This window comes from Lampetra fluviatilis, chromosome 38 (genome assembly GCF_964198595.1).
Source record: "Lampetra fluviatilis chromosome 38, kcLamFluv1.1, whole genome shotgun sequence".
NCBI classification, from domain to species: Eukaryota; Metazoa; Chordata; class Hyperoartia; order Petromyzontiformes; family Petromyzontidae; genus Lampetra; species Lampetra fluviatilis.
Window position 1 is genome coordinate 3,357,255 of NC_136312.1, and position 123,023 is coordinate 3,480,277.

The following is a 123,023-nucleotide window of genomic DNA, read 5'->3' on the forward strand; positions in this document are numbered from 1 at the left end:
CATGCTAATCTCTCACATTAACATTGCCACTTCCGTGCCCAGTTACATGCTAATCTCTCACATTAACATCACTAGCCCCGGCCACTTCTTTATGACCCTTGGGCTACACCCATTTCAAACCTTTTTAAAACAGTCTGCCTCAGCAGCAGACCACGCTTTCCCACCTGATGACGGACGCTTGCGTTGCGCCCGAAACGTCGAGATTTATTTTATACCTACGTGAAAGAACCAAAGATTTATAACACTTCTTCAAGCAAGGTGAGTTGGATGTATTGACATCACGTGTGCGTGTTGTGTGTCTCTCTCTTTCGCTGTTCTAAGAACAGGCACGATGCAGCCGAGCAGGGAGATGTCCTGGAGCCACGGAAGGGAGGGCCTCAAGCCGGAGACGAGGGGACACTTAGAGAAGAAGAGAGCTTGCAAAATAAAAAAATATAAATCATCTTTTAAGTTGTTGACCACGAGCGGGCGCTGTTACATTACGTTTTGCCTTGAGAACGTTCACTTTGAAGCAATGTACGCAATTCCAGGCCGCTAGCCAAGGTTTTACGCAATAATTACCGTGAAACTGAGACTCCAGACACAACAAGTGTTTTGAAAACGCTAAAGTGGTCACATCCCGCATTTAAAAGGCTACTTAGCAGTGACAACTCTCTTCAGAGCCATTGCAAACATTGAAACCGTGACTTGCATTTAAATATTAGGGGCCGTCCATAAATGACGTCACGCGATTTTGGACGATTTTTGACCCCCCCCCCACCCTCGTCACACGGCGTTACAAAAAGTCAGACCCCCCCCCTCAAACATGACGTCACAAATCTCTGCCCCCCCCCCCCAAAAAAAAGTAAAACATGCTTCAAATCGCTTTAAACTATTGTCATTGTAGTGCGTATTTAATGTGGCGCTACACTCTGATGTTGTAGGAGAAAACATTTATTTAAAAAGTCTATTTATTTAAGTAGAACGTGTTGTCTATATTTATTTAAAGTTGCGCATTTTGATGTGACGTCACATTTCTCAAACCCCCCCCCCCTTGTCACACATCGTCACAAATGTCTGACCCCCCCCCCCCAGGTGCGTGACGTCATTTATGGGCGGCCCCTGAGGTCGCAGTGCTCAGTCTGACAGAGATCTTGCATAAACGTGGCAATCCAGCAGGCATATGTTGGTAAATTGAATATAGTTGATTCAAAATGTGCATTTTAAAGGCAAAATGTTATAAACCAGACGTCCAGACCTTCATGGTAAAACAGCGCTCATCACGAGACGAAGTTTTTTATTGCAAAAATAAGCGATAACAAATTTACTTTGAAGCGTTAACTTGAAACCTAAAAATAAAAATTGTATTTGAAAGCTACCGATCGTGGCTTTAAACACGTTCTACAAATGTAAAACACCTTCATAAAAAATCACTGCAAATGAAGAACGACCCTCCCAGTAACCGCACTGCGGGAGTCTGCGCTCCATCAACGCAGGAGGAGGAGGAACGGCGACACGACACGAACTCTCTCGTGGCCACCAGCAGCAGCAGCAGACCTCCACTTTGCCATCCAGCTCACCAACACGCTGCGCTGCCACGCACTATAACAGACTGGACCGCGAAATCCACGACTTCTTGAACACGAACTTTATGGGCCATGAGCTTCGGCTCACACGGCCCAGGCCACGCGAGCGATGACCTCTGACCCAGCGAATTGTAAGTGAATCGCTCGCCCTGTCCGCCCCCCCCAACCCTCACCCGTCTTGAAGACCCACACAGTGCCTCGGCCAAATCTCTCGGTCAAACTGCGCGCTCGGTGGGGAGGTCGTCGCCTCCTTGACGCTCTATCGCCCTCTAGCGGCGCACGGGACGGCACGGGGCCTTCGAGCTCGGACTTTAAGAGTTCAATCCCAGACTGTGGTGTCGTTAAATTTCGATTTAAAGCTTTCGTGACTGCAGGGATTCATCTTCTTGGTTATTTCGGTAAAGTCACGTAGAAGGGAAATAATGAAATAATAAAAATAAAACATAATAAAACCCAGTTTAAATATACGCTGCCAACTTGGTGGTGTTCATTCACACGCTGTCTTTCCGACAGCCCTTTTCTTCACCTGAGGACGGCTGCTTGCGTTGTGGCCGAAACGTCGTGAGAATTGTATTTTATAATGTTTTATTTTTATTATTTTATTATTTCCCTTCTACGTGACTTTACCGAAAGAACCAAGAAGATGTGGTGTCATTGTCCCTCTCGCGCCGGACCCTAAAAAGGGGCGTCCATAAATGACGTCACGCGATTTTGGACGATTTTTGGCCCCCTCCCCACGTCACACGGCGTCACAAATGTTTGGCCCCCCCTAGGTGCGTGACGTCATTTATGGACGGCCCCAAAGCTTTGCGCGACAACTTAAAACATTGGCCTGGCATTCACAGATGGACATTTAAGTAGTCTCACGAAATGTACGGTTTTGTATCAACATAACCTCTGTACACACCAACTTTGTATACAAATATATATACGCCCTCTACACGATGTACACACCTACACTATGTACATTCACATATACTATACATAGACCGACACTATATACATACACATATACTATACATACACTCTACACACCTACACTATGTACACACCGACACTATATACATACACTATATACATACACATGTTCTATACATACACATATACTATACATACCTACACTATGTACACACCTACACTATGTACACACCTACACTACAGACACCTAGACGAAATACACACATACACTATACATCAATACCAGCCACTCGCCACTAAGTGACGGTGACGTCACCACGGCGCCTGTGCCAGGCTAGGTGCACTGAGGCCACGTGAAGTGTCCAAGGCTCGCTGACAGGAGGCCTCGGGATAGACCCAGCAGGTGTCATGGGTTGGCTGACTGAGATGACTGGTAGAAGCACCAGCTGTGCCCCCTACTGTGCCAACTTGCTGTATTTTATCCGCCCGGCGCTCCGCTCGTTGTTGTGAGCGTCGCTCCTCCGCCCTCCGTTGTTGCTGCAGGACGACTGCCTCCAACTGCCCAGTAAAAGCAGCCGATTTGTGGCACCGTTGGTACCAATCATCGGCAAGTCCACTCAGCTCCACATCCTCCTGTACCACATCACTCCATCTCTTTTCCAGCCCATGTCGTGCCCGTATGGCCCACTCTATATGGCCAAACAGTAGTTGCTTAGGCATGCGGTGGCTGGGCATGCGGGCTACATGACCCAGCCAACGCAGCCTTGCCTGCCAGAGGAGCTCACTGATGGGAATGTGTCCAGATCTTTGAAGGATTTGTGAGCTCCTCACACAATCCAAGCTGGTTAAGCCCAGGATGGATCGTAAGTATGCCAGCCTGAATGTTTCTAACCGGCGCAGATGTTCTAGAATACCCAAAGCTTCATGAGGAGCGACAGACCAGGTAGCTTCCACACAGAATTGCGCAGCCGATGAAAAGATATTGCCACTCGACTGATTCGGAGTGAGACCTCTGCTGTCAAACCGCAGTTGGTCATAAGCACACTGCCCAGGTATGAGAAACTTTCCACTCTCTCCACAACTGCTCCATCACCAATGAGGAGCTGAGGGGGGTGGAGTGTTTGGTGGCAAAACATACCCAGGAAGGTGCTTAGTTTCGGTTGGGCTTATGGGAAGACCCCACCTCTTAGTGGCATACTCCAGGTTCAGAAGCAGCGCCTCCAACTCCACCTCTGAGTGAGCAGCAATTACCAGATCATCGGCATACATAACATTGTTGAGCAATAGGGAGCCTTCCCTTGACCGCACCCGGGCATCGATCAGCCTCCCATTGTATCTGTACCAGATGTAAATTCAGCCGGTGTAGCCATCGAAGGCTTCACGAACTACGTGGTCGAAATAGATGTTAAATAATGTGGGAGCCAGATAACATCCCTGTCGCACCCCAAGGTGAACAGGGAATGGCTCCAACTCCTGGCCACGTAGCTTTAGTTTTTTTTTCGGTGTGCGTATAGTGGGGAGTGGTAGTGTAGTGGTTAGCGCTACGCTGCGCTATGAACCAGGCGTCCCGAGTTCGATTCCCGCTCACGGCCAACACCAGTGACGATTATCTGAACCGGTCCTGAGCCTCCCCTAGGTCGACTCAGCCTGAAATGAGTACCTGCTGCAGTGTGTAAACATCGCCACTGGGGAGACAAAGGCGGTCGGGCGTGGTGCTGGCCACCCACCCCCTCGTGTACCGTTCCGGCCTTCATAGGTGCTCGCTAACAGCACTTGCCCCTACAGTCTGTAAAGGCTATACGGGGGATCTTTGTCTTTGTGTCTGTGTGTAGTAGGTGTGTCTGTGTGTAGTAGGTGTGTGTGTAGTGTATAGTAGGTGTGTGTAGTAGTATGTGTGTCTGTGTGGGGGGAGTAGGGATGTGTGTGTGTGTCTAGTAGGTGTGTGTGGGAGTAGCAGGTGTGCGTGTGTGTGTGCGTGGTCTAGTGATGTTGTACTTTTCATGCTAACAAATACCGAAATATCCCAAACACCCCGGCGGCCCACTTTCAATGTTAATCTCTCTGCTGGAGAATGAAGCCGCTCTCTCAACGCCGCTGCTCGGGGCGGAGATGTCTGCGCTGTCGGTCGGTGTCGGGTGAACCTCGTGGGACGCAGACCGCAAGCTCCCTGTGTGTTGGCTGTCCACGCTGCAAGCAGCTGAGCCCCCCCGTGCCTCTGTTGTTGTTCGTGAATGTTAAACGGCGTGGACATCTGTGGGCATTTTTGGAACGTCCGCTTGAGACAACAGCCGTTAGCCTATTATTAGACAGGTTTTTTTGCATTTATGTTCACGATGTATTATTTCCTTCCGGAATAAACAACGCATTAGAATGCTGACATCGCTGTTTTCCTGTAAATTGTGATGATTTTTTAAACATCGAAGTTGTTTTGGTTCGACGTCGTCGTGAGCGTTCCACACGTCGACTACCCCCCACCCACCAACCCCCCCCACCAAACCCCCCCCACCAAACTCCCCCCCACCAACCCCCCCACCAACCCTCCCCCCACCAAACCCCCCCCCACCACAAACCTCCCCCACCAACCCCCCACCAACCCCCCCGACCAACCCCCTCGCCACTCTCCCCACCAACCCCCCCACCAACCCTCCCCCACCAACCCACCAACCCTCCCCATCACCAATTCCCCCCCCCCACCAACCCCCCCACCAATCCCCCAGCCCCCCCCCCACCAACCTCCCCCCACCAACCCCCCCCCACCAACCCCCCCCACCAACTCCCCCCAACCAACCCCCCCCCCCACCAAACCCCCCACCAACCCTCCGCCCACCAACCCTCCCCCACCAACCCCCCCATCAACCCCCCCCCCACTAACCCCCACACCAACCCCCCCCCCACCAAACCCCCCACCAACCCTCCGCCCACCAACCCTCCCCCACCAACGCCCCCATCAACCCACCAACCCTCACCATCACCAATTCCCCCCCCACCAACCCCCCTCCCCCACCAACCTCCCAACACTCCCCCACCAACCTCCCCCCACCAACCTCCCCCCACCAACCTCCCCCCACCAACCCCCCCCCCCCCCACCAACCCCCCCCCACCAACTCCTCCTGGCAACGTCCCCAGGCGCGCCACGGCGTCTCAAGTTCACGCTCTCCAAGGTCGACCAAAGTCTCTGCCCTGAAAAAGGGTCGTTGCCTGAAACGTCGTGCACGCTGTATATTCCCCCTCCCCGCCCCATGGTATAAAGAGTGCTCGTCCTGCCCGGTGAGACTGAGAGGCTATCCACGGACACGGGAGGTTTGTGCTGACTTTGTATTTTATTTTTTATAAATAATAATCAGCCGACGGCATCCATCCTTGACAGATAAATAAGGCCCAAGCCTTCGCGTGTATTTACATTCACGTGTTACACGTTACACACCCCCCCCCCTACAGACACACTGCTGCCGTTTCTGAACTGAACAGAGCTGAACAACATGAATATACAAAATAATTATTAAATAACATTGAGCATTATCGCGCGTGTGTGTACTTGACTTTACTCCACACGCGCGTGTAGGTGTGGACCGGCGGTGCAGTGTCCGTGGCATTGCGCTCCAGTCTCGACCACCTGAGTTCGATTCCCATCAGGGCCGGTCACGCGGGCCACAAGACCCACGGCTGGAGCCTCTCTGCTGCTTGGGTCAGGGCTAGGGTCAGGGCTAGGGTCAGGGCTAGGGTCAGGGCTAGGGTCAGGGCTAGGGTCAGGTATAGGGTCAGGGCTAGGGTCAGGGTTAGGGTCCGGTATAGGGTCAGGGCTATAGGTCAGGGCTAGGGTCAGGTATAGGGTCAGGGCTAGGGTCAGGTATAGGGTCAGGGCTAGGGTCAGGTATAGGGTCAGGGCTAGGATCAGGGCTAGGGTCAGGTATAGGGTCAGGGCTAGGGTCAGGGCTAGGGTCACGGCTATATACAAAATAAATTAGTATTTTAACAACGGCGACGACGACAATGTTGATCATGTGAGTGAGTCCAGAGAAGTAACCTGCTGAGTTGCCTCGCAACCAACAAAGCGACGACCTCGCGACCTCTCAGCGGTGAGCGGAAAGTTCTCGCGTCGCAAGCGGCGACCCAGCCAGCCGGCCAGCTCGCTCGCTGATGGCGGCTGCTGGCTTCTTCTTCCATCGCTTCTCCACGCGTCCTCCGTGAGCTCTCTCAAGAGTCTCTAGACCCCCAGCGGAGACCCCCCACTGCCCGCCCCCCCCCCGGCTCAGCACACGCGGCCCACGGCGCCCTCCCGGTACAGCTCCTCCATGGCGCTCGCGAACTCCGAGCTGCACGGCGGAGGCGGCGGTGCGGAGCCTCCAGCCCCGCGCGGGGCCCACGGCCCCCGCCAGCCGCTCGCGTCTCCCCCCTCGCCCCAGCCGGCGTCGTCCCGGTCGGGGGGGCTCAGCTTGAGGATGGACCTGGGGGGGCTGCGAGCGAAGCCGCCGCCGCTGCCGCCGCTGCCACCGCCGTGGTCCAGGTTGAAGGTGACGCGGCGCTTCTGGGAGGCGCCGCTGCCGCTGCTGCTGCTGCGCACCGCGGCGGCCGCTGCGCATGCCCAGCAGGCGCCGCGGGGCCCCGGGATGTCGACGGGGTCGCTCCTCCGGGCGCCGCTCGGGCCACGAGTCGCGGCCCCCGCGTCGGGCGGCGGCGGCGTCTCAGCCGCGTGGGCCGGCGGCTTCGTGGCGGTGGCGTGCGGAGCTGCGGAGTCCTTCTTCATGGCGCGTGGTGGAGCGTGGTGGAGTGTGGTGGAGCGTGGTGGAGCGTGGTGGAGCGTGGTGGAGTGTGGAGGAGCTCCGTGCACCTGCGGGGAGAGCGGCAGAAACAGCGGCGCGTTCGTGAGCGTCGGCGTCAGTGACGATTGTCGGAACCGAGTCCTGATCATCCCCTAGGTAGACTCAGCCTCAAACGAGTACCTGGCGCGGTGGGTAAACGCCACCACTGGGGAGACAAGGGCGGCCGCGCGTGGTGCCGGCCGCCTAACCCCTCGTGTGCCGTGTCGGCCTTCATAGGCGCTACTCGCTGACAGCACTTGTCCCGGCACGCTGCGAAGGCTACACGGGGGAGCTTTGTCTCGCGGCGTGCGCGGCGCGTGCGGGTTACCGTTGCGAGCAGCAGGCGAGGTCGCTGTCCGGCTGCGGCCACCGCGATCACGGCACGCGACCCGGAGGGTGAGTTCGGGTCTCGGCTCTCCGGTGATGGAGCGGAGTTTGCTGGCGGACGTGGAGGAGGACGAGGAGGTTCGTGTGGCCCGAACACCGCAACACGGCGCCTATTTAAGGGCGGCCGCTGTTGACAGACCTCAGCGCTCGCGGAGGGTGGGGGGGGCGTGCTGAGCGCGTCCGAGCGAGGCGACGGGACGTGTTGGACAAACAGACGGGGCCCAGAATCACGCGACCCCTCTCAGCACAGCGCTCGAGAGGAGCGCGTCAAGGTGGCGGAGCTGGGGGGTGCTGGGCTCACTGCCCCCCCCGCCCTCCCCTCGTCTCGACTTTCTTTTCAGAGGCAAATTACGGCGCTTCCTGCTCCAGCGAACAGCGGGCGGGGCGACGCTCTTCAAGCCCGGTCGGCGTTGGAAATTCCACGTTCCCACGACGGGGCCTCGGTTTACGCGCGGAGCAAATCCGCGCGACGCGACTGCGAGGTGTTAGCGATTTGTCGTATTATCTGGCTGTATAGCAAATGAAAAAATACAATTACTTTACTATGCAAGTTAAAAACGTGTGTTTTAATGTGTATGTGTTTTTTTTTATTTAAGGCCCCTTTAGAACAGATGCTACAGGGCCCGCACCAGCTGAATCCGGCACTGGGCGGGTCCCCTGTCTGGGCAGTTCGCCTGGCTCCCTTGCACGTGAGGAGAGAGACAAGCGAAGCCACACTCGTCCAATTGAACACATTTCACTGGCCTACAGTTTTCTTAGACGTCGTCTGCTTCAGAGACGGAACGTGCTGTTTATTATGGATTTTAATGCGCAATTATAAAACAACTGATTGGCTACTGTTCCCAAGACATTTCAGTTTTTACTTTTTTACGTCTACGTATATTGTGTAGATAGAGTTTTACTCTGTAAGCCGAGGTCTTTTCGCGTGTTTATGGTTGCTTTACATGATAACATGTCCTGTTCCTGTCCTGTTCATGTAACACTTTAAAAATCAGTGCACAAATCACGCGCCATCGCCTTCGCCCATGGCGACACGGGGTGCGCGTGTGTGGCCTCGCGTTGGGAAAACAATATTGAACGGGCGACGTTTTGGGCAACGGGCCTTCTTCAGAGCACGTCGATCAAATCGGCCAACTAATTTCAATGCGGGCCCATCTTAGAACAGGAGTCGTGAAACTCAGTGGGCCTCATCGATTCTGTTACCTCCAACGTGGTATCTATTTTATCGACCGAGCGGCATCATGAGCCGAGTCAACCCCTGACCAGGATATGAGCTCGGAAACGTCCGATCGTTGAGCGATTTGTGCCCCGGTGTAGTGCTCGCAGTGCACGCGAATCGCGAACTCTCCCCTCTCGGCACCGAGGCTCCCGCTCTCTGCTGGGCCGCTGCCATCAACTCTCACAGATTGGACCCCGCCAGATGAAACGTGGAATTCCCACCGCCAGTGTCTGAGCACCACCCTCCTTGGTGGTGAGCGTTGCCGCTGGATGCCGTGGTGAGCGTTGGGAAGACTCTGGGCGCGACGACTCCCGCTGCCCTTGCCGCTCTGGTGCACGGGCGTCATTGTTGTTGTTGCTGCTGCTGCTGCTGCTGCCCGTTCGCGTGAATGCTTTTGTTTGGCTTACAACCTCAAGGGTTCTGATCGTGCAACTCGAAACCGAACGTTGCTATTGTGCAATTTCCTCTTACTCTCGTATTGCCCTGTAATCCCCCGCAGGTCCCGCTCGTAAAGCCACACTCGTGGTCTCTCTCAATGGGCTCTCGTTACCTGCTTGAAATCAAGGGAATGATGATGATGACGATAATCATGACGGTGATGCCGGTGATTCATAGTTGCCTGTGGGAGAACCCTTCCAACTGCATGGCAGGATGGGATATATCACTTGGAGGTTCTGAATAAAATGTGAAAAGAAAGCACTGCTGATGTAGTGAGAAAGAGGGCTGTGATGAGTGGGACACGCGCAGGGTGGAGGAGGGCAGGTTACCCTGACAACACACGGCAAGAGTGGCACTCAGAGGTTGGCGACCTCGGGGAAGACCTCAAGCCAGATGACGATGGTGGTGATGATGGTGGCGGTGGTGGTGATGATGGTGGTGATCTCCGTTAGTCGACCCGTGGCACCTGCTGGGTCTGCCCCGTGACCTCCTGCCAGCGGGCTGTTCGACACTTCACGTGGCTTCAAGGTGCACATAGCCTGGCACAAGCGTCGTGGTGACGTCACCGCCACTTAGTGGCGAATGGCGGTTGTTGTTGGTGGTGGTGATGATGGTGGCGGTTATGGTGGTGGTGAGACTGTGAAAACAGTCTTTGGTGGCCTGTTGTGGACTTCGCAAAAACTGCTGTGGGATGTGGCAGCAGGGAGGAAGCGATGCCAAAGTGCGGTGGCTTCAACGAAATTGTCCATGGTGACCTCCTGACCTTGACGTCACCCTATTGACACCCCCCCCCCCTCCACCGCTCCGCTCAAGTGTACGCGGCGTGGATGTACTCGCGCGCCGTGTCGTTCGGACGCAATGGAACGTGTCGCGGTGGATGAGGACCCTTCGCCGGCGCGCGCGTCACGCCGTGAAGTGTCCGTGCGCACTCTGAAGAGGTCGCGTTCGGGCGCACGAGGGCAGCCCGCTGAATCGCCGCTCATTTCTTGGCCCGGCCAACACCGCCAGCTCAACAGCGCCAGGCTTGTGCCGGGACCAGAGGTCGCAAACGGGTTTTGATTCCTTACCTGTACCCGTACCCGGCCGCACCAGGGTCGCAAATGGGTACCCGTACCCTACCCGTACCCGTTCCCTACCCGTACCCTACCCGAAATGAGTGACAAACGGCTACTCACCAGTGACTCACGGCCTACCCGTACCCGTACCCGGCTGCACCAGGGTCGCAAACGGGTATCCGTACCCGGCTGGGTACGGGTAGCCGGGTATCGGGTAGGGTACGGGTATCGGGTACCCGGTTGCAACCTCTGGCCGGGACTTGAGGGGTGGCCACTTGCCTGAGTTTCACCCGAATCGTCCGGGACTTGGCATTTCTGTCCGGGTGGCAGCATTAACCACGGTGGCTGGGAGATGTTAACTACCTCACCTGACATACAGGAGGTCGTGGCTTCGATCCCGACCTTGGCGCCTGTAAATTTGGAGTTTGCGTGTCTCTCTCCCCGCGGTCGCGTGGATTTTTCTCCTGGACCTCCTGTGTTTCCCTCCACATTTAGAAACATGCTTTTAGAGTATTTGGCTGCTATACATTTCCACACGATAAGCCACTTTGTTGAGCTATCACTTGTGGCCAGGTCGCTTCTGATAAAAAAAAAATAGCTACATAGCTCAGCAGGCCTTACCTGGTAAAACAATAATAGTTTAGGAATACATCTTCTTGGTTCTTTCGGTAAAGTCACGTAGAAGGAAAATAATAAAATAATAAAAATAAAACATAATAGAATAATTGTCACGACGTTTCGGCCACAACGCAAGCAGCCGTCTTCAGGTGAAGACCAGGTCTGTCGAGAAGGCAGTCTCCACCTGAAGACGGCTGCTTGCGTTGTGGCCGAAACGTCGTGAGAATTATTTTATTATGTTTATTTTATTTTATTTTATTATTTTCCTTCTACGTGACTTTATCGAAAGAACCAAGAAGATGAATCCCTGCAGTCACGAAAGCTTTAAATCGAAGTTTAGGAATAGTTTTAGTTTCAATGATTTGTGTGTGGATCCGATAGCGCCGTTGTTGCGTTGAGCTTTATTGCCAGATCTGGGCTGACTGAGACGAACGTCAGGGCTTGGTGGTCTACAGTGGAAGGGGGGACCGGGCCTGTCCCGGTTTCACCCACAGCCTTGGCTCAGGCGAGCGTCGTTCTGCTGATGAGCCACATGAATGTCGAAACCGGCCCGCGCAGCGTTTTGCCTTGCGTTCAATCGAGTCGGCCCGAAACAATGCGCTCCCAGGAGGCCGTGTGGCTGATGCTGACGGGATGTGTGAAAGTCACCCACCTCGACATTCCTCGTGCTCCTCGTGCGTCCCCCACTGTGTTGGTTCAGTGGCCGCTGACGACGTCGTGACGACAAACCGCCACTTGTGCTGCCGCACGCTCCCGTGCGCCCGGGGCTCGGCAAGCGGTGGGAGTCGCGGCTGGGGTCGCGGGGGGAGCACCTGGAGTTTAAGTTTCGTTTATTTGGTGTAGCCTTGTGAGCCATTCGAGCTCTTGAATCGGGTGCAACCGCAACAAACTAAAAACTAAAACATGAACAAGAAAACATCTTAAAGTGACTATGCGCAAACAGAAAAATCCAGGAAAAAACAGCAAAAATCTTCCAGAAAAAAATCACCGTACACCAACGTTGTGTGCAAAAATCCGAGTGGGATGCAAGTCAAACAACAACAACAAGACAACTTAGATTACAGCCATCAATCTAACTCCGTACTACAACAAACAAACATGGCCAAACCAAAAAACTTTTCGAAATCACCAAAATAAAGCCATTAAAGCGACGTAGCAGGAGATGTCACCACGAGCGAACGAGCAGCGATAAACCTCCCCAGGGGCCGTCGTTGCTGCCCGACCGGGCATCTGCGCAAAAAGAGCTTCATAGCTCATCGGATTCCTCAAGTCGCGATCGTGATTGTGTGTGAACGTGGCACTGCCTAACGGAGGCTTCCCGGCTCGTGCAGGAGGAAGCTGTGTGCCCGCCTTCTGGAGCGCCGTGCCGCTGCAGGCCAAGGGGGTCGCACTGCGCGTGGCTTTTCCTTGGGCAGCATCGGTCCGCCACTTTTGCGCAATTATCGCAAACGTTGCGATTCGTAATCGATTGTTGGATCGGGTCAACTGCGCAAGTATATAATGTGTTGTGTTGTTAATTGGTTTTTTACCCTTCTATCTGGCAACAAAACTGACACTTTTTTTTACAAGGAGTCATGTTTACATAGACCACAATACCTGCAGTCATTATGCAAACAAAAAATATAACTCTGATAATGTGCACTGTCCTTGAAGCCTAGTCTCACATGGGTTGGACCAGATGACGCCTTTTGGCGTCCAACCCATGTGAGACTAGGCTCTAAGGAAAGCTCCTCCACCCGACACAGCCGATGAATATATTTGTCACGTGATGGACACACGCGCCATAAAGAATACTGCATCAGCACGACCGGTGTGTTGTGGGAGAGCGACCCAGTGCCTGATGGTGCTCGCCGTAGCTACCAGCGAAACGTCGGACTACAGAATCGGTAAGTGCGCGTGGTGGCTCTCAGGCACGACCGCTGCTGCTTCTGCAGCAGTCACAAATTGGCCGCGTTTGTTCATCACGTGACAACTTGTCCTAAATTTATGTGTCGGGTGGAGGAGGGTGTACGAAACGCATGTTTCGAAACGCGGGCTTATTCGTATTGTTATGATTGTTTGTTCGCCCAGTAAGGGCCTCACTGCGTCTCAAGCCTCTTTTCCAAGAGGATCCTGCCAAGTTTTCGCAGTCCGGGACGATGTTTCTGCTGCTGCTGCTGCTGTGTAATCCACATCGAGTAATTTGAAGGTAATTTCTCAGCATTGGGATGTTTAGCCAATAGCGCTTACATTGCAGATTTATGTTTAGCTGTGGGGGGAAAATCGGGGAGAGCCCGGAGGAGACCCACGCAGAGCCGGGGGAGAGACATCGCAAACTCCACTGCATCAAAACCATCCCCATTCTGCAGTGACTGCCCCCAACCCAAGCCCGGATCAATATCAAGGTCCATCACATAATCTCACCGTCTTCAAGATCCCCTATGGACGCTCCTCTGCCGGCCTCTCCCCTCTCTCGATCTCCCCCCTCCCCCCACATCCCCTACGTGCACTCTCCAATCCAGCGGAGAAGCCTCCCAGTCGAAGCCTCCCAGTCAATGTTGTGCTCAGTGGGAAGTCGCCGATTCTCCTCGGCTGCCCACACAGCCCTGAACTCCCTTCCCCCAGCCCTCCATGTTGTCAACTCCCAGTGCTGTCAACGCCCAGTCTCTCCGCCCCCTCTCTATATTTAAGGCCCCGTCACAGAGACGACCTCTCTCTTTGTGCCGATACGTTTTCTCTCTCTGTGTATCTTTATGATGTCTGTCTGCTTATATGTCTGTCTATAGTTTTCTGGTTAGATTTTTGTTGCTATTTCTTTTATACCTGATGATGATTGCTTGTGTTGCAATCGAAACGTCGTAGTATGCTATTATTTAATTTTTTATTTTATCTTTATACGTGACTTTACCGAAAGAACCAAAGAATAACTCCCAGTCCCTTTTCAAGTCCACGACTCGAGACTTTCCCCTCTCCTGCTCGGTCGATCACTGGCTGCCTCTCTCTCTCTATGTCACAAATACGCCCACGTGTTTATTCGCAGCAGCACCTTGGGAGGTGCTGTTGCGAATCCACGGAGCTGTAACATTGTACCCGATGAGCGAACGCCCCAAGCTGACGAGCCTCAGCAACGAACGCTGCTGAAGGACGTTGAGCAGAAGCCTTGCGATGCTCTTTAATGGCGCAGTCCGTCGCACCCAGTAGCCAGGAGGAAGAGGACACGGGGAATTCGCGTCTCTCACGAGCCGTGACCCCCCCCCCCCCGTGACCCCCCCCCCCTCCGTGACCCCCCCGTGACCCCCTCCCCGTGACCCCCTCTCCTCTACCGGGGGGGTTAATGGCTCCCCTGGAGGGGATTTATTGACCCAAGACTCCCGTCGTAACCCCTTGTGCACTAACCCTGCCGCAAGCCACGATCGTAAACCTCTGCGGCGTCTAAACTCATCCAACCTCGTGGGGTCTCGTTGTGACGCAAATGCTGAACAACTCGTTATTGGCTCTTGCTGAACATCGTGGGTAATAAATATATGTATAAAAACAACTCAAATATATTATTTTCTAAGTTAATCGTCATCATGTGGCATTTCCAGGCCACGCAACGCTGTTATGTGGCCTGCAAGTAGCGTCTTCGACGGTCTTCTCCCAATTTGGGACTCAACATCATCAGCAGCAGTAGCATAATTCTAGATTTGAAGCTTTCGTGACTGCAAGGATGCATACTCTTAGTTCTTTCGGTAAAGTCATGTAGGTAAAAAATGAAATGTGCTGCACTAACCCTGCCGCAAGCCACGATGCAGCAAATCTGGCTGTGACGGTCCCACCTGATGACGGAGACTTGTGTTGCCTCCGAAACGTCGTGATTTTTATTTTATTTTTATTAATTTTAATTTTATTTTTTACTTACGTGACTTTTCCGAAAGAACTAAGAGTATATAGCAGTAGCACAGACACCGACTCTCGACTCCATTCAGCATGGCGAACGATCACGGGACAAACCCCGCGAGCCGCGGCAGCAGGAGCAGCAACTTGTGTGTTTGGCACGAGGAGGAAGGTGACCCGGCCTCCCCACGCAGGACCACCTGCTCCTGCCGCCACCACAATGGGGCCCAGTGTTGACAGCCGCGCGCTCGGCGCAGTGTCCGCCGCTTGATGAATGGAAGTTTATTTTAGCGCCGCTCTGTGTTTGGTGTCGATGGTAAAAAAGAAAAGAAAATCACTCCCGCGATCCGCGGCTGTCAGCGTCCTTTTGAAAACCGGCGTCGAGGCCGCGTGTCAACAGCCCCCCGCCACCACCACCCCCAGAGCAGGCGGCTTGTTTTTCTTTGGTGCCACCAAGCGCCAAAGATAACCCAAACGCCTCGGATCTCCTGGCTCCATCCAGGCCGTGCCGGGCAAGCCACCAAACTTGATACAGCTATCGTGCTGTGACGGTTCCACCTGAACACGGAAGCTTGTGTTGCCTCCGAAACGTCGTGATTTTATTTTTATTCTACTTTTATTAATTTTAAATTTTTACCTACGTGACTTTACCGAAAAAACCTAAGAATATAAAGCCACCAAACCCCCGGGACGTGGTTCTCGGTCAGCCCAGGTGTGTTGCCAGAGCCGTGCGGTTATACTGCGAGAACGTTCACCGCGCACAATCTATTCCTAATTGTGTACGTAAGATTGGAAATAATAAAATAATAAAAACAAAATAATTCACGACGTTTCAGTCACAACGCAAGCAGCCGTCCTCAGGTGAAGAACAGGTCTGTCGAGAAGACAGAGTCTGTGGTCTCGACAGACCTGTTCTTCACCTGAGGACGGCTGCTTGCGTTGTGGCCGAAACGTCGTGAATTATTATATTATGTTTTATTTTTATTATTTTATTTTTTTCCATTCTACGTGACTTTACCGAAAGAACCAATAAGATGAATCCCTGCAGTCACGAAAGCTTTAAATAGAAATGTGTACGTAAGCTTTCGCGACCAGCTGTCAACGCCTGGTGATGATACCGGGTGTAACGTCGTACGTAATTGTCAAAATTGTCAACGTTCCTCCGCCCACCCCCCCCCCTCTGGTTTTGCTGATAAACCGAACCAATTGGCGCATGTGGGAATGAAGTGACAACTTGATTAGTTTGGCTCTGTCGGGTGGAGGAGGGTTAAAAATAATCAACGTTTTTGGGTTTAGATCGCGTTAATTTATAAATGTGTCGTAACCCTCCACCACCCGACACGGCCAATCAGAAGCGTGAAACCACAACATATACAATTTTTTGTAAATGTTGTGGTTTCAAATGTTGTGGTTTCACGCTTCAACACACCAGTGGGCTAAAGCAGTGAACTATTTGTCTTTTGTCAACGTGACACTTTTTTACTGATTGGCCGTGTCGGGTGTTGGAGGGTTACGACACATTTATAAATAACGCGATCTAAACCCAATAACGTTGATTATGAATAATATTGGTCGCGAAAGCCTACGTGTTAAACAGGGCTAAAAAGGTAACAGCTAACATTATACACTACGCCATCTAACCCAAAATTAACGAATTACGACTCAATTCGTGCCACACGAACAAAGATGCCGACTCACACACAGAAGGCGTGCGTGTGATTTCGATCCGCTTCATTGCTGTGACTTTCTTCTTGCATCTTCTTGGTTCTTTCGGTAAAGTCACGTAGAATGGAAATAATAAAATAATAAAACTAAAACAGAAAAAAATAATTCTCACGGCGTTTCGGCCACAACGCAAGCAGCCGTCCTCAGGTGGAGAACAGTCTGTCGAGTAGACCTGAGGACGGCTGCTTGCTTTGTGGCCGAAACGTCGTGAGAATTATTTTATAATGTTTTATTTTTTTTATTTTATTATTTCCATTCTACGTGACTTTACCGAAAGAACCAAGAAGATGAATCCCTGCAGTCACGAAAGCTTTAAATGGAAATTTCTTCTTGCTTGTCTGTCACTGTGCCGACTGCGGGTCACTCTCGCGAAACGGGACCCGTTCCCGGTCTCCAGAGTTCTCGCCTGGGCTTCACGAAACCAACTTGACACTTGAACGCGACTCGGCCGAAGAAGGTCGACACCGAAAGCAGTGCCGTAGCTAGGATATTTTGCGCCCGGGGACGAACTATAAATTGGGCCCCCCCCCCCCGTTTAATCACATACCAAAATGTAATTACATGACATGTAGGCTGTGTGTGGCGGGATATATAAACTTTTAGGTTGAGGTGTAGATGTGTGCAGTAGTTTCAGGCTGCCGCGCCCGCCACAATAAGTTATAATGTAACGTTGTAAGCCTCATTTTGGCGCCCCTTTACCTTGGCGCCCGGGGACACATGTACCCCCCTGCCCCCCCCTAGCTACGCCTCTGACCGAAAGGTGACGACGTTTTGACTGGGTGCAGTCTCTGCTGGCCTGACTGACACCTGACGACCCTGGCAACCCTCGAGTTACCGGGTTTATTGAATGACGGGGGGCTGTTACCTGGACTCGAACCCACGTTCAGGGTGTCGCTGGCTGCTTACAATCGGTTCGCTGAACTCCCCCCCCCCGACCCCGTCGTGAGAGACACCCAGGCAGCACTCGGCTAAAATCAGCACAACGCCGCGTCAACAATGGCTTGTGCACACACTTTGTCCAAAAACATGTTGCCATTTGGGGGGTCTGTAAAGGGGTCCGAGGTTGCCCAGACGACGGTGAGTCCGGACAGGTGACACCTACATCTCACTCGGGTATGTCCGCGTGTGAACAACACGAGATGCGGGAGTCTGTGAGAGAGGAGGCTCGTGAAGGACGCTGCTGCTGCTGCTGGGCAGTTGGAGGCAGTCGACCTCCAGCAACAACGGAGGGCAGAGGAGCGACGCTCACAAGAACGAGCGAAGCGCCTGGGTGGATAAAACGCATAAGGTTGACACAGTAGGGGGTACAGGCGGTGCATCTGCCGGTCATCTCAGTCATGGCATCACCTGGGTCTGTACCGTGACCTCCTGAACCTAGCCTGGCACAGCGGAGAGCACAGGTAGTGTATCTGCCAGTCATCTTAGTCAGTCAACTCACGGCACCACCTGGGTCTGCACCGTGACCTCCTGCACCTAGCCTGGCACGGTGGAGAGCACATGTGGTGCATCTGCCAGTCATCTCAGTCAGTTAACCCATGGCACCTGCTGGGTGTGTCCTGCGAAAATCCTGCCAGCGGGCCTTCGACGCTTCACGTGGCCTCAAAGTGCACCTGGCCTGGCACAGACGCCGTGGGGACGTCACCGTCACTTAGTGGCGAGCGGCAGGGGACTGTTACTGGTGCTTGTTTGTGTGCCATCTGGACAAAGGAAAAGAGCGGTAGTGTAGCGGTTAGCGCGCTGGGCTACGAACCCGGCGACCCGACATCGATTCCACGCTCACGGCCACCACCGTAGGCGCTCGCCAGCAGCACTTGGCCCAAGGGTCTGTTGAGGGCTATCGTGGGGACCTTTGTCTTTGTGTGGCAGGAGACTCTTTGCACGAGTTGCGCAATCGCGGGGTAGCGGGGGCAGTTGGCTTAGCGCGCCGCTCTCTCTCCCCGCACACGGAGTCCTCGCTTTGAAAATATTTACACAGCGGCCGGTGTCGTCAGTGCACAATGCAGACGCACGCTCAGGTGCGCGTGTTGTTATTTATCTGTAAAATCTGTAAACATGCCCACATGCTCACCTACTCACCTGCCCACCTACTCACCTGCTCACCTGCCCACCTGCCGACCTGCCCACCTACTCACCTGCCCACCTACTCACCTGCTCACCTGCCCACCTACTCACCTACTCACCTGCTCACCTACTCACCTACTCACCTGCCCACCTACTCACCTACTCACCTGCTCACCTACTCACCTGCTCACCTGCTCACCTACTCACCTGCCCACCTACTCACCTGCTCACCTGCCCACCTACTCACCTGCCCACCTGCTCACCTACTCACCTGCCCACCTGCCCACCTACTCACCTGTCCACCTGCTCACCTACTCACCTGCTCACCTACTCACCTGCCCACCTACTCACCTGCCCACCTACTCACCTGCCCACCTACTCACCTCCCCACCTACTCACCTCCCCACCTGCCCACATACTCACCTGCCCACCTACTCACCTCCCCACCTGCCCACCTACTCACCTGCTCACCTGCCCACCTGCTCACCTGCCCACCTACTCACCTGCCCACCTACTCACCTACTCACCTCCCAACCTGCTCACCTGCCCACCTGCTCACCTACTCACCTGCCCACCTGCCCACCTACTCACCTGCTCACCTGCCCACCTACTCACCTGCCCACATGCTCACCTACTCACCTACTCACCTCCCCACCTGCTCACCTGCTCACCTGCCCACCTGCTCACCTGCCCACCTGCTCACCTCCCCACCTGCCCACCTACTCACCTGCCCACCTACTCACCTGCCCACCTACTCACCTACTCACCTGCTCACCTACTCACCTACTCACCTCCCCACCTGCTCACCTGCTCACCTGCCCACCTGCTCACCTGCCCACCTGCTCACCTCCCCACCTGCCCACCTACTCACCTGCCCACCTACTCACCTGCCCACCTACTCACCTGCCCACCTGCCCACCTACTCACCTGCCCACCTGCTCACCTGCCCACCTGCTCACCTACTCACCTGCCCACCAGCCCACCTGCTCACCTGCCCACCTGCTCACCTGCTCACCTACTCACCTGCCCACCAGCCCACCTGCTCACCTGCCCACCTGCTCACCTACTCACCTGCTCACCTACTCACCTGCCCACCAGCCCACCTGCTCACCTGCCCACCTACTCACCTGCCCACCAGCCCACCTGCTCACCTGCGCACCTGCTCACCTACTCACCTGCCCACCAGCCCACCTGCTCACCTGCCCACCTGCTCACCTGCTCACCTGCTCACCTACTCACCTGCCCACCAGCCCACCTGCTCACCTGCCCACCTACTCACCTGCCCACCAGCCCACCTGCTCACCTCCCCACCTGTTCACCTGCCCACCTGCTCACCTGCTCACCTACTCACCTGCTCACCTACTCACCTGCCCACCAGCCCACCTGCTCACCTGCCCACCTACTCACCTGCCCACCAGCCCACCTGCTCACCTCCCCACCTGCCCACCTGCTCACCTGCTCACCTGCTCACCAGCCCACGTTATCCGGACCACCAGCTCAATAGAACAGAGTGCGTGGCCAGACGGAGCCACGGACCTAGGGAATACATCGAGAAATAGCGGCCACCGCCTTCACTTTTCACATTCTGACTCAACATGCAACATTACGCTTGCAGGATCCTCACACAATTAACGTGCGCACAGCGGTGTATCTAACAACATCGATTAATCGATTAATATCGATTGAGAATTGCTATTAATTGATTAATCGATGCTTCGTTATCATTATCGTCTCACCCCTACACAGCTCTGTCCAACTGCTGATGTGCATGTGGTTGGGCATACTGTGCAGTGGGGAGCGGTGGTGCAGCGGTTAGCGCCTTGCGCACTGAACCCGGCGACCCGAGTTCGATTCCCGCTCACGGCCAACACCGGTCCTGGGCTTCCCTCAGGTCGACTCAGCCTCAACCGAGTACCTGGTGCAGTGTGTAAACATCGCCACTTGGGAGACAAAGGCGGCCGGGCGTGGTGCTGGCCAGCCACCACGTGTAGGTCTTCATCGGTGCTCGCTAACTGCACTTGCCCCAACAGTCTGTTACGAGGCTATACGGGGGTGGGGGGGGGGGGGCTTTGTCTTTGTATTTGCCGTGTGTGTGTACGACGCGCAGCGCAAGTTGCTCGCCGTTTGTCGACGCGCGGCCCTCCCAGTGGCCGTGGCCGCGTGACCCCGCGTGTGACCCCACGTGGCCCCACGTGGCCCTGCCACAAGACAACGGGGCAGCAACAGCGTCCAACATCGGCGGCTGCTTCTGCTGCTGTGGCTACCGCTGTGAATGGCTCCGCGTCGAACGATTGTTCGTCGGCGCGCGTGTTCATGAACGTCGCCCGGCTACGCGATTTATACACACGCAGAGGCGTCGCGTTTGACAACTGGGAGCGATTTGTGGAGAGGTGAGGGGGGGGCATTGTCATCGTTAGCATCAGACGTGGTTCAATCCACTGCTGGATGAAGGCCAACAAACCCTTTTGTGATGTAACAGCCCACACAATAGTTCCCAATTTAACACGTAGGCTTTCGCGACCAATATTATTCATGATGTAGGTTTTTGGGTCAGATCGCGTTATTTACGCTTGACGTTACCCTGATGCTGTTCTATTTAAGACCGGAAGCAACAGGAGAGCTTCACCATTCTTGCCCGATGAAGCTGATTGTAATTATCAGCGAAACGTCGTACTACTCAAAATGTTAAATGCTGTTGATTCTCTCTACAGCACACCGGTGGGCTAAAGAAGTAAATTATTTTGTCCTTTGAAAAAGTGACACATTTTTTACTGTATGGCCGTGTCGGGTGGTGGAGGGTTACGACACATTTATAAATAACGCGATCTGACCCAAACACCTATATTATGAATAGTTCCCAAGTTGGGAGCCACCGGTCTAGACTGAAGACGTGCCTTGACAAACCACGTGTGCCTAGTCGGTGACAGGGTTCTATCTCGCGAATGCCAATGTGTCCGGGAGCGAGAGGGTTCAAGAGTTGGTGTCGTTTTGTTGTCCCTCCTCCTCCTCCACTGAAGGAGCGCAAACTAGAGTGGTTCACTCCGCGTTCCATAGTTGGGGTTACACGCCCAGTCGCATTGCTGTGGCTTGTTTTGAATGTAGCTCTACGTGTCTCTATGGATCTCCACTAGTCTATATGTACCTCTGAGTCTCTACGCATCTCTGTGTATCTCTGTGGGTTTACTATGCGGTACATATAATAATAGGGGTTTTCCCCTTTTTTCTGGCAACAAAACTGAAACCTTTTTACAAGGAATCATGTGTGCATTAACCACAATACTTGTGGTCAAAATGCAAACAAAAAACACTGATAATTATAGCACCAATTGAGACGAGGCTCAAAAGAAAGCCGTCTCTGGTGTGGACCAATCAGTTTCAAGGACAATGCATATACTATCAGAGTGTGTGTTTTTCTTTGCATTTTGACCACAAGTATTGTGGTTAATGCACACATGATTCCTTGTAAAAAGGGGAAAGCCCTATTATGATATTTTGGTACTTGCAAAGGAGGTCTAATGCTATGCGGTACATAGTTTGGGTTGCATTGGTAGGAAGGTGGCACGGGATGCGAGCCCCACCTCAATGCCCCATTGGGCAGGGGCTCACCGAGGATATGACTCGGGCTGACCAGGATCCTAAGGATGACATCGAGAGGTGAATGACAGCTGCTTACATTGCTTTTGCAAAATTGAAATTAACAATGAAACGGGGGAAAAAAATACCCGCCGCGCCTACACAATCGCGTGTTTGATCTGTGCATGGCTGCCTTGTTGTGCGATGTAGAAATGTACGCTGAACTTCTTTCGCGCCGTACGTAGCCAACCGTGCTAATAGGAGGTGCGGATAGATGGGAAACGCGGGCATCGGCAGACTCCACAAATCTCCTGCTCACGCCGCGTGACTCCCAGCAGGCGTGAGTCAGAGGTGAGTGGTACACGAACAAAAAAACAGACCTCTGTTTGTTTTAAATTGGCTGGGCTCCTGGAGTTGAGAGCTTGTTATATTGTTTTTTTTTAAAGAGGGAGCCCTTCTATCTTATTTCTTTATTTTTATGAGCAAAAAAAAGGAGACATGTTTGGGCTCGCTGGCTGAAACAGCAAAAGTTCATTGTTTGGGTGTTGAGCTCTTAGGGGAGGGAAGCCCTCTTCCCGACTGGGAAGGCCGCGCAGTGCACGGTGTGGGCAGAGCAATACACTAACAATCCTCTGTTCAACCGCATAATTAAAATAATTCATTTAGTTTGACCAAAATTATTTCATAAATACACATCGTTTCCCAGAGAAGTCTCAACGAGTCTTAATCAGATTTTTTTCAGGAGGCTCCTGCATTGGGATGCTTGTCCAATTCCTCTTGTTTTAGTGCGAGTTTGCATGATGGTGAACAAATAGAGTACCCAGAGAAAGTCCACACACGAGAGGACAACATCCACCAGATCGGCACAGATGGGTTCATGAATCCACTTTCTGTACTGCCAGCGAGTGAGTTTAGGAGTTTGACAACTCTGTGTGATTCATACCAATGTTTGCCTGCAAAGTGTTGGATCACAAACCTGGGTCACCACGCCTGGGCCACCACGCCTCGGCCACCACGCCTGGCACATTGAGGAGTGTAAAAATAAGTATTATTCAGTTGACAAGTTGATAGTGCTCATCTTCAACGTGGTCTGGGTCGATGGTATAAATTCCACATTCCTATTATGGGCACGAGTTGTTATTTTTTTTACACTGTGGTACTTATTTTACGCACCGTGAAATAATTATCATGGAAGCATTTTTAAAAACAGTGTCAATTCCGACCCGTGCTTGTCAAATATAAGAGAAATTAGTTAATTTTTCGATTTAAAGCTTTCGTGACTGCAGGGATTCATCTTCTTGGTTCTTTCGGTAAAGTCACGTAGAATGGAAATGGAAAAATAATAATGTTTAATGTTTTATTTTGTATTATTTTATTATTTCCATTCTACGTGACTTTACCGAAAGAACCAAGAATAAATTAGTTTATCTTCATCGAGAAGGGGGGGGGGGTCAGACATTTGTGACGATGTGTGACGAGGGGGCGGGGGGTTTGAGAAGTGTGACGTCACATAAAAATACGCAACTTTAAATAAATATAGACAACACGTTCTACTTAATTAAATAGACTTTTTAATAAATGTTTTCTCCTACAACATCAGAGTGCAGCGCCACATTAAATACGCACTACAATGACAATAGTTTAAAGCGATTTGAAGCATGTTTAACTTTTTATTGGGGGGGGGGGGGGGTGCAGAGCTTTGTGACGTCATATTTGAGGGGGAGGGGGTCTGACTTTTTGTGACGCCGTGTGACGACGGGGGGTGGGGGGGGGTAAAAAATCGTCTAAAATCGCGTGACGTCATTTATGGACGGCCCCATACCTCCGTGTGCCCAACGACGGGGGTATATCGTTGCCCCCCCGCCCCCCCCCCCCAGGCTGCCACTCTGTGAGCCCCCCCCCCCCATTCCCACACCACGTGCTCCCCTTGCCCCCCGTGGCGTCTGCCCCTCCGCGGAGTGAAGCGAGTGGAGGTCGCCCCGTTCACAGTGGACGGGGTCCCTGCAGCGTGGAATGGCAATCCATAATACAGATGTGTGTTTGGGTTATATCGCGTAAATGTGTGTCGTTAAACCCGCCACCACCGACTCTCAACCAATTGGTAAGGATTGTCACGTACACTAGTACAGCACTCACCGGTGTGCTGGAGAGCCAAGCCACAACATTTACAATCCGAATACGACATTTTATTATTACATGCTTTTATTTAACTCTGTTGTTGTCGTTGTGGTCGTTGTTGTATCCTCAAATCTTGTAACTCAATTTTAGCTCGCTTCCCAATGTGGTATCGACTGCAAACTTGGTATACTTATGTCATACTGACGACAATACTATATTCTATCATAAAAAAATATATATATTTTAAAGCATTATTTTTTTATGTTATGTTTCGCCTTGGGTCTAATTGTCCACGCTCAACTGACGTTGGCTGTAGTTGACCACGGCACCTTACGTTGTGGCAAGCCTCGGGGCCACTTCCTGGAGTCGTGGAGTTCTTCCATTACTAGTAGGGTACATTTCATTAAAGCGTGTTTAAAAAAAAAGTTGTTTTAAATATTACTTAAGGGCCGTCCATAAATGACGTCACGCACCTGGGGGTGGGGGGGGGGGTCAGACATTTGTGACGATGTGTAACGAGAGGGGAGGGGTTTGAGAAACGTGACGTCACATCAAAATGCGCAACTTTAAATAAATATAGACAACGCGTTCTACTTAATTAAATAGGCTTTTTGTATACATCTTTTCTCCTACAACATCAGAGTGCAGCGCCACTTTAAATACGCACTACAATGACAATAGTTTAAAGCGATTTGAAGCATGTTTATATTTTTATGGTTGACATTGGTCGCGAAAGCCCACGTGCTCAACTGGAATGGCAATGATACTTGTTTTTTTTACCCTTTTATCTGGCAACAAAACTGACACCTTTTTTTTAGGTGTCAGTTTTGTTGCCAGATAAAAGGGTAAAAAAACAATTATCATATTTTTTTACTGGCAAATGAGGTTCCAATGGTGGAATGGCAACATTACGAACGGCGATGCGTGGGTGCCACCTAGCGATGATTGCGGCTTGCCGAGGTGCAGTTGTTTTTGTTGTGAGAAGAAATCAGGCGACGAACGACTCAGGAATGAGTCTCATTTCCTCGAGTGACAATGGCGCACGAGGCAGCTAACACGGTGGACAAATCTGGCTGCCGCCTGATGATGCCGGTTGTAATTACTGGCGAAACGTCGAACTCAGATTGTAAATGTCGTGGATTTGCTCTCCAACACACCGGTTAGTGCTGTACTAGTGACGAATTGGCACGTTCTGTTTGCGTGACAGGCCTTACTGATTGGCTGTGTAGGGTGGTGGCAGGTTTAACGACATATTTATATATTTACACAATATAACTCAAAAAACCTGTATTAAGGGGGACGATGTTTAATCCGAATTGCGTAATTTGCGGTGCATTATATTTGTCCATAATATGTGTGGGTTACATCGCGTAAATACAAAATGTGTCGTTAAACCGGCCACCACCTGACACAGCCAATTAGTATGGGCTTGGTCGCGTAAACAAAACGTGCCAGTTAGTCACTAGCTCAGCACGTGATCGAACCCGAACGAACACCTTTAATGTGTAAAACATCGGTCGCGAAAGCCTACGCGTTAAAACTGGTTTTCATTTTCTTTGGTGCTTTCGGTAAAGTCACGTAGATAGGTAAAAATAATAATAAAATAAACTACGACGTTTCGATCGCAACACAAGCGATGGAAACGTCGTAGTTTTTATTTTATTAAATCCTTTATATTAAGTGCACTTGCTTGCTTGCTTGCGCGCTTACGACCGGGCAAATCTTTCGGTCGTTTTTTAACCCACTTCCCGTGATCCAATCGAGCTGACATTTTCCACACAGACTCGTTGTGCGTGACAATTAATTTTCGTGAAAATTTTTTTCCAAAATTTTACACTTTTTAGGGAAATTTTTTTTATATTTAATTACCAATTGCTTAATGGTGGCAGGCAATCATCTGACCCATAGGTAGCAGCCATCTCAAGCCAGAGGACGAGAGGACTCTAGCAGCCACGCATATAAAGGATTTATAGTGAAAAACTTTGTTTTTACGGGCTAATTTTTTTTTAAACCTATCTACGTGACTTTACTCAAAGACCCAAAAAATATTAATTCCTGCAGTCACGAAAGCTTTAAGTCAGTGCTGTTCATTTCTTTAGACGCTTGCCTGCTCTCACGAACGACGTCAGGGGGACCTACATCCGTGAAGCTCACGGCGCGGAGTATTGCTACGATGCAATCAATGCGCCCGCAGTGATAACCAGGGCCGGCTGACGAGTTCGTACCGCGGACCTCTGCTCCAAGCGGGGAGCCCTTCACCCGCTATCGGCCTGACTGGCACGGCGGCTATCCCGGAGCGTTACTTTGAACCGTAACCGTTTCAATCGGTTTCTAGTTGAACCAAAAACTAAACCCCCCCCCCAAAAAAAATCTAACAATCGTTTCACCAACACTCGATGTTTAAAGGATTGATGGGGAACAGAGGCAGTCTTCATCACAACAGAGATTAAATCTCGCTGTATCAAGTGTGACTTACAAATTCTACACATCGCCTGCGACCATTAGTACTGGCCATCTGTAGAAATTAAAGCGCTTTTTAGCTCATCGGATTCCTCCTGCAGTCGCAATACAGATTCTGATTGAGATTCTGATTCTGGTCCTTGGGTCTGTCGGTAAAGTCACGTAGATAGGTTCAAAGAAAATCACAAAAAATACAAAAACTACGACGTTTCGATCACAACACAAGCGATCGTCATGTTATTTTTTCCTTCTGATGACGATCGCTTGTGTTGTGATCGAAACATCGTAGCTTCTTTACATTTTCTTTGAACCTATCTACGCGACTTTACCGAAAGACCCAAAGAATATTAATTCCTTTTTGATTTGAAGCTTTTGTGACTGCAGGAATCCATACTCTTTGGTTCTTTCGGTAAAGTCACGTGGGTATAAAATAAATCACGACGTTTCGATCCCAACACAAGCGGTCGTCCTCAGGTGGAAAAAATATAACCCAGCAGTGGAACTGCTGAACAAGCGAGAGAGCAGTTACAACAAGGTTATATATGTGGCTTTAAGTCAAGATTCTGATTGAGTTTGAAAGCCATCCAAGGCCCCTGACACGGATGTCGCCGTCCCTCTTCTGAGGCGAGGATTTGGACCGCGACTCACGGGGCTGAGTAAAATTGATCTTCTCGTCACGACAAAAACGCACGGGATGATGAAGTGGCCTGCAGTTGTTTTATACACTCGATTGACACTAGTTGGTCATCGTCTAACAATGGTTGACTTACAATGAGGTGGTGCATCTTCTTAACAATGTTCGCCATGCAATGGATCTGTAGTGATCGACAGATATCGGTTGATCGGCCGCTTGTGATTGATATCGATTAAGCATCCACAAATATAATTGTATTGTGAGGTAAATCCCCTTGGCGTCCTCTGGTCTAACACTGTTTGAGACGATTCTAGATTTGAAGCTTTCGTGACTGCAAGGAATCATCTTCTTAGGTTTTTTCGGTAAAGTCACGTAGAAAGTAAAATAAAATAAAAACAAAAATCACGACGTTTCGGAGGCAACACAAGTCTCCGGAGGCAACACAAGTCTCCGTCATCAGGTGGGACCGTCACAGCCAGATTAGCTGTATCGGTCCCACCTGATGACGGAGACTTGTGTTGCCTCCGAAACGTCGTGATTTTTGTTTTTATTTTATTTTACTTTCTACGTGACTTTACCGAAAAAACCTAAGAAGATGTTTGAGACGAGGCTCTAAACTGCCAAGGCAACCGCGGGGAGGACTCGAAATTCAATAAATCTAGGAGCAAACCTGGAAAAGCAGTTGCGAGTAGCAGCAGCAACATCATCATCAACACCAGCAAACATCACACGCCTCGCCAAAGAGCAGCAGTTCCAGCCATCACATTAGGGGCGAGTTAATTAAATATTTGACCAAATATAACGGGCTAATTTTTAAGTTCATAATTTTGTATGGCCCGCGAATGATGTTATATAAATATCCAAATGGCAATTAGGCAGAAAAAAATTAACCCGTAAAAACAAAGTTTTTCACTATAAATCCTTTATATGCGTGGCGGCTAGAGTCCTCTCGTCTTCTGGCTTGAGATGGCTGCCACCTATGGGTCAGATGAATGGCTGCCACCATTAAGCAATTGGTAATTAAATATAATTATTTTTTTCCTAAAAAGTGTAAAAATTTTGAATTTTTTTACGAAAATACATTGTCACGCACAACGAGTCTGTGTGCAAAATATCAGCTCGATTGGATCACGGTAAGTGGGTTAAAAAACGACCGAAAGATTTGCACGGTCGCAAGCAAGCAAGTGAACTCAATATAAATGATTTAAAAAGGTTCCCCACTCTAAGGAAAGCTGTCTCTGGTGTGGACCAATCAGTTCCAAACAATGCACACACTGTCAGAGTATTTTTTATTTGTATTTTCACCACAAGTATTGTGGTTAATGCAGACATGATTCCTTGTAAAAGGTTTCAGTCCTGTGTTTTAAACATCTTCACACCTGTATTGTTCCCAGAAAAAAGGGGAAAACCTATTATGATATTTTGGGTAAATGGCAAAGGAGGTCCCGTGATGTTTTTTTGTTTGCATTTTCACCACATGTGTATGTGGTTAAAGCAGTCATGATTCCTTGCAAAGGTTACAGTTCGGCGTTTTAACATCCTAACACTTGTTTTGTTGCCAGAAAGGGGAAACCCCTATTTAGAGCTAAATCCCCTGGTTCTGGAATCGCTCTCTCAACCCTTGAACTCCGCAACGAATCGATCCTTCTTCTTGGTTCTTTCGGTAAAGTCACGTAGAAGGGACGTAATAAAATAATAAAAATAAAACATAATAAAATAATTCTACGTGTTATTTTTATTATTTTATTATTTCCCTTCTACGTGACTTTACCGAAAGAACCAAGAAGATGAATCCCTGCAGTCACGAAAGCTTTAAATCGGAATCGATCCGTGTGCATCGATATCCGCGCGTACACATACAGCCCTCGCGATTCCCCAGCGGCGCGCGACCACCCGCCACTCTGGAATCGATTAACCGAATCGATCTGGCGTTGACGTCACGGCGCGTGTGGGGGGCTTTCCCTCTGACGTCACCGCGTGTTTACATCTCGCGAGGCCGAGAGTTTGCGGCGGCGGCGGTCAGCGCCCGTCTCGCTAATTAGAAGATAATCTCGCTACTTTGTTTGGTTTTCGCGACGTCTTTCGGTTTGGCTAGTGGGGTTGTTTTATTTTCCTCGTGAGAGGGTGGAGAGGGGGGGGGGGACTGTGCTCAGACAGCGACTCGCGGCGTCTTCCCGCGGCCTGGAAGCAGGAAGTGCCGAGGCCGATCGTGGGCCCACAACCAAGGTGGGTGTCTGTGGGATATCCTATTAACACGATCCCATTAACACGATCCCGTCAACCCGATCACGTTAACCCAGTCGCGTTAACCCGGCCCCGTTAACCCGGTCCCATCAACACGATCCTATCAACTCGGACCTGGTAACCCGGCCCTGTTAGCCGTGACCTATAAACTCGAAACTATTAACACGGCCCTGTTACACCAGTCCTATTACACCAGTCCTATTAACTGGGACCTTTTCACTCGGTCGCGTTCACCCGGTCCTGTTAACCGTGACTTATTAACCCGGTCCTATTAACTCGGTGCTGTTAACCCGGTCCTATTAACTCGTCCCTATTAACCCTGTCATTAACTCGCCCATATTAACCCGGACCTATTAATTCGCCCCAATTTCCCCAGTCCTATTAACTCGCCCCAATTTCCCCAGTCCTATTAACTCGCCCCTATTAGCCCGGTCCTATTAACTCGCCCCTATTAACCCGAGTGCCGTGGTGGCCGAGGCGAGGCTTGCGAGCCGGAGGAACTTTTCTCTGCTCAGCCCGGCAAGGCCCCACGGGCCCGGCAAGGCCCCACGGGCCCGGCAAGGCCCCACGGGCCCGGCAAGGCCCCACGGGCCCGGCAAGGCCCCACGGGCCCGGCAAGGCCCCACGGGCCCGGCAGCGTTAAGCGGCCAGCAATAATCAGCACGAGTGCCAACGTTGTGAACAGCTCAAGGCGCTGTAGGACACGCGCGCGTTTTTTATTCCGTACCCGTACCCGGCCGCACCAGGGTCGCAAACGAGTACCCGTACCCGGCCGGGTATGCGTACACGTACGGTACCCGTACCCTACCCGAAATGAGTGACAAACGGCTACTCACCGGTGACTCACGGCCTACCCGTACCCGGCCGCACCAGGGTCGCAAACGGGTACCCGTACCCGGCCGGGTATGGGTAGCCGGGTCGGGTAGGGTACGGGTATCGGGTACCCGGTTGCGACCTCTGGTTTGTGGTCGGAGGGAATTTACAAAGTGGAGTCGTGCGACGGTCACCCTGCGGTGTTGGTGTCTGGGTGGGTGGTTGGGTGAGCTGGTGAGTGGTGGGGTGAGTGGTGGGGTGAGTGAGTGGTTGGGTGAGTGTCTGGGTGAGTGGTTGGGTGAGTGGGTGAGTATCTGGGTGAGTGGGTGAGCGAGTGAGTGGGTGAGTGTCTGGGTGAGTGGTTGGGTGAGTGGGTGAGTGTCTGGGTTAGTGTCTGGGTGAGTGGGTGAGCGAGTGAGTGTCTGGGTGAGTGTCTGGGTGAGCGAGGGAGTGTCTGGGGGAGTGGTTGGGTGAGTGTCTGGGTGAGTGTCTGGGTGAGCGAGTGAGTGGTTGGATGAGTGGTTGGGTGAGTGGTTGGGTGAGCGGGTAAGTGGTTGGGTGAGCGAGTGAGTGGTTGGGTGAGCGAGGGAGTGTCTGGGTGAGTGGTGGGGTGAGTGGTGGGGTGAGCGAGTGAGTGGTTGGGTGAGTGTCTGGGTGAGTGGGTGAGTGGGTGAGTGGTTGGGTGAGTGGTGGGGTGAGCGAGTGAGTGGTTGGGTGAGTGAGGAAGTGGTTGGGTGAGCGAGGAAGTGGTTGGGTGAGCGAGCGAGTGGTTGGGTGAGCGAGCGAGTGAGTGTCTGGGTGAGCGAGTGAGCGGTTGGGTGAGTTTTTGGGTGAGCGAGTGAGTGGTTGGGTGAGCGAGTGAGTGTCTGGGTGAGCGAGTGAGTGGTGGGGTGAGCGGGTGAGTGGTTGGGTGAGCGAGGGAGTGGTTGGGTGAGCGAGTGAGTGTCTGGGTGAGCGAGTGAGTGTCTGGGTGAGCGAGTGAGTGTCTGGGTGAGCGAGTGAATGTCTGGGTGAGCGAGTGAGTGGTTGGGTGAGCGGGTGAGTGGTTGGGTGAGCGGGTGAGTGGTTGGGTGAGCGAGTGAGTGGTTGGGTGAGCGAGGGTGTGGTTGGGTGAGTGAGTGAGTGTCTGGGTGAGCGGGTGAGTGGTTGGGTGAGCGAGTGAGTGGTTGCGAGGGAGTGGTTGGGTGAGTGGCTGGGTGAGTGGCTGGGTGAGCGAGTGAGTGGTTGGGTGAGTGGTTGGGTGAGTGGCTGGGTGAGTGGCTGGGTGAGCGAGTGAGTGGTTGGGTGAGCAGGTGAGTGGTTGGGTGAGCGGGTGAGTGTCTGGGTGAGCGAGTGAGTGGTTGGGTGAGCGAGTGAGTGGTTGGGTGAGCGAGGGAGTGGTTGGGTGAGTGAGCGAGGGAGTGGTTGGGTGAGTGGCTGGGTGAGTGGCTGGGTGAGTGGCTGGGTGAGCGAGTGAGTGGTTGGGTGAGTCGCTGGGTGAGTGGCTGGGTGAGTGGCTGGGTGAGCGAGTGAGTGGTTGGGTGAGCGGGTGAGTGGTTGGGTGAGCGGGTGAGTGTCTGGGTGAGCGAGTGAGTGGTTAAGTGAGCGAGTGAGTGGTTGGGTGAGCGAGTGAGTGTCTGGGTGAGCGAGTGAGTGGTGGGGTGAGCGGGTGAGTGGTTGGGTGAGCGAGGGAGTGGTTGGGTGAGCGAGTGAGTGTCTGGGTGAGCGAGTGAGTGGTTGTGTGAGTGGTTGTGTGAGCGGGTGAGTGTCTGGGTGAGCGAGTGAATGTCTGGGTGAGCGAGTGAGTGGTTGGGTGAGCGGGTGAGTGGTTGGGTGAGCGAGTGAGTGGTTGGGTGAGCGAGGGAGTGGTTGGGTGAGTGAGTGAGTGTCTGGGTGAGCGGGTGAGTGGTTGGGTGAGCGAGTGAGTGGTTGGGTGAGCGAGGGAGTGGTGGGTGGTTGGCTGGGTGAGCGAGTGAGTGGTTCGGTGAGTGGTTGGGTGAGTGGCTGGGTGAGCGAGTGAGTGGTTGGGTGAGTGGTTGGGTGAGCGAGTGAGTGGTTGGGTGAGCGGGTGAGTGGTTGGGTGAGCGAGGAAGTGGTTGGGTGAGCGAGTGAGTGGTTGGGTGAGCGGGTGAGTGGTTGGGTGAGCGAGTGAGTGGTTGGGTGAGCGAGGGAGTGGTGGGTGGTTGGCTGGGTGAGCGAGTGAGTGGTTCGGTGAGTGGTTGGGTGAGTGGCTGGGTGAGCGAGTGAGTGGTTGGGTGAGTGGTTGGGTGAGCGAGTGAGTGGTTGGGTGAGCGGGTGAGTGGTTGGGTGAGCGAGGAAGTGGTTGGGTGAGCGAGTGAGTGGTTGGGTGAGCGGGTGAGTGGTTGGGTGAGCGGGTGAGTGTCTGGGTGAGCGGGTGAGTGTTTTTGTGAGCGAGTGAGTGGTTGGGTGAGCGAGTGAGTGGGTCAGCGAGTGGGTGGGCGAGTGGTTGAGTGGGTGACTGAGCGAGTGTCTTGTGGCACGCTCAACGACGCTCACAACAACGAGCAGGGCGGCTAAATTGCAGCAAGTTGGCACAGTCGGTGCATCTACCGGTCATCTCAGTCAGCCAACGCATGGCACTGGCTGGGTCTGTCCCGAGACCTCCTGTCAGCGAGCCTTCGACACTTCACGTGACCTCAAAGTGCACCTAGCCTGGCACGGGCGCCGTGGTGCCGTCACCCTCACTTAGGTGGCGAATGGCGGCTATTGGTCTTGTGGCCTGCAGTATAGTGGGTGGTGAAACACAGTAGGGGCGAGCCGAAGCGGTCTGTATGGTTGACCAGAGCTCCTGTATAATTCTATTGAACACCTTTCTCAATCCACTGCTGCCTGAAGTTCTCCCGCGCCATGTTGGCCGTGGCTATTTGACCATACTTCACCACGCTGGTCATTGCGGGTTGGTGAAAAGGGGATAGGGCCCAGTAGAGAATCCGTATCAGATGTCGCCACTGAATGGATGTTAGCCGTGGCTTGGAATGAAATGCTCGGTCGCCAGGTTAATATCCCAGTGCTTCGATCAAAGCGCCACTGCCGCTCATTGTAAAACTACGACGGTTACCTTTGTTTAGGCTGGAGGAATCTGATGAGATATGAAGCTACTTTTTCCCACGAACAATACAACAGTTACATCATGGGACCTCCTTTGCCAGTACCAAAATATACTAATAGGGGTTTCCCCCTTTTTCTGGCAACAAAACTGACACCTTTTGCAAGGAATCATGTTTACATTAACCACAATACTTGCAGTCAAATGCAAAAAAAACAATACTCTGATCATTTATGCATTGTCCTTGAAACTGATTGGTCCACACCAGAGACAGCTTTCTTTAGAGCCTAGTCTCATATGGTGTTCGACCAGATGACGCCAAAAGGCGCACAGTTCAAAGACAACGCACTACCAGAGTAATGAGAGCTCGGGGTGAGCAGCTACATCATGGGACCTCCTTTGCCAGTACCATATGACTGCAAGTATTGTGGTTAATGTAAGCATGATTCCTTGCAAAAGGTGTCAGTTTTGTTGCCAGAAAAAAGGGGAAAAACCCTATTAGAATACAACAGTTCTATCCTTTCAAGATCATTGTTCAGTAATTTCTGTCGTCACAGCGCCGCCCGAGAGTGGGACGGATCAAATCGGCACCACTACGCGGCCACTCGGAGCGGCAGTTCCTCCTATGAGTGGAATGGCACCCCGCCCTGGTAACGTGGAGTTTCCACCACCGGCTCGCGGTCACCGCTGGCTGTGAGCGGCCACCCCAGTGCTGACGTGCGCGGACTTTGAGCCAGAGGTCGCAAACGGGTTTTGATTCCTTACCCGTACCCGGCCGCACCAGGGTCGCAAACGGGTACCCGTACCCGTACCCGGCTGGGTATGGGTAGCCGGGTATCGGGTAGGGTACGGGTATTGGGTACCCGGTTGCGACCTCTGCTTTGAGCACTGTTGATTTAAAAAAGGAATTTGTGTAGCAGGTCACCAGCTCTTGTGCTTGCTACACCAGGAGTGGAGTTTCGATTTAAAGCTTTCGTGACTGCAGGGATTCATCTTCTTGGTTCTTTCGGTAAAGTCACGTAGAAGGGAAGTAATAAAATAATAAATAATAATAATAAAAATTATTATTTTTTATTTAATTTCTTTTATTATTTCTCTTCTACGTGACTTTACCGAAAGAACCAAGAAGACAGGAGAGGAGTGTTCGTTTATAGTGGCACGCTTTGTGATCTTCTCTTGGGGGGATCGATACGTTGAGCATCGCTGGTGAAAGTCAACAACGTGGTGGTCGTTGTCCTATAAATGTAAAAGGGCCCAGCATGAGAATGTGGAATGCCCGTCACTGTCTTAGATTCCAGCTGGACGTTGCTCAACTCGTCATCCAGGGTGATCCAACAACACCAAGAGCGCTGTCATTGCATTTTGTTGCTGCTCTCAGCAGTCACTCCCCCTTCTGGTACAGTGCGCAAGGCCTGACCTTTCAATAGCGAGTCCTTCTAGAAGTAGTTGAACCGGTTTCCGTATCTTCTCAACTTCAAATCGCAGTGCATTGTCGGCCGAAAGTAGTTCAAAACTGGCCCCCCTGCAAGACTAGAAGAATGTGAAGTTTATGGTCGACACTTCCCAATCTCAAGAGACGGCATCTCGCTCCATGGCAGTGTTTTTTTACAAAACAAAAGTTCAGTTCCTGCAAACGCCCTCTAGCGAAGGGCCGTGCCACAAGACCAAGGGTCAAATGGCACTTATTTATATTTAACTGTGGCCACACGGAAGCCGTGTTTTTGTACGAATACCAGATTTTGACATTTAAAACAAAAAAACGTTGCCTGCAATACACCGCCATGATGAACAGCTGGAACATTGAAATGTTGCAGCAGTTGTCTGCTCGACAATTGCGTAATTGTACTTCCATCTTAAGGACAAAAGCAGAACATCAACAGGGCGATGAGCACATCTCCTTCACGAATGCCAAATGTGAAAGGCAAGCCACAGTCGTGGCCATACAACCCAAACTATGGATCATACATATTCTTGGTTCTTTCGGTAAAGTCACGTAGAAGGGAAATAATAAAATAAAATAAAATGAATATAAAACAACACCTGATGATGATTGCTTGTGTTGCTGTCGAAATGTCGTGAGAATTTTTGTTGTTTTATATTTATATTATTTTATTATTTCCCTTCTACGTGACTTTACCGAAAGAACCAAGAATATGAATCCCTGCAGTCACGAAAGCTTTAAATCAGAATGTATGGACCATACAGAGTTAATCTGCTGTCTTCTGCCCTCCTGCAATGGAGGAGGAATGGAAAACGACACGAACTCTCTCCCGAAGCCCTCTCATCGTAGCCAGCAGCAGCGCTCAACATTGGCATTTAGCTCCTCAACATATTGCCACGCGCAAGATTAGAATGCCTGACATGTAACTTAATTTCAGATAGAAAGCAAACAACGGACCTTGATATGCGTCCATGTCTCAGCGAGACATTCGCATTACCTGGCAGCACGGCATCACCAACACATGCTGCGATACGAATGCATCGGACTTGCATCTTGAAATAAATAGTTGACCAATATAAAATGGGACCTTGCCACTGCTTAATTGATGAAATATAGTGGGCACAAATCATACGATTTACACCATTGGAACCTCATTTGCAAGTAAAAAATATGATAATTGTTTTTTTACCCTTCTATCTGGAAACAAAACTGACACCTTTTTTACAAGGAGTCATGTTTGCATAGACCACAATACCTGCAGCCATAATACAAACAAAAAACATAACTCTGATAATATATGCACTGTCCTTGAAGTTGATTGGTCCACACCCGAGACAGCTTTCCTTAGAGCCTAGTCTCACATTTTTACTGTCAAATGAGGTTCCAATGGTGTAAATGCTTACCCCGAGCTCTCATACTCTGATGGTGCATTGTCTTTGAGTTGTGCACCTTTTGGCGTCATCTGGTCCAACCCATGTGAGACTAGGCTCTAAGGAAAGCTGTTTCGGGTGTGGACCAATCAACTTCAAGGACAGTGCATACATTATCAGAGTTATGTTTTTTGTTTGCATTATGGCTGCAGGTATTGTGGTCTATGCAAACATGACTCCTTGTAAAAAAGTGTCAGTTTTGTTGCCAGATAGAAGGGTAAAAAAACAATTATCAAATCATACGATCACTGTGGAGTTAATGCCTTTGTGACACATTTAGCCGACCTACTGCCAAGTGTTTCAGAGCAGCCTTTTCTGTTCAAACCACACGCATGCACGATGACAAATTCTCAATTTGCTGACCTTGAATATATTTTGCGAGCCAGGTCTAAAACAAAGGCAAATCGGGCATAATTCCAGGAATGGGTCTTACATTTTTGAGAAGTCGGAATTTTTGTCTTGTTGAACATGTGCGGTATAATTAATCGACCACAGTGTCACATGGTGCAGTGGCTATAGCCGGTGGCGCAGCAATTTTAAAGAGCTCTACTCGCTGTGAAAAAGCACGCGGGTTCAAACCCTGTCCGGTATCAACTCGGCCCACCTGCTGCGCTCCAAGTGTGTCGGGCGTGACCCGTGTCTCGGATTGGAATCCCCATCACAAGCTCCAGCCCCAACTCCACGCTGGTTGGGTTTCTCACCGGCGGGGGGGAGGGGGGGGGTAACGACGCATCGTCGATTAATACCGATCCTTAACGCTCGCATCGCACGCGTTTAAATCACGTGTGCGAATTTACGTCTTCTTGATAGCTCGTGCTATATTCAGACGCTGTCTTTCCGACAGACCTGTTCTTCACCTGAGGACGGCTGCTTGCGTTGTGGCCGAAACGTCGTGAGAATTATTTTATTATGTTTTATTTTTATTATTTCCCTTCTACGTGACTTTACCGAAAGAACCAAGAAGATATATTCAAGCTCTTGCAGCAAATGAAAAAAAACGTAACAAACGAGACAGGACCAATGATAAACAATGGAAATGAGATGGATAGAGAAAAAGAGGCAAAACAATTCAATGGATTCTTGAATCGAATCGCAACCCTGAATCGAGACGATGCATGGAGTCACTGTGGGGGTGAACGGCTGTGGGGACAGGGACGCTGTGATGGCAGTCGCTTTCCTTCGTGCGCTATCAGCTTGCCGAGTCCCTCCTGGTCACGAATATCGGCCGCCAAAAACCCACGCGTCAAGTTCGGGTCACTTAGAGTTGCGCTGATGATGAGATGACCTTTGAACTGACCAGCTCTGAGACATCACGCACCGAGCGCAAGGTCGCTTGCTGTAATTGGTCACTTCAGAATCCTGATTTTATTCACCACGCACAGTTTCAATGCCGTGGCTTAAAGTTATGTTTCTGTGCTGCAATAAGCAACCGTGTGGCACTTTAAACTACCTGCCTACTTACCTACTTGCCTTTGTGTCTGCCTGCCCAACAGATTGCTTACTTGCCTAGCTACATACTTAAAGGCCTACCTACCCTGAAGCTCCATTACCTATGGTGCTTGCTTGCCATGGGCCCCGAGGCCTGTTTGCAGTGTGGAGCCCAGCATCACTAGTTCACTTATTCATGCGTGTCCCATTCTTACCGAGAAGTGATGCGTCATGCACGCCACATTGCCAAACTGTTTTCTCACTCTTGAACAAACGAGCAAATGGAGAAGTGAAAGTTGACACGTGTGTTAACCGCCTGGCTCCTTGTGTGTGCCTTAGTCTGCTAGAACATGACGGAAGCTTGTGTTGCCTCCGAAACGTGATTTTTATTTTATTTTTATTTTTATTTTACTTTTATTAATTTTAATTTTTTACCTACATGACTTTACCGAAAAACCTAAGAATATGAATACTTGCAGTCACGAAAGCTTCAAATCTAGAAAGAACATGACAGGTTGGCATTGGGGTACACAGGTGGTGCATTTGCCAGTCATCTTGGTCAGTTAACACCTAAGACCCGGGTCTGTCTAGTAACCTGCCAGCGAGCCTTCCACACTTCCCGTGGTGTTAAAGTGGAGCTAGTTTGGCACAAGCGCGAGTGTGGGGAGTGGTAGTGCAATGGTTAGCAAGCTTCGCTACGAACCCGGCAGTCCGAGTTCAATTTACGCTCACAGCCAACATCAGTGACGATTATCTGAACTGGTCCTGGGCCTCCCCGAGGTAGACTTGGGCTCAAATGAGTATCTGGTGCGGTGTGTAAACATCAACCATCAGGTGCTGGCCACCCACCCCCTTACGCACCGTTCCAGCCTTCATTAGGTGCTCGCTAAAGGTACTTGCCCCAACAGTCTGACGAAGGCTATACCGGGGGGGGGATCTTTGTCTTCGGTGCAGTGGTTATCACGGCGTGCCACGAACCCGATTCCCCCACCCCCCCCACCTCCGTGTAAGTCCGCGGTGCTCAGCGACCCACTAACGGAGCGCCGCGCCGGGGCGCGTTACCGTCCGCCGCTCACCCCGGCTGGTTTTGTCGATCCAGGAGCGGAGGTCAGCGGAGATGTCGACGGAGCACGAGAGGCCGCCCCACCTGCAGATGAACGGAGCGCACGCCATGGCCTCCTCCCCGGTCGACGCCCAGGGGCCCCTCCGCATGGGCCCCGCGTCCTGCTCGGGACCTCCTCCGTCCAGCCTCTTCTCGCCCGAGGAGACGGTGCAGCAGATCCGAGACCTGCTGCGCGAGAACGACGAGCTCAGGAGTGGGTCACGCGCGAGCCACCTCGCGCCTGCGAGCACAACGCACACTTAGCAGGCCAACGCATGCGTGCCTATGTACCAGGCGGCTCGCACGTGTATATTATTACACACTTGGCAGGCATGTACGTACGTTCTTATGGACGCGTGCACAACTTCCAGGGCTGCAAGCGGAAACGGAGCGTACCTACTGAGGCACGGAAGTCGATTTGGCTTTTTGATCGAGTTTGAGAGCGATCCACTTCCTTCATTTACTGTCAGCTCGGGGAATGACTCCGTGATTTAGCTTCTGGAGGTCGATAAAACAAGTACAGCTTTCGCACAAATCACTCGGGTTTGACTTTCCTCGTAGCAATAAGCGGTTGCCTCGTCCCGCAGATGCCGTGAAGACCATGACGCAGACGATGCAGCAGCAGTACACGGACATCATGACGTGGCGCGACGGGCTGCAGAAGGAGAAGGAGTTTGCCGTCGCCAAGTTCACGGAGGCCCGCATCAGCGTGGAGAGGCTGACGACCGAGTGCGATGGCTACAAGCGAAAGTTGCTGCAAGCGGAGAGGCAGCTCCGCGGCGGTGAGGAGGACAACGACGAGGAGGGCGCCCGTGCGGAGGTATGAGTCGCCGACCCCACCCCCCACACCCCCGACCCGGAGTAACGATTGTGACGGTTCAGGAGGTAGATTGGCGGCCAGAGAGAGCGTGGGATCTTTGTCACGCCGGATTCTGGGGGTTACGGTCGGCGATGCGATGCGGAGAGCGCTCGACTCGCTAGCGCAAGCTTGGGAGTTGAAATGCTTGAGGTGGGTAAAGGTAGCGCGGTACATCTCTCTCGGGTCGGTACGGTCGACTGTCCACCGCCGGTTTTGATTGCCGTGTTGCGGTGTCTCCGTGCCCCTGCAGCCCAAAAGCGCGGGCTCTTCTCTGTCGACGCTGGCCAGCGCCTCGGCAAGCCTCGCCTGGGAGGATGACGTGGGCCACTTGGCAGCGAACATGAGGGTGAGATGCCCAACGGTGGATGCAAAGAAGGAAATAAACAGCCGGTGTTTTGAAGACGAGCGGCTAGGCCGTCTCTCCCAGCCCGTCCATTGCTAGTGCGCGAGATTCATTCGCTAACGCGAGCTTCAGGCGTGCTGCCGTAGCGCTCCCTCGTAGCGGCACAGCCACACGGAGCCCCTCGCTTGCCAGGTGGGAGCCCGTGACCCTGGCACGATGCGCGGTGCATGCTGGGAGCCGCTCGGTGTTAGCCCGAGGAGCCCAGCGCGGTGACAACGGCCGGCTCGGGCGCGAACACCCAGGGCTCGCGTGCGTGGGGTCCCCCCCAAAACCCTCGCACGCCATAACGCGTATCGATCGTTATCAATCAAATCGGCTCGTTTATGACAAGTGACGGTCAGAGAGACGGTGCAAGATTGCGCGAGAGGGCCCGAGTCCAGTTCTACCATGGGATCACCGCAATCCAGGATGGCAGTATACCGGTACAACCTGCAACACAGCTGCTGGTTTAACCTGGTTCCGGCTTGGTTAGGCCTCGTCCCGGCCTGCTGTGGGTAGCAGGGCATGCCAAGGGCTTCCTGGGCCATGCCCTTCTCCCGCTCTCTCCTCTCCTGCACCCTGCAAGATCCTACACGAGGCCTCAGTCCCTCTGGACATCGCCAGAGCCCGAGCCCCGCCGCTGGTCGCTGCGTCTCCTGGCCACCTGTTGGCCTGCTGCTGCTGGAAGGCTGTTGGCTTCCTATTTGCCAAACCTTCTGCGAAACCTCTTCTCTCCAGCCTGCACTCCCACCAAGCGCCCCCTGCAGCGCAATGCAGCATTGACTTTCCCATTACACCCACGAATGAACTACATCGTCATCCTCCAGCGAGCGTAAGGTTTAACTTACAGCCTTGAAGACTGGTTCTTGCCTGAGCGCGTGTGGTCCCCGGGTGTTGATAGTTTGATGTTGCGCTCCTCTGCACTTGACCACCTCCCCGGTCCTCTATTTGTTTGTTCTGGCCCAGCCCTTTATATACGCGAGCCAGCCACCGCCCCCTGCTGACTTGGCATTGCCTCATCGGCCTCAGCATTACAACTGGGTCACCTGTTTCTACCTGCGGGCTTCAATTACCCCCCCCGCCCCCCACCTGGCTTAATCAGCCCTAATGGACACCTCTGACAATAGGTGGCTGTTAACTGTATCGGGGTTCAGTTCTCCGTTTTCCTCCCATCGTTCAAGGCGCGCACGCACCCTCTAACTGGCATTGGCCACGCATAGCCAATGGTGAAAGATTACCTGCAGATTACTCGCTTGGGGTCACACAGCAGCAGCATCGCCTCCTACTTCGAAAACGTGGCGGGGACCCTCCTGAAAAGGAGTCCTGAGACTCGGTGACCCTTCCTGAGAAAACGAGCGGAATGAGTGAATTGGCACTTTTTTACTCGGTGGCACGCGATGCAGAATCGTGATCTCTCGTGAACTGGGGTCTTAGTAGTATGCACGAGAGTCGGAAGAAAAACAAAATTCACAGGGAAGGAACCGACGAATTGCGATTGCACGAATTGCGTTTGCCGGCACACAAATCGGGAGAGGAGTTTGCGTGGCTTCAGCGACGTATGTTCCGTGACGCCCTCGTTGTCTTGAGCGGTGCGGCCCAACGCTGCCGTGCATCTCTTTAGGCGCGTATACACACCAGCTGTGGCTCCGGAGGAGTTTTCACTGGTGTCACGCTTTAAATATCTGATGCAGGTCGAAGGTTGCGAATTAAAATCCCGGCCCGGTGTCGACTCAGCCCTTGGCGGTCAACGCGGTCGGCCTTGACGTGGGGTGGCAGCAGCGCTCATCCTTTGGACTGCGTGGTCCTCGCCGTGGGACTGTGGCTGTTGGCTCAGGATCTTATTTGCCATCGTCATGTGCCAAGTTTGTGCCCCACATAGTAATGTTGATATCACTGTTGGTTCAGAAGGAGAGTTGCGACTATGTTTTGACCTAAATTTCGATTTAAAGCTTTCATGACTGCAGGGATTCATCTTCTTGGTTCTTTCGGTAAAGTCACGTAGAAGGGAAGTAATAAAATAATACAAATAAAACATGTTTTTATTTGTTTTATTTTATTTTTTTATTTTATTACTTCCCTTCTACGTGACTTTACCGAAAAAACCTAAGAATATGAATCCTTGCAGTCACGAAAGCTACAAATCTAGAATGTTACAGTGTATAATCATCCGTTCTTTTTTCATTAAAAATGATAGTCCCATGTAAGCGTTAACATTTATTTGAAGCACCCTGTACTTGCCACGTGTGAGCGGCGGGCGCGGCTGGTTTGGCGCGCGGGGGGAGACTTTGCGTCGCCTTTGCCGCTGCGTGGAGAACGGCCGTCGCTGTCGCCGTGCCCCCCGTTTCAGCCGCGTCTCCGTCGCTCTCCGTCCGTCTCCACCGCCGCAGGCCCCGGGGGGCGAGCAGACCGAGTACGTGGTGCTGCTGCGCAACCAGAAGGAGCACCTGGAGGGCGAGGTGCACCAGCTGAAGGAGCAGCTGCACAAGATGATGCAGGAGAAGGCGGAGGTGGTCGCCCTCAACAACGAGCTGCAGCTGCAGGCCAGTGCCGATGTGACGGACGGCGAATCGAGCCCTCGCACTGACGAGTCCTACGTGGAGATCCGGGTGAGGGCAGCGCGTGAGGGCAGCTCTGGGTAGCGCTGGGTAGCGCGTGAGGGCAGCTCTGGGCAGCGCGTGAGGGCAGCTCTGGGCAGCGCTGGGTAGCGCTGGGTAGCGCGTGAGGGCAGCTCTGGGCAGCGCGTGAGGGCAGCTCTTGGCAGCGCGTGAGGGCAGGTCTGGGTAGCGCTGGGTAGCGCTGGGTAGCGCGTGAGGGCAGCTCTGGGCAGCGCGTGAGGGCAGCTCTGGGCAGCGCTGGGTAGCGCTGGGTAGCGCGTGAGGGCAGCTCTGGGCAGCGCGTGAGGGCAGCTCTTGGCAGCGCGTGAGGGAAGGTCTGGGTAGCGCTGGGCAGCGCGTGAGGGCAGCTCTGGGCAGCGCTGGGCGGCGCGTGAGGGCAGCTCTGGGCAGCTCTGGGCAGCGCGTGAGGGCAGCTCTGGGCAGCGCTGGGCAGCGCGTGAGGGCAGCTCTGGGCAGCTCTGGGCAGCGCGTGAGGGCAGCTCTGGGCAGCGCTGGGCAGCGCGTGAGGGCAGCTCTGGGCAGCGCGTGAGGGCAGCTCTGGGCAGCGCGTGGCCCTCCCGAGTCGCGCGAGCTACCCGCTGTCGCTCTTCTAAACCGAGCCCTCCCTCGCATCTTGAGTTCTCACCTGGTTTTTGCGATTTTGGGATCTTTGTAACATCTTGTCGTTCGCCAGCATCGATGCAAGCAAGCCTGAATCTGCTGATGAGAGTTGGCTTACGTTGAACCAATGACATTACGTGCTCCCAGAAGGCCGTGGGGCCGATGGTTTGTGTGAAATATACTTAAATTATGTTGAGAGACCGATATGTGCAGGAGACATCCTCTGATTGGGTCTGTTTTGTCAATCTACGACCAGAACACCCGAATTACGCCCAACCACTGCAATCCACGACCACATCGCCCAATGAACCCACGCAAACACAAACGGCTTGGAGAGGCCCTCGCCCCGCCGTGGATTGACACGCAGCCTCTACTCGTTCACGTGACATGCAATGGGGGTTGCAGGCAGGGCCCTCCCGGCTGTGTGACGTGTGGCCGTGCTGTGTCCGTGTCTCGCTGCGCAGGAGGTCGAAGGCTACATGGTGGAGCAGCCATCGCGGAGAGGGAAACACCTCAACCCGGAGAGCAGCAGCAGCAGCATTGCAGCGTGAGTCTCCGCGCAAGGGTCAAAGGGCAGTAAGTGGTGTGTGGGCCAACGGCGCACGCGGGAAGCGGTCCGCTGACTGTCCACGAAGTTTGGGCACCTCTGCTCCGGGGTATGGGAGGCTCTGTAATCGCCGTGAACTCTGGGGGGGCCGGAGGAAGTAACCAGCGACGTGCGGCGGCATCGACGCCGCTTGACGCGGTCTCCTCCGACGAGACGTGGGTGCGTACGTGTGTGCGTGCGTGTGTGTGTGGTTGTGTGTGTGCGTGTGTGCGTGTGTGCGTGTGTGCGCGTGTGCGCGTGTGTGCGTGCGTGCGTGTGTGCGTGCGGGCGTGCGTGCGTGCGGGCGTGCGGTTGTCGCGCGAGCTGCGGCGAGAGCGCCTTGCGCGCCGTGGGTGGGGAGTGACACGTGGCCGTGTCGCGGTGGGGCAGGCCGCTGGAGGAGGGCCGCACCTACAGCAGCTCCACGGAGCTGACCGTGAGCCGCCTGCTGCTGCAGCTGCAGGAGATGACCAAGCAGCGGCAGGAGGTCGACGAGCTTCTGCGCAAGAGCGAGCGCAGGTGTGGGCACGTGCACTCGGCCTGCCGCAGCCGCACCGGCACCACCTCCACTACTACACCAGCACCGACACCACCTCTATCACCATCACCGTCTCCTGTACCTCCTCCACCTCAAGCACCACCTCTACTACACCAGCACCACCACCTGTAGCAACAAGGTTGTATTTTTCTGCACTGCCTTGAGCGTCGACACGGCTTCCCTCTGCGCCCCATGCAGCTACACTGCCAGGGCCGGCATCGTGTCTAGCAACCACCCCTCCACCTCCAGCACCACCGCTGCCAGGTTTACCTCCATCTCCAGTGTCTGTGGCTTCAGCAGCAACACCTCCTGCTGTCCGGGTGTCTTTCTCTGAGTGTCTTTGTCTGTCCACTGTTTCTCGTTCTGTGTGCCTGCCTCTCTCTTTTCTCCGTCCACCCGTCTTCTTGTCTGTATTCACACGGGTCTGCCTCTCTGTCTCTCGTAATTCCCGGTACCCATTCACCTGTGTGTGCAAGTCTCTTTCACACACCTTTCTGTCTGCCTGTTTGTCCATTTGTCTGTCATTCTCTTCTGTGTCCATCCATTCACCTGTCCATCTGTCTGCCTGTACATCTGCCTTTCTCTTAATTTGTCAGTTAGTGCATTTTCTGTGCTGTGTGGGAGCGTAGTGGTTAGCGCTACGCTGCCCCACAACCACGCTACCCGAGATCGGTTCCCGCTCACGATCAACACCGGTGACGATTATCTGAACCGCTCTCGGGGCCTCCCCTAGATCGACTCGGCCTCAAATGAGTACCCGATGCGACGTGTAAATATCAGCGCCGGGGAGACAAAACCGGCCGGGGCGTGGCGCTGGCCACCCGCCCCCTCGCGCGCCGTTTCGGCCTTCACGGGAACTGTCCGCCACCGGCACTCGATTGAAGGCGACGTGGTGGGGGGGGCGACGCCCGCCCGTGGTTTGCGCGCCGCAGCAAGGCGGAGCTGGAGCTGCGCCTGTCGGAGGCGGAGAGTCGCCTGGCGGACGCCGTGGCGGAGACGGCGGCGCTGCGCGACGAGCTGAGCGTGCGCCTGCGCGACAAGGAGAGCGAGCTGGCGCAGCTCGCCGGCGCCAACAGCACGCACCGGCAGGACGCGCAGAAGCGCATCGAGGCGCTCATGCAGCAGATCGACGAGATGAAGCGCAGCCACGCCGAGAAGCAGGTGCGTCGCGGGGGGGCGGGGGGGGGGGTCGGGGGGGGGGCCCCTGAGCTGTTGAAACACGCGCCGCCTGCCTCGCGCGTATGTCTGTACGTTGAAGTTGTTTCGCACCGTAACGTAGCCGACTGCGCTAATCACGGTGGGATTCGCAGATCACGTTGACGTAACTCCTAGAAGAGTCGCCCGCCGCTGCGTTGTTGGCGGCATTGGCCAAGTTGTCCCAAATTTTTAAAATCTCCACCGCAGTATTACGGAATTCGGAAGCCCCGCAACCGTCACAATCAATGCACCGCTCGGCACAGTCGCGCCGAGCCGATGGGTCCCGTTTAGTGTGAGTGGGGAGTGCCGACGCCGCATATCTTTGGCAGCAATCGCTGGAGGACGTGCAGATGCTCAAGTCCCAAGTGACCTCGCTGGTCGGGGAGCTCAATGAGGCGCAGAACAAGCTGCAGGCGGCCGAGACGCTCAAGAAGAACCTGCAGCAGCGGTGAGGAGGGGGCCCCCCCCGCCAGCCCCCCCCGCCAGCCCCCCCCCCCCCCCCCTTTCTGTCGACGTGAACGGCGTAGCGGCTATAAAGCCACGTGCACGTTGCGAACCCAGCTGCTGCTGGCTTCAGAGCTCACCAAGTGCCCTTGGAGAACGCTCACAGTGGACATGAGTTCACAGCGACCCATAGACTCGGAGACCCATTGGCTCGCACAGAGACCCACACACTCGCACAGAGACCCGCTGGCTCACACAGACCCATTGACACACGAGAGACCCACGTACTTATACAGAGACCCATAAACACAAATAAAATGGGTATCACTCTGCGGGAAGTCACCTGTAGAAAGATGAATCCCCCGTCATGGTGACGTGAAATTTTCCGCACCAACTGGCCTGCGAACAGCCCTCAGCGTCGCCTTCCTTGTGAAGCGACCTGTCAACGGTGGTCACGAGTCCGCCAGAAACAATCATTGCACGCCATCTCGTTGCATTGTGGGTAATACGTAAACGAACATACTCTTAGGTTTTTTTCGGTAAAGTCACGTAGGTAAAAATAAATAATAAAAATAATAGAAATAATAATAGAAATAAAATAATAAATCACGACGTTTCGGAGGCAACACAAGCTTCCGTCTTCAGGTGAAACCGTCACAGCAAAATTGCTGTATCAAGTAAAGAGAAGTCCCAAGAGACACGGCCTTATATATATGGAGGAGCCAGGATGGGCCGCGGGAGAGGAGTTGTTGTGAGATGGTCAGTAGTACGGCTGCTGGGACTGAGCCTTTGTAATGTAGATGGCAGAAGTATACAAGCAAGCTAGGATTAAGCAGCCTTTTGTTTTGCTGCTGGAGGGCATCCCAGGGGCGTATGTTTCACGAGCCGAGGCACTGCCGATGAGCCCAGAGTTTTCCGATTGAAACCAAAGTTGCTGGAGAACCAGAAGGCGCAGTGGGCCCTTTGTTTTGCTGGCCAGGACACCGCACGCAGTGGGCCCTTCGTTTTGCTGGCCAGGACACCGCACGCAGTGGGCCCTTCGTTTTGCTGGCCAGGACACCGCACGCAGTGGGCCCTTCGTTTTGCTGGCCAGGACACCGCACGCAGTGGGCCCTTCGTTTTGCTGGCCAGGACACCGCACGCAGTGGGCCCTTCGTTTTGCTGGCCAGGACACGGCGCGATCTTATGGTGCAGCGTCACCGGTAGCGTGCGTCTTCATGGGCAGCGATCCGCCAACGCATCTCAGAAAAGTCGAAACCGTCCCGACGGACACGGTTGGAAAGAGACGAGGCCCGAAGGCCGAGAGCGGTCGACGGACGCCTTCCCCGTCGCGCGTCTGTCAGGGCTCCGCTGCGTCACCTCCGGCTTGTTGCCCCCCCTTCAGGGTGCACGCCCTGGAGGCGAATCACAAGCGTCTGCAGGGCGAGGTGGAGGAGCAGCGGCAGCAGCACACGCTCGCCGTCACCCGCCTCACGCTGCAGTGCCACGACAGCGAGTCGGCCCTCAAGGCCGAGCGGCAGAAGTCCACCGAGGAGAAGTGGGTCGCGGGTCGAGGGTCGTGAGTCGAGGGTCGTGCGTCGTGGGTCGAAAGTCGTGGGTCACGGTCGTGGGTCGTGAGTCGTGGGTCGCGGGTCAAGGGTCAAGGGTCGTGGTTCACGTTCGTGCGTGGGGGTTGTCGGTGTTGAGTTGTGGCGATGGCGTTACTCAGCCCGCATTTACAGGTTTGGCAAGAAATGCGTTACCGTAACACGAACCCCCAAACCGCACGTCTCTTATTTTATCGACGGGCACTCGAGACTTCATGTGTGCCGAGCATCCCTCCACGAGCTTGAAGCTTGGACCAGTGTTGGTGGCACCGGCTCTTCCAGCTCTGTGGTTCCTCGGCGATTGCGAGACTTGTATTAGCGACGCCGTATAAAACGAAACATTATTATCTGTAACGTGAACGGTGACTTTCTGAGGATGTCCGGTGACGTCGGTGGGACACGAGCAGATCCGAGTTGTCTTTTGCGTAACGAAATGAAACGGCGGCCAATTTGTTACTGGGGGTGGTTCGTGTCTGCGCCGTGCCCCGTCAACCCAGGCGCAAGCTGGCGCAGCTGCAGGCCGCCTACAACCAGCTGTTCGCAAACTACGATGAGCTCATCAAGGAAATGGAGCATCAGAAAAAAATGGTGGGTGTCACGGCGTTGCGCCGCGTTGCGCCGTGCGACGCGTTCCCACGACCACTTAACAGCAGGCCGGCTTGGTTTGAGAACCGGGCCACAAGTGGGCCGAGACCAGGGCTGCACCGCAATCCTGGCGAGGTGGGCCAAGCGAGGCGAGGCCCGCGCCGCCCTACCTTGCCCCCCGTCGGTGCACAAGCGCGGCCGTGTGTGACACCCCCCCCCCCCCCCGTGCCGTGCCGCGGCAGATGCCGGACCCTCGCGAGGCAATGCGCCTGCACGAGCAGCTGCACGAGAGCGAGCAGGCGCTGCTGGACAAGCAGGAGCTCATCGACAAGCTCAAGGGCGCCGTGGCCCGCAGCGAGGGCCAGCTGGACACCATGGCCGTGCTGAAGGCACAGGTGCGTGCGTGCGTGCGTGCGGACCCACGTTTGTGTGTGTGTTTGTGTGTGTCTGTGTTTGTGTGTGTGTCTGTGTGTGTCTGTGTGTGTGGGTGTGTGTCTGTGTGTGTTTGTGTATCTGTGTGTGTTCGTGTGTGTGTTTGTGTGTGTGTTTGTGTGTGTGTGTGCGTGTATGTTTGTGCGTGTATGTTTGTGTGTGTGTGTGTCTGTGTGTGTGTTTGTGTGTGTAATGCGGGGAGCGGTGGTGTAGCGGTTAGCGCTACGCTGCGCTATGAACCCGGTGGTCAGAGTTCGATTCACACTCACGGCCAACACCAGTGACGATTATCTGAACCGGTCCTGGGCCTTCCCTAGGTCGACTCGGCCTCAAATGAGTACCTGGTGCGGTGTGTAGACATCGCCACTGGGGAGACAAAGGCGGTCGGGCGTAGTGCTGGCTACCCACCCCCTCGTGTACCGTTCCGGCCTTACATAGCTGCTCGCTAACTGCACTTGCCCCTACAGTCTGTCATTGCTACGGGGGACCTTTGTCTTTGTCTTTTGTAATGCTATGTGGAAGCTACCTGGTCTGTCGCTCGACACTGGTTTGAAGCACGACGCTTCGGGTCTTCTCGGCCACAATCATGCCCTCCCTTCTCTACGCTTGTGAAACGTGGATTAAAACCTGGCCACTAAAAGCACTCACCCCAACGGCCCGTGTAGGCTACACGGGGATCTTTGTCTTCACGCGAGTGTGTGTGTGTGCGTGCGTGTTGCGCGGCCACGCGTGAGCCCTGAACCATCGAATAAACTTTTTGGGACTCCGTCGAGATGCAATGGAAGCCACGGGATGGCGGCATGGCCCGTTCTCGCGCAGGCCGAGATTTTCAAGCTGGACTTCGAGGCGGAGCGGACGGCTCGCGAGGAGATGCACTGTGAGAAGGAGAGGCTGAAGGAGCAGCTGGCAGCCACGCGGCTCGACAACGAGCGGATCAAGGACGAGCTCGAGGCCTACACCAGGTACCACATACACACAGCACACACACACACACCACACACACATACACCACACACACTACACACACGCCCACCACACACACACAGCACACACACACACACACCACACACACATACACCACGCACACATACACCACGCACACTAAACACACACACCACGCACACTACACACAGCACACACACACCACACACCACACATACCACACACACACCACACACACACAACACACACCACACACACACAGCACACAGCAGGTACCACACACACAGCACACACACAGCACACACACAGCACACACACTACACACACAGCATGTACCACATACACATACCACACACACACACCAGGTACCACACACACACCACACCAGGTACCACACACACAGCACACACCACGCACACTACACACACACACCACGCATACTACACACACACACCACACATACTACACACACACCACGCACACTACACACGCACACTACACACAGCACACACACAGCACACACACCACGCACACTACACACACACCACACCAGGTACCACACGTACACCACACACATACACCACACACACACCACACACACAGCACACACACCACAAACACACACCACAAACACACCACACACACAGCACACACACCACAAACACATACACCACAAACACACCACACACGCACCACACAGCAGGTACCACACGTACACCACAAACACATACACCACACACACACGCCACACACACAGCACACACACCACAAACACATACACACACACCACACACGCACCACACACGCACCACACGCGCACCACACAGCAGGTACCACACGTACACCACACACACATACACCACACACACACACCACGCACACTACACACACACACAGCACACACAGCACACACACACAGCAGGTATCACACGTACACCACACACCACACAGCAGGTACCACACATACACCACATACACCACACACAGCAGGTACCACACATAGCGCACACACACAGCGCACACACCAGGTTCCACACACACACAGCACACACACAGCACACACACAGCACACACACAGCACACACACAGCACACACACAGCACACACACAGCACACACACAGCACACACACAGCACACACACAGCACACACACACAGCACACACACACAGCACACACACACAGCACACACACACAGCACACACACACAGCACACACACACAGCACACACACACAGCACACACACACAGCACACACACACAGCACACACACAGCACACACACAGCACACACACAGCACACACACAGCACACACACAGCACACACACAGCACACACACACGACACCAGGTACCACGTGTGTGCACAGGCGCAGCTCACAGGTGATGTGTCCATGCTGTGTGTGTGTGTGTGCAGAGGGCATCTCCACGAGATGCAGAGACGCCACACGGGGCACTTCATGCAGGACGAGCGAGAGGCCGCCCCTCTGCCCCAGCCCCTGCCGAGTACGTGCACACGCGCACATACGCACGCCCACGCACACACGCACGCCCACGCACACACGCCCACACACACACGCCCACACACACGCCCACGCACCCACGCACGCACACCCACGCACGCACACCCACGCACGCGCCCACGCACCCGGTGCATCCTTCCACCCCCTGGTCTTGCGCGTCGTTAGCGGAACCTTCCTAACGACGTGACGACCGAGCGATCTGTTGTTGTTGTTGTCGCCACCGCCGCTGCGTGCGCAGTGCCCAACCCGCCCCCCGTGCAGCCGAACCAGATGCAGCACACGTGCCCCATTTGCAACTTCAACGCGCCCGACATGGACACGCTGCAGATCCACGTGCTCGACTGCATCCAGTAGCTGCGCGGCCGCCGCCGCGGGTCGGCGGGCCGCTCGCCGTGCCGCTCGCCGTGCCCGCTCCTCCCACCACGTGATCGTCGCCGCGGACGCCCACCTTCACCCACGTGGTCACGTTAGCGACGATAAGAATGACGACGATTCGGAGTCTCGTTTAGATTTAAGGTTTAGCCCCCGCCGTACAGTAAGAGTAGTGCTGCGGAGTGTGTAGGAGGAAGCCGTAGTGAGCTTCCGGAATAGAAAGGCACAGGAATGCGATGCCTCTGCCGATTTTGAATGTTCACGAATGTTAAGGCAATTGATGCAAGTCCCACGGCGCACGTTCGTCTGTGGTGTGGCCCGGCCGTGAGAGACCTCCACTTGAATCGTGAGTTCAGGACCCAATTCGTAGTTGACTTATCCAATGAAATGGAAAACCAACGGTGGTTGTGTTATGAAGCTGCTTTCCCCGGCCATAGAAACGTGGAATTTCCACCCTATTTCCTGAGTGGACGACACCGAGCAGTGCTTCCCCGTCCCGCACTTCAGCTGGTAGATGCGTTCGACGCAAGTTGGTGACCGCTTGAGCCGGACGTCTCCCTTCTCTCGCGAGCGTGGTCCAGAGCCAGTGGTGGAAATTCCACGTTGCTATGGCAGGGAGGGTTTAGTCTCTCCTTAAAATGCCCAATGCTGATTTTAACAATCCCACGGGGACGATGGTGTATGGGCCTGGACCCTCAACCGGAGCCTGTGACTCGGTTGAGTGTTCCAACCATGTTGCCGATGGGCTACATTTTAAAACGAGTGAACGGTAAAAGACTTTGAGACTCGCGCAGAGTGAATGTTGCAGTCCGTAATCATTTTAGAAACTCCACTCGAATTTAGGACGAATGCATTTTCCCCACGGACCAAACCCCAGATGCGTTTCCCGGGCAGCCGAGGCAGAGCACCAGATCTTGGCCAGCCGCCCCAACACAGACGCCAATTCCCAGACTCTCCGGGTCAAACCAGGAGAGGTGGGCTACCCCTGCTTGCATTTTAACATGTGGTCGGCTTTCGCGACACTTATTATTCGTAATACTAATTTTGGATCGCGTAAATATAAATGTGTCGTTAACCCACCGCCGCCCGACAATGAGTAAGGTTTGTGACGTTAAAAGAGCGATGCATTATTATCCAGTGGATGGTGTTTAAGGTGCCGAGACGGGTGTTATTATTCACGTGGTTTTTAACTCAACAGATATCCTTAGGTTTTTTCGGTAAAGTCACGTAGGTAAAAAATTTAAATAAAATGTAGCTTTTTTCGGTAAAGTCACGTAGGTAAAACATTTTTATGAAATGTAGGTTTTTTCAGTAAAGTCACGTAGGTAAAAAATTAAGAATTTTTTTTTTTACCTACGTGACTTTACCGAAAAAACCTAAGAATATGAATCCTTGCAGTCACGAAAGCTTCAAATCTAGAATCAAGATATCGTTAATTCTGGCGCACCACATGCATTGGGCGTTTAAATTCCTCTTCCATCTTGGGATGTTGGGTCGTCTTCCAAACGCGTTCTCACATGAACTTGAATGCCCTGGTAGCGTCTTCCTCAGGTGTGGAACATCAGGGGCCAATCATTTGTGACTCTGGGCCAATGGTGGAAATTCCACATTGATATGGCAGCAGAGGGAGGGAGGGATGATGATGGCTCCAGTTCATCCCCTTGAGCAGGTTTCTAATTACGCCTCTGATTATTAAAATGATGTGGAATGTGTCGAGAACACGACAGGAATTGTTAAACAATGCTTCGCCTAAATACAATTACGTGGGAATTAACGGTCTGTGTGTACGCACTGGATTTTGTTCCCTATCAACCATGAAACAATACAATGAAGCCCCATGTCATCGCACGATATCTGTGAAAAGAGCTTCATAGCTCTTCGAATTTCTCCAGGATAAATATTCTGACACCGTGGGAAAGCCTTCATCCAGCAGTGGATGAAGACTTTCCCCCGGTGTCACAATCCTGCGTGGACAACCTGCCATGCCACAGTCCGTCCCCTTCACTGGAACCAACCCCGCTGTACACGGATGAGACAGTGGTCAGCGATGGTGCCATCAACGATGGTACTTCGCTCAAACTTGAGGTGTGGAATTCCTTAATATGTACAGTAAAACCTTGGACTGCGAGCATAATTCGTTCCGGAAACGTGTTTGTAATCCAAAGCACTCGGACATCAGTTGTGATCACGTGACGCTCGGCAGACAAAGCGTGATCACGTACTGCTCGTATTGCGAGACCTCGCTCGTTTATCAAATTAATATTTATATAAAAAAAACAGCTCGTCTTGCAAAACACTCGCAGACCAAGTTACTCGCAATCCGAGGTTTTACTGGTATGTGGAAAGCTCGCGACGAACAGGCGGCAGTGGCGTGCAGGGTTGGCTCGGGCTACTCGGGTGTTCGAGGGACAGCGGAGAAACAACGACAACAATCCAGGAGGCGAGGGTCAGGATGGTGGTTACCGTGTCAACCAGTGACGCTGCTTCTCAGGAGCTACCCTCGGACACTGCGATTGCGATCTCTGCTGTGGGAGGGCGCGTCTCTCGTTCGAACGCCGATTGTGCCCGTCGCGAGCGAACTCGCAGGAGTCAAACACAACAACCGCGTGAGACGCCGAAGGATGAACGACTCCAGATGCTTGGGGACGAAGTGCACGATGACACTGATGAACAAATGAAATTCGTACACAGTAAACCGAGCACAGGCCTTTATAACCACAACCACATATATACAAATTAAATCATCGTTGAATTTACAAGGGAGATTTTACAGCATTTACTTTCTCAGATAAAATCCAAATTAAGTCTTAAGCAACAAACAACAGCAAGAGTGCAAAACAAAAAACGGTTACAACACACCAGATTCGGAGCGTGTCACGATCGCTCCCAGCCTTTAAATAGAGCTGCTGCAGCACATGCACCACCCACACCCACAGCGCCACCCACCCCACGGCGCCACCCATGTCCACAGCGCCACCCACAGCGCCACCCACACCCACAACGCCACCCACCCCACGGCGCCACCCACCCTCACGGCGCCACCCATCCCCACAGCGCCACCCACCCCACGGCGCCACCCACCCCCACGGCGCCACCCATCCCCACGGCGCCACCCACAGCGCCACCCACGCCCAGAGTGGGTGTTGGGCTCTAGGTCTGGGCCTGCATCACTGGGTCACAGGAGCGCATCGCTGCGACGCATTGCAGAGCCCCATGTGGGCAACTTGGGCCCCCTCCGAGCGGAGCATCAAGCCGAACGCAAGCAATGCCAAGTTGCGGCCCGCTGTTCGCGGCCTGCAGCGCTCGCGCGCCTCTTAGCGCCGGGCGCGAGCGGCATCTCGTCCCGCGGTGCGAGAGACCAACTCGAGCGGGGGGCGGCTGCTGCCACGTCGGCCGCGGGGCCGGGCGGGCCCCACACCGGCAACTCGTCCCGGTTCGGACAGCCGAAGAGCGAGCGGTTAAAAAAAGCGTGGACGTCAAACCCGGGGCTTAAATAAAAACGTGCGCAAACGCTTTCCCCACCTCGCGCCGACGCGCCGGAAGTCCAGCGGCCGCCGCGTGCCGAGGGGAAGCGCGCGGCTGTAAAATTGGGGGGGGGGGGGGGCGGCGAACCGGGGTTTGGCGATGGCACGGAAACACCGCTGCGGCGCAACGCCCACGGCTATCGGCTCGTGCACCGCGTGTGTGGTTTATTAAAAGAGAAAATGGGGGGGGGGGGGGGGGGAAGAGAGGGAAAAATCCACAAGAGGCTACCGTGCGACACGCGTCACGACGGAGGGGCAGGGGTTCGGCTGCTCCTGAGGGCCGGTGCGTAAAGCCCGGGTGTGCCGCTAAACCAAGACGGAGGCCAAAAACGGCGCGCGGCCGCGTGGGCGCGCGTCGGTGAAAACCGGTTAAATAAATAGGAGACGCCACTCGTTCCGCTGGGCAAGTGAAACTTCCGCCGTGCGCGTCGACGACACCCCACCGTCCACCCCAAAAATGTGCACTACCAGCAGATGCTGCTCAGCCGCACTGGCTGAGCAGCCTGTGAATAACAACGTTCACCCATTTAAATCCTTCCCCCACCGGGACAACCTCTCCCCGTCCTACTCAAAGAGAGAATGCCGTTTTCGTACCAAAGAAGAAAAAATAAAATCGACGCGCGAGTGGAGAACACAAACTCCGCAGCACAAATACGAGGAGCGGGAAGCCACTCGCTGTACTGCCCCACAACTCGTGGCAGTCGCCCAAAAATACGGGAGTGCCCAAAAACAAAACTTCAAGTTCCAAAATCCCCGCCGTGAGCCACACTTCCCGGTCGCTGGTTTGGAACGAGACAAAGACGCAGCGCGACGGGGAACCCGGCGGCACCACCGGAGCTCAACCCTTGTGACGTCCCAAACCCAGGGGAGGGCCGGTTGGCCGATTTGGTGCTGCAAAGGGAGGCTTGAAATCATCAAAATCAATAACCCAGAAAAGCCCACACCCAAGTCTGAAGGTTACTTTCCAGGAGGGTCCTTCGTTTGAGATTATTGGCCACCGCCAATGCCGTGGTGTTCGGCTTACGGGTTCGCGTCGGCTCAAATATGAACGCGCAGCGGCCCATCGTTCGCGTCACCGCACGCGTTGCCGCTCGCGCCTTGATCACGGCCGGGCCGGGAGATTCTCCGTGGCCAGGCAACGACCAGCCACAAGGCGGCGCTCGTGGCGATGAGCGTGCACGCGGCCCCTCGTGCACCCCACCGTCCTGCTCGCCACGGGGAACCCAGCGGCACCACCGCCGCTCAACCCGTGGCCGTGACGTCCCAAACCCAGCGGAGGGCCGGCACGATCAGGCGGTGAACGTGGCAGACGAGACGTGACGCACGCGCGAGGGCCTGGGAATGTGAGGAAGGGTCCTGGGAGTGTTTGGAGGGCCGGGGAGTGCTGGGGGCGGTGGGGGGGGGGGGCTTGGCTTAGCAGTGTAAGGACAGCCTGGGAGTATGAGGGGGGACCCTGGGAGTGTGGGGAGGGACTGCAGGAGCGAGGTCGCGGTGCAGGAGCGAGCGATACCAAGTCGCGGGGACGTGCGCTTGTCCCAGCCCTGGCTGCCGTGCTGCTGCGTGTCAACGGCGCCGTGCGTGGCTCCCTGGGCGACTCGCTCGGCGCCGGTCGGGGCAGCCGGACCGACCGGCCGCTACTCCTGCAGCTGCCGCCGCTGCTGCCGCCGCCGCGAGCGTGTGGCGGCCGCCGTAGCGCAGCGATTGCCGACGTCGCTGCACGAGTGCCCCCGGCCCGCGCCGTGCCAACGGGCCGGTGCCCGTGCCACGTCGCGGCCGGTACCCTTCGCCGGCTGCTCCGGTCACCGGGCAAACCCTCGTCACGCTGGGGAGTTTTCTAGGGCGTCACATGGAAACGTCGGGAAGTACCCTGCGCGTGTCCTAGCCGCTACTTTGCGCCCCACCAAAATACGAAAGAATATCCAGTGTTTCCGCTTTGCACGCGATTTGCACGTGGATGCCCGAGCTGAGCCGAGCCGAGCGGTCTCCGGCGCGACGCCGCTCGCTCGCGACCCCCCCCCCCCCCCCCCCCCCGTGCCGAGTGGACACGCGAGCGCTCGGCACGGGGGGGGGTCGTCACGCCGCAACGCGCGTCACCCGAGTGCCGGTCGCGATCAGCGTCAGCGGCAAGAGGTATCTATCTTCGATTGTCCTGAGCCTCCCCAAGATTAACTCGGCCTTAAATTAGTACCTGGTACGGTGAGTAAACATCAGCACTGGGGAGAGACAAAGGCGTGTGTGAGCGTGTGTGTGTGTGAGCGTGTGTGTGCGTGTGGTGCTGGTCACCCCACCTCTCACCATTGTGTATCCTGCCCTGAATAGGTGCGCACAAACAGAACTTGACAACTTGTCAAAGAGCTAATTAGACTATGAGGGTGACGTCTATTACGTGAGAGCGAGAGCGAGTGTTTGTGTGTGAGCGAGAATATTTGTGTGTGAGCGTGTGTGTGTGTGAGAGCGTGTGAGAACGTGTGTGTGAGAGCATAGGTGTGTGAGAACGAGCGTGTGTGTGTGAGAGCGAGCGTGTGTGTATCTGTGTGTGAGCGAGCGTGTGCGTGTGTGTGATTTGTCGGTCGTATCTGCAGCTCTGGAACCCGTTGGCAGGAGTGACAGAGCCTGGGCCCACCAAGCGACACCGACGCGTCCCACGCACCGCTACTCCAGTATTTCCTGCAGCGACGTTCAGACGCACACACACATACACGCACACACACATACACGCACACACACATACACACGCACACGCGCACACTCGTCATTCGTGGCACTGTGGAGAAAACAACTAAATACGCCGCCCCCCCCTTCCCCTGTCTGTCCCTCCACATCAAAAAAATGTATATTTTACACATCCCATCAGTAACACGGCCCTTCTGCTGGGAGTGCAACATTTCAGCGGCGCTGGTTCAAGTCTGGACCGGTTCCAGCATTCAGTGTCTTCATCAGCAGGAGTCGGCCTTGCTCGGAGCAACGCTCGAACCTGGATTGCAGTCGGAATCCCAGCAAACGGCAGCTCAGTGCTCTGACACCGCCATCACAAACCCCGTCAAACAAATCTGGACACTCGTTACTACGTTGGGTTCCCAGACGGAGTGATGCGATGGTCTCGGCCCGCGGTCCTCAAGGTCCCCGTGAGAGAACGAGAGCCTGGTGGTCCCCACGGTAAGAGAGCCTGGTGGTCCCCACGGTGACGAGAGCCTGGTGGTCCCCACGGTAACGAGTGTCTGGTGGTCCCCACGGTGACGAGAGCCTGGTGGTCCCCACGGTAATGAGAGCCTGGTGGTCCCCACGGTAACGAGAGCCTGGTGGTCCCCACGGTAACGAGAGCCTGGTGGTCCCCACGGTAACGAGAGCCTGGTGGTCCCCACGGTAACGAGTGTCTGGTGGTCCCCACGGTAACGAGAGCCTGGTGGTCCCCACGGTAACGAGAGCCTGGTGGTCCCCACGGTAACGAGAGCCTGGTGGTCCCCACGGTAACGAGAGCCTGGTGGTCCCCACGGTAACGAGAGCCTGGTGGTCCCCACGGTAACGAGAGCCCGGTGGTCCCCACGGTAACGAGAGCCCGGTGGTCCTCACGGTAACCAGAGCCCAGTGGTCCCCACGGTAATGAGCGAGAACCCACCTCGTCCGAGTCGTCGCGGTAGAGGCTCTTGGCGGCCACGTCGACGTTGAGCAGGTGCTCATCCTGCTCCGTCTCCTCCTCGTTCTGCTTCAACTCGGAGTACTTGAAGACGTACGGGCTGGGGGGTGGGGGGGTGGGGTCACGGGGGGTGGGGGGAGGCACAGGGCGAGGTCACACAGAGGTCACGACCTCACGCAGTCCAGCTCACCCGCAAATGGGATTTCCGCGTGGCAGCGACGACCGCCCCGTCCAGCGAAACGTTGCAAGGGCCCCTCCGCCTCCTAATACCGAGACTCGACGGGGCGCCAACGCGACAACGGAGGGGCCGCTCTCGACCCGGCGGATGCGGTCACGGCAACGACCGAGGCCGTCGCTCGTACCTGCGCTTGCACATTCTCCTCCAGAGCAGCAGGCCGGAGAGCAGCAGCACCAGCGAGAGGATCGTGGTCACCGCCAGCACGATGCCCGTGTGCGTGCTCATCTGCTGCGCGGTCGGAAGGGGGCGGCGGACAACGGAGGGCGACGCGACTTTAAAACGACGCCGGTGGCGGCGGAAATCCGCGCGGGAGAACGTCACCTGCACACGCCGCGACGGGGCTCCCCGGACTCAGGCGGAGCAGCAACGGCGTGACGAGCAGCGGCGTGGGTCGGAGTGAAAAGCGGAAAAAAACTAAAACACCACCGCCGTTCCAGCAGATACCCACACACCCGCGGCAGGGAGCGGTGGCATAGCGGTGAGCGCTGCGCTACGAACCCAGAGACCCGAGTTCGATTCCCGCTCACGGCCGCCACCAGTGACGATTATGTGAACCGGTCCTGGGCCTGCCCTCGCCTCAAGCGAGTACCCGGTGCGGTTTGTAAACATCGCCACTGGGGAGACAAAGGCAGCCAAGCGTGGTGTTGGCCACCCACCCCCTCGCGTGCCGTACAGGCCTTCGTAGGTGCTACTACTCGCTAACAGCGCTCGCCCCAACAGTCGTTACAGGCTACACGGGGGAATTACTCTTTGGATCTTTTGGTAAAGTCACGCAGATAGAAAATAAATTAAATAATAGAGTACGATGTTTCGATTGCAACACAAACAATCGTCATCAGGTAGAACTCAATTTGAGAGAGAGACAAAACACAGACACGGAGACACACAGACAGACACACAAGCAGAGAGAGACTGCACAGAGACACACAGAGAGAGACACACAACATAGACACACAGAGAGAGACACACAACACAGAGACACACAGACAGATACACAAGCAGAGTGAGACTGCAATGAGGTTCCAATGGTGTAAATGCTTACCCCGAGCTCTCATACTCTAGTGGTGCATTGTCTTTGAGTTGTGCGCCTTTTGGCGTCATCTGGTCCAACCCATGTGAGACTAGGCTTTAAGGAAAGCTGTCTTGGGTGTGGACCAATCAACTTCAAGGACAGTGCATATATTATCAGATTTATGTTTTTTGTTTGCATTATGGCTGCAGGTATTGTGGTCTATGCAAACATGACTCCTTGTAAAAAAAGGTGTAAGTTTTGTTGCCAGATAGAAGGGTAAAAAACCAATTATCATATTTTTTACTGGCAAATGAGGTTCCAATGGTGTAAAAACAAAATTTAGCAAATATTTTGGAAATGTAATGCAATGCAACACAGAGAGTCGGCTAATACACAGTTAACGCATAGCCCGGTTGATTACGATCTCCAAAGATTGCTAAAATTGGAAGTGTGAAATTTCACAAACAGAGACACACACAGAGAGAGTTGTGTGTAAATGGGGGGATCGTCGTCTTTGCGGCGCTCACGGCGGTCGTGGGTGCGACCAGCGTCCGGAGCAGCGAGTAGGTGCACGTCTTGTTGATGGTGATGAGCTGGCGCGTGTGCTCCACTCCGCCCACGCACCGGTCCCCCGGGATCTTGCGGAACCTGTGCACCGGGGGTGGTGGTGGGGGGTGGTGGGGGGTGGCGGGGGGTGGTGGGGGGCGGGGAGACGGTGACAATGACGCCGATGGCCGCGACCGCGAGCGAAGCCTCCTGCGTCTCGCGTCTCTGCGTCTCGTGCCTCTGCGTCCCTTTAAGCGAACCCTGGGCCCTCACCCCTGAGTCTTGATCTCCTCCACCTCTCCCGACAGGCAGATGTGGGGCAGCGTGCGGTCCGCCTTGTCCTCCGCCACGCAGTCGTCCTTCCCGTCGGGGCGGTAGAAGCCGTAGTCACTGGGGAGGAGGAGCAAGCGGCAGAGGTGAGAGGTGAAACCCAACAACAGCAAGCCCCGTGAGATCTCCACATGAGGCCGCACTTCCTCCCCTGTACTTGGCTGCCCGTCGGATGATCCCGAGGTGACATCGTCTTCCGAACGATGCGTTCATCCCGTTGTTCGGGATCACCTCCGGCAAGACGGCGCTGCACAGCGACACGGCGACCGCCCCTGTGGCCGGAGGGCGCCCGCTGTCCCATCGCACTCCCCGTCCAAAAGACGTCTCTCCCCATTCTCATGCGGCGCGCCTCCCCAATCACCGTCCGGCGAACGGCCGTTGACCGCGGAGCGTTCTCACCACGACGCGAGCTTCTCAACCCTCCCGGTGATGCCGCCGCCAACCGCCACGGCCCATTCCGTGGGCGGCCACCGATTACGGGTGACGGGCCACGCGGGGGGACGGTGCGGTCGGCGCCACGCCCTGCCACCTTTGTCTCCGCCGTGGCGATGTCGACGCACGGCACCAGGTACTCGTCTAAGGCGACCTAGGGGAGGCCCCGGCACCACTCCACGCGTATTCCAGCGGTGGTGGCCGTGACCGCAAATCGAACTTGGTTCGCCGGAATCGCAACGCGGCGCACGAATGACTGCGCCTACCGCTCCCCACGCGCGTGGTGGCGTGGGGAGCGGTGCATCACCGCCGGGGAGACAAAGGCAGCACCAGCGCCAGCATGGCCTTCATCGGTGCTCATTACAGCACTTGACCCGGCAAACTGTGGAAGGCTATATAAGGGGCTCTTTTGACTTTGGTCCATCTGCTGGCAGTCGGAGGCCGGCGAGTGAAGTTGTTGATGGACTCGCAGAGCGACCGCGACCGCGTGCCACCGTGGCAGCCGCCACCTTCGTCGGCGCCGCGCGACCACCACCGGCACTCATTCTGCGCGGCCAGCCGGCGACCGAGTCGGCCGGGGAGGTGTGGGCCGGGTACCCGAGCGCACGAGGCACGGTCCTGAACGTCGCCCGTAACCCCCCCCCTCCCCCGCACGCACGCACCACATGTAATCGTCGGAGGTGCAGGGGCAGGCGACGGAGCTGGCGGCGGTGACCTCGTAGTCGCGTCCGTTGCGGCACAGCGAGGCCTTGCGCAGGCGTAGGAAGGTCTCGTGCAGGCCCAGCACGCAGCCGTCCCACGCGTCCCCCGGCGCCCGCTCGTGGGCCTTCCACTGCAGGTAGTCGCTGTCCTCGCCTGCGCCGCTCGGGGGTACGGGCGGGCGGGGTGGGGGGGGGAGACACGCTGCCACTCACGCACGCGGGACAAAGATCCCCCGCGTAGCCCCGACACGCTTGTGTATCGGCAAGCGCTGTCAAGCGAGCGCCTACGAAGGTCCGGCACGGCACGCGGCGGGGCGGGATGCCAGCACTGCGCCCGGCCGCCTTTGCGTCGCGTCAAGGTACTCATTTGAGTCGACCTCGGGGAGGCCCAGGCCCAGAATAAATATTCGCAGGAAGCGAACCTGGGGTCACCGGGTTCACGGCTAACCGCTACACACAATGTTCCCCCGCTGAATGGTGCGACCCCCGCTCGCCCGCACCCCTCGCGCGCGTGGGCACGGCCCCACGGCCCCACGGCCCCACGGCCCCACGGCCCCACGGCCCCACGGCCCCACGGCCCCACGGCCCCACGGCGGCTTCGTGTCGGAAGTGCGGGTGGGGGGGTGGGGTGGGGGTGGGTGGGGTGGGGGGGGGGTGGGGTGGGGGTGGGTGGGGTGGGGGGGGCTCCTCACAGTCGCGGGAGAGCAGCTCCTGGAAATCGATGGTGACGACGACCCAGACGTGCTCCGCGTAGCCCAACATGCGGTAGCCCCAGACGCTCACGTTCATCGACTTGGCGCCCGGCTCGGAGGCCAGGCCCGACACCACCATCTTCTGCCCGGTGAACGTGTACTCGTACCAGGTCTGGCCCTCGTCCGTCGAGAACCTGGCGGGCGCCACCACCGCCGCCGCCGCCGCCACCGCGTCACCAAAGCCAAAGATCCCCACACCTTATTGTAGCCTCAGCAGAGTTTTGGGGGCAAGTGCTGCTAGCGAGCGACACCTATGAAAGCCGGCACGGCACGCGAGGTGGTGGCCAGCTACGCAGCCTTTGTCACCTTAGTGGCGATGTTTACGCATCGCACCAGGTACTCATTTGAGGCCGAGTAGAGCCTCCTGAAGGCCCAAGAACCGGTTCAAATAATCGTCACCGTCGGCTGCGAGCGGTGGCCGGGTTCGTAGTGCAGCGCACTAACCTACTGAACCGCCTGTTAAGAGCTTCATAGCTCATTGGATTCCTCAAGTGGGTGCGCGAGCGAGGGGCTGTGCGGCGTACTTGATGGTGTCCTGCATGAGCACCGCGCCGGACGGCACGGCGACGAGCAGCCCGCCGGAGTCGAGCACCGCGTAGTGGTGGGGGCCCTCCAGCACCTGGGCCCACGTGTAGCCACCGTCGTCCGACACGTACACGTCCACGTCCTCCACCGCCATGGCGTCCGCCACCGTGCCTGCGCGTCACGGCAGGCATCGGCGCGGTTGGCTACGTACGGTGCGAAAGAAGTTCCACGTACGCACGCTGCGCCGTGCGCGCAACGTACGTATGTGTGGCGCCGCCAGCCCGACCCTCCGTCGCGCTGCATGGCGCCCGCCTCGCCCCCGGCCTCGCCGAGGCTCCAGCCCGGTTGGCCGCCGCACGAGGTTAGCGCGCGTTGCTGCCGCGTCAATTTTTTTGTTTGGGGTGACGTCACGTACATGATCTGCCCAAAATTTGTGTTGTACAGTCACACACACCCACTCTTGTAGTCGCACACGCACGCACGCTCGTACACCGCCACGCACGCTCGTAGTCACACACCCACGCACGCTCGTACACCGCCACGCACGCTCGTAGTCACACACCCACGCACGCTCGTACACACCCACGCACGCACGCGCTCCGCGGGGACGTACCGTGTGCTATGACGATGCCGACCGCGTTGGGCTCGCTGAGCGGCACCTGCAGCACCGTGCTGTCCAGACTCATCGCGTAGTTGCCCAGGATGTGCAGACTGCACTGCTGGCAGAACGCACGCACGCACGCAAAGATCCCCCGTGTAGCCTTAACAGCCTGGCGGGGCGAGTGCTGGAAGCGGGTTGGAGCTACGGAGGAGGCCGGCAGGGCGCGCGAGGGGATATCGCGACGAGCGTCGTCGACGAAGTTGTAAAGTTGACGTCGCGTCGTGAGAGCGGTGTCACGGCACCCGGGCCCCGCTCCCCACGGAGAGGCCCCCGGCGCAGCGGCACGGAGCCGGCAGCAGAAGCGGCAGTGGTGGTAGTGGTGACGGTGGTGGTGGTGACGGTGGTGACGGTGGCGACGGTGGTGATGGCGGTGACTGTGGTGGTGGCGGTGGTGGTGCTGACGGTGGTGGTCGTGACGGTGGTGGTGATGGTAGTGGTGGCAGTGGTGGCAGTGGTGACGATGGTGGTGGTGGTGGTGACGGTGGTGGCAGTTGTGATGGTGGTCGTGACGGTAGTGGTGGTGATGGTGGTGACGGTGGTGACGGTGGTGGTGGTGGTGGTAGTGACTGTGGTGGTAGTGACGGTGGTGGTGATGGCGGTGGTGACGGTGGTGGCAGTGGTGACGATGATGGCAGTGGTGGTGGTGACGGTGGTGGCAGTGGTGACGGTCGTGGCAGTGGTGATGGTGGCAGTGGTGATGGTGGTGGCGGTGACGATGGTGGTGATGGTGGTGGTGACGGTGGTGGCAGTGGTGACGATGGTGGCAGTGGTGATGGTGGTGGTGATGGTAATGGTGGTGGTGACGGTGGTGGTGACGGTGGTGGTGATGGTGACGGTGGTGGCAGTGGTGATGGTGGTGATGGTGATGGTGGTGGTGACGGTGGTGACGGTGGTGGTGGTGACGGTGGTGGTGGTGGCAGTGGTGACGGTGGTGATGGTGACGGTGGTGGTGGTGACGGTGGTGGTGATGGTGACGGTGGTGGCAGTGGTGATGGTGGTGATGGTGGTGATGGTGATGGTGGTGACGGTGGTGGTGATGGTGACGGTGGTGGCAGTGGTGGTGGTGGTGACGGTGGTGACGGTGGTGGTGGTGACGGTGGTGGCACCTGCGAGCCCGAAGCGCAGCGGGAGGAGACGGGCTTCTCGATCGGGCGCCACTCCCCGCCGCGGTCGAACGAGATGAGCGAGCGCACCGTGCCGTCTGTCGGAGCAACACGGAGCGGACGTCACGGGCGCGGCGGCGGCAGCGGCTGGCGAGCGGCAACCCGCGCTGGGTTCCCTCCACTCAGTTGACGGCTCAAGAGCCAACGGTACAAATCCCACTGTGCCCCGGCGCGGCCGGCCCGTTCGTAGCCACAGCGGCACTCGTTCGATTGACCCTGGAAGGATTAAGGGCTGAGCGGAGCCCTGAGGCGTAACTGAATGAAGTAGCGCTCACTCCCGCCACGACGTGGCAGGCACGGAGGAGGAGGGTGGGTGTGGGGGAGGAGGTGGGGCGCACGCAACACACGGGTGGGTTCGACGCGCTTCCGCGTCGGTTTGCACACTCGTGCAACCGTCACCCACAATCCTTTTGGATTTTTTCCTAACTTAAGTTGACGAGGAATGGTTCTTCAAAAGCAACTTTGTTACCGGAAATTACATATAACGTCCATTCATCTTTCTGCGCCGTTTTCAAATTCTTCCGTAACGAGGTTGCTTTTGCACCGATTTCTATTCGCTTCACCACCGCTCTTGATGTTTTTTTACGCGATCGCTTTCGTCAACGCGGTGACCCGGGGCTACGGTCGCCCTCCCAAACTCGAGAGCGGCTATCCCGCCCTCGGCCAACTCCCCGACGGTCCGAGGCAGAATATCGGCGTTGGGTGAGAGGCGACCCGCACCGTCGTTGATCTGGCTGGTGAGCAGCACGCCCCTGAGCGAGGTGACGTTGGTGAAGTCCGTCACGACGCCCTGGTTGCTGTAGAGGTGGCGCTGCAGCGACACGGAGAACACCAGGCCGCGGTCGTCCGAGGCGTAGAGCGTCCCGTGGCCCGAGTCTGCGGGCAGACGCGCGGCCGGGGTTAGCGTTGCCGGAGCCCTCGCCAAAACATTAGAAACATTCCAAGGGCACCCCCAGTGGCAGCTGTCCCTGTGTGGCACAAAGCAACTCGGCAACTGACCTGCAAAAGGGCATTAGTCCGCCCGCAGGGGTGGCAATGATTGCTATGGGTGTATAAAATCCCAATTGAGTAATTTTCAGGTAAAATGTGGACGCTGATGCTGGCACACAATGGCCTACTCATTTTGATTGACGGTCAGGGGATCTCTGATGCCCACCGAGTGAAGCAGATGGCGTGGAGCATTTGTGTTACGGTCAGTGGGGGGGAAACGATGTAACCGGGCAGACAGACCTCCAGGCCCATCCACGTGCATGAAGATCATGTCCTGGGTCGCAGCCAGGATCGAGTAGAACTGCGAATCAACATTGAAAGAGCACGGCACGCACGCACACCTCGTTACATAGACATACACGGAAATATGCACGAGACGATGATCCCCCTGACAGAACGTCGGGGGCTGTTGCGAGTAGCATCTGTGAGGAGGTGGGTGGCTAGCACCACGCACCAAACACCCAGTTGAGGCCGTGTCAACCTACAGGAGGGGCCAGGGCCGGTTCAGATAATCGTCACTGGCGTCGGCCATCAACGGGAATCGAACTCGGGTCTCTGCCGGGGATCCTGGCGCAGCGCGGTTAAACTGGGGCGACACCGCTCCACACACACACACGCACGCCATCGTGCCCACCGCCCCTCTCACGCGTCACCGCCGCTCAGCCACGTTACCTGGTCCTCTTTGACGGGCGGCACCTGGGCGATGTTCCAGCTGTTGCCCTGGTCCGACGACACGTGGACCACACGTGTCATGTTCTACGCGGACACAGGGAAGGTGCGGGCGGCGGGGGTCACGCGATGGGCCAGAGACATCGTGCGTCGGGTGAGTCGTGCGCGTTTCTTGCGAGCGGCGAACGAGTGGGCGGGCGTCATGGTGCAAGAAAGGCCATTGCTCAAAGCGTCACCGTCACATGTATATTACACATTTCAGTTCAAGGCCACGGTATCATTGACGGATGTCCGTTCAAGGCCATTACGAGCCAAGAGCCAACGCCGTCACGGCGGGGGGTTTGCGGATCGCGCCCGAGATCACCGCGGCCGCGCCGTAGCGTCGACGACGACACGCGGAGAGGGGGCGGGCGCGCGGCGGTGCCGAGCTCACCGCCGAGAACACGATGGAGGCGTAGAGGAAGGGCCCCCCCAGGCCGAAGGAGTAGACGTTCTGGGCGACAATCGTGAACGTCAGGCCCAGGTCCGTGGATCTCTTCATCAGGAACTTGCCGAGCGGAGGACGAACTGCTCCCACGGACGACAGACGGAGTTCAGCGCCGACTCGCCCGGCCTCGCGCGCCGCCCCCGGCAAAGCCGTCGCGTGCCGGGCGTCAGGGCCCAAGTTTCGATTGAAATTACCCGCAAATTACACGAGTTTGTGACTGCGTATATAGCAATCGTCACGCTCTACCACGAAAACGCGACAGGACCCTCCTGAAAAAAAGAGTCGTGAGACTAGGCAGACGCTTTCCTCGGTAAACCAGCGTACCGAGAATAATAATAATAGAACCCCGCCTTGTGTGTCCACACAGAGGCTATGTCAACACTGGGTCACCATCAGCATCATCCACTGTGCCCTAAACAAACCGTCTGCAGCTGCCCTTGCTGTCCCTAGGTTAATATTAACACACAGATTAGATACGCACACTCCTTGCTGCTTGAAACTCAAATCTGTAAATGATGAGAAAAACCCACAACAGATAAAATTCGCTAACACGGCCCCACGTTCGGATCTCCTGAAGCGGTGGTCTGGGCAAGGCCGAGGGCGTCCATAACACGCAATGCTGCACACCTCTGCGTGCTCTTGCGTGCATTTAAATTGAAAGCAACAATGAGTTGTTCTGAGTGTACTCTCTGCACCAGGCAACTTACAGACGTCACTCATGAGCGGGTATGTGGTGATAAACAGCGTCCCATTGCTTGACCTGCGGATGACAGCAAGAGGCAGGGTAGTGACTCGCTCGCACACACACACACGCACACACACACGTAAGAACGCGGCCTTGGCGCTGTTCAGGCGACGAGGCCCTGGATGCGTGAAGGTTGGCACGAACGCGGGGCAGCACTCGTCCTTGCGGTCTGAGCCAGCGGTGGAAATTCCACGTTCACATGCTGAGAACGCAACGCTATGTCGGATGACCACGATTGGTTTCCACGCACAGTGGGTCTCAATTTATCGACCCCCGTGGCGACGACGATGGGTTTAGTCGCGTGCTCTAACCCGAGCACTGCGTCGCCGGAGAGTGCATGCACTACGTGGGAGAGGTGTGCGTGCTTTTATGCAGATGCCGACTTCAATAGCTCAGCAGTTCGCGACATGGTCAGGGCTATCGTCAGTGACCAGTGAGATCAGAACCGGTCCCAGGTGCCCACTTCACCAGACCGGCGTGGTGAAGTAAGCTACGACTACCCCACACTGACCGGCGTGGTGAAGTAATCTACGACTACCCCACACTGACCGACGTGGTGGAGTAAGCTACGACTACCCCACACTGACCAGCGTGGTGGAGTAAGCTACGACTACCCCACACTGACCGGCGTGGTGGAGTAAGCTACGACTACCCCACACTGACCGGCGTGGTGGAGTAAGCTACGACTACCCCGCACTGACCGGCGTGGTGGAGTAAGCTACGACTACCCCACACTGACCGGCGTGGTGGAGTAAGCTACGACTACCCCACACTGACCGGCGTGGTGGAGTAAGCTACGACTACCCCACACTGACCGACGTGGTGGAGTAAGCTACGACTACCCCACACTGACCGGCGTGGTGGAGTAAGCTACGACTACCCCGCACTGACCGGCGTGGTGGAGTAAGCTACGACTACCCCGCACTGACCGGCGTGGTGGAGTAAGCTACGACTACCCCCCACTGACCGGCGTGGTGGAGTAAGCTACGACTACCCCACACTGACCGACGTGGTGGAGTAAGCTACGACTACCCCACACTGACCGGCGTGGTGGAGTAAGCTACGACTACCCCACACTGACCGGCGTGGTGGAGTAAGCTACGACTACCCCACACTGACCGGCGTGGTGAAGTAAGCTACGACTACCCCACACTGACCGACGTGGTGGAGTAAGCTACGACTACCCCACACTGACCGGCGTGGTGAAGTAAGCTACGACTACCCCACACTGACCGGCGTGGTGGAGTAAGCTACGACTACCCCACACTGACCGGCGTGGTGAAGTAAGCTACGACTACCCCACACTGACCGACGTGGTGGAGTAAGCTACGACTACCCCACACTGACCGGCGTGGTGAAGTAAGCTACGACTACCCCACACTGACCGGCGTGGTGGAGTAAGCTACGACTACCCCGCACTGACCGACGTGGTGGAGTAAGCTACAACTACCACGCACGACCTACACTGGGTGTGAGGAAGCCCTTAATCCACTAGTGGTTACAAAAGCTCAAAAGTGTGTTTTATTAACATATCAATCATTGCACCCCAACCCACTGTGACATTAAACCGGCTGGCTTAGGGCGGCGAGGCCGAAGGAGCGGCGCGTGGGGGCGGCTGTGAGCGCGTGTGACCGCGAGTGGCAGGCTCACCATTTGTACATGAAGACAAACTGGTGGAGTAGGCGCCACGATTTCCCAAAGTCCGTGGTGATGAACAGGGAGGACTGCGGCGGGAACACGGTCACAAGTCAGCGCTGTGCCTGCCATGACGTCGGAGGTAACCGCGGCGGCCACCTGTGTTGCTTCATTTAACGCCAGGTGCAACATCTGGGTTAACGGAGTCGCGGTCGGCTCTGCAACTCGGAGGAACTTTGCTCAAAACGGCGTTCAACAAAGTTGCTGTTGCACCGGCAAGACGCGCTCCGCTGTTTGAATCCCTGTGGCGGCGTGCGAACGTTCGTGAACTCCGGTCATCCTCGCAGCGGCGGCTTTTGGCTAACCATCGAACGAAGACGGCAGTCACCGCATCGCGCGCTTTCAGGTGCGCTTCTGCGGACATCTGGAACGCTCTTCCTGCCGATGTTAGGCAGCCGCTGGGGCCATGCACCTTTAAATCTTAGATTCAAAACTAATTTCTTTAGAACGGCTTTCTGCGCTTAGCGTTGTTGTCATTCCCCCGCACCTCCGACGAGCACGGTTGGACACGTACGGTGCGAAAGAAGTTCAACTAAATTTTCGTCTTTCCGACAGACCTGTTCTTCACCTGAGGATGGCTGCTTGCGTTGTGGCCGAAACGCCGTGAGAATTATTTTATTATGTTTTATTGTTATTATTTTAATATTTCCCTTCTACGTGACGACTTTACCGAAAGAACCAAGAAGAAGTTCAACTAACACACACATACGTACGGACAACGCGAGGCCCGCAACTTTGCGCGAGCACCGAGAGCTTCCTCGCTTAACCGGCGCCCCTGAACGCGACTCCGGCACCGAGAGGTGGGCAAGGCCGCTCGGCTAGAGCTGTGGGCACCTACATCAGCTACGACGTGGGCGAGCAGAACGTCGGGCAGTGTCGGGTGGAACTGCATCTGTGCCAGCGGCTGGAAGGGCAGCGTGTGCGAGACGAAGCTCCTTCCTCCGTCCTTGGAGCCCACGAAGAACCAAACCATTGGCATCATGGTCGACGACAGGATCACCACCTGTCTCCCGCACGCACAGGATAGCAAGTCCAGCACACACACAACACACACACACAGCACACACACAACACACACAACACACACACACAACACACACAACACACACACAGGGTAGCAAGTCCAGCATAAAACACACACAACATAGCACAGCACACACAGCACATACACACACACAGCACATACACACAGTACACACAGCACAACACACACACAGCACACACACAACACACATAGCACATACACACACAGCACACACACACCACACATAGCACATACACACACACAGCACACACACACACACAACACATACACACACACAGCACACACACACACACAACACATACACAACACACACACACACAGCACGCACAGGATAACAAGTCCAGCACACAACACACACAACATAGCACAGCACACACAACACACACACAGCACACACACAACTCACACACAGCACATACACACCACAGCATAGAACATACACAACACACACACAACACACACACAGCACACACAACACATACACAGCACACACACACACAGCACACACACACAACACATACACAGCACACACACACACAGCACAGCGCACACACAACTCACACACAGCACATACACACCACAGCATAGAACATACACAACACACACACAGCACATACACAACACAGCATAGAACATACACAGAACATACACAGCACACACACAGCACACACACACACACAGCATAGCGCATGCACAACACACACACACAGCGCATACACAAAACACACACAGTTGAACACGTAGGCTTTCGCAACCAATATCATCCATAAGAGGTTTTTGGGTTAGATCGTGTAAATATATAAATTTGTCGCTAAAACCCGCCACCACCCACAACATTTGTTATGTTGGGCAAACAGGATGAATGATCAGCACGAGACTAAAAGAACATCAGATAAATATAAAATTCTCGCAAATGCAACTGTCAGCAGTAGCAGAAGACGCGTGCCAACAAGGACACTCAATTGATTTCGATAATGTTGAAGTTTTGTGCAAAACGAGCTACTACTGGCCAAGACTAATTAGAGAATCTATTGAAAGAAATCAAAATAACTTTAACCGTTCGGATAGCTACCGCCTTAGTGCTGCGTGGAAGCGAATCATCAAATAATACATTATTTAAATGCATGCCTACGAAGGGCAGCGTACTTGGTCGGGCTATTTTAACAAACACAATAGACAGCAAGGACAAGTTCAAAGGGCTCGCATAATGCACATGCATAATGTACGTTGCCTCAGTAATCCCCCCCCCCCACATTGTGCAGGAGCACAGAAGGGTGATCACCCCATCTACGCCTCTAGATAAAGAACGAAACAGGTGGACTTCTCCACAAATCTGGCTGTCGCCTGATGAAGCTGGTTGTAATTACTGGCGAAATGTCGTACTCAGATTGTAAATGTTGTGGCTTGGCTCTCCAACACACCGGTGTGCTGTAGTAGTACACTACACTATACACTACACTATACACTACACTATACACTACACTATACACTACTATACCATTACACTACTATACACTACACTACTATACACTACACTACTATACACTACACTACTATACACTACACTACTATACTACTATATACTACACTATACACTACACTACTATATACCACACTATACACTACACTACACACTAGTGCTGTACTAGTGACGAATTGGCCACGTTCTGTTTACGTGACAACCCTTACTAGTTGGCTGTGTCGGGTGGTGGCGGGTTTAACGACACATTTATATGCATTTACGTGATCTAACCCAAAAACCTCTATTATGAACACGCACACAGCATATAATACACACACAGCATATAATACACACACAGCATATAATACACACACAGCATATAATACACACACAGCACACACGTGCGTGCGTGCGTGCGTGCGTGTTACCCGGTTTGCGTTGCCCGGGTCGACCAGGATTCCAAGTTCACTCTCCACGTTGTTGCCTGAAATCAGGTTCGTGATGTCTGTGAAGTTCTTTCCGTAGTTCTCACTGCAACGAAACGCTCGGCGTCAAACTCCGGGGTGATCTTTGCGCATCCGCTCTCTGCCACCACACTCGTGGGGGCGTAACGAAACGATGCGGCCGCCCAGGGGCAGGTCTACGGAGGCGGTGGTCGCGTTTTCAAATGTGTTTGGAGCCGAGTCAATCGCCCCAACGTGTCGGTCCGCTGCTCTGCAGTGGCCATCGACACTACGCACTGGTGGGGGGGGTTTCACCGCACCGGGGGGGGGTTTCACCGCACCGGGGGAGGTTTCACCGCACCGGGGGGGGGGGGCAGAGTGAACGTGAGTTCACACCGTCACGAGCGCCGTCTCGGTAACTGAAATGCCCGTGAACGAACTCCCCCGGAACCCGCGAACGAATCGCCAACCACCTCGACATTTCAAGAGAACTACCTCGTCTACGTGAAAGGCAACTCTCTCTGCCCGTGCAACCAGCACCACAGATCAGCTCTGCTGACGAGACACCGCAAAGTCGAAACCGGTGCAGGGTTTGCGTGCCTTGAAACGATGCTGCTAAACCGATGTTGCTGAAATGATGCACTTCCAGAAGGCCGTGCGGCTGATGGGCTGCGTAAGGACTTTTATTTCTAGATTTGAAGCTTTCGTGACTGCAAGGATTCATACTCTTAGTTATTTCGGTAAAGTCACGTAGGTAAAAAATGAAATTAAAATTAATAAAAATTAAATAATAAAAATCACGACGTTTCTCCGTCATCATTATACTATTTTCATTAATTTTAATTTCATTTTTTACCTACGTGACTTTACCGAAAAAACTAAGAGTAAGTACTTTTATATCTTAAGCGGAGAGACGGATGTGCGAAGGAAACACGCCGCCTGCTTATTTACTTTGTTATTGATATTCTCCACGAGGACGTGAATGATTATTTTGGAGTTGTGCACAGTTAAGTCAGCGCTCACCAGGTTCACGCCGCAGTGTGCCGACCACTACTCCCCGGCTCCACCGTGTTCAAGCGAACGTGAATTAGGCCGAGGAATCGCCCAGGCGGAAACAGTGGCGGCAGCAGCAGCTGCAGCATGACTGAGCTGTGACTGTAGCCACGTGGTGTGAGCTGGTGTGCATTGGCTGCTGTTGCTGCTGCTGCCTTCACAGACACTCATGCTGATGACAAAATAAGTTCGCAGACAATTCTACTCCTGCACGTGTCTATCCCTTACGCGTAAAACATTTTTCAGTTTTGTTTTGTACTCATCCGTCGCACGGACTCCTGGAAAGGCATAATTCAGCAGCATCTAATTGCACTTCATAACCAGCCTCTTAATTAGCAAGCGAGACTCCTAATGAGTCTCCAATTTGCAAGTGAGACTCTTACCAAATCTCTCATTAGCAAGCACGACTACTAATTAGCCTCTCATTAGCGAGCGAGTAGGCCACTGTGGTGGCTGCGTCATGGTCCAAATTTGCCAAATTGAAAAAAATCACGACGCAAATGACTCACTTGGGGCGACGCGCTCACAGCGGCAGGCACTGCACCACGCTGGCAGACCAGAGCCCGCTTGCAGACCAGGTGCCGAGTCATTTTGTGCCACGCAGGGACAGCTACCCCTGGGGGATGCCCGTGGAATGTGCGCGAGTAGGGATGTGAAGGCGCTGCGAGTTTGCCGAGGCAGTTCAGCGTGCGCCGTGTGAACGCAAATATCGTTGTTAGATAATTGCTGTAATAATTATTGTTCTTGTTATTATCCCTAGGCTTTGTGCGAGCAGACTGCACCGGCGCGCCGACGCAAATCCTCACCTCCTGTAGAGACTAAAGTCCCCGGGCCCATTCAACACAGAAAAGTCAAGGGTGGTCAACACCAACACAACCTGAGTGTGGCAATGGAGAACACAAACGAAACGCACATGCAGCAGCAGCAGCAGAGACAAGCACACAAGGGTATATGAGTCCACACGTGAATATGACAACCATGAGCCAAGCAAATGTTACTCGTGGGATGAGGGCACATGCGTGAGGGGACATGCGTGACGGGACAAGTGCGGCCTACGGAGCCTGTTGTCGGCTGAGACGTCACGTGACGCGCCAAACACCAATTGCTGATCCAATATTAGAAAGAAGTTTTGCAGGCTGGCTAGCTGGCGTGCAAGTCACGTGCGTGGCGATGACATCACCGTGCATGATGATGCCACGCCTCCCACCCTTCGCAAATTCATGGCCAGTGCGAGTCTTGTAACAATAATCATTTCACGAGCGGAGGTGGCGATCCGCTGCGTTTTCCTGCGCCTAGAGGAGCATGCGGCGGCGCTCATCTTTACCGGTGACCTCGAGCCAGTGTTGGAAATTCCACATTCCTATGGCAAAGGGCCAGTGTCAGTAGACTTATTTTTTTTATAGAATCACCATCATAAAAAGATTGAACAACAGCAAGAACAAGTTATTTTTTCCTAATTAACAAAAGTTTATGTGTAGCACCCAACTCGATGTGAAAATACAGAACAGTTTCAGGAGGGGAGGGTCAGGGTCAGGGGCGGGGGGGATATTGGGAGGGGAGGGAGATGAGGGGAGTGAGGAAGATCTGAGGACATCACTTGTAAGGACAACCCCTGGCTGCTACAATCAGTATCTGAATCTAAGGGTGGCTTGTGATGGGTAGGGGTGAGGGGGTAGAAGAAACGGAGACTCCATCTCTCGAGGTCACAGTTCTCGCGAGCGTCCCACAGCATCGCCGGTGGCTCTCGGGCGACCACACCCGATGCTTTATCGAGCGAGGCACCGACCGCGGCTGCTTGACGGCACTCCAGGCGGACGCCACAAGTGCCCCCTCGACTCCGAGAGTAACGCCTGGGAGGACCTCTGCCCAAGAGGCGCGCGGTCGGCGAGGAGAGACAAGGCGCGCGCCATTTGAACTCGCCGACGCGCTCAGACGCCAACGCTCGTGGGGTCGCGCCGACTGGCGGAGGCCACCGTGGCCACGACGCCAAGAAAGACTGGGCCCGGATATCGCTCGGCATCGGTTGGCTGGGCGTTGAAAAGTTTAGGGAAATCTGTTGGCTTCTATATCAATCCATGGGCAGTCGCCCCTTGAGCAGGAGTCAAACTGGTGACCTCGTGCAGGCAGCAACAGCATCAACAGCCTGTCACAACCAATGTTGATGCCTTCACTTCCTTCCTTCTGCTAGAATTCCCAGCTGTTGCACAGACGATGCTGGCCTTCACAGTGTTCAACCATCTGGCTTCAGCTCTTCCCCTAGTCATGTGGTCGACACATCCTACAACAACAAGGCCCGCTCTCACAGTCTCGCCATCATTACCACCGTCTGGCACGAGGTCTTCCCCTCAGTGGCTGAGCTCTGGGCACCTCTCCCTATGCCGGTCTCGTTACCCTGCCCCCCCCCCTCCACCCTGCGCACGTGTCCGACCCCTCCTGGTTAAAGCCAATTACGTCTACGACACAACTCTGCAGAGTTCCTGCCACTTTTACGGGTGCACAGTGGGGCCTACCATCCACACGGACCTATGATCAGCGCGGGCCCACGATCCGCACTGGCCTACGATCTGCACGGGCCTACGATCGATCCGCACTGGCCTACGATCTCCACGAGGCCTACGATCGATCCGCACTGGCCTACGATCTCCACGAGGCCTACAATCCGCCAAGGGCCTACTGGACCTACAATCTGCACGGGACCTACGATCCGCACGGACCTACGATCCGCACGGGACCTACGATCCACACGGACCTACGATCCGCACGGGACCTACGATCCGCACGGGACCTACGATCCGCACGGACCTACGATCCGCACGGGACCTACGATCCACACGGACCTACGATCCGCACGGGACCTACGATCCGCACGGACCTACGATCCGCACGGGACCTACGATCCACACGGACCTACGATCCACACGGACCTACGATCCACACGGACCTACGATCCGCACGGGACCTACGATCCACACGGACCTACGATCCACACGGACCTACGATCCACACGGACCTACGATCCGCACGGGACCTACGATCCGCACGGGACCTACGATCCACACGGACCTACGATCCACACGGACCTACGATCCACACGGACCTACGATCCGCACGGGACCTACGATCCACACGGACCTACGATCCACACGGACCTACGATCCGCACGGGACCTACGATCCGCACGGGACCTACGATCCACACGGGACCTACGATCCACACGGACCTACGATCCACACGGACCTACGATCCACACGGGACCTACGATCCACACGGACCTACGATCCGCAAGGGACCTACGATCCACACGGACCTACGATCCACACGGGACCTACGATCCGCACGGACCTACGATCCGCACGGGCCCTACAATCCACACGGACCTACGATCCGCACGGGACCTACGATCCGCACGGACCTACGATCCGCACGGGACCTACGATCCACACGGACCTACGATCCACACGGACCTACGATCCACACGGACCTACGATCCGCACGGGACCTACGATCCACACGGACCTACGATCCACACGGACCTACGATCCACACGGACCTACGATCCGCACGGGACCTACGATCCGCACGGGACCTACGATCCACACGGACCTACGATCCACACGGACCTACGATCCACACGGACCTACGATCCGCACGGGACCTACGATCCACACGGACCTACGATCCACACGGACCTACGATCCGCACGGGACCTACGATCCGCACGGGACCTACGATCCACACGGGACCTACAATCCACACGGACCTACGATCCACACGGGACCTACGATCCACACGGACCTACGATCCACACGGGACCTACGATCCACACGGACCTACGATCCGCACGGGACCTACGATCCGCACGGGACCTACGATCCACACGGACCTACGATCCGCACGGAACCTACGATCCGCACGGGACCTACGATCCGCACGGGACCTACGATCCGCACGGGACCTACGATCCGCACGGGACCTACGATCCACACGGACCTACGATCCACACGGACCTACGATCCGCACGGGACCTACGATCCGCACGGGACCTACGATCCACACGGACCTACGATCCACACGGACCTACGATCCGCACGGACCTACGATCTGCACGGGACCTACGATCCGCACGGGACCTACGATCCACACGGACCTACGATCCACACGGACCTACGATCCACACGGACCTACGATCCGCACGGGACCTACGATCCGCACGGGACCTACGATCCGCACGGGACCTACGATCCACACGGACCTACGATCCACACGGACCTACGATCCACACGGACCTACGATCCGCACGGGACCTACGATCCGCACGGGACCTACGATCCGCACGGGACCTACGATCCACACGGACCTACGATCCACACGGACCTACGATCCACACGGACCTACGATCCGCACGGGACCTACGATCCGCACGGGACCTACGATCCACACGGACCTACGATCCACACGGACCTACGATCCACACGGACCTACGATCCGCACGGGACCTACGATCCACACGGACCTACGATCCACACGGACCTACGATCCGCACGGGACCTACGATCCACACGGACCTACGATCCACACGGACCTACAATCCGTACGGGACCTACGATCGGCACGAGGCCTACGATCCACGTGGGCCTACGATCCGCATGGGCTGACGGAACAGCAGTGAGGATGGCGACGCAACAGCGAGATGAGATGCGTGTTCGTGGCGGTACTCACCCCAGTGCCGTCTCCGACCCAGGCCAGCGTGACGGACTTGCTTAGATTGTTCTCAAATTCAAACTGGAGACACAAAAGGCACAGCAGCAGCAGCAGCATCAGTGTCCCGTCCACCCACCCCACTCACTGGACGAGTTTCGACTTTAAGTGTCCGAATACACCTGCTTGAATCAACCCTGGTGAACTGAAAAAAGTTGATAGGCAAGGGCCCCTCTCTGTTAGATGTGGGTCCTCGTTCAACGTCACAATTTTAAGGGTTGTTCTGGAGAATGTGGGCAGGAGGTTGTCCAGAATAAACAACTTGGGAGTGAGTATAGATGTAATCAGCAAGAAGAGGAGGAGGTTGTGATGGGTGGGACACGGAGTTGAGGAGGGCCAATGACACGGGCAGGAATAGGAGTGGCACCAGAGGTCGGTTAGCAAGGGAAGACCTGAAGCCAGACGGTAGTGGTGATGGTGAGGCTGTTAGAATGGTCATTGGAGGACCTTGCAACAGTTGTGGGATCTGGCAAAATGACGGAAGCAATAGCAGGTTTCGGAAGCATCAGCGGTATTGGCCACGATGACCTTTCACCGTCACTTTCGGGACACATGAGGCTCTAGAGCTCCAGGAAGGATCTGCTCAGATATTGGGCCAATTCATGAGTGTGTGTATGTGTAATTAAGCGTGTGGGAGGAAACAGGAGCCGGTGGTGATAAGGGAACTGTCTGTAGGACAAGCACCCCATCTCAAGTTGCCTCGTATCCACTGTCAATGTTTACAAACCGACATGCTGCCCTGCTGCCGTCAAACCTGTCGGCGATAATAATTATCATGAGAAGCGTATTATTAAATAAGATACATTACAATTCCTTATAGGGAAAACAAACGCTGATTACTAAAGCAGCATACTTACAATAAACACATTACAACTGATTACTAATCTACAACTCGCATCGTAACAACTGCCTGATTACTAATCTAGTATATAATTACTATACCCCCCATCCGCCTGAAATCGTTGCACCTGATGAGTTAATGATGACGTCACCCTGCTGCTGCTGCTCTATATGAGACCGGGAGCCAAAGCAGAGCCTCACTATTCTGGCGAATTGCCCGTTGATGCTGGATGCAATTACCAGCGAAACGTCGTACTCAAAAATTGTAAATGTTGTGGTTTCACGCTTCAACACAACGGTGGGCTAAAGCAGTGAACAATTTGTCTTTTGTCAACGTGACACTTTTTTACTGATTGGCCGTGTCGGGTGGTGGAGGGTTACGACACATTTATAAATAACACGATCTAAACCCAAAAACGTTGATTATGAATATCATGAGAATGTCAACTTGTGATGTGCCGCACAGTATTCACTCACTCCCATAGAGAAAGAAAACTATTCAGGAGGTGCGAGTAGGAACCACGGGCTAGCGGGAAGGCAGTAGCCACGCGATGGGCTGGCACCAACCATTGCCCAAGTTCTGTGGTCCCCGATATATGAAAGTGTCGTTATCGGACAATGAATGAGGAAACCAGAGCCCCTGAAGAAAACCCATGAGTGCGAGGGTGAAACACTCTATCCCATCAAGACAGAACAGGCGGAGTCCACATTTCTGCTGTGCCTGGCTTCTCCCGGCGTGCCAGGGTCACGGCTCCTCCTCTACGCCCGCGGGAAGAGCGTCATAACGCCATTCGTACGGTGATCCGCCAACCCTCGCTTACTCCACAGTGCTCCATTAAAGGCGTGCCCCACCACCACCACCACCACCAACCCCGCTAAGAGTTAACTCTACAAAACGATATCAGTATACCAAACCGCACATGAAGAATCATCCAAAAACAGATGTAACAAATTAGCCAATTAAAAAGCACACGTGGAGCTGTGACCTGGGCAGCTGCTGGCAACTGCGCCATCAGCCCTGATTAAATCTCTCAACGCAGCGAGGCGGCCCTGATTCACTTAGCCACAGCCACACAGCCTCCCTGCCACAGCCTAGCAATGTCGTGCTCACTCAAGGCTCGGTGATAGATTAACGCCTTGTTAACAGAAATTATTTACTTTCGTGTTCAAATCGACTACGTCGATTGCCTACTGTATGGAGTCAGTGGTTTTTGCTTTCTTTACAGCTGTGTGGCACGTAGCACTGCACTCCGAAGTTCCCACGTGGCCAGCTGAGAGAGAGAACATTTTATGGTAAGCGCATTTGGAAATATAAAAAAACTAATATTTAACCATCACCCTCTTCCTTGGGGACACAGCGGCACCATGAGGGCTGTTTCCCCTTCCAGACGCCAGCTCATTGCCAAACGTCTTGGCTGTGGTGATGTTATTGGCAAGAATAACACTGGTTGAATAAAAAATTCTCACCACGCCAGGACCACATGCACGGGCTGTGCGCTCAGATCTCAATGGAAGACAAACGGGCAAGTGAGCTCGGTGGTGCTACAATAAGAAACGCGGTGTTGCTGCCAGGGTAAAAAGTAGTCCTTCCACTCCAGTGTCCGATTAGTGCGGCTAAGATGCTGGCAGTGACGGAACATCGTTTTTTGCGAGGCTGTTTCAACGTGCCAGGCACCGATGTGGCCACGGGCCGGGTGAAATTGAGTCGGGCGGCCGGGACCAGCGTGTTACAAAATAAGTAATGTTTTAAAAAACTTTTCTTAAAACACGCTTTTATGAAATGTACTAGTAATGGAAGAACTTCAGGAAGTGGCCTCGAAGCTTGCCATAACGAAAGGGACCGTGGCCAATTACAGCCAACGTCAGTTGACCGTGGACAATTAGACCCAAGCCGAAACATAACATAGAGAAAAGAATGTTTAAAAATATTTATTTTAGAATAGAGTATTGTCATCAGTATGACATAAATACACCAAGTTTACAGTCGATACAACATTGGGAGGTGGGTTAAAATAGAGTTACAAGATTTGAGAATACAACAACAACAGACAGAGTGAGTTAAATGAAAGTGAGTTAAATGAAAGCTGCTAAAAAAACGAAACTCTAATCACAAATGACAAGACCAAGGCGAGGCCATGTGGCTGGGTTGGGTCCGGCTGGGGCTGGTGGCAGAGCACGTGACGGGGCGGACGGTTGACGAGCCACGTGACCCCAAAAAGCCACGTGACCCCAAAAAGCCACGTGACCCCAAAGTCACGCAGCCGCTTGCCACTCGTCAACTCATCTTATATTTACATTGCGCGCTCATCCAAAGTGCTTTTACACGGGCTGTTGTGAGTGGCAGAATTAGGGTGGCTAAAGGTGATGCGGTGAATAGGGTTGGGGGGGGGTATGCAAAGGGAGATTTAGTGGGTAGGGTAATTGGGGATGGAGGGAAGGATGGGCCAGGGAGATGAGGGGGGGGAGATCTTGAGGGAGGAACGGAAACTCGACAGGGAGGTTTGCTTCCACAAGGTGCTTTGGGTTAGATCGCGTAAATATGTAATAAATGTGTCGTTAAAACCCGCCACCACCCGACACAGCCAACGAGTAAGGGTTGTCACGTAAACAGAACGTGGCCAATTCGTCACTAGTACAGCACTAGTGTGTAGTGTAGTGTATAGTGTAGTGTATAGTGTAGTGTATAGTGTAGTGTATAGTGTAGTGTATAGTGTAGTGTATAGTGTAGTGTATAGTGTAGTGTATAGTGTAGTGTAGTATACTAGTACAGCACTAACTGGTGTGTTGGAGAGCCAAGCCACGACATTTACAATCTGAGTACGACGTTTCGCGAGTGATTACAGCCAGCTTGCTGCTTAATGCGGGGGGCAAGCTTGTTCCATCTTCATCATCATCGCTGACACTGCACGAATCTCGCCCTTCCGCGCAACTCTGAACTTTAAGCAACAAAAATTGCTTTCATTTTTTTTAAAGTAACAAAACAAGCAGGCAATTTGCCTCCTTTCCCCCATGTGTCTGTCCGTCTCCCGACATGAAACACAAAAAAAATTAAAGTATTGTTTTTCTAAATGTTTTAACACAAACACAACTAAAGATGTACACCATTGGAACCTCATTTGCCAGTAAAACATATGATAATTGTTTTTTTACCCTTCTATCTAGCAACAAAACTGACACCTTTTTTTACAAGGAGTCATGTTTGCATAGACCACAATACCTGCAGCCATAATGCAAACTAGAAACAACTCTGATAATGTGCACTGTCCTTGAAGTTGATTGGTCCACAGCCGAGACAGCTTTCCTTAGAGCCTAGTCTCACATGGGTTGGACCAGATGACGCCAAAAGGCGCACTTTTGGTGTTTTGTTGCCAGATAGAAGGGTAAAAAAAACAATTAACAATTAAAGAATGTACATTCGCAATCGACTCTCCCCTCGTCGAAACGAGTGCTCACTGTTCATGAACTCTTGGAAGTGCTTGCACAAAGGATAGTAACATCTCATCCTGTGTTCTTAGAATCGGAATCAGCAGCATGAGACCCACAGTGACAGCGTCTCTCTGCCTTCCACAAGCAAGGCAGCCCCATGCCAGTGATGGGAATTCCACATTCCTGTGATGGGGTTGGGTATCTCCGTGGAAAATCCACCGATTGGACCCCAGAGCGGTATGAACGTTGCTGACCGTGGAAGGATGACGGACAGAGTCGCTCGAAATCGCGTGTGCCGAGGCAAGAGTTAAGACCATCGGCGTGCCGACATCACGGCACACGTTGGAAAAGGAGTCTGCGAACGCGATCGATTGGCATTGCACTGTGCCAAGGCCCTAGCCATGGAGTCAACATTGGGGGGGACCAAATCTTCCAGGGTGTCTGGGGGTCCCAACCCAGAAAAATATCTAAAATTTAAAACGAATTTCCTGCCTAAAATTTGAAAAAATTCACCAACACATGGGATCTACTTTTCATTTATTTTTTACAATAAGCCTACGTGTTAAAATGTCTAATAGTGTATTGTATTACATTGCTCTGTTTATACTTTTTTTTACCATTTCTTGATTCGTTGTATGTAATGACAGAGTATAGGGATTAATAAAGAACAACCATAACCACAATCATATAAACATAAATCTATGCTCTTAGTTTTTTTATACTAAGGAATAAATCTATGCATTGATTTATATGAAGACAAGTCCAGATGTTGTGGCCAAGGTTTACCAAATTGTTTTTATTCCCATAGCATAGCAAATATATTTTTTATAGCAAAATATTAGGGGGAACATTTTGAGCATATATGAATACTGGGGGGGGGGGGGGGGTATGTCCCCCCCAATATATATCATAACTAGCAGAAGTACCCGGCGTTGCCCGGGTGAAAAATATATTTCTTAATAACCTTACATATATACACAGATGGGCTGCTACCCCTGCCCCCCCCCCAGCCACGATCTCCTCGGCCGCTGTGCAGTAATATGTACGGCCTATAGTGTGGTGGGGTGTCGAGGCCTAGTACCGTGCAGAGCCTCCGGCCTCGCCTAAATTGCCCACCCGGCTGAGGCTGGGTACTGGGGCCGTTACCCCCCCCCCCCCCCGCGCTACAATAATACTGTCTAATCGCTATAATTTTATTATCTACCGACCCTATAATAGTAATTGCACACATTGGGGTGGGGGGGGGAGTGAAGAGGACGTGAAACTTTGATGAATTTACCTCAGAGTCGCGTGTTAATGCGTGCGCATATTTTTAACGGGAATTAAAAATGGCGTCCACCCCGCAGCGAATGCGTCGCTAGCCGTTGCCAGGGGCAACCGCCGTGGAAAACCAAACGGACCAATCGTGTCTCGCAAATCCCTCACATTTCGTCCAATGAAACTGCGTATGGTCCGGCGACACACAGACAGACAGACACACACACAGACAGACAGATTTTCGATTTTATATATATAGATTACGGCCTTGCACTGTGAACAGCGGCAGCTGACCGCCACCCCCTACAGACAGACCCATGCCCTCGGGTCACTGGTGGTGAATGGGAATCTTTGCTATGCTCTGGAGTTGCCACCGGGCTAAACTCTGCTCCACTCCTACTACTCAACACCTTGACGATGCCTCGCCTTCATTGAAACATGGGGGTGGTGGTGACGGTGGTGGTGGCGTTGCTGTGGTTGTTGTGGTGGTGGCGTTGCTGTGGTTGTTGTGGTGGTGGATTTGCTGTGGTTGTTGTGGTGGTGGCGGTGCTGGTGTCTTTGTTGTGGTTGTTGCGGTGGTGGCGTTGCTGTGGTTGTTGTGGTGGTGGCGTTGCGGTGGTTGTTGTGGTGGATTTGTTGTGGTGGTGGCGGTGCTGGTGGCTTTGCTGTGGTTGTTGTGGTAGTGGGTTTGCTCTGGTTGTTATGGTGGTGCTGGTGGTGGCGTTGTGGTTGTGGCTTTGCTTTGGTTGTTGTGGTAGTGGGTTTGCTCTTGTTGTTATGGTGGTGCTGGTGGTGGCATTGTGGTTGTGGCTTTGCTGCTGTGGTTGTTGTGGTGGTTGTGCTGTAGTTGTCGTGGTGGTGGCATTGCAGCTTTGCTGTGGTTGTTGTGGTGGTGGTGGTGTTGCTCTGGTTGTTGTGGTGGTGCTGGTGGTGGCGTTGTGGTTGTGGCTTCGTTGTGATTGTTGTTGTGGTTGTTGTGGTGGTTGTTGTTGTTGCTTCGCTGTGGTTGTTGTTGTGGTGGTTGTTGTGGTGGTAGTTGTGGTGGTAGTTGTGGTGGTAGTTGTTGTGGTGGTAGTGGTGGTGTTAGTGGTGTTTGTTGTGGTGGTAGTGGTTGTTGTTGTGGTGGTTGTGGTAGTGGTGTTTGTTGGTGGTGGTAGTTGTTGTGGTGGTAGTGGTTGTTGTGGTAGTGGTTGTTGTGGTGGTGGTTGTTGTGGTGGTAGTTGTTGTGGTGGTAGTGGTGTTTGTTGTGGTGGTTGTTGTGGTGGTAGTTGTTGTGGTGGTAGTGGTGTTTGTTGTGGTGGTAGTGGTGTTTGTTGTGGTGGTAGTTGTTGTGGTGGTAGTGGTAGTTGTTGTGGTGGTAGTGGTGGTTGTTGTGGTGGTAGTGATTGTTGTGGTGGTTGTTGTGGTGGTGGTTGTTGTGGTGGTAGTTGTTGTGGTGGTAGTGGTGTTTGTTGTGGTGGTAGTGGTGTTTGTTGTGGTGGTGGTTGTTGTGGTGGTAGTGGTGTTTGTTGTGGTGGTAGTGGTGTTTGTTGTGGTGGTAGTGGTGGTTGTTGTGGTGGTAGTGATTGTTGTGGTGGTTGTTGTGGTGGTGGTTGTTGTGGTGGTAGTAGTTGTGGTGGTAGTGGTGTTTGTTGTGGTGGTGGTTGTTGTGGTGGTAGTGGTGTTTGTTGTGGTGGTAGTGGTGTTTGTTGTGGTGGTGGTTGTTGTGGTGGTAGTGGTGTTTGTTGTGGTGGTAGTGGTGTTTGTTGTGGTGGTAGTTGTTGTGGTGGTAGTAGTTGTGGTGGTAGTGGTGTTTGTTGTGGTGGTGGTTGTTGTGGTGGTAGTGGTGTTTGTTGTGGTGGTAGTGGTGTTTGTTGTGGTGGTAGTGGTGTTTGTTGTGGTGGTAGTTGTTGTGGTGGTAGTAGTTGTGGTGGTAGTGGTGTTTGTTGTGGTGGTGGTTGTTGTGGTGGTAGTGGTGTTTGTTGTGGTGGTAGTGGTGTTTGTTGTGGTGGTAGTGGTTGTGGTGGTAGTGGTGTTTGTTGTGGTGGTAGTTGTTGTGGTGGTAGTTGTTGTGGTGGTAGTAGTTGTGGTGGTAGTGGTGTTTGTTGTGGTGGTAGTTGTTGTGGTGGTAGTAGTTGTGGTGGTAGTGGTGTTTGTTGTGGTGGTAGTTGTTGTGGTGGTAGTTGTTGTGGTGGTAGTGGTTGTTGTGGTGGTAGTGGTAGTTGTTGTTGTGGTGGTTGTTGTGGTGGTTGTTGTGGTGGTAGTTGTTGTGGTGGTGGTAGTGGTGGTTGTGGTGTTTGTTGTGGTGGTAGTGGTTGTTGTGGTGGTAGTGGTAGTTGTTGTTGTGGTGGTAGTGGTAGTTGTTGTTGTGGTGGTTGTTGTAGTTGTTGTTGTGGTGGTTGTTGTAGTTGTTGTTGTGGTGGTTGTTGTGGTGGTGGTGGTAGTGGTCGTTGTGGTGGTTGTGTTTATGGTGGTAGTAGTTGTTGTGGTGGTGGTTGTTGTGGTGGTTGTTGTGGTGGTAGTTGTTGTGGTGGTGGTTGTTGTGGTGGTTGTGGTGGTTGTGGTTGTTGTGGTGGTTGTGGTTGTCGTTGTGGTGGTTGTGTTTATGGTGGTGGTGGTTGTTGTGGTGGTTGTTGTGGTGGTTGTTGTGGTGGTTGTGGCTTCGCTGTGGTTGTTGTGGTGGTTGTTGTGGTAGTAGTTGTTGTGGTGGTTGTGGTGGTGGTTGTTGTGGTGGTGGTTGTTGTGGTGGTGGTTGTGGTGGTGGTTGTTGTGGTGGTGGTTGTTGTGGTGGTTGTTGTGGTGGTTGTTGTGGTGGTTGTGGTGGTTGTGGTGGTGGTTGTGGTGGTGGTTGTTGTGGTGGTGGTTGTTGTTGTGGTGGTTGTTTTGGTGGTTGTTGTGGTGGTGGTTGTTGTGGTGGTGGTTGTTGTGGTGGTGGTTGTTGTGGTGGTGGTTGTTGTGGTGGTGGTTGTTGTGGTTGTGTTTATGGTGGTGGTGGTTGTGGTGGTGGTTGTGGCTTCGCTGTGGTTCTTGTGAACACGGATATAAACCGGCCCGCCTCGCGTCAGCGCAGCCCATTACATTTCCCAGCGCGGACACGCGGGCGGCCACGCCCCCTCGTCTCGCGCTCACCCCGACGCCGACCAATGGGCGCGCGTCGCGACCCCGGCGCGGACCAATCAGCGCGCGGCACAACCACCCCGCGCGCGCACCCGGGCTGCGAATTCAAACCGCGGCGCGGGGGGGGCCTCGAGGGGTCTCCACTCTCGGCCTCCGGCACCGCCACAACCGCCACAACCACCACCCCAACAACAACACAACAACAACACGCGCCTCCACCGCTCCCCACCTTGTGCGTGTTGCGCCGCAGCTGCTCCAGCATCTGTGGCGGCGGCAGCAGCGTGCGGTTCGCGGCGGAGGCCGCGCTGGGCGTGGGGGGGGAGGCCGAGGCCGTAGCGCTCCGGCCAAACCTCGCGGCGTGGAAGCGGCGCGCTCGGTCGGGCCCCGGGACCCCGGAGGCCACGACGACGAGGAGGAGGAGGAAGACGACGACTTGCGCCATGGCTACTCCGCCACCGTGATGTCTGTGTGTTGTTGTTGTTGTTGTGATTGTCTTGGTGGTGGCGGTTGTTGTTGGTGGTGGTGGTGGTGTCCGTGCTGACTGTCCGCGCGCTCCAGGAAGTGGTGCCGGGTTTAACTAAACCGGTTCGCCCTGATCGCGAGAGCCGGGGGGTGGGTGGGGGTGGGGGGTGGTGGGGGGGGCGACCACTCGGGGCCCGTGACGCGGTGGGGGAGGGCTCGCAGCGCCTCTCGGCAGGGCTTCGCGTGGCCACGGCACTCAGTGTGGCCACGGCACTCAATGTGGCCACAGCAGTGTCACCGTGGCCACGGCAGTGTCACCGTGGCCACGGCAGTGTCACCGTGGCCACGGCAGTGTCACCGTGGCCACGGCAGTGTCACCGTGGCCACAGCAGTGTCACCGTGACCACAGCAGTGTCACCGTGGCCACGGCAAACTCGGCGTGGCCATGCCAGGTTCATAATAGCCATGTCATGTTCATGGCCACGGCAGGTTCATAATAGCCATGTCATGTTCATGGCCACGGCAGGTTCATAATAGCCATGTCATGTTCATGGCCATGGCAGGTTCATAATAGCCATGTCATGTTCATGGCCACGGCAGGTTCATAATAGCCATGTCATGTTCATGGCCACGGCAGGTTCATAATAGCCATGTCATGTTCATGGCCATGGCAGGTTCATAATAGCCATGTTAGGTTCATCCCACTGGTGCAAATATCCCAGTGCATCCCACTGGGATTTCTGCACAGTTTTGGTGTACGGTGCTTTTTTTTTGCAATATTTTGCTGTCTTTTCTTGGATTTATCTGTTTGCACATAGTCACTTTAAGATGTTTTCTTGTTCATGTTTTTGTTTTCTGTTTGTTGCGGTTGCACCCAATTCAAGAGCCGAATGGCTCACAGGGCTATACCTAATAAATGAACTTGAAGGTTCATGATAGCCATGTCATGGCCATGTCAGGTTCATGATAGCCATGTTATGGCCATGTCAGGTTCATGGTATCCATGTCATGGTCATGTCAAGTTCATTATAGCCATGTCATGGTCATGTCAAGTTCATGATAGCCATGTCATGACCATGTCAGGTTCATGATAGCCATGTTATGGCCATGTCAGGTTCGTGATATCCATGTCATGGTCATGTCAAGTTCATTATAGCCATGTCATGGCCATGTCAGGTTCATGATAGCCATGTTATGGCCATGTCAGGTTCATGATATCCATGTCATGGTCATGTCAAGTTCATTATAGCCATGTCATGGCCATGTCAGGTTCATGATAGCCATGTTATGGCCATGTCAGGTTCATGATAGCCATGTCACGTTCATGGTCATGGCAGATTCTCGAGGGAGGGCCGCTTCAAGCCCGTGATAGCCGCGTGAGGGTTATAATGTCCGTGTCAAGTTCAGCTCAGCACAGCCGAGATTGTGGCCTTATCACGTCCAGGCAGCAGGACAACGCGGCAGCGGTCCACTGGCTCTGTCGTGGTGATGAGGTCTCGTCAGGAGAGCGTAGCCATCACTGGCTGGCTTACTGCTGCTACTGCTGCTTGTGCGTGTTGAGCAGCATCGCTGAACACGGTGCCAAGCCATTCAGAGCCCATTAGCAACGTGAACGAATCGTGGTGTTTAGGGGGCGTCCATAAATGACGACACGCGATTTTGGACGATTTTTGACCCCCCCCCTCGTCACACGGCGTCACAAAAAGTCAGACCTCCCTCAAATATGACGTCATAAAGCTCTGCCCCCCCCCCAAAATGCTTCAAATCGCTTTAAACTATTGTCATTGTAGTGCGTATTTAATGTGCCGCTGCACTCTGATGTTGTAGGAGAAAACATTTATTAAAAGTCTATTTAATTAAGAAGAACGTGTTGTCCATATTTATTTAAAGTTGCGCATTTTGATGTGACGTCACATTGCTCACCCCCCCCCCCTCGTCACACATCGTCACAAATGTGTAACCCCCCCCCCCTAGGTGCGTGACGTCATTTATGGACTGCCCCTTATTCAAGTCACATGTTTGAGCAACGCATGACACGGATTTAAAGTCTGCTTCCTTTAACGTCAATTGGCACGACCTTGTGCATGCACCGAGTGTGAACGAGGCGACGTGTGATTGGCACGCGTGTTCACAATTCTGCCGGTGGAGGAGCTAATTGTATTTTTTTAATTAAAAGCTTTCGTGACTGCAGGAATTCACATTCTTTGGGCCACGTAGATAAGAAGGCCCAAATAATCGAATTGTCTTTTTCTAAGAGGAAACCCGGCGACTTCTCAAACATTTCCAGAGAACTAGAGGTCACAGACATCGACGGTGCCGTTTATTTCGCCAATAAAAGGAAGTTGCTGTACGGAATAACTTTTTTTTTTATCCCAGTGATGGTTGATAACGCGAGTCTTAGTGGCCAAGTCAATACAATCAGAATGTGTGTTTATACTGGAGGAATCCGATGAGCCATGAAGCTCTTATTCATTACTGATGTCCAGTCAAAAAAAATCGCTGTCACCAGACCACCCCGCCCTGCACTGCCCACGACGACCCTAACGCGATAACCTACAAGCCAAGGCCGTAGCCATGGAGTCAACATTGGGGGGGACCAAATCTTTCAGGGGGTCTGGAGGCCCCCCCCCCCCCAGGAAAAAAAAATCTAAATTTGAAAACGAATTTCCTGCCTACAATATTAATGTCTACTAGTGTATTGTATTACATTTCTCTGTTTTTCCTTTTTTACCTTTTCTTGTTTCATTGTATGCAATGGCAGAGATTAGGGATTAATAAAGTACAACCATAAGCACAATCATTTAAACAAATCTATTTTATAGCAATATATTGGGGGGGAGCATTTTGAGCATATTTGAATATTGAGGAGGGGGGGATGTGCCCCCCCCCCCAAAATATAATTACGGCCTTGCTACAAGCAGCTCCACATCCTCCTCACACCCAAGCACGAAACCAGCCTCATCGATTCTTGGCCACATATTCGATATCTCAAAAATACCGAGCGCATTTTGTGGTGATTTGGTCACAGTCTGGCGTGCAGAGGTCCTAGCATCAGCCACACCTGTGCACCTGCATTGGGAAGGCTTTTCTATGACTCAAGGATCCATACTCTTTGTTTTTTTCGGTAAAGTCAAATAAATTACATTTTGCTGGAGCAGTCAACACCTGATGACGGTTGCTTGTATTGCTTCCGAAACGTCGTGATTTAATTTCATTTTTTTCATTTTAATTTCATGTACATTTTTTTTACCTACGTGACTTTACCGAAAAAACAAAGAGCATGGCCTGTTAACACCCGCGGCAAACCTCTCACTCAACGCAGGTGCAGAAGATCACCGCGGCCACGGGGCGGCAGTGTCCCCACACTGCGGGCGGAGGGCAATGATTTCTCGTTGATTGTGGGGGGGGTCAGACCCTCCCAATCAGCAACACCGCCAACAACCCTCGCTTCTCCATCTCTTGTCGGCGTGAATGAGTGTCTCAAACCAAGGCCGTAATTATAATATATATTGGGGATGACACATCCCCCCCCCAATATTCAAATATGCTCAAAATGTCCCCCCCCAATATATTGCTATAAAAAATAATTGCTATGCTATGTAAATAAAAACTACAATTTGCTCAACCTTGGCCACAATATCTGGACTTGTCTTCATATAAATCAATGCGTAGATTTCTGTTCATATGATTGTGGTTATGGTTGTACTTTATTAATCCCTAATCTCTGCCATTACGTACAATGAAACAAGAAATGGTAAAAAAAACACAGCAATGTAAATACAATACACTATTAGACATTATTGTAAAAAATAAATAAAAAGTCCATCCCATGTGTTAGTTAATTTTTTTTATATTTTAGGCAGGAAATTCGTTTTCAAATGTAGACATTTTTCTGGGTTGGGACCCCCAGACACCCTGGAAGATTTGGTCCCCCCCATGTTGACTCCATGGCTACGGCCTTGTCTCAAACATATCCATCAAACTGCGGGTGGATATCCCGTTGGACGTGTGGCTGCCACTCCACTCTTAGTCTTGACCCCTTCCTAGCCATGACGCTCCCTGCCCCCAAACCAGGTCCCCGTTCTGTCATTCAACAGTCAACGCCCCTGAATGCCGCCCACTCTCCGAGCTGGCAAGAAAATAAGTAATATTTAAAAAAGTTTTTAAAAAAACACGCTTTAATGAAATGTACCGTACTAGTAATCCAAGAACTCCACGACTCCAGAAAGTGGCCCCGAAGCTTGCCATAACGTAAGATACAGTCGTGATTTACAGCCAACATCAGTTGAGCGTGGACAATTAGACCCAAGCCGAAATATAACATATAAAACATGTTTAAAACATTTATTTTTATTTTTAATGATAGAATATAATATTGTCATCAGTATGACATAAGTATACCAAGTTTGCAGTCGATATCACATTGGGAAGTGGGTAAAATTTTAGTTGCAAGATTTGAGGATACAACAGAGTGAATAAAAAGCGTGTACCAAGCCATGCTCGGAACGTAGCTGGCGACGATCGGAAGGATGCAAATGTCTCTGCTGGTGCGCGTTATTCTAAGAATAATTATGTTAAATACAGCAAGCGGCACTGACTGGCATGCCCCTCCGATACACTCCGTTGCACGGCTCAACCCTGTTCGTGTGTGGGATGTAGTGCAGCGACACCATCATCCATAAAGCCTACAACCAACCCTGAACGGCTTTATACAACGAGAGACGATATTATGTAACGACACAGAAAGCATAAAAACCGAATCGATTCTTGAGTCATCTCGCAGTCAATATCGCGAGACTTGAGCCCTGTCGAGACCACTATCCCCTTTGGAGGATGTGGCTCAGTGGCCAACAGCCAGTGTGCGTTGTCACAACCTTGCAACGCTCAGCGTGATCAAACCCAACCCATGGCCCAACGCTGCCGCTTTGCTTTTGTTGACGATTTTTATTAAAATTATAATTGACAAATGTGCATAAAACGCACGTTCGTTCAATCAGCCTCTGCAATTTCCTGACCAATATTCTTAAGCAGCACGTTGTTTTTAACAAGCACACCGAGGACCGGTTTTAACGAGCCTGGCTGCTGATGGGATCCTGAAGGCTGAAACCAGTCCAGACTATGCTTGTGTAAACACATGCGACCAGATAATACTGGCATGGAAAGGCCACGTGCAGCGAATGAACTGGGAAAAAAACCCATTGTATGTTGAAAGACAAATGGAACTTTAAGCTGTTTATAAGGCCACTGACGGAAGGCCTTACCACGCTGTGGCTCATTAGGAGTGGTTGACCATACTTCACCATGGTGGTTAGTGCGGATTATTAAAGGTGGCGTGTGTGCAGGCTGGATCAGGTATCACTCGCCCCTTCAGTGAATCACCGCTCTAGCTCACGCTAAGTGGCACACGTGCTATACGAGCTATAATGTGCTCGCTGCGTGGCAATAAACCCAAGGTCAATCCGCGTGAATTTACAAACCAAAGCTAATAAATATTTGAGTTTTTTTTGTTGTTTATTCATTGGTGAGTGAGCCGAGGCACATCCATTCACTGCACTCAAGGGGGGCTGAAACCAACATTCAAATCCAAAATTCCAGTAGTGCAGGCTCGGTGTTCTGACTGACGTGGCCATTGAGCCCCCATAATCCGCCTGGCCACTGGATCAATCCACCACCGACCACTGCAACTGTTTTTGTCGATTCATATTCATACTGTACAGGTCGTGCTTCTTGATACCGTCGGCGCTGCGGGACTTGTTTTGTGTCCGTGCCAGGCGCGAGATCAACAAACAATGACGACGACGATGACGAACCCGGCGTATCGATGACTGCCTGGATTTGAACCCATGATCTCACGCGTGCGTGAGTTTCCTCCGGATGCTCCCGTTTCATTCCCTGTGTAGTGACACAGCGCCGGCTGCCGCCCAGCAACGGCAGCTGCTGCGGACGAGCAGTGCGCACTCCGGTGAGCACTTACGCCGATGTGCCGGCAGGGCGGAGGAACTGTGGCAAGTGGCACAATGACCCTGCCGGGAAGCCCCTGGAACCCGCTAGTGGGTTCGAGAAGAATAAAAGCAGCGGAGAGTGGGAGCTCGTGGCTGTCGGTTCTGAGAAGTGGTCTCGTCTCGTCGTCGCTGTCGTCTTCACTAGATATTGCGCTTACGGAGAGTTGATGGCTGTCTCGGTGGACGCCGTCGGTGTAACAGGGTCAGGGTTCATCTTCTTGGTTCTTTCGGTAAAGTCACGTAGAAGGGAAATAATAAAATAATAAAACATAATAAAATAATTCTCACGTTTCGGCCACAACGCAAGCAGCCGTCCTCAGGTGAAGACCAGGACTGTCATTCAGACGCTGTCTCCCCGACAGACCTGGTCTTCACCTGAGGACGGCTGCTTGCGTTGTGGCCGAAACGTCGTGAGAATTATTTTATTATGTTTTATTTTTATTATTTTATTACTTCCCTTCTACGTGACTTTACCGAAAGAACCAAGAAGATGTATCCCTGCAGTCACGGAAGCTTTAAATCGAAATTTAAAGGTCAGGGTTGTGGCGAGGCTCGGCTATACGACTTGGAAGAAGCGAGGGCGAAACTGTGAACCTGAAAGCGTTAAATAAAGGTGCCTCCTCAAGAATCCGTCTCTCGCTCCGTTAACACTGCACGTGTAGAAACACCCCTCGTTCATGGGAGTTGGCCATACCTACCATGATAGGATCGCAGAGCTTGGGAAATGTGTTGGCACCGGTTCTGGATAATTCCCTTCACGCTTGCCTCTTTCTGCGCACTTCCGTTGTGGAAAAACGACTCTCGTTCAAATTCTCCTCGCGCCTTTTGCGATGCGATTTGCACGAATTCTGCTGCAGTGGATATGTAAAGACGCGAGACGCAGCTCAGCATGATTAGCTGCTGCCGTGTGCCCGCTGCGGGAATAACAAATCTCGACAGGCGCTCAGACCGGTTCCATAAAGGGGGGGGGGGGCTGTGAATGTAATAAAGGCAGCAAGAGAAACACACACCTCTCGCGAGGACGTGTTCCCAGGCAACAGCAACAGCACGTGGACATGGCAGGTGCTGTTGTGACAGCAGCCTGGAGGAGGAATGCGTGGAATGGGGGGGGTGGGGGTGAGCCCCCCCCCCGCCCGAGGGGGCGTCTCCACCCCGCGCCGTGAAGTGGAGGGGGGGGCGCTGTAATACGAGAACATCGGGCAGCCCGACGCAATCTCCCATCACAGATGTGACACGCAACCTTTTTTGGGGGTTTGTCGATTGGCTAACATCTGCATCACCGTTACCACAGCGCGCTCCGGGGCCTCGGGGTGGGGGGGGGGGCGCTCGCACAGAGGTGGGACAAAGTCATTGTTATGCAAGTCCAAGTCGAGTCGCAAGTCATCAAATTCATGACTCGAGTCTGACTCGAGTCCAAGTCACATGACTCGAGTCCACATCTCATAGGTGGGACAAAGTCATTGTTATGCAAGTCCAAGTCGAGTCGCAAGTCATCAAATTAATGACTCGAGTCTGACTCGAGTCCAAGTCACATGACTCGAGTCCACACCTCTGGCGCTCGCACAGCGGAGTTCATGAGTCCGGGGGGGGGGGGAGGGGGGTGGATGCAACGTGCATCGACACGACCCGGACAGCGACACCTGCGGAACGAGCAGCGCAATCATCCCCCACGACAGCAAAGGTGCGAGGTTGATCGATTAAACGTCGCATCCGGACACCTCGGTGCAGCGCCTGTTCAGGATGAGCGCGGTGGAGAGCAAAGAGGGGGCTTTTGCGTGCTTCTGTGTCCGCTCCCTGCTGCCTTTGTCTCCCCTCCCCCTGTTACTCGTATTCACAAAGGTACAGGCGCTCTTTTAAAAGTGGAGACGACTTCGGAGAAATGTAGAGGATTCACGTTGGCGTGAATATACTCCAACTAGATTATCTGTGCTATTGGTTCTTTCGGTAAAGTCACGTAGAAGGGAAATAATAAAATATAAAACAATAAAAATTCTCACGTTTCGACTGCAACACAAGAAATCATCATCAGTTGAGAAATCCACAGCAAGAAAATAAAAAACGCCACTTTTTTCAAATTTTTTTGCTGTGGATTTTCACACCTGATGATGATTGCTTGTGTTGCAGTCGAAACGTCGTGAGAATTTTGTTTTATATATTTTTTATTTTATTATTTCCCTTCTACGTGACTTTACCGAAAGAACCAAGAATATGAATCCCTGCAGTCACGAAAGCTTTAAATAAAATTTTAGATTCCCTGTGTTGTGTTTCTAAGTTTACTGTGTTTTTTCTCATTCATTCTTACCTGATGATGGTTGCTTGTGTTGCAATCGAAACGTCGTATTCTACTGATTTCATTTTATTTTCTACGTGACTTTACCGAAAGAACCAAAGAGTGAATATACTTTGACATGAATCTTCAGTGGCGTGAATCTACAGGACATAGAGTGGATTGAACGTAGCGAGTATATTCTAAAGACTTATAGGGCAATGATTGTACTTAAAATAAAATGAATATTGAAAGATTGGCTTTGGCAATGCACGTTGGAAAAGCACTTAACGCCACAATACTTCAATGTCAGCCACTTCCACCACCACGTGTTTTGTATTAAACGGTTTTCCGTTGAACCGAGACCCATATCTAAGAGAGCTTCCTTTGCCTAAACACATCTGGCAGCTCATTAGCAATGAATGAAACAAGCCCGACTGCTGACGAGACACGTAGGCTTTTGCGACCAATATCCATGAGGTTTTTGTGATTAAATCACGTAAATGTGTCGTGAAACCCGCCACCACCCGACACAGCCAATCGGTAAGGTTTGTCACGTAAACAGAACGTGCCAATTCGTTACTAGTACAGCACCACGCCGGTGTGTTGCAGAGTAAACCGACATTTACAATTCGAGTACGACGTTTCGCCAGTAATTACAACTAGCATCATCAGGCGACAGCCAGATTGGTGGAGAAATCCTCCTGTTTTGGTCTTCTAGGGATCAATGTGACGTCGTCACTTGTTAGCCGATCAGGTGCAAAGACCAGAAGGGCAGTGGCGTTAATGTGTGCATATTAAATGACAATGGATTCCCATTACCGGTTGGGTTCTCGATATGGTAATCGACACACATTATGCATGCGCACCATGCATGTACATCCTGCCGTTTTTGTGTGCAAGAAATGGAAGTACTGTACCTGCTATTGTCTGCTCACAGTTCATCACCATCGATGTATGGTGACCTGTATAGGCATGTAGTATGGTAATAATAGGTTTTTACCCTTTCAACTGGTACAAAAACTGACACCTTTATACAAGGCATCATGTTTGCAATAACCACAACACAAGCAGTAAAAATGCAAACAAAAAGAAACAACTCTGATAATATGCACCTCAAAAGGCGTACATCTGGTCCAACACCAATGGAGACTAGGCTCTAAGCAAAGCTGTCTTGGGTGTGGACCAATCAACTTCAAGGACAGTGCATATCATTATCAGAGTTGTTTCTTTTTGTTTGCATTTTGACTGCTTGTGTTGTGGTTATTGCAAACATGCCTTGTATAAAAGGTGTCAGTTTTTGTACCAGTTGAAAGGGTAAAAACCTATTACTATATTTTGCCACTGGTAAAGGAGATGTCTCATAGTGCATGTAGTATGGTTGCGTTGAACCAATTCAGCTGATATGATGCGCTCCCAAAAGGCCGTGTGGCTGATGGGATGTCCAAGAAAAAGGTTTAGATTATTTACATGGAGACGGATGTGAAGCAGGTGATGACCTTGTTGTTTTTTTCACCAGCAAGCCCGCTAATGATTATTTTGTATCCTGGAGAGAGGCGATAGGCTGAGTCTGCCCCTAACCGGAACCTGAATTCACAACCCTCCAATTCTTGCGAGTGAAGTGCACTCAGAGTGGCACCACGCGGCCACATTGAACTCTAACAACGACCCCGAAGCAGGCGTCTTGCTTGCCAGCTGTCACGAAGCAGTGCTGGGCTTCGTAGCTAACGTTCATGTGCACACAGAGGCTGCCTCGCAGACACAAAAGGACACCCAATGCAAGTTGCCACAGTTACTGGTATTGCCGACAGTGACACTGGATACAGACTTTTCATTTGGAACAGCGGGCATACAAACGTTGACGGCATTTTTTTTATACGTTTAATGTTTCGCCTCGGTATTGAAAACTGCCGAAGACAAAACCGCATTAAACAAATAAACTTTTGTTTTAATGTATATAGATCAAGCTTAAAGTTCCCCCTAGAAACATTTGAAGTCACCAAAATACAAGCAACAAAATGTACAAAGTTCAACCGCTAACACTGCACACATCAAAACGTGGGTCATGAAAACAAAACACAAACCTCAAAGTGTTGGCTGTGTTGGTACCTACGAGAGGTGAGCGAAAAGTCTGTGGGGCTTGACACGAGTGGTCCTACAAGATCGTTCATCGACAAATACACGTCTGCACTTCGTCATCATTCATGGTTCACCAATTGGACGGCAATGTATCAGCCGCGAAGTCGTATCGGTGTTTGAAACCACCTTGTGCGCTACCTAAAGAAAGAAATGTCGAAATCTCAAGTCGGGAGGAATCGCGAGATTTCTGGGATGATTCAGACAAATCTGGAGAGAACCCGCACCAGTCACAGGTCAGTATCCTCCACGCTTCCATGGTTAGAGCATCAATCGTGGGGAAAGTTACGTTCTCGTCACAGCGAATCAACGCGTCCTGTAAACGAGCGGTTTCACGAGTGGGGGGGCATTTCCTCGGGACCTCGATGACGACCCGAGGTCATTGCACATTCAGGGGACCCCTGTCAAGAAATTCGGCTCCAATGAGGTGACTCGTTGCCATGTCGGGACAGAGACCCCTCCATCAGCTCTTGTAGATAGTGATAACATGCTGGCATGGCCGTTACCCACAATGCAATGGTTGTTACGCCACATTACCTATGATATCAAGGTGAAATTCAGCATGCGTAGTTTTCCAAAGCATGCATAACCCTGCTGCCTCTGCTGTAGATTATCGCGACGCAAGAATGTGTGTTGGTTCCTGATGCCGGACTGAATAGTTTTGTTATCCGTGGTGGAAGACCGTGGTGGTGGTGTTTGCGCCTCAATCCATGTGTGTGACGATTTACAATGACGAGAAGCACTTCACATTTCCTACCATATACAGGACGATCGCTGATCAGTGATGTCTTGTGGATTCCCCCACGTAATTTAACGTTTTAATATTTAAAAAAACGTGTAATTCAAATAACTGGAATTTATGTTCATTAAACGGAACGTAAATAAAACCAGCTGTGGCTTATGTCTATCTTTGCATCGAACTTTTGAATTCGGCTACCTTGGCAAAACGTGACAGCGTCCACAGAGGAACACAGGTTAGAGTGGTCAGTGAAACTGCCGAGGCCACTCCGATCGTCCGCAGAGACTTCTTACAATAAGCACACCCACACACACGTGTGTTGCGCGATACAGTTTATACCATCAGCAATGGGCACAAAACGACTGGTTTCCACTGCGTAATGTTGACTACCGTAGTAATCGGCCATCAAAAACAAAACCCTGCGCGCAAGCGCTGCTCTACTTTGCTATCGAGTCGGCATTCGCGTGGCTTGAAAGAGCGGCACCCGTACAGGGACGTTCCCCGCTTTGGTTTAGCGACAAAAAAGAAGGCTCATCTAATGTACGAGGGCACAAACTGTGGCAGCACAATATTGCAGCGGTCATGGGGAATAGGTTTTTTTTAATGGGAAGGATCCGTAAACAGGGGACGGACAGCGAGCGGCACCTTGGGGTCAGTGAACTCAGGAACCTTGAAGGTCAGGTGTCGTTGCTCTACAACAGCTGGCGCCAAGCGGCGGCGAGTTGTGGTAAAACCGGCATGACGCTCCGCCGAGGGGGACCACAGCCAATCACAAGCGAGTCTTTACAAGCACACGGGGTTTTCAGACATGCTGTGGGTTACGACAGCTAACAAGACCGCAGGTCTTCAGAATGTTCAGCCGTAGAGTCAAAAGCTTTTGTGGAGCTCAACGATGACATTGTACATGATAGCCGCCAGGGTCAATGAAAATACAACAGGGTATAATCGAACGGGGTCATTTAAGCATCTCCCCAACACGAGACGAGATTCGACACATTGCGTGAAACGGCGCTCATAATATCGCCTGCTGCACTAAGCTGTGCGTGTAAACACATGTACCAATTCTATTACATTTTCTTCACATATAACCGGGCGTTTGTCGCTTGAGATCATATCCCTTTTGCCAAATGCAAAGGTTCAAATTGTCTCTGCAACTTGGCGGTGACAACTCCCCCCCCATACAGAATCTGATCACGACGCGCATGTGGGAGAGGCACGTGGTGTTTCATGTTCACGGTGCACTCGGCGCTCTTCCCAACGCTGCGGTCATCTACCCACGCACATCTTGCAAGGAGAGTTTTGTTTTCATGCAAAAGAAAAAAGGGCTTTAATTGCCTCCAAAAATAACAGTGAACGACTTCGTTACACACGCCAGTGGACAGATTTCCACACAACCACCCGCGCTGAAAACTAGCAACAATGAGCAAATTAGGAACATATGAAAAAGCAAATTAAGCACAATGAAAACATGACTGAGCTAATGTTGATTTTCACTGACCCTGGCAATTAGCCACCATGACAACACTCCGCACCGAGGCGTCCGACGGGGCCTGCACAGCCTCCACGTGGCTTCTACTCGTCCTTCTTGCTCGGAGATCCTTCAAGCTGCTTCTGCAAGAAGACACAGCCACCGACGGATGTTCAGCCTCGAGTTTCAGGCGGTGAGAACTCAAGAGACCAGAACAGGAATCTGACTTGGAAGTGACCGCCTCTCCTGGGTCACTAAAACGACACAAATCCTCGGACACATTTCTTGCTAAATTTGGAGCTTTCGTGACTGCAGGAATTACTCTTTGGTTCTTTCGGTAAAGTCACGTATAAAGATAAAATAATAAATTAATGCTAGTATTCAATTTATTATTTTATCTTTATACGTGACTTTACAGAAAGAACCAAAGAGTACATTTCTTGCTTCTAAAAGTTTTTTAAAAAATTGCATTCTAATTATGCTCTCGGCGGCATCGTGTTGGCCAAACATCCCAATATAGGACCAGAGCTTGGGCAATTTTTGTGGTACAGCTTATGAACGGCTTCCTACTTTTCTGTGATTTCCCATGCCTCTGAATCGTTCTTTTTCTGTTGAGAATGAAGGAAAACTGCTCACGTCACAAATTATACCTCCTCATTACGTCACAAGACAAATAAATTTACATTTAGAACTTTTAGAATGGTCCAATATGAAGCCTGTGTACCCCAGAAGATATCACAGAACAACTTCTCAAGTACCTTTCAATAGGTGGGCACAAGTTCCATTGCAGGGAAATTAAACCAAAACAGCTGATTCTAAAAGCTGCAATCTGCAAATTAAGCCACAAACCAAGCTTAACGGAGAATGGTTTTGGACCGTCATTGGTGGACCTGTAACCGAGCTCGTGAACTCGCTACACGCGAGAAGCCGGTTTCACCACACGTGGCCAAAACATGGCTCTCGAGACGTCACCAAAATGCCGCCTCGGTGCCGTCGCACGGCCCCTTGGGAGCCCGCGGAGCCGCATGGCGGCTAGGCGCGTTGACGAAACGAGTACCTGCAGTTGAGCGTGTTCCTCCAGCAGGCGGTCGTACTCCGTCGCCACGCCCTCCGCCTGCGACTTCATCGCCCGGCACTCGTTCTCGGAGCGAACCAGCCCTGGCACAGAAGGAGGCGACTATTTGGTGACAGGCGCCGGCGATTTACGCTACTTGATTTAAAGCCACGCGGTCCGGCGACACGACCGGCAACAAGTAACGACTATCCCCGAGTCCCATTTGCTGGCCTCATTAACTTGAGCATTAACAACAACACGACCTCCACGCCTTGCGCGACATCGATAGGCCGGACCGTTCAGCCCGGCGGTGCCTGTAGTGCACAGTACAGGAAGCAGGTTCGTCACGTATGTGTGCAAAGGTTGAGTGGTGTTGCAGTGGCTTTTCTCCGGGTTCCTGCCACAAGTAAAACACATTTATTGATGAAAGAGAACAATCTGCAAGACGTCCGTTGAAAGCCAAGTCAAGCCACTGCGGCTGGAGACCACGACGCACATTCCCCGTGCCCGGTCCGAGCGGCGCGTCTCGCCGGTTCTCCCAGCCCCCTCCTGGGATTGCGCGCGTCGTCCCCCAGGCCGTACCTTTCTTCGCTTTGTCCAAATTCTCCTTGGCCTCTTTGAGCTCCCTGGAAAGTTTTTCTTTCTCGTCCGCCAGTTTGAGCACGCCATCTCCCGCGCCCGACTCTTCGAGAGCCTAAACTCGCGCGACGATGACGACGAGCGTGGGGGAGGGGGGGGGGTGAGGGACGAGGTTAGGGCAGCACCAGGGCTCATCGTGAACAGCGGCGTCTGCATCGTCTCTCAGGCACCAGCGAGGTGGCTAGGAGGGGGCAGAGTGGAGTGTCACCGCCTCCTGTGCGTGGTGAGAGTTAGCCAAGAATTGTCAGGTTCCCTCACGCACAAAGCCTAAAGCTTACGAATGGAATTTGCAAAACAACAGCATGCAAGGGTTCTTCTGCATAAGAGTCTTGACACTCAGTGAGGTTTTTCCCCGGGTAGTAATCGCGATATCACCTTCACAATCTCCAATGAAGAAATGCCAACTCGTAAAAAACACACACTCCTACATATCCTGTTGATCAGCTGGCCCTGTGGTCAGTTCCTAAATGTCAACGGTTTAACCACGACTCTGAATGTGCCCGTTAAAGCAACGATGTGTATTCAGGACAGGGTTCAGGTTTCCCTAATTCTGGTTGGGTGCTGCTGTGCTCGGGGCATCGCATCCCAAGCGGAAGGGCGAAAAGTTCAATGCTGGGGTGAACTCGGTGCATAATACATGCAGGGATAATAAAAGGAGTTCCACTTTGTGGGAACTCGAACAGTGGATGTTGGTGAGGGAGCCTGGCTCCTGACATCGACATAGAATCAGCGCACCTGGCTCATAATGGCCAAGAGAGAAGTGCTGCCGAATGCACGTTGGAGCAAGGAGACAGGTCTTGGGCTCTTCACCTCTCAAGGCTTTCTCGACTAAGTAATAAGCGCAATTTACAGTCCTTTCTAAATCCACTGCTGGATGAAGGCTTCCCAATGCCGTGTCCGTCATGGGGATCTCCTTTCACCGTACTTCCCCACGCTGGTCGGTGCGGGCTGGCGAAGGGAGGGCTTGCCCACGACCAATTTATAAATCACTCGCCACCATTGCTAGCCATGTCTGTGAAACGAACTCGGGTTGGCAGGTCCAACAGCTCGGCGCGCGAGCCACCGCTCCACCCCGTCCCCCGCTATTGCGCAACGCGGCGGCGAGTAACAGTAGAATGCCGACGACGTGGGGGCAGGGCGGGGCAGGGGACCTGTTTCAGCTTCTCGTTCTCGTCCATGTACTTCCTGGCCGCGTCGCTCGCACCCTCCGCCTGCTTCTTGAAGGCCTCGTTGGTGGCCACCAGCGTGGCCTGCTGCGAGATGAGGATCACGAGACGGCGCAGGACGCTGCAAGCGGCACAGGGTGGGGGGGGGCGCACGCGTCAAGCAACAAGCGCGCGCACCGATGAGCGATTAGTTTCCGTCTGTGTGTGAGGCATCTCACGATTGACCGACGTCGTGTGAACCCGTCACGATGAGACTCCTGAATCGCTGATGTGTCACTGCGGTGAGCGCTGCCTCTACATGAACCAATTACATACAATCTGAAAGCATGCGCGTCAGGCCAATGACTTATTCCAACAATCAGGCATATTTTCTAAAACTATGTATTAGATAGTCACCTTGAGGATGAAACCTGGTGGACATGCACCGTTGTAATGCGGCACTGTGTAGCCAGCGAGGGTTGGTGGATCGCATAACTAACTGAAATTCAATCCACTCAGAGAATCGAATTGCAAGGGAATGGCAGTAAAGCAAGTGGGTTCATTTCCATATTTTCGGGGCTTGTTACCCCACCTCGTTCATGTGGATTTTGTCCTGATACTCCCACACTCGTGAACGGTTTTGGCCAGACCTCCCAGGCAGCTGATGGCAGCGCCGGTTTTGGCTTCCCTGCCGCTTGCCCACGGATTGCCTCCGAGCGAAAGCACCACGCGTCACAAAGCCTGCGGCGAGGCGAGCTGCGACGTGCATCAGCGACGCTCCGTTCCAATTAAAAATAAATTAACTACCGCGATGGCTCGACGGAGAGGCGGCCTCATTCGTGGCACCGCCCGCGTATACGAGAGCACCGCCGCCCGTGACGCCCCCGCCGAGGGCCTCTCTTCGCGACGACGTGTCGCCCCGACGGCGGTAAAGGTCCGACGCGGTTCCGCCCGTCCCGCGCGCGAGCGACGCTTACAACCAGAGCAGCAGCGCGAAGCCGGAGATGTAGAGGTTACGCTGCGCGCGGAAGAGCTTCATGTTGACGTGGTCGATGGCCATGGGGTTGTTCTTGAGGTCCACGTTGTCGCTGGTCGAGTACTTGCGCGACTCGCGCCATCCGTCTGTGGCACGCGCGCGGGCGGAATCGTCGCAGTGAGCGGGGGATCTCTACGCCGCTGTGCGGCACGGCACAAGCGGGCCGCGCGCGGCGCTGCGGTTCAAAGCCCTGCCGGGTCGCTGAAGGCTATCGCCGTCATCCCTCGACGGGGGCGACAAAACGAATTACAGTTTTTTAAAGGAAGACAACAGTCAGTTTTAACACGTAGGCTTTCGCGACCAATATTATTCATAATCAACGATTTTTGGGTTAGATCGCGTTATTTATAAATGTGTCGTAACCCTCCACCACCCGACACGGCCAATCAGTAAAAAAGTGTCACGTTGACAAAAGACAAATAGTTCACTGCTTTAGCCCACCGGTGTGTTGAAGAGTGAAACCACAACATTTACAATTTGAGTACGACGTTTCGCTGGTAATTGCATCCAGCATCATCGGGCAATAGTAAATGTTGTGGTTTCACGCTTCAATACACCGGTGGGCTAAAGCAGTGAACTATGTCTTTTGTCAACGTGACACTTTTTTACTGATTGGCCGTGTCGGGTGGTGGAGGGTTACGACACATTTATAAATAACGCCATCTAACCCAAAAATTGTTGATTATGAAGACAACAGTGTTTTTAAATCCCGTCACAGGAACGTGGAATTTCCTCCACTTAAACCCCACCGATGGCGGAGAGCACTGCCCGGTGCCCGTTTGCCACAGGGGACGACGTGGGTCTGGCCCCGCGCCCCGGCCGCTCGTGCTCGCTGGCAAGCTGCTTGCGCCAGCACAACAACAGCTGCTGTCACTCGCTCACCGATGAACAGGAGTACGAGCACGAGGATGAAGACGTTGAAGTAGAAGTTAGCGTAGTTCACCACGATCGTGAGCATGCGCGACCGGAATATCTTCTGCCATCTACAAAAACACGCAGGGGCACGGACAATTTTTACACGTCAACATTTTTTTTTTTTTTCATCGATTGCAACTCCAACCACGCGATTGCCGCCTAGGATAGACCGTCAGAGTAGCCCATGGGAGCCACCCGGATATGTGTGGATACCACCTGAGATTGTGAACAAAAAATGATTTGTGTGTATTTTATGGTACATAACTGGTGATAAGTCACATCACGAGGTCATCACAGCTAATGCGTTGGCGATACCACACCTTGCCATCGTCGGTTGCCTTCTGATAGATCCTGCAACCGTTGTGATTCTTCTTGATTTGACGCTTTCTTGACTGCAGGAATCCATACTCTTTGCTTCATTCGGTAAAGTCACGTAGGTAGAAATAAAATAAAACAAATCACGACGTTTCGATCGCAACACAAGCGGTTGTCATCAGGCAAAAAGCTTTCGCAACACAACCACTTGTGTTGATGACGACCGCTTGTGTTGCGATCGAAATGTCGTGATTTATTTTATTTTATTTCTAACTACGTGACTTCACCGAAAGAAGCAAAGAGTATTGTGATTCTTGACAACCGTTATATATACGCGTGTTAGAAACTCCATTGGTTTGTTGGGCTCTACGTCAATAAAACCCATGAGATAATATTACGCCACGCGGATTTGAGTAAGGGCTCAATTTGTACCGGATGGATCCAGGGAACTTTGGTATCAGTGACGAGCGATGTGTGAACGATTCGAAGGTGATCAAAACGCCGCACCTGGGGTGTTACACCACGCTAATCGCTGTGAGTGGTGGTGCCACCGATCAGAGAGAGAGCGGGGGACCTCATGCACAAAACGACTGGGCGGGCGGTAGAGGGCGCAGCCAAATGACGCTTGATGTCACTCGTGTTGCATTATGCATGTTGAACTTCTTTCGCTCCCACCTCTGAGCAAGGCGGCTCAGAGGTGGGAGCGCTGATTCGGCACCACTGAGATCCTGCGTTTCAATCCAGGCTCAAGCTGCGTGTGGTTAAAACGAGTTCTCATGTGCGGCGAATTGATGGTCTTGCCCGCCCAGTTCACCAATGACTGCACAGAGATGGGCATCACATTTTGCTCTGCACTGAGTTTGGCTAAATTCCAGCTCTGAAAATAAAAATATCGGTTTTGTTGTCATGCAATGAACTTTATTCTCAGAGTGGGTAGGAAAGTGCTGCCCGCTGTGTTGCAATCCAAAGGTCACTTCAATTGATTTCAGATGGAGCTCCGCGGGCCGTTCTCCGACACGTTGGGCTGCACTGCTGTGCGAGAGATCCGTGGGTACAGTTTGTGTCACGGCGTAACTCTGACAGCACAATTGGGATAAACTTAGGAAAACTCCAAAATCTTATATATTAATTCATACAAGCTAAGTATCCCTGTCTGGAGGGCAGGCTAGTAGTGGCTTGTGGATGACAATGCTGTGAAAAGCAATGCAAGGGAGTGGCATAGTGTCACTTAGCATATTAAATAACTCGACTCTTTATTTCAAACAATCAATCGTTCACGAACGTCTTATCACCTGCGAACGTTGTGTGGTCCCATTATCATCAGCCATCACTCACAGCACAGGTGCAAAAAAACACCACCACTGTGGAAATGTTGCCATCAATAGGGCTAAAGCAATAGCACCCATAAGAAACTCCTGTCTATTCGTTAGCATACATTAGTTGGCTTTACCCACAGCACAACTGAATAGGAACTGATACATCTTTTAACCGCTGAAGGAGCTACCAATATTGCCATCTCCTTCTCCGTATGGCTGATTTTGATGCAGAGCAGTCGGCTATAGTTTTACACCGAGGTGGTTGAGCCTGATAATTGCATCAGGAGCAGCAGAGAATTTGTCTGTGAGGATGCCTCCTTAGTGTTGGTGAATCAGGCATCAGGTTGTTGTTCTAGGTTCCGTGGTTCTGTTCTGTGTGACCACAGTCGCACACCGGAGAATTTTTTATTTTCCATTTGTGCATCACGGCATCCGCATCTGCTGCCACGGTTTGTACGGACGTGGTTTAGGGTTGCCCATAAGCTCGTGTGCCCCGGAAAACCAGCGCGGCAGAGCCGTGCGTCGCACTTGTGGTGAAATCAACAGAGGCCGCCCCCCCCCACCACCACAAGCAAACCACGAGCGTTATAGCCCAGTGAGAAGTTTCTCTTCCAAGTTTTGGATGAACTTATCCCAAAATCTTTCTGTAACGCGGGAAATCGTCAGGCATTATCATCACTCTGTGCAGTTGGGACGCTCGACTGCGTTTAATAGAGCGAATGTTTACGTGAAAGAAAAAGTTAAACGTTTAAAGTGAATGATGAAAACTAAATCGGCACTGTATTTATGTAGTCTTGTGCTGCACTGTATTCACCGCAAAGCTGCGTTGATGCTGCTTGAAGATGAATTAACTCCAAAATACTTTCCACAAAACTGAGGAGTTAAGTGAGGCAAAAATCTAAAACGATTACACTTTGATCTCGTTTAACTATTCACACCCCTCCCCCCTCGACCGTGGCGAGGCTGGGCCCCGCCTGGGAAGAGTTCAACGTCCACCCAGCGGCTCAAGGTCATCAACGGAGACGCCGCTCGCGAACCCCGGAGGAGGAGCGACGCACGTTCACCTGCGTTCCGGTTGGACAGGGGGGCGCTCACCGTGTGGGAGAGATGAACGGGAGGCACAGGACGATGATGATGAAGACCTCGAAGTAGAGGAACGACGCCACGGCCGTCCACTGGAGGCTCATGGTGGCTCACTGTCGGCTCCGCGTCACGGCACCGTCCTGCGCCACAGCAAAGGGGAGGCCGCCGTGCGATTGGTGGGCCAGGTCACGTCGCGAACTCCCGCCACACACAAACACCGGCCTCGTCCAGCAAACGCGATATTTCACGGGCGTGGCCGAGATTGGAGTTCCGGCAGTTGTATCTGGGATGCAGCTCTCGGTATATCCCTCGCTGCCACGGACACCGTTCCGCATCTGTACGAAGCTGTCCACGTCATTAATGATTCTGCTCCAACCGCCATCATTATCATGGTTTCCTTCTCATCTCCACCACAAGCAACACGAGTGTTGTCACTGCAGCCACTCTCTCGTCCTTCCGTCTCGTTCCTTCTGTCACTGCTATTGCCTCGGTCTCACAGTCGTCGCCACAGCTATTGTCAGTGTCAGTCTCCTCCTTGTCTCTCTGCTCCTGCTTCTTTCGTGGTCACTGCTCCCAGGAGCCGCGTCCCCAAATTCTGTCTCCGATCTCCGCGGCGCGTTCTCCACACTCCTCTGCTCCGCGCTGTGCGCATCATCCCTCACCCTTCCTCCCCCTCCTTGGATGTTTGTCCAACTTCTTTCGCACCATACGTAGCCCACCGTGCCCCTCCCCTTGCTCCTCTTCACTCTCTGCTTGCCCGCCTGGGCTTTGGAACTGTTCTTTCGTCTGTCCCTGCAGCCTCATAGCTCACCGCTTCTCACTGCACACGTCGATTGCATTGGTCTCTGCCTACGCAGCTGATTTAAAACATGACAAACCTCTTGCAGACAAAAACAGCACGTGGAAAATTCAACAACCCTCTCCATCTGAAGCCACTTCCCCCAGGCAACAGCCTCATCATCACGGTGCTATTCGCAGACTAATATTCCTTTGAAGAAATAAGGGGATTCTTAGAATTCTTACAATGCACTTAGCTATGTACTGTACAAAGCTTACAAGCTCAGCAGAGCTAAAAACCGCACTTTCAACTGTGGTCACTCTGTTCCTCGTCTCTGTAACGCAATGCCCAGAATTCGGAACACTGACGCTAGAGCAGTGGTGGGCAATCCGGACGAGCGGCCCTCCTCCACCTCAGTGGGCCGCGTCACATCACGACCCCACGCGTCGCCCCCTAGGCACACCTAGACCAGGCCACTTCGAGGGGCTCCAGGGGACGCATGCGGACTGCGGGCCGCAGACTGCACACCACTGAACTAGAGCTTCCGCAGAATTACCCCGAGTGAAAGGAGCATCATTGATTTGTCGAGCCGTTGTGTGTCTGATATTTTCTTCAGTGAAAGGTTAACGGCGACGAGCGAGCATTACGGCAGCGCAGCGAACATGGTGAGAGCGCGACTCCCAAGAGCGCTGGGGTAGGAGAGGAGCGGAGACGGCACCGGATGGGAGCACGTCTGTGCGCGCCAGAGGTCGCAATCGGGTACCCGATACCCGTACCCTACCCGATACCCGGCTACCCGTACCCGGCCGGATACTGGTACAGGTACCCGTTTGCGACCCTGGTGTGGCCGGGTACGGGTACGGGTAGGCCGTGAGTCACTGGTGAGTAACCGTTTGTCACTCATTTCGGGTATAGTACGGGTACGGCCGGGTACGGGTACGGGTACCCATTTGCGACCCTGGTGCGGCCGGGTACGGGTAAGGAATCAAAACCAGTTTGCGACCTCTGGTGTGCGCGTTATCCGGCAACGGTGGACAGGCGGGCTTGCGCACTGTGCTACGAAGTTATGCGCCCAGTGTACATCCAGCAAAATAGTTGGATTCCCAGCCATAGCTATCAGGTGGGCGAGTGACATCGAAATCCTGTACTGGGCCTAACCTAGGTTGACTCAACCTTAATTGAGTTCTTGGTGCAGGGTGTAAACATCAGCACTGGGGCGACAAAGGCGGCTGGGAATGGTGCCGTCCTTTTACTGTTCACTCCGCCATGCGTTTGCCAAGTATTCTTTCGTCCAGGACAGAAACATAATACTCATGTGCAACACGACTTTAATGCGGTGAATCCAACCATTAAGCACTCATCACTGCAGCATCCATCATTCTTCCAAAAAGTAGCAAGTTCGTGCATTACATGATGCATAGGTATGGGGGGAGTTAGCGGGGTTTTTCACGTTAAGCCATCCTGGCAAAAAAAGTTAAACAGATGAACAACTGGCCATTCCCACCCGACGTTACTCATCCTGTTCTAGCCACCACCTGTGAATTCCAGCTCAGGCGTATTGAGATCGGGCCTATCACACGCCCACATCCGGCTATCAACACACCGAGACTTGGATAGGCAGCACTGTCGTGACACCATAGCAAAACAGCACAACACTGTTTTTTTACGCACTGCTCTCTGCTGTCCTCCAAATCAACCCCACCGCCTATAATATCTATCATGCATGGTGCTGGTCTCCAAGCGTAACCAGACACATCAGGACTTCGCACCCCAGACGGCAGCATTCGGGGTGATTTGGTCAAAGGCCATCTGCTTTGAGCCTCATCTAAACGAACGGGGGGGGGTGGGGCGTTCTGGCCTAGAAAAAAGTTGACAATGCCAAATGACTCGGGCTAAACGCAGTGCCAAGAGCTCCGCCAATGGGACGAGTCGGCCACTCAAGCTGATGAAATCCCCGCAATCGTGACGATGCCCTCCCTTCCTTGCTGGCACACGCTCGGCACTCGCAAGAGCTCGGCCCATCCCCTTCAGTACAGTAGACGATGTGGCAGTCAGCTCAACTCTCTCCACGCCCTCTGCCGCTCCGCACCGCCTCTTACCGACACGGCCAAGGGCCAAGCACAGACACCCACGTGCGCGCAAACTCCACAGCCTCCTGTCACGGATGTCACCAGAGCACAAGCACATGCCAGCAAGAACACAGGGGGTGGGGCAGGAGGGGGAAGGAATTATCCGTATAATTACATTTCAGTGGGGAATGTTGACGGAGGTTAGCAAATGGAAATGACGCGGCGGCACAGAATGCGTAGGATTCGTTGGGACTGCCTTAGATGGTCACACGCTAAGACTCCTCGGGAGGGCAGGGCGCGTGGTGCAATCACGATGGCTTGATGAAGAGCTGTTCCTGGAACATTCTTAAGAGCGATTACTTCATAACCATTGCTCTCGATTGAAATCCAACACACTGGGCACCATAGTGATTATCAGGTAAAAACATACATTCAGAGAGATAGAGCGGAGACAAGAATTAAGCAACACAATGTGTGTACACAGGTTCTAATCTAAACCGCATCTCTAGATGTTGCACAAAACATCACGCTGTGAGGCATGTTCATCACAGGGCAGGTGTAAATGGCACTGCATTGTTGCAAGAGATGGCACCGTCATAGGAAGAGAAGAACAAAAACACACCGACGTTGGGAGAAGCCGAATAACGGAAAAACAAGAGGCGTAAATGGAACAGAGAGCCACAGTCTCTTCCCACAAGCCAATGAAGCAGCACTCATCTCAGGAGGCAGTTATTCGTGTGCCAGTGGCGGAAATTTCACAGTCCTATGGCAGTGGCAACTTCATCCACAATACAATCACGGCTGTTGATTTCCCACAACAAAGGTGACGCTCGATTTTATCACACGTCGAGGGGCGATGGACTGCAAGCGATGCTATATGCAACATAGAATAGACGAGATGCGGTGTTTAGTCTGGGGTGAGCGGAGAGATGTTGTTAAAGTTTCAAGTTTTTCAAGTTTAATTTATTAGGTATAGCCCTGTGAGCCATGCGGCTCTTGAGTCGGGTGCAACCGCAACAAACAAAATATGAACGGAGAACATCTTAAAGCGATGACGCGCAACAGAAACATCCTGGATAAACCAGCCAATCTTCCAGAAAAAAAACCCACCGTATTACAACGCTGTGTGCAAAAATCCCAGTGTGATGCAAGTCAAACGATAACAACCGTAAGGCAATTTAGATTAAAGTTATCAGGCTTAACCATGTTTTCGATATCACCAAAATAAAGCTATAAAACAATGTAACAACAGTAATCATAGGACCTGTGATTCAAAGGGGGGGGCTACCAGGGGAAATTCTGTCCATGACAGATTGCACAATGGGGTAATCAGAATCAGAATATTTATTTAAACTGGAGGAATCCGATGAGCTGTAAAGCTCTTATTCATAGATGCCCAGTCTAATGGCAATGTGTACCGAGCCCACCACGTGACGTGCACCCAGCACAGCACTCGTGGCTTCCGCTACGGCACATGGGAAATTAAAAACTCTGTCTCGACCGTCGACCCACAGGATCAGGGATCACCCCTGCACAACGTGGCGTTTTCGTGAAGCAATAACCCGAGCCGACTCCCCAAAACTCTCACTTTAAATAATCATCGTATTCTTGTGCATGGCAGTGTGTTCAGGAGCTGAATATCAACATCGCGAGGTCGCCACGACTGGGAGGGTTTCACATAGTTTGTTTGAAGTAGCGCAGTCTGCAGAGGGCTTTACGAAAAGGTCCTTGCTTTGGGTTGCATTGCCACAATGGCACTGCTGAGGCTTGCCTTTAATTCTCCAATTACACATCATCATTACGATTGTTTACCCGGGAAAGCCTCACGACTCATTTTCAAACTTTTGCAGTGTGGGGGGGGGGTCAACGCCTGGTAGGGTAACATTCTTAGTAGTTTTTGGTGACATTTTTTTCAAATGTGTACCATGACACCGGCAACACCGTGGCATACTTGTACTAAAAACCCTGCGGTTGACGATTAGGGACCCCCCGATTCAAGAATACGTTTTAGTTCATTACTGTCATCTAATTTCCATTGTCTCGGGTTCAATTCACTCCATGAGCCTAAATGCAACATGATTCGGGCCCAATTAGCATACATCCGAAAACATGGCGATTCTTACAAACTAGCCTTTTGCCCTTTCAAGGACGGGTGTATTGCACTAAATCTGAAACTTGCAAGCGAAAAGCAGACCGCGACGTGATATTCATGGCATTAATATGCAATTTGTAAGGCCCTTTTACTTTGATGTCTCAACAGCGTGACGTAGATCACGTGACGTGAGGGTTCTGCCTTTGTAGTGAGGGTTGTGAGTTGATGCCGAGAAGGGGGGAGGAGGGGCCTCGGCCCCCCATGTGGAGTGACGTCACCCGCTAATTATTATTAATGGGGGGGGGGGGGGTGTCCATTTGGAGGACGAGGGGGGAGGGTGCTGCATGTGTAGTGACGTCACCTGCTGCTCATGATTATTAATGGAGGGGGGGTCCATGTGGAGGACGTAACCTGTTCATGCTAATTAATGAGGGGGGCTGGTCGACGTGGAGTGACGTCACGAGCGTTGCACACAGACATTCTTGGCTAATTATAGTAGGTAATAATAATGGGGGGGGGGGGGGGTGTCCATTTGGAGGACGTCACCTGCTCATGATTATTAATGAGGTCGATGTGGAGTGACGTCACGAGCGTTAAGGACACAGACATTCCTGGGCGATCATAGCAGGTGTGCCATTCCACGCGCGCGTGGGGAGACAGCATGGGTATCCACGCCATCAGAGGTGGCATTCTGATTAAAGCACCCGGACCTCGCCTGACCTCGCCTGACCTCGGGAGGAGCCGAGTCGTAGCATTTGATGCCGGGCCACCTCCATCAGCGAAGAGGCGTTGCAAGGCGACCGCACGGCTACCGTGGGCGACTCGTCGGAGTCGCACGGACGACTACGTACGGTCGAGGTTCACCCAAATGACCGCTACGGCGTGGCGAGGCCCTGATGGGAACGAGGAGGAGGATGGGGGGGTAGTGGCTGTACACAACGCGCGTGGCGGAGCCGGGGAGGGTTTCACGTTTCACGGTGGCGGGCTTGCAGCCGCAGCGGGGCCACGTGACATGGGGGGCCACGTGACACGGGGGGGGGGGGGCACGTGGCCGCTACGGCTGCAACTTCGAACCCAACTCGAGCTGCTCCTTCAAGGGCTCGTGGCCATTCTCCGTCTCGCTGCCCAAATGAGCGTGGCCCAGAGGTCGCAACCGGGTACCCGATACCCGTACCCTACCTGATACCCGGCTACCCGTACCCGGCCGGGTATGGGTACGGGTACCCGTTTGCGACCCTGGTGCGGCCGGGTACGGGTAGGCCGTGTGAGTCACTGGTGAGTCACCGTTTGTCACTCATTTCAGGTAGGGTACGGGTATGGGTAACGTACGGGTACGGGTACCCGTTTGCGACCCTGGTGCGGCCGGGTACGGAATCAAAACCCGTTGGCGACCTCTGGCGTGGCCCCAAAAAGCGAGTGGTGGAAATTCGACATTACCGCGACGAGGCCTGCTCAATGCGCGTCGGGACCGCAACCGCGCGGAGCGTGCCTCGTTTTATCCACCCCCCTCCCCTCCATCTTGATGATGGGCTGAGCCGCCAGCATCTGCACGTCCCTCGGCCGAGGTCTCGTTTCGTCGCGACTCTCACGGCTCAACACGAATGCAACGAGGGCAGGAGGAGGAGGGGAGGCCTCGAAAATGGAACCACGCGCGCGCCCATTGGGGGAGTTTAATGAGAGTCGCCATCTCGTCCTCGTGTCGAGAGACGTCTCGGGCAGCCCCCCTCTGCAGGAACTCACGCGGCAAAGTCGTCGCTGCTGCTGTACTACTACTGCTGCTGTACTACTACTGCTGCTGTGATGGTGGTGGTGCAAACCCACCCTCAGCACGTCAACAACACAGCGCGGCCTTCACAGGACAAGGCCACGTGTCTGGCAACAGCTCGGCACCATCTGTGCGAAGCCACTGCCCCGGAACGTCGCGCCTGCTTTACATTTCCCTTTTAAGGTCCGACGCTTTGAGTTAGCGCACAAAAAAAGGTTTCGGAATCGCATCGCGGAATCGCGCCCGACTATTGGAATCGATGCGGGGGTGCGGGGAGTGTGCGCGCATCTACAGAGACACCCACGCGTTCCCCGATTCCAGAATCGACGCGATAAGAACCCGTGCGCGAATCGATTCCACCTTCACACTCTCTCTCAGGCGAGAGACAGTGGAGGGGAAGAGACGCGCCGAGCGATGGCGTCGGATCTCGCGGCAGGAGAGCGGCGAGCCTGCGGTGTGTGTGGGGGGGGGCAGACTCACGCTAGAGCCTCCTGCTGCTGCTGCTGGTGCTCCACTCGCAAAGTCGCTCTCCCCCCACTCCCTCACGGCCGTCCTCCGTCTCTATCCGCGAGCTTCACTCACCGGAACTGAGTTCAACGTCGAGATGACGTCAAAGGCTTTTTTCTGGCATGACGTCAAAGGCTTTTTTCTGGCATGACGTCATCTTTATAGTGCACCAGCCGGTGACTGCTCCCGTCGCAAAGCAGGGAGGCCGGAGCTGGACGTGACGTCACGGCGACCATGCAGACGGCGTGACGTCATTAGCTTGTATTGTAGGTGACGTCACAAAGCGGCAAGGCGTTGGGTGTTGCGTCGATGTGTCGACGATACGGGGCGGACCCAATGACCCCCACAAAGTAGTCGGTATTTTATCGGCCGCTAGAGGGATTGTTGGACGAAGTTGACCTCCTCGATTTGGTTTTCAACTCTCAACCTTTCCGGATGGATTCACCGTCACGCTATATGGGGCCGTCCATAAATGACGTCACGCAATTTTGGACGATTTTTAACCTGCCCCCCCTCGTCACACGGCGTCTCAAAAAGTCAGAACCGCCTCAAATATGACGTCACAAAGCTCTGCCCCCCCCCCCTCAAATCATTTCCATTTAGAAAATAAAACATGTTTCGAATCGTTTTAAACTATTGTCATTGTAGTGCGTATTTAATGTGGCGCTGCACTCTGATGTTGTAGGAGAAAACATTTATACAAAAAGCCTATTTAACTAAGTAGAACGTGTTGCCTATATTTATTTAAATTTACGCATTTTGATGTGACGTCACATTTCTCACCCCCCCCCTCGTCACACATCGTCACAAATGTCTGACCCCCCCCAGGTGCGTGACGTCATTTATGGACGGCCCCTAAGATCGTCTTACATTTCCCCATTGAGCAGTGGCTCTAAACCTGAAAGGGGGGGGGGGTGCGAGATGCCCTTTCTGGGGGTGCGAGACGTGGCCAGAAATGGTTTAGAAACGAAATAATCGAAAACACAAATGAAGGCACGGCCACGTAAGCACAACTAATTTGTGTAATCGAACTCTGTGTATAAAACATTTTTAAAAAAAAAAATTACGATCAAGAACCAAATGGGGGTGCAGGGCTGCAGTGAATGTGAAGGACCGCTGCCCTCAAGGATCAACTGAATGGGCCAAACTCTTCAGTCTCAGCCCCGACAATTCCCCTGGCATTTGAGACCCGCGAGACCAGCACCAGTGCCGGATCACTCATAAATGACGTCACGCACCTAGGGGGTCAGACATTTGTGACGATGTGTGACGAGGGGGGGGGGGGTTGAGAAATATGACGTCACATCAAAATGCGCAACTTTAAATAAATATCGGCAACACGTTCTACTTAATTAAATAGACTTTTAAAATAAATGTTTTCTCCTAAAACATCAGAGTGCAGCGCCACATTAAATACGCACTACAATGACAATAGTTTAAAGCGATTTGGGGCCCTACATTTTTTCAAAACACGGAAATATTAAAACACATACATTTTTTACTTGCATAGTAAAGTGATTATAGTTTTTTTCATTTGCTATACAGCCCGATAATACGACAAATCGCTTACCTTAAACACACAGTCGTTCATAAAAGTTGAAGGCGGTATAGTACTATAGTAATAGAGCAAGTGTAGAATCACTGAACTGGAATTGAAAGCTTGAAAGCATTTAGCGCGGGGCCTTTGAAAGTGTGGGGCCCGTAGCTACTGCACATGTAGTAGCTACTACACATGTAGTAGCTACACATGTACTACTTGTTTATGTAGTAGCTACACATGTGTAGTAGCTGCACGTGTAGTAGCTACTACATGTGTAACTGCTACATATATAGCTACACATGTAGTAGCTACACATGTAGTAGCTACACATGTAGTAGTAGTAGCTACTACATGTGTAGCTACTACTTGTGTAGCTGCTGCATTTGTAGCTACTGCATGTGTAGCTACTACATGTGTAGCTACTACATGTGTAACTGCTACATATATAGCTACACAAGTAGTAGTTACACATGTGTAGCTACTACAATAACTACATGTGTAGCTACTACATGTGTAGCTACTACTTGTGTAGCTGCTGCATTTGTAGCTACTGCACGTATAGCTACTGCACGTGTAGCTACTACATGTGTAGCTATTACATGTGTAGCTAATACACGTGTAGCAGCTACTACACATGTTGTAGCTACTTGTGCTACCAGGATAATCCGGCAATGGGCAGTAGCTGCGTGCTGGCACGCGCTGGGGGTGGCCCCCGTCTGGGCCGCGCGAGGTGGAGTAGCGGGTGGACCCGTTCCACGCTCATTGTGGACATGTCTCTGTTGAGATCATTTCCCCTCCGCCCCCCGCTCATCCCCTGGCCCCTTCTGTTCCATTCATTTTCCTAAACCACAGCCGAGGAATAGAGCTGAGTGTGTTTTAAACATTCACGAACCGGCATTTTTCTGAATATTTGCAGGTCTGTGTCATTACTCGACAGAATAAAAAAAGTAAAATATAAAAACAAAAATTTTGCTGTGGAGTGACTGCAGCGTGAGTGAGTCTTGTGCCCAGAGGCCACCACAAGAGACCAAGGCTCTGAGCACGGTGACGCTTTGACATGGTGTGACACACTCCTGTTCGTGTACTTACGCATTTGTACTCGTGTTTTGATTTATTTTAGTGACTTGCTTACCTGTTCTCTATTTGGCACGCCTACCTCTGTTGTATATTGTTTATTGTTCAAAGTTCAAAGTTCATTTATTTGGTATAGCCCTGTGAGCCATTCGGCTCTTGAATCGGGTGCAACCGCAACAAACAAAAAAACATGAACAAGAAAACATCTTAAAGTGACTACGTGCAAACAGAAAATCCAAGAAAAGACAGCAAAATATTGCAGAAAAATCACCGTACACCAACCCTGTGCAAATATCCCAGTGGGATGCAAGTCAAACAACAATTGTTGTCATTTGCTCGCCCGCCGCCTACTGAACATCGGTGAAAAAACGCTTCATAGCTCATCGGATTCCTCGTCCAGGATAAATGCCGATTCTGATTCTGCCGCTCTGCTCGTCACACCACAATCAGAATCTCGATGTATCTCTCTGCTCATACAGAGATCACTACCGACGGTAGTCGGTGTGCACGAATCGCCATCGAGATCATATCCAGCAAGGGGCGATTCAAACGAGCACCGCTTTGCGGGGGCATCGACGATGATCGGACACGTGGAGGTGATCGCTTCTTTTGCGAGAACGAGGGATCTGCACCCAGTGGCGTAGCTAGGAAATGTTGCGCCCGGGGACGAACTATAAAATTGGCGCCCCCCCCCCCCGTTTAATCACATACCAAAATGTAATTACATGACATGTAGGCTGTGTGTGGCGGGATAAATAAACTTTTAGGTTGAGGTGTAGATTTGTGCAGTAGTTTCAGGCTGCCGCGCCCGCCGCAATAAGTTATAATGTAACGTTGTAAGCCTCGTTTTGGCGCCTCTTTACCTTGGCGCCCGGGGACACATGTACCCCTCTGCCCCCCCCCCTAGCTACGCCTCTGTCTGCACCCCCCGTCTCTGGGACGACAGCTGTGCAGTGTTCGTTTGAGCAGCGACATTGCGTCGTCACTCTGATGTTCCCATCACATGGGTTCGACTCTCGACTCGCTCGCCGTGTATCGTCCGTGGTTTTCTGTTTTGACAAAGGGGCCATCCATAAATGACGTCCCCCCCCTCAAATATGACGTCACAAAGCTCTGCCCCCCCCCAAAATAAAACATGCTTCAAATCGCTTTAAACTATTGTCATTGTAGTGCGTATTTAACGTGGCGCTGCACTCTGATGTTGTAGGAGAACACAATCAAAAAGTATATTTAATTTAAAGTTGCGCATTTTGATGTGACGTCACATTTATCAACCCCCCCCCCCTCGTCACACATCGTCACAAATGTCTGACCCCCCCCCCCTCAATAGGTGCGTGACGTCATTTATGGACGGCCCCAAAACAGAATTTACTTTAGCCTGAATACTCATCTGCAGTGCACGATGAGTTATACAATATACATGTTTGTACAGACACGATATGACATGAAATAATAAAGTAACTACTGCCCGACTTTACGACAAAGTGATGGAATCGGCCACCAACAATCATCTTTCCCGTCGCCTGAGGCACTGGTGGAGCCAGTGGGGGGGTCGGTGTTATGTGCCTTAATTTCGATCGGATCATTGGGGTTTATTAGTAATACATCGGCATTTTGCGACCCCCACTGCCACTGTGTAGCATATTATGACGTGCCAGGGACTCTATGAGATGATAGGACAATAGTCTGAGTCCATAATTGGTAATAAGTAACGGCAAAGCAGTTATAAGTGACTCACAGAATTGTGCGCAGTTGCGTTATACAGGACACGACTTCCCTGGAGGCATCAACACCTTCAGCGAGCGCGATGCCGATCACACAACGCGGTTCGAATTCGACCCTCGATCGATGGCTGCGCCATCGCCGCACACGCGTCGAATAACAAGCAAGGGACAAGTCCTTACTGACTAACAACTCCTCTATCATTTTTCATTGCTGGAGGGGTTGCCACCCACCCCACTACAATAAAATCCTGGCTCCGCCATTGACCTGGGGTCATCATCACTTCCAGAGACCTTGAGAATGGCTTCTCACGAGGACTTTCTGTATGCGGCCTCGTAACCGACGTGACTGACCTGGGCTTCAAGTGTTGAGCGTTTGGATAGTCCTGAAATCATCTCCCTCTCTTTATTTATTTTAAACTATATTTAAAATTTTGATTTAAAGCTTTCGTGACTGCAGGGATTCATATTCTTGGTTTTTTCGGTAAAGTCGCGTAGATGGGAAATAATAAAATAATACAAATATAAAACAATAACAATTCTCACGACGTTTCGACTGCAACACAAGCAATCATCATCAGGTGTGAAATCCACAGCAAGAAAATTAGAAAAAAGTGGCGGTTTGAAATTTTCTTGCTGTGGATTTCACACCTGATGATGATTGCTTGTGTTGCAATCGAAACGTCGTGATATTTTTTATTGTTTTATATTTGTATTATTTTATTATTTCCCTTCTACGTGACTTTACCGAAAGAACCAAGAATATATATTTAAAATGTCAACAACAACAATACATGGGTGATGGGAATCAGGATACAAATGTCCAGGAGACCGCTACACAAACACAATATAATCCTCGCTCTTAACATTACCTACTACAATCACCCAGGAATGTCCTTAACGCTCGTGACGTCACTCCACATCCAGCCCCCCTCATTATTATTCATGAGCAGGTGACGTCCTCCAAATGGACACCCCCCCCCCCATTATTATCTACTATGAGCCAAAAATGTCTGTGTGCAACGCTCGTGACGTCACTCCATGTCGACCAGCCCCCCTCATTAATATTCATGAGCAGGTGACGTCCTCCAAATGGACACCCCCTCCCATACCTACTATAATCACCCAGAAATGTCTGTCAACGCTCGTGACGTCACTCCACATCGAACAGCTCCCCTAATTAATAATCATTATAAGGTGACGTCCTCCAAATGTACACCCCGCCCCCCCCTTCATGATGGAGCGTCGGAAACGCGTATGCACACACCGCCTGTCCACTTACATGCAGTTACGGCCAGAGGTCTGTAGGGGGTGCCCGTCTGTACAAGGGGATAGAGAGAGAGAGCCGGACCAGAGAGAGAGGCTGGGTTCCCCTCTCCTTCCCCAGGTGAGGGGCTGGGGGGGGGCCCTTCCAGGATCCTCTGGAAGATTCCAGAAAGGGGGCGGTACCGGGGGCGGAGAGTCACCGGGGCGAGTATAAAAGGCGGCTCTCAGGTCGGCTCGAGGCAGGGCTACGAAGACCGAAGACCAGCTAGGCTAGGACCCCGGGTAACCCGGGACCCGACGTCCTTGTAAGGGCCGGGGCCGAGCGTGGATCAGTGGTCAATGACCCGCACCTTGGCTGGGTCGGGTCAGTCAGTCTCCCCTAGGGCACCCCTAGCCAGATAGCTCTATCGTTACCCCGAGTGATAGGGCACGCTAGCCCGGAGGCTGTACCTCCATCGAGAGCGTGGTACTGTGTTACGTTGTTATAAATAAAAGTGTTGCCTCCAAGTTACGTCGCAAGTCTCCTGGAACCCACTACAATAATAATAGCGGGTGACGTCACTCCACATGGGGGGCCGAGGCGTCTCCTCCCTCCTTCTCGGCGTCAACTTACAACCCTCACTGCAAAGGCAGAACCCTCACGTCATCACGTGATCTACGTAACGCTGTTGAGACATCAAAGTAAAAAGGACGTCATGATGAACAAGGGATTATAACCTTTAAATGAAATAGGTCTGTGTCACCGCAGCCTTACAAATTGCACACGAATGGATGCAATGAATATTACGTCGCCGTCTGATTTTCGCTTGCAAGTTTCAGATTTACTGCAACACACCCGTCTTTGGACGGGCAAACAAGCTAGTTTCCAAAGAGTTGATCTCATCTCCTTGCCAAGAGAGGCTTGGTGTCAGTGCCGAATTAAGCTAGTGCGGGGCTTGTAGCCTCTGTAATAAAGGGGCCCTACATAAAAAAAAAAACACGTAAATATTTAAAAACAAAATTTGTAACTTGCATGGTAATTTTTTTCATTTGCTATACAGCCAGATAATACGACAAATCTCTAACCTTAATCACCCAGTCGTTCGTAAAAGTCGAAGGCAGTATAGTACTATATTAATAGAGCAAGTGCAGAATCACTGAACCGGAATTGATAGCTTGAAAGCATTTAGCGCGGGGCCCTTGAAAGTGCGGGGCCCGTAGCTACTACTGTACACGTGCAGCTACTACACGTGCAGCTACTACACGTGCAGCTACTACACGTGCAGCTACTACACGTGCAGCTACTACACGTGCAGCTACTACACGTGCAGCTACTACACGTGCAGCTACTACACGTGCAGCTACTACACGTGCAGCTACTACACGTGCAGCTACTACACGTGCAGCTACTACACGTGCAGCTACTTGTGCTTCTATGATAATCCGGCACTGCTCGGTGTCCACTTTGGCCTGCAGGCCTGGACCGCTCTGACTTCCTTCCTGACTGGTCACGAGGTGGATTTGTGGAAGGTGACCAGTCCGACTGCGCCACCATCCGCTCTCTTGTCCTTGCAAAGTTCCATTCTGTCCGCGGCAATAGTTGGTCTCTTCATCTCGCCCCGTGGTGGTGCATGGCAGACGTGGCCTGTAGTCCAGCGCTGTGGAGTGTGAAGGGGTTGATGGATCACACACGCGGTGTACAAGACTCGCTTCTCGTCGGCGTCGAGGATGCTATACTCTGGCTCGCCAGGAAGCGGTTCAGCAAAAAATGTGGACTCCACCGATTCTGCAATTCCCTCCCCATTGGTCTCTTCTAAGCACGTTGGTGAACCCCGGTAAGTTCCTGAGTCGTGTTGCTTCTTATCTGCCGTGCTGGCAGGCGTGATATTTTGTTGTTGACTGATGTTGAGCTACAGACATTATGCTCTGCAATTGGGGGGAAATTAATAAATAACGACGAGATAAATACACGAGAACACGTGAGATAATATAATCCGTGTAAACATCTCATTTACATATTTATTTTGCACAAAGACTGTCTTGTTCAAAATCTAATTTCACCAGCAGGTGTCACCTCAGGAGACAAATGCATTCCCGTTCGAGTCTGCCACAGCGATCAGATTACGGACCTCATGCCTGAGTGCAGTCCCAGAAAGCGGACTTCACGAAGTGGCTCCTGGGGTTGAGTCGGGCGGCCTCCACCCTGGCGTTAGACGCCTGTGTCCACCACACGCCCTGCAGGGGACGGATCGGGCTCGTCACACGGCAACGCAATCAACGTAGAGTGAGAATAAGGCAATAAGCCACATTGCGTGGCAAAGAAAAGTCAACGGAGTAGGCCCATCCGTTTCAAAGACTAGGGATATATAATTAACAGAGCGTGTTTGTTTTGCATGTTTTTTTTATCCACAAGCATGTGTGGTTAATGCTGACTTTGTGGATCTGTTTGGCGTTTGAGCATCTTGCCACCTCCTGTTGTATTGTCAGGAAGGGTAACGCATTTTGATTACTTTTGATCGTTTTTGTTTTTACGCAGTCATCACTTGATACAGCTATCGTGTTGTGACGGTTCCACCTGAAGACGGGA

General features: G+C 53.0%; 3 protein-coding genes across 6 annotated transcripts; 1 reads left to right on the forward strand and 2 right to left on the reverse strand.

Moving 5' to 3' along the window:
- The first annotated feature begins 29,370 nt into the window (after window positions 1-29,370).
- LOC144945560 (optineurin-like) lies at window positions 29,371-53,348 on the forward strand. Of its 2 annotated transcripts, XM_078874041.1 has the most exons (15): window positions 29,371-29,651; window positions 38,927-39,143; window positions 39,517-39,749; window positions 40,039-40,134; window positions 42,558-42,776; window positions 43,850-43,932; window positions 44,362-44,490; window positions 45,442-45,670; window positions 46,036-46,154; window positions 47,535-47,687; window positions 48,234-48,324; window positions 48,564-48,716; window positions 49,573-49,715; window positions 51,108-51,196; window positions 51,452-53,348. In XM_078874041.1, exons 2-15 carry the CDS (start codon window positions 38,945-38,947, stop codon window positions 51,565-51,567), a joined length of 2,052 nt encoding a protein of 683 aa, XP_078730167.1. In that variant the 5' UTR covers window positions 29,371-29,651; window positions 38,927-38,944; the 3' UTR covers window positions 51,568-53,348. The 2 variants fall into 2 exon arrangements, with proteins under 2 accessions (XP_078730167.1, XP_078730168.1); XM_078874042.1 differs by lacking the exon at window positions 40,039-40,134.
- Window positions 53,349-54,638: 1,290 nt separating this feature from the next.
- SORT1 (sortilin 1) lies at window positions 54,639-87,676 on the reverse strand. Of its 3 annotated transcripts, none has more exons than XM_078874047.1 (22): window positions 87,299-87,676; window positions 78,412-78,474; window positions 74,499-74,569; window positions 72,625-72,727; window positions 70,528-70,692; window positions 69,645-69,718; window positions 67,957-68,009; window positions 67,196-67,329; window positions 66,766-66,849; window positions 66,334-66,394; window positions 65,824-65,979; window positions 65,047-65,141; window positions 63,893-63,998; window positions 63,279-63,450; window positions 62,695-62,888; window positions 61,964-62,156; window positions 60,813-60,929; window positions 60,521-60,641; window positions 59,106-59,206; window positions 58,726-58,843; window positions 57,189-57,776; window positions 54,639-56,206 (listed from the first exon to the last, which is right to left on the reverse strand). In XM_078874047.1, the coding sequence occupies exons 1-21, from the start codon at window positions 87,509-87,511 to the stop codon at window positions 57,762-57,764; spliced, it is 2,409 nt and encodes an 802-aa protein (XP_078730173.1). In that variant the 5' UTR covers window positions 87,512-87,676; the 3' UTR covers window positions 54,639-56,206; window positions 57,189-57,761. The 3 variants fall into 3 exon arrangements, with proteins under 3 accessions (XP_078730173.1, XP_078730170.1, XP_078730169.1); XM_078874044.1 differs by having other exon boundaries at window positions 54,640-56,206; window positions 59,106-59,209; window positions 63,893-63,995; XM_078874043.1 differs by having other exon boundaries at window positions 54,640-56,206; window positions 59,106-59,209.
- Window positions 87,677-97,585: 9,909 nt separating this feature from the next.
- On the reverse strand, window positions 97,586-114,972 carry BCAP31 (B cell receptor associated protein 31). The gene is made up of 8 exons (XM_078874048.1): window positions 114,830-114,972; window positions 107,658-107,785; window positions 104,899-104,999; window positions 103,958-104,102; window positions 102,987-103,122; window positions 101,779-101,890; window positions 101,200-101,300; window positions 97,586-100,285 (listed from the first exon to the last, which is right to left on the reverse strand). The coding sequence occupies exons 2-8, from the start codon at window positions 107,747-107,749 to the stop codon at window positions 100,247-100,249; spliced, it is 726 nt and encodes a 241-aa protein (XP_078730174.1). The 5' UTR covers window positions 107,750-107,785; window positions 114,830-114,972; the 3' UTR covers window positions 97,586-100,246.
- Between the last annotated feature and the right edge of the window lie 8,051 nt (window positions 114,973-123,023).

Excerpts from the sequence above, each read along its gene's own strand:
- LOC144945560 (XM_078874041.1), top strand. The coding sequence starts at position 38,945 with ATGTCGACGGAGCACGAGAGGCCGCCCCACCTGCAGATGAACGGAGCG. Across the intron at positions 40,135-42,557 it reads ACTTGGCAGCGAACATGAGG|GCCCCGGGGGGCGAGCAGAC; the intron begins GTGAGATGCCCA and ends CCACCGCCGCAG. Across the intron at positions 45,671-46,035 it reads GCAGCCACGCCGAGAAGCAG|CAATCGCTGGAGGACGTGCA; the intron begins GTGCGTCGCGGG and ends TATCTTTGGCAG.
- SORT1 (XM_078874043.1), bottom strand. The coding sequence starts at position 87,511 with ATGGCGCAAGTCGTCGTCTTCCTCCTCCTCCTCGTCGTCGTGGCCTCC. Across the intron at positions 69,719-70,527 it reads TCGCCCACGTCGTAGCTGAT|TCCTCCCTGTTCATCACCAC; the intron begins GTAGGTGCCCAC and ends TTCCCGCCGCAG. Across the intron at positions 60,930-61,963 it reads ACCTCCGACGATTACATGTG|TGACTACGGCTTCTACCGCC; the intron begins GTGCGTGCGTGC and ends CCTCCTCCCCAG.
- BCAP31 (XM_078874048.1), bottom strand. The coding sequence starts at position 107,749 with ATGAGCCTCCAGTGGACGGCCGTGGCGTCGTTCCTCTACTTCGAGGTC. Across the intron at positions 103,123-103,957 it reads TTCGCGCTGCTGCTCTGGTT|CGTCCTGCGCCGTCTCGTGA; the intron begins GTAAGCGTCGCT and ends TGCCGCTTGCAG. Across the intron at positions 101,301-101,778 it reads TTTGGACAAAGCGAAGAAAG|GGCTGGTTCGCTCCGAGAAC; the intron begins GTACGGCCTGGG and ends CTTCTGTGCCAG.